This window comes from Lutra lutra, chromosome 15 (genome assembly GCF_902655055.1).
Source record: "Lutra lutra chromosome 15, mLutLut1.2, whole genome shotgun sequence".
NCBI classification, from domain to species: Eukaryota; Metazoa; Chordata; class Mammalia; order Carnivora; family Mustelidae; genus Lutra; species Lutra lutra.
In genome coordinates this window covers 60883375-60992238 of record NC_062292.1, presented here as the reverse complement: position 1 = coordinate 60992238, position 108864 = coordinate 60883375, and the positions used below count along the sequence as shown (strand labels likewise).

General features: G+C 48.2%; 1 protein-coding gene across 6 annotated transcripts; it reads right to left on the bottom strand.

Moving 5' to 3' along the window:
* Positions 1-373: 373 nt before the first annotated feature.
* RXRG (retinoid X receptor gamma) lies at positions 374-99588 on the bottom strand. Of its 6 annotated transcripts, none has more exons than XM_047704812.1 (11): positions 99478-99588; positions 58247-58358; positions 32134-32381; positions 17700-17844; positions 15334-15513; positions 9561-9721; positions 9306-9435; positions 8115-8247; positions 6899-6990; positions 5581-5686; positions 374-862 (listed from the first exon to the last, which is right to left on the bottom strand). In XM_047704812.1, the coding sequence occupies exons 1-11, from the start codon at positions 99502-99504 to the stop codon at positions 715-717; spliced, it is 1482 nt and encodes a 493-aa protein (XP_047560768.1). In that variant the 5' UTR covers positions 99505-99588; the 3' UTR covers positions 374-714. The 6 variants fall into 6 exon arrangements, with proteins under 6 accessions (XP_047560768.1, XP_047560769.1, XP_047560767.1 ...); XM_047704813.1 differs by having other exon boundaries at positions 99496-99519; XM_047704811.1 differs by lacking the exon at positions 99478-99588 and adding an exon at positions 87803-87892.
* Between the last annotated feature and the right edge of the window lie 9276 nt (positions 99589-108864).

The window sequence follows — 108864 nt, the reverse complement described above, 5'->3', positions numbered from 1 at the left end:
TTTGTTACTACCTCCTACCAACTCCTGGGATCCAAGAATCTTCTTCCATCAAGAGAGCATCTTCTCTTGGCCTTAGGCTAAATTGCTCCCAAACAGAACAAGGTTGTCTGCACTCATTATCCTTAGGAGGAAGAAAACAAACACAAAAAACTAAGCTGACTCTGAAAGACTGTGTTTCTTCCCAGTCTTGCCGGGGAAGGGGGGTGGTGGAGCAGCTCTGAGCCAAGTGTGCTGTGCCCAGTTTAGACTCAGGGTGCCTGACCGTGGGATTTACTGTTTCAGGACCCCAGCCCCATTCCCCACCCAACAGCTTTCCTCCCCCCGCTAAGAACACTTCCCCAAAGCACAATAACACACCCCGTGCTCCAAGCAGTGCCAACATCATATATATTATTTTATTATTCGCTCGTTTGCTTTCCATGGCAAGTGAAAAAATAATTTCAACCAATTATATGTACAGAGGCTTGGTTTGTTTTTCCAGGAACTTCTAGAAAGATCCCCTTCCCCTCAGACTGCCAAGAAGGGCTTCCTTGAACATCTGTACAAACTCCACCTATAAAAGTCGCACACGTAGAAAGGTTTCTTTATTGTAAGCATCACATTTTGGGAACAGGAAGGGGTCAGGGTGGGAAGCAGAGGAACGTGTGCAGGGTGGGGGTCCACACACACCTGCCCAGGGGTGGTCCTGGGTGGGGAGACTGAGGCCGGGGCTGTTCAGGTGATCTGCAGCGGGGTCTCCAACATCTCCATGAGGAAGGTGTCGATGGGCGTGTCCCCGATGAGCTTGAAGAAGAACAGGTGCTCCAGGCATTTCAGGCCGATGGAGCGCAGGGCTGGGAGACGGAGCAGCAGCTTGGCAAACCTGCAGGGAAGCCGAAGGGGCGTCAGGAGCCGGGATCGGCCGCTCCGGGCAGCTGTCAACACCGCGGAGCTCGTCAGCTCTCCAACCTGGGAGAGGACAGGAGCCTGGAAGGGCCACTGAGGCAGCTGGACAAGCGCCAATCCTAGGAAGCTTCAGCTCTTCCCTCCCCGGTGGGCCGTGCTGTGCTCACACCACACGCCCCGCACCACCGAAGGCCACCTCAGTTACCAACGCTTGTTACCGAAGTGCAAGCAGCTGTTACCAACACGCACGCTCAGCTTCTCGGGCTGTGCCTCCCTTTCAGTCAGGAGCAGGGGGCGATGCCCCTGAGGGGCCGTGGTCTGGGTGGGAGATGACACACACACGTGCACACGCACTCACACATTCTCACATGTGTGCATGCGACACAACCCCACCACGTCACACACACACCCATGCACGTGCCTGACACTCATCACACATATGCACGTGTGCACAATCACATGTACACACCCACATTCTTACATGGGTGTGAATACACGCACAGGAAGCCCCCCTTGTGACATATGCACACACCTATACACACCTGCCTCGTATGTCACACCTATATAAACGTGCACACCATCACACATACATACTCGCACATTCTCATACATGCTCCTATGCCGCACACATGTGTACATGCACACACGTGCCTCCACCACTGCCACACCTGGGTGCACAGACATTCACACTCTTTTACACCCTCAGACATACACACTCATGCATACGCATACACACCTATACACACTCACACATTCGCCTTCACTCTCAATACCCTCCTACGTGTGTACACGCGCACACGGGCTTGCCTGCACTCCTCCACACTCCTGTACAGTCAAGGACCTTGGCTGTGAGCTTCCCAGGGAAGGAGGCCGGCATGTGAACAATGCCTCTCACATCTGTACCCCCTGCTGACGTTCCGCAACCTGCCATGTTTCCCTTCCTGCTTCTGTGGGCCTTCTTCGTCTTTCAAACCCATTTGCCAATGAAGCTTTTTTTTTAATGGTATTAACAGCAACCGGAAATCGGGAAGTCATAACTTCCAATAAAAGGCCAAGAACCAAAACCGTATCAGCCACTCCGGCCTTAACTCAGAGGCTCTGGCTGGGCTGGGTCTTCACCGAGCATCACAACATGATTTCAAGAGTGAGTTTCAAGCTGGAATTTTAAGACTCCTTGAAAATGTGTCTATTTCTATATTCATACGCCATGAAGGGTTAAGGAACAGAGGCAATTCAAGAAACATAAAACGGCACCACCTAAAAAGGTAGGCATTCCTTCTTTCTGTGGAAAAGCTAACGGTCTACACCAAGGCCCACACAACCCTCCAGAAACTGTTGATGGTAAAGCCTCTGAGGGCATCTGCAGGGGGTCACCAAGCAGAAGGAGAGAGTTAGCTAGCGACACTGAGCTCCTGGTCCAGACTCGGCCACAGCAGAGTTTCATGGAATTAGGGGAAGGGAAGGACTTCTCTAGAAGCAAAGTACAAAGTTAGCCTGAGCTGTGACTCCGAGAATATATTTAGATCTAAATATGTTTAGATTGTATTATACATTCTAAGAATGCCAAAGTTTTATAATACGTAAAACACTAAATACAGAAGGATACTGCTGTCTTTGCCGACTGCTCCTGATTTAGGAACTGAGAGCAGGATCGCGGAAATAAGCATGACCAGGAAGAAACAGAGCCCTGGGGAGGTCTCCAAGTTCCTCATTCACCCGAGGGCAGCCGCAGCGGCCCCAGGGTGAGAAGATGTGCGCCAGGCTCTCTGTCCTCCTAAATTTCCATCTCTGCTTTCCGGCTGGAGAAAGCAGAACTCAGCCCCTGCAAAGTGTACTTCTGAAGAGCGTCCACGGGGTGGCAGCACTCCTCCACCCGGCCAGGCTCCTCAGCCACTACTCTCCGCAAAGCGGAGGTCACCAGCTGTCCGCACTCACCCACCTGGTTGAGCCAAGCGATGTCCCTGGTGCACCTGCTCAGGCTCCGGGGTGGCGGGGGGCGACCACCCTCTGTCCAGGCCGTGCTGGACGCGCCCAAGGGACATGCAGGGGCCCAGCCTCCACACTCCCGCCCTGCGCCCCGAGCTTCTGCTCTCGTCCAGCCAACAAGCTGGCAGCCCAGGCCCCTGGCAGTCCTGTTCCTAGGAGAACCGGCAAGTTCCCAAGTTCTCAATATGATATTCAGTAGAAACAACCTGAATGTTCCCCAGGACAAGAGCTAAATACACAAGGATACGTCCACCCTGTGAAATAGTACAAAATCACAGAAAAGGATAATTTTGTACTTTTCAGTATCTGATAAAGCGCCCAAAATAGCTAAGAGAGGAAAACAATAAACCAAACTGTATGATTTCCTCTCTGTAAACACACTTTTTTTTTTAAAGAAAAAAAAATTTTCTTAAGATTTTTTACTTATTTATGTGACAGAGAGAGACACGGCAAGAGAGGGAGCACAAGGGGGACCGGGAGGAGGAGAAGCAGGCTTCCGGCAGAGCAGGGAGCCTGCGGCAGGGCTCGATCCCAGGACCCTGGGATCATGACATGAGCCAAAGGCAGACACTTAACGACTGAACCCCCCAGGCACCCCTAAACACACACATCTATGTACACAACCACTGACACACAAGGATATGGGAAAAAATACCACCCCCCAATTTATGATTCATTTCATTACCTACTTTATTCTTAAACACTTCCCTTCTTTCCCACAAAACCATGTTCTGCTTTTATAATAAGGAAAAAGACTGGTTCAGGGTTTTGGGGTTCTGGGGGGGGGTTTGTTTTTGTTTTTGTTTGTTTTTGAGATAAATAATGGGACCTAGAGCCAAGTCGGAGGAATGGGTGAGTATAAGCCTGCCTATTCCTAACATCTTACACATAATACGTGCTCAACAAACATGCTTAGTGCTGCCTTCGAGCTAGGAGATGGGGTAGAAATCACCTACCACCACGGTCAGGAGCCCCCACCGGCCAGGGCCGAGCGGCTGCTGGCCGCCAGCCCCGTCAGTTGGACAGAGCCGTGACCTCACCTGCTGCATATATGAGGGCGACCGCCAAGTGTCCACCAAACCCACTCTCCCCTTCTTCCTTGGCATACAGCGGCATCTGGAGAACGCTCCGGAATCCTCTGTGACCCGCTGGGCCATGTGACTAAGTTTCAGCCGGCGGCAGTGAGTGAAGACATGGGGGACCTTTCCGAGGCCGGTCTGCCCAGATAGCTTCACCTCTGTGTTCCTCCCACTCCCCTCCTCTCCCTCATCTGGAAACAGAACACGAAGTGGCTCTGGGACACAGTGGAGCCCCAAGGAAGGAATGAGTGGACCCCTGAGTCTTGATGCGGAAGAGAGCCAGCCCTCCAAACAGACTGCCCACCCGAGACTGGCACGTGACCAAAAAGTACGTTTCTATCGTGTTCCACTCCTGACGTCTGGGAGGTCTGTTAGCCAGCCTGGGCTCCTGACCCCTCAAGGCCTGTGTGTGTGTTGTACTGAAGGCCTGAAACCCACCCACTTGGAGTTCAAGGAAAGAAACTCCAGTAAGAGCTGGAGCCCAGCTTCTGCACGACTGACACAGACTGGCTGAGGTTCCAGAGAAAACAGCTTAAACGGAAATTAGACTTCACAGAGGAATGCGAACAACAAGTGAGAATTCAAAGCATGTAATATTAATCCTAAAAACAAAATGAATGTCTTTAAGGCAGTTTCATCAGTTTCATTTTCGGATTTTGGCGAGATTTGAGGACCCCATTCTCTCTATTTCACTAGTTCGCGGAGCAGGAAACTTCTATTTAGCCGTGCTTTGGGGAAAGCATTTAAGTTTTTTGTTCGTTTGTTTTTGTTTTGTTTTTAACGACTCAGAACACCTAAAAGGGTAGACCTTTTAGAAGACCCTTCGGGGATCTTCTGATCAATGTCATCCTCTTTAGACAAGGAGCTCAGGGCCAGAGCCAACTAGAGGACCTTGCCAGAGGCTACACAGATGGCCTTGGGGGACAGTGGCCACGTGTTCTGGCTGCCACGGTCAGTCTGGACCTTCTAGCACAGGCTTCAGTGGGAGCAGAGCAGAAAGCAAGGCGGTCAGCCCGGAAAGCACAACCTCTTTGAAATCAGACAGACCTGAGTTCACATCCCAGCCCCCCTGCACACCAGCTCCGTGTTTGTGGGCAAGAGCCTCGGAGCCTTGTTTGAAACTGGAGATGATGGGACCCACATTCATCTACCCATCTGCTTGTTCACTCGACACTGAAAGCTCTATACTGGGGCGCCTGGGTGGCTCCGTTGGTTAAGCAACTGCCTTCAGCTCAGGTCATGATCCCAGGTTCATGGGAATCAAGCCCCGTGTCGGGCTCTCTGCTCAGTGGGGAGTCTGCTTCTCCCTCTCCTCCCCGCTTGTACTCTCAGTCATTATCTCTCTCTCTCTTTCTCTCCAATAAATAAATAAATAAAATCTTTAAAATAAACAAAATAAAGCTGTATACCATGGGCCCAGCCCTGTTTTAGGCTCTGGCTCCGGAGTGGGGAACGGCAAACAAGATCAGGTCTCTGGCTTCAGGGAGCCAACGTTTGAGCAGCTTTGAGCTTGTTGTTAAGATTAAATAACATGTGCAGAACCTAGACGGTGCCTGCCAGGCGCTGCCACGTATTCGGGGCAGGAGAGAAGGACGGCTGCGGCCAGCAGATCCTTCCAGCACTCCCTCACCTGCCAGGTTGTTCCGGATACTTCTGCTTTGTGTAGGCCTCGAGGGTGGCATACACCTTCTCCCGCAGAGTCTCTACCTCCGAGGGGTTGGACAGCCCTTTGGCATCTGGAAAAGACGACTGATTTAGCCTCGGGTGACACATGGCAGGTGGAGCCCCTTCCACACAGGACTGTCCCCACCCACTCAGTTACTCGAGACACACTGGGACAGGGAACAACAGTGAAAGAAACAAAGCTGGGGCCCTTGGTGCCCCAGCTCTCCTCTTGGTGCCCAGTCTACCCAGTAGACTCTGGGAACAAAGGTGTAAAACCCTGTTAATAGCCAAAAGCACCCACCACTGAGTCCAAGGAAGGGAGTTTTATTTTATCTGATCATTCTAGAAACCTTCACACACTAACTGAGTGCCTCCTATGGGCTGTGCATGGATGGAATGCTGAGATGGGGCACAAAACCCAGATCCACCCATGTGAGCACCCAGCCCCCTTCCCTACCCAGCCTTTACTGACTCCCCGCACGAGCTGACACCTGTCTCAGAGCCCGGGTGCCAGGTAGAGGCTGACTGCTCTAGAATACACATCTCTGGTCCTGACTTCTCTGAACCCCAGATGCAAGCAAGACCTTCCTGGCCAGCTACTCTTGGAGGCCTACTAGCCACCTGAGACTTGAACACACGAAGTCCTAAGTCCTTCCCGTCCGCCCCCCCTTTAGGAACCTCCTCTCAGCAAATAAAGCTCCATCTTTCTAATTACTTAGGAAGACAAAACAAAGCCCCCTGAGAATTACCTTCAAACTGCTCTTTGACGCACTGTCTCTAGTCCATCAGCAAATCCCATGGCTTTGCTTAAAACTATATGCGGAATCTGGGTGCCTGGGTGGCTCGGTTGGTTAAGCGTCTACCTTCGTCTTGGGTCATGATCTCGAGTCCCGGGATCGAGTCCCACAGTGTGCTCCCTACTCAGCGGAGAGTCTAATTCTCCTTCTGCTTTTCAGCCTGCTTGTGCTCACTCTCTCAAATAAATAGAGTTTTTTAAAAACCGTATACAGAATCTGACTACTTTTTACCACCTCCCTCACCATGACCCTAGGCAGCTCTCCTCTGTGGTCTCCCCCATCTGCCCGCCAAACAGGCACACTCCACACCCATCCGAGACACTTTCAAGATGGCACTAGGAGTAAAAACCATGAAGATCAGCTTCCTGCCCTCACCAAGGACATGTTCCCGTGCCCTGCCTTGTCTGTCTCAGCTGAACTAGAGGAGCGGAGGACAACAGAGCACGGAGGCCGAGCACGGAGGAGGACGAACCCCTGCACAGTCACCTGGGTTAAACAGCACGATGGCTCGCAGGCACCCCAACTCTGACTTGTCCATCTGCATGTCTTTCATTTTGGAGACCAGCTCAGTCAGGACTCTGTTCACAGGAAACAATGAGAGGCGATGAGAAAACCATGAGTCCCAGGCCAAGGGCTGATCCAATGAATGCAGCCAAGGCCCCTTATGTGCCCACCCCAATTTCCAAATGACGCACCAGGTACTAGGGGCTCGGAGGTGAATAGGATGCAGGCCCTGATCTCAAGGAGCTCACAGTTTCATTGAAAAAAACAGACGTGGAAGCAATAGGTAGCAACACCAAGCCAACAACGGCCAAGAGTCAAATCCAAGGGAACACCCAGGGGACAGCAGGGAGACGGCTGGACACTCTGGCGGGTAGGGCTGGGAAGGCAGCCTAGACGATTTAGAAATGCAAGAGGCAAAGCAGGATGAGGGTGTGGCGTGTCTGGAGGAAGATGGCAGAGGGCAGACTCCAGAGACAGGGTAGGAATCTCCAGGGACCACGAAGAGGGCTGAGCCGGCCAAAAACCATACTGGTCTCAGCGTGGAACATGCAGGGGGAAAGGACAGGGAGGGAGTAGAGACCTCTTGCGTAGACGGGCACGTGACCTGGAAGATCACTCTTCAGGGAAGTGGAAAGAGGCCACGGGGCCCTGGCACTGGACAGAGAGGCTGTTCCAACCCTAGCCTCCTCTTTACCAGCTCTCCGTCCCTTTGTCCCAAGTCACTCACCCCCACTCATGTCACTCATGTCTTTAAATCACATGCCTTCATTTTCCTTCCACACCACTTAAGGCAGAGCATCCAGGCAGAGGCTGCTGCTGCCTGGCCGAGGTGGGTCTGCTCCTGCTCAGACCTTCCCCAGAGACCCTGCCACAGGGTCAGGTAAAAACCTCAGCTCATCTCTCCTGCCTCCCAATCAGATCCTGGCTGCGCTTGCCCATCCCGGCCCCCTAGGATCAGCAGTTCAGCCACCCCCCGACCGGCTCCCCCCCACCGCCCTTCAAACCTTCTTGAATACACCAGCCACGTCCCCTAGGGTCTGCTCTTGTGTGTTTCACGGTCTCTCCTCTTTGCCCCGCGCTGCTGTGTGGGTGGTCCGTCCTACACACCAGCGCTACCCCCAGGCCCACACACTCACGCACATACTCGTGCACACACACGTGCGCGCACACACGAGCACTGGAAGCAGAGGACAGCCACCTGTCAAAGATGGAGCCGACTCCGGCACTGTGGGCACTGCTCCGGTGGACGTGCAAACCAGTGGCCAGGAGGATGCCATCCTGCACCGAGACGGAGCGGTGGGAGAAGGAGGCAATCAGCAGCTCGTTCCACCCTGCGTGGAGAAGAAAGAGGCCTTGAGGGAAAACTGACCACATTCGTGCTTCACTGATGATCACTCGAGGCCTGTACTGTGACCCGCGTGGAACAGAAGCAGCATCAGAAACGCGCAGGGGCTAAAAGCCAGCTCGGGACCACTCAGCTAATTAGTGAAGAAACAGGGTGAGACTGGGGGTCCCTGACTCAGGGCCCTGCACCTCCCCCATCACCTCCCCAGCACAGCTCAGAATGGCAGCTTGAGGATAAGGACTCTTTCCACCCCCGATCAACACATATGGGCTGAACATCAAGCAGGTAATCGTCAGCATGTTAGCTGCCAGGGTGGGTAAGGGAGACCTCAAAGCCTCTGCCCCCAGGACCTGACAGCCCGGCTGGATCACCTTAGTGTCTGGCGGCACCCAGCAAGCACGGAGCTTTCAGTCAACGCTCAGAGACTGCGCATTATCTAACGGGGATGAGATGAGGGTCTGGCTCCCAAGGCTCAGCTGGTCTTCATGAAACCTCCCTGTTGGTCCCATGGCCAAGGGGGGGAGTGGGAACGGGCCACATGCCCAACGTCCCGGAAATGGAAGCCAAGACAGGATGCGGCACACAGAACCTTAGCAGAGGAAGGGATCCTGGATAAATGAACTTGAGCGGGCACTCTCCGGTGTCTTTCCTCGCCTCTGTGAAATGGGAATCCCTCTAGCTCCTACAGTATAGTAATAAGGGGGCACTGCTTTGTACCACCCTTGAAGAAATGGACTTAGCGGTCTCGGAACATTAAATGCAAATAATAAAACCATGGCAAAATTTGCACAGAAGAAGAGCCCCACCCTCCATTAACAATGTTTCATTTGGGAAAAAAGTTGTGGAGGAGGGGCCACTCAGATGTAAGCGCCTGATATTAATACAAAAAGAGTAACTGAGTAGGGTTATCCTGTTACCAGCCTGGCGCAAGGCTCAGATGGGTCGCAGCTTCCTCCGCTGACTTGACTTCGGATCCCAAGGGTAATTTCAAAATGGCAGCCCAAGTGATGGCCCCAAGAAAAAACAAACCTCGATGTCCTTTACCTGCCCGGAGCAGAATGACCTGGTCCTCCAAGGTGAGGTCGGAGAAGTGGGGGATGCGCTTGGCCCATTCAACAAGGGTGAAAAGCTGCTTATCAGCAGCATGGCATATGTTGGTGACAGGGTCATTCGTCTTAAAAAAAGAAACAAAAACACCAAAGTACTGTGAGGGGTAGGTTCCGGGACTCCAGTGCACCCCTTTCCCATCTCCAGCCCTGCCAAGCACTGGGAGGTGGACGGAGCCCTAAGACCACATACCGAGTTCTCCATGTTCATATCACCATAGGATTCTGTCTTTGGTTCAACAGCAAGTTCAGCTTCTAGAATCCTCTCCACAGGCATGTCTTCATGGCCACCACTGGCACATTCTGCCTCACTCTCAGCACGCTCCCGACTCCTCTGCCTTTCTTCTTGCACAGCTGGCACACAGAAAGACACAGAAAGACACGCAGATGTAACCACGTGCCCAGGACAGCCACGGGAAAGTGAGTTACCTACCAGAGCTCCCACTGCCCTGTCTGTAACACAGGCGTCATCCTGGCGCTGGGTCAGAGCTGTCATGATGTTGACAGATGGAACAAAACAAGCCCAGTGGCCTGCCTATGCAGGTGTACACCTGTGCGTTTAGCTTGTAGCCTTCCCCGTTCATTATGGTGACCAGTCTAAGAAGTTTGCGTTTCAAATTTTCATAACCTTGATCCTGCTCCTTTAATGAGCTACTTCCTCCTCCGTCTCTCAAGGGGCATCCCTGCATTTCACCTCTAGCTGCTCCCTCTAGGACTGTGGGCCTGCGATGGTTAAGCAGCGAGTGCATTACTTCGCAAATTCCCTCTGTCAGATTCTATGCATCAGGCTTGGCATTCACGTCCCATTAGCTCTGCCCCTAATGCACCAACCTGAACACAACATCACCTGATCCAACTTGTCAGGGGAGATCTTCGGGGAGCCATGACGGGATTTAGTAAGTGAAAAGGTGGAGGAATGTCACCTAGATGACATTTCAGAGTCAACGGCTGATTTGGGGGGGGGAGAGGACACAGGCAGAAGCGCAGACTGGAATGATCTCTGCCGCCCCACACTTAGGGTTTTCACCAAAGTTCATCCTAACCCTCAGAACCCTAATGGTCTGTACACAAGGATGGCAGGCAGACCCCCTTCCCAATTCTGTCCTCTCTGTTGACAAATATTCTGTTGGGTGAGTTCCCTTCATCTATAAAGCTGTGGTTTCCATCTTCCTAATCCTAGCATCAAGGAGCAAAATTCAGTATTGGTATACCTTTTTTTTTTAATCCCAAGAATCAAGAAAATTATCCTCTAAGTGAGTGGTTCACCAGGATCTTACGGGGATAGTGAGACACAGAGGCTGCAGAATGAACCGGAACCAGACGCTGGGTGTCCAGTTTGTCACACAAGTAATGTCAGAGACCGGCCAAGGTGGGTCAGAGAAGGGTATGACCGCAAAATCACCACTCACACTTCAAAGTCTCCAGTAGATACCCTTGAAGACGCCTCAAGATGAGAATGATATTCAGGGGCTGGGACAGAGGGATGGGGGGTAGGAAGGAAAGAGTAGAGGGAGACGTGGCATAAAGAGAATAAAGCTGGGCAGCGGCAAAAAGAAGAAACAGAAGGGAGAGAGAATAAAGAGAAATTAGAAAAGAGGAGAACAAAAGTCATGTACTTTGGAGCCCAAGAAGTTTTTTTCAAAATGGGCTCTACCACTTCCTAGCTAAAGGATATCAGACATATGACAGCCCACTCTGCCTCAGTTTCCCTAACGTAAAGGGGGGGATTACCATACTTGAGTGAGACTGTTTGGGGAAGATTAAATGAAATAATTATAAAAAGTTCCCAAGCACCTGAGTGGCTCAGTTGGTTGGGGGTCTGCCTTTGGCTTAGATCACAATCCCAGCGTCCTGGGATCGAGCCCCGCATCGGGTTCCCTGCTCAGCAGGAAGCCTGCTTCTCCCTCTCCCACTGCCCCTGCTTGTGTTCCGTCTTTCACTGTGTCTTTAATAAATAAATAATATCTTTTTTTTAAAGTTCCCAAAAAGGTAGTTTTCCCTTCCCTTTGTCTCTGTTTGTGCTCTTGGGTCCTCCTCCATCTCCTCCTCCATCTCCCCTTTCCACCTCTTCCTCCCTCTCCTCATGTCTCCTCCTCCCTCCTCCTTCCTTCTGGTCCACTCGGTTAGCCTTCGTTCACGGACAGCACACAGACGCTACCATATGTAGTTTTATCTGTCAGCTGGACTGACTGGTTAAAGTTGAGTGCTTCTTGTATTAATCGTTTTAACATAGGTGAGCAGTCTTCTATTTGTCTTGATTTTAAAAGATGGGGAAGAGCAAACTAAGTTAAGTTTCCTTTATGGTCCTCAACTGGTTTCTTTTTACAGATCTGTAACATGGAAGGGGAATAACCTTCAACCTTCAACAAAACAACCTGGACTTCCGGGAATTCGACTCTAATTCCAATCTTGCCATTAATCGCGTGATTCTTTGCTGGTCCCCTCTCCTCTTTGTGCCATAAATCTTACTGCCACAGCAGAGGAGTCATGTGTCTGTTGCTGGGGAAATCTTCTATGTGGCAGACATTCTGAGCTACCCTACTATACGCATTCGGGATATATCCGGGGGACACTCGATGATCTAAAATAGCACCAAACTCCGGGGGCCCCTGGGTGGCTCAGTCAGTGAAACATCTGCCTTCAGCTTGGGTCATGCTCTCAGGGTCCTGGGATCGAGCCCCGTGTTGGGCTCCCTGCTAAGCAGGGAGTCTGCTTCTCCCTCTCCCGTACTCGTGTGCGCTCTCTCTCTATATATAAATTAATAAAACCTTCAAATAAATAAATAAATAAATAAATAAAATTATACCAAACTTCTGCCTTCTAACAGAATTCTATCCATTAGCCCAACATACATTTATTGCACACTAACTCTAATAGCCAAAATTTATGGAGTATATGCAACACTTTGCACAGATTACACTTCGCTCAATCCCCCAATAACCCTCTCAAGTACTAGGAGCCACAGAGCAGTTACATAACCTGCCAGAGGTCCCAGAGCTAAGAAAAGATGGAGCCAACATGTGGACACGGGCGACAGCCTTCTGAGCCCACCCCTCAGCCGTCTGTACCTGTTCCCAGTTCTGGGCCGGTTGTACTAATGACGACCACACAGGGCTCGAGAGGGATGTCAAACACTACCCACAAACTGCCTCAGAAACAGCCCATTATCTAACTATCCGAACTCTAGTATGTGACCAGAAATCACGGAAGTAGACTTCCCCATGACCCCTGAGGGTTATTTGGAGCCTGGAAGCCAGAGGGTCCCAGTCCTGTATCAGCTCGGCCATTAGACTGCTCAAGAAGCTTAGTCAGGTCCCAAGGCTCTCAGGACCTTCGTTTCTGTCAGGAAACAAATGTGTTACATCGGAGAATAGAAAATGTCCACACCGGCTTCACCACTATGTACCCTGAAAAGGCAGTGGGTCATGGGCCCTGGCTCCCGGCAGACACCTTCGGAGCCCATCCCCAAGTCCCTCCCTTTCTCTCTAGTCAGCTCTCCAGAAACTCTCCATTCAACAGTTTCTCTCTGTTGACTGTTCCAGAGTCTTGTTATTCTTGTCCTCAAGGCAGTGTCCACCCTGAGCTCCCGATTCTGTAAATCGAGGTCAGAAATGAGAGCGGTGAAGGAAAGTGCCCAGCAGCCTCGGAAAGTGGCCCTTCCTCCACTCAGACCCGGGGTCCATTCGCTCCTCTGCCCCCTCTAGGTCAGGGTGAATAGCACCGATTCCTTTCGAACTTCTCCAAGAGCCCCTTTACCCTCTGAATTTTTTTAAAAGATTTTATTTATTTATTTGTCAGAGAGAGTGAGCACAGGCAGACAGAGAGGCAGGCAGAGACAGAGGGAGAACCAGGCTCCCTGCAGAACAAGGAGCCCAATGCGGAACTCGATCCCAGGACGCTGGGATCATGACCTGAGCCGAAGGCAGCTGCTTAACCAGTTGAGCCACCCAGGCGCCCCACCCTCAACTGTTCATCACTCCCATTTCTCCACATTCTTTTCAAAAAGGCAGAAGCCAAAACTAGACAGGGCTCCATCAAAGAATCAGAACAATGCCGGCTTTACAGGAAGGACTGCCCAGGCCCTTAGAATTCACATGCTCCAGTCTGACTGACTTTTTCTTTCGTGAAAGAGCCACACTTCCTGCCCTTTGCCTGCCAACCACTCTGACTGAAACGGAGCTGAGGGCAGCCGGGCTTGAGTTTTGAGAGACAGCTCGTGAGCAGCAGACACGGCTGTTTCTCTGAGGGACACCTTTCACCTGTCTTTAGTTCCATCTCATCCGCAGAAGGAAAATGCTTGTTTTTCCAAGTCATCCTGAATTTACCTCATCTGTCCTGAGAGACAAAAATGGTCCCCTACAGCCATCATGCTCTTGCTGATGGGAGACATTCTTTGGGGTCTTAAATTTTACGTGTGACCATCATGGCGGCAGAAGCCCCACGGAGCAGCAGTTCTATCTTGGTGAAGAGGAGACAGTCTCCACCAGCTGATTTTTCACCTCACATGTTCCGACCGGTAAGAGCATTTATTCCTTGACAGCCAGAATGACACGAGCATGAAGCAAGCCCTCAGTTAACACTCGCTGCAGGAGGGAATGAGTTCTCTCAGGAGCTCCTGCATGACTAAAACTTCTGATTCCGATATTCAGTTTAAACCACTCACCCATTCATTCAGCAATTACGTATTAAATGCCTACCTGTGCTAGTCATGGGTGACAAAGAGGGCGGGGGGATAAACTTGCCTTGGTGAAGACAGAGATAAACAAAATAAGTACGTTAGATACGGTGATACACGCTGTGGAAAAGAGACTAGGAAGAACCCAGGGTGGCTGATGCAATTCTAGATGGCGTAGACAAGCAAGGCTTTACCCAGAAGCTGACAAGTGAGTAACGGTCTGAAGGAAGAGAAGAAGGGAGCCTGGCAGGCACCTGGCAAGAGGGTGCTGCAGGCAGAGAGACAGTAAGCGCAAAGCTCCTGGAGGCCCAGCAGAGACCAGCAAGGCTGGACCAGAGAGACCTTGGAAAACTCCCCTCACCATCCCACACCGGTTTCCTCAGCTGCAGAACAGTGAGCGCTGGTAAACTACTCTGAAGGGCCACCTCCATCTACCTCAGACATGCTAAGAAGGTCCATTTTTGCTTCTTGGTAGCATTATCTCCTCAGAGACACTCCGAGAACCTTTTCTTCATTGATCCCTTCAGTCAGCCTCCCCTATTCTCAGAGAAAAGAAGTTGCTGGAGAATGAGGAGTCACCTGGGGCTGACTACATGCCTTGCCCCCATTTCCTGGAGAGAGGCGGGACTTCCTCACTCTGCAATCTAGTAAGAGGCACCATTCACACTGTGTCCTTGCTTGAGTTCACGAGTTAATTAACTGCCCGATTCGATTTGTGATATTTAACAGAAAAGCACTTTCAGGTTTTTTTATTCCCTGCTCTACAACAACCAACGAACCCACGTTGTAAACTGAGAGACATAACGTCCTAAAACTGTATACCGATGGTCTCTCTGAATGCGAAGGCGATGTCCGATTACTGGTAAAGCCAATAATCCCCCCACGTCCATGGAATGCACCAACCTCAGAAGAGCTGTAGCTGCCCAAGGTTACACAAGCCCACAGAGATGACTCAAACTAGTCAACCTTCCCGTGAGGATTAGAGGCGAGGAGCCTGCTCTGCCCAGAAAGGCCTCAAAGGATCCGAATGACCCATGTGTGGGGTCCAGGAACCAGACGACAGCTCTGAGACTTGCTGCCCATCTGAGAGGAGCCCGGGAGAGTGTCCAGCCTGCGGACCCCCACCTGAGCTCCCGGAGAGGAAGGCTGAGCATGGAGGAGGAAGGCGCTCCTGCTCTCTCTGCTCTGGGGGACCCGCTGCGTCGGGCGGGGGACTTGACCGCAGTCCTCGGGAGATCAGGAGGGTACTACCATGGTTTATACCGGTCTCCCCACGGGGGCAGGGTCTCACCTTCCCTCTTCATGCCCATCACCAGGCACTTCTGGTAGCGGCAGTACTGACACCGGTTCCTCTGGCGCTTGTCAATGAGACAGTCTTTATTATCGCGACACGTGTACATGAGGTCTTTCCTTATGGTTCTCTTGAAAAACCCTTTGCAGCCTTCGCAACTGTACACGCCGTAGTGCTTCCCTGCTCACAAGAAGAAAAAGTTAACCGGGCAGAGACCGTCCTCGTGTTCATTTGGACCTTTCCTTGACAAGAGCCCCCTCGGCTCTTCCCCAGGGACCCCTGCCCACCACCTGGGCCCCGGGACGGACAGCAAAGAGCAGCCAGCGAAGAAGGCAGGCTGGACCACAGGGACCAGACGAAGGCAGAGTAAAGAGGCCCCTGCTCGTGTCTCCCATCCGGAATCGCCAGTTCCAGAGAGAGCACTGTCAGAAAGGTCCTGACCCAAGATTTTGTTTACATTTATTTTATTAAGGCAACTCTTGTGTTTAGTTAAGCAAAATGTTCTGTCTCCATCCAAGACATTAGTATATGTAATAAATAAAAATATTTATGCTTGTTATGTAGTATCTAGCAGGAAAAAAAAAAAAGCCCTCAACTTCACTAGTATTTCCCCATAATTGAGGCCCAAGGACATGGGAGCCCCACTAAGGAGTACTGTCTTCCACCACAGACTAGGAACAGGAACCTGGATTATGGATTTTCTAGATGCTCTTGCTGTTGGAGAAATAAATTGGTATATGATCTTCAGAGCATAAAAGGACATGTAGTCTTATGACTTAAATATCTGATGGAAGGCAGTTTTGCTTGATCTAGAATATTCTGTTACATGTTTCATTGCCTTGATTATGTGTTCCACACAGTTTCCAATGACCCCAGCCACGGATGGGCTCCTTTGTGTCAGGAGAGCCACCACGTGCACCTGACAGGGGCACCAAGAACCAGTCACAACCCCCCTTCTAAGCAGCCCTTCTCAGATCTACATGCCAGATGGCTGTGCTCAATTGATTTGAATGTGGAAAAACAGAAGGAAGCAGATCATTCGAACTCTATATACCCCCAGTTCTTCAGTGTAACCTGTGATGTTGTTTAGCTGTGGACCCGACATTGCCTTCTACTTCCATTGTACTCAGGCTGATGGAAAAGTGAACGTGAAGACATCCTTGAGAACCAGTCGAGACACGCATTTGCATCCCAGGACCTGAGGTGTCAGAGGAAGCTGCCCTCAGATAAAATGGGGGCCTGAGATGGCCTGCCTGCTGAAGCCAGTCGGGGCTCAATCAGTGGCCCATACCAACCCACTGAACGCATAGCAATAATAAATATGGGACTTTATCTTAGGCAGAAAAATCCTAATGCTCTCAGCTCTGAAGTATTTGTCTCTGAGAAACATGGTACCTGCATGTCATTCCCATGACTCTCCCGTATTTGAGTGAAATTCCCAGACTTTCAAAGAAGCCATAGCAGAGGAAACCCTGCTGGGGTGTGACTGGCCTTCTGTTGCTATGGCAACGGCCAAACCCGCACCATTTGGCAACCACGTTTTGAGAACAAGTGAACAAGTCAGCCACACTGTGAAGTCAGTTCCAAGCCCCAGGAAACTTTCGATGGAGTGAATTTTGCAGTGGCTTTGGTGACAACAGGAAGATGACGAATCCTCAGTCCACCACCATGGACAGCCACAGGAAAGAGCCTTCCCCATCTTCTCATTCATCAAAACAGAGATTCTCATGTCCTCAAAATTGGCAGGGTTGCGGGGTGAGGGAGAGGGGGGAGAAGAAGTCACGAAAGAAATCATTTGGGCAAAAATGGAAGAGAATCAGAGAGGATGAAATCTATGAAAACACAATTATTTCTACCCATGAAATCATGTGAAAAACCTAGAATGTTGTAGAAAGAAATATGCTAAAAGAGTAAAGTCTTTAGCTTCACTAGGAACATTACAGATAATGTTTTTAGTTTTCTTTTGTACTTTTCTAGTCCTTCCTACATTGGGACATTTCCTACCCTAGGACAATATTTTTAGAATTAGAAAAAAATCATTTTTTTTAAATTAAAGAGATGACTAATTATAATAGCTTCACTATGCCACATAAACGGTATACAACACAGTAACTCCAGAGAGGTGGTTCTGAAATGCTTCCTATAAATCCAATCCTTAAAAATGAACTCATACTTTAACTTCATACAGATTTTAGGCTATGAATCCAGTGCCAGAAATTTACAGCCTGGGCCCCATGCTGGACCATCCTCAAAGGCCCTTTTTCTTCCACTGGGTACAAAGTAGCCAGGTAAGCAGTGGAACACGCGCCGTCTTGGGACCCTCACTGGATGGGACCCCCAAGAGTGGCGTCTGCTTCTACACATACCTGAGGATCTATCCCCACAGATGGCACAGATGTGTTTCACCAGAGATCCGGGGCTGGTTGATGGGTAGTTCATGTTTCCAATCCCAGGAAGCCCTGGTAAGGGTTTGATGTCCTCTGAAATGCTGACGCTGTTGACCACATTTAGCTGTAAGGGAAAAAAATACAATAAAACACGGAGACAGAACAGACCCAATGCCTGAGACAGAAAGCAACGAGGGTATCCTTGCAGAAAAAAACAAAATCTATTTCAAGAAGTAGTTCGTAAGTACAGAGAATCCGAAACTGCCTGTTGGGGGGATATGAATGTAAGGGAGAAAAAAAGTGACATGGAGGAACTAAATCATTTGTAACACCAACACCTAAGTTGAACATCACAACACATGATCAGAATTGTTATTTTTTACTCATTTTACCCATGTGTTTCTTAAGAGCTGGAAATCCACCCTGGACACGCTTAAGACCCACTTAGGACAAGTCAACTATGTGTTTTTAGATTTTGTTATAACGGCAGACTGTCTATTCAGCAGTGCTCCAAGAGGAGCTACAGCTCTTAGGCAAAAGACTTAGACTCCAAGAGAGCCAAGCAAAAAAAAAAAGGCAAATCCATTCACTAAGTCAATCAACAGACACTGGCTGAGTGCTTGCCCTGCAGGGACTATTCCAGGCTCTGGGGTACAAAAGTGAGGTCTAAAAATACACACTCATAAGGAGTTCACAGTAAAATGGAAGAGAAGGTCATCTCAACAAGCCCACAAAGGATGCTAAACCAAATGTCCAAATCATTGCAGTAGCACCAAAACTGGGTAGAAAGCCCCAGATCATGGTGTTGAACTTGACCATAAGGAACAGGCCGTCTTCCAATGAAACTGGAAAATTCGTACAGCCAGGGACTATCTGCTTTGTCTTCCCCATATCCGACATGGTCCTGGCACATGGTAGGGAGTTGGTGTGCCCAAAAGGCTGAAGCAATGAACGTGTGTGTCCCTGTCCTCAGCCCTGTCCCAAGTTCATATTGGGTCCTCACCGCCACCACCTCCATGCCTTCCAGTGCTCGGGGAGATTACCGAGAGCCACAGCTGAGTGCTCTGTATTCATCAAATCATTAATACACATGACAGAATCAACCACTTAGCAGAAACTGTGAGGGTTCATGAGCACAGCCCAACCTTCTAGGCACTGTGAAGGGAGACCGAAAACCTAGATCTTTCCTCAAAAGTGCACACTCTCGAAGGAGGAGTCAAGATGGTGGAGAAGTAGCAGCTGAGACTACTTCAGGTAGCGGGAGATCAGCTAAATAGCTTATCTAAAGATTGCAAACACCTACAAATCCAATGGGAGATTGAAGAGAAGAAGAACAGCAATTCTAGAAACAGAAAATCAACCACTATCTGAAAGAACTCTACGGAAAGCGCTCAGGGAACAGAAGCTCCCGAAAGCAAACCCAGCAAACCCGAGAGGATTACTCAGCCCGGCCCCGGGTAAGGGCGGTGCAACTCCGCCTGGGGCAAAGAGGCTTGAGAAGCACTACAACAGGCCCCTCCCCCAGAAGATCAACGAGAAACCCAGCCAGGACCAAGTTCACCTACCAAGGAGTGCAGTTTTAATACCAAGGAGAGCGGCGGAATTCCAGAGGATAAGGAAGCAAAGCACGGAACTCATGGCTTTCTCCCCATGATTCTTTTTTTTTTTTTAAAGATTTTATTTATTTATTTGACAGACAGAGATCACGGGTGGGTGGAGAGGCAGGCAGAGAGAGAGGAGGAAGCAGGCTCCCTGCTGAGCAGAGAGCCCGATGTGGGGCTCGATCCCGGGACCCTGGGATCACGACCTGAGCCAGAGGCAGAGGCTTTAACCCACTGAGCCACCCAGGCGCCCCATCTCCCAATGATTCTTTAGCCTTGCACTTAATTTAATTTTTTTTCTTTTTCAATTTTTTTTCTCTTCTTCTGCTAAATTTTTTTAACTTTTACCGTTTTTTTTAACGTTTTTTAAATAGTTTATCTAATATATATATATATTTTTTCCTCTTTTTATATTTTTTCTTTATCGGCTTTCTTTTTTTTAATAATTTCTTTTTTTTTTTTTCTTTTTGAACCCCTTTTTATCGCCTTTCTCCCCCCTCACAATGTGGGATCTCTTCTGATTTGGCTAAAGCATATTTTCCTGGGGTTGTTGCCACCCTTTTAGTATTTTACTTGCTCCTTCATAAACAAAATGGACAAAATTGGACAAAATGACAAGGCAGAAAAATTCACAACAAAAAAAAGAACAAGAGGCAGTACCAAAGGCTAGGGACCTAATCAATACAGACATTGGTAATATGTCAGATATAGAGTTCAGAATGACGATTCTCAAGGTTCTAGCCGGGCTTGAAAAAGGCATGGAAGATATTAAAGCAACCCTCTCGGGAGATATAAAAGTCCTTTCTGGAGAAATAAAAGAACTAAAATCTAACCAAGTTGAAATCACAAAAGCTATTAATGAGGTGCAATAAAAAATGGAGGCTCTCACTGCTAGGATAAATGAGGCAGAAGAAAGAATTAGCGATATAGAAGACCAAATGACAGAGAATAAAGAAGCTGAGCAAAAGAGGGACAAACAGCTACTGGACCACGAGGGGAGAATTCGAGAGATAAGTGACACCATAAGACGAAACAACATTAGAATAATTGGGATTTCAGAAGAAGAGGAAACAGAGAGGGGAGCAGAAGGTATGTTGGAGAGAATTATTGGAGAGAATTTCCCCAATATGGCAAAGGGAACAAGCATCAAAATCCAGGAGGTTCAGAGAACCCCCCTCAAAATCAATAAGAATAGGTCCACACCCCGTCACCTAATAGTAAAATTGACAAGTCTTAGTGACAAAGAAAAGATCCTAAAAGCAGCCCAGGAAAAGAAGTCTGTAACGTACAATGGTAAAAATATTAGATTGGCAGCAGACTTATCCACAGAGACCTGGCAGGCCAGAAAGAGCTGGCATGATATATTCAGAGTACTAAATGAGAAAAACATGCAGCCAAGAATACTATATCCAGCTAGGCTATCATTGAAAATAGAAGGAGAGATTAAAAGCTTCCAGGACAAACAAAAACTGAAAGAATTTGCAAACACCAAACCAGCTCTACAGGAAATATTGAAAGGGGTCCTCTAAGCAAAGAGAGACCCTCAAAGTAGTAGATCAGAAAGAAACAGAGACAATATACAATAACAGTCACCTTACAGGCAATACAATGGCACTAAATTCATATCTCTCAATACTTACCCTGAATGTTAATGGGCTAAATGCCCCAATCAAAAGACACAGGGTATCAGAATGGATAAAAAAACAAAACCCATCTATATGTTGCCTACAAGAAACTCATCTTAAACCCGAAGGCACCTCCAGGTTTAAAGTGAGGGGGTGGAAAAGAATTTACCATGCTAATGGACATCAGAAGAAAGCAGGAGTGGCAATCCTTATATCAGATCAATTAGATTTTAAGCCAAAGACTATAATAAGAGATGAGGAAGGACACTATATCATACTCAAAGGAACTGTCCAACAAGAAGATCTAACAATTTTAAATATCTATGCCCCTAACGTGGGAGCAGCCAACTATATAAACCAATTAATAACAAAATCAAAGAAACACATCGACAATAATACAATAATAGCAGGGGATTTTAACACTCCCCTCACTGAAATGGACAGATCATCCAAGCAAAAGATCAACAAGGAAATAAAGGCCTTAAATGACACACTGGACCAGATGGACATCACAGATATATTCAGAACATTTCATCCCAAAGCAACAAATACACATTCTTCTCTAGTGCACATGGAACATTCTCCAGAATAGATCACATTCTTGGTCCTAAATCAAGTCTCAACCAGTATCAAAAGATTGGGATCATTCCCTGCATATTTTCAGACCACAATGCTCTGAAGCTAGAACTCAATCACAAGAGGAAATTTGGAAAGAACCCAAATACATGGAGACTAAACAGCATCCTTCTAAAGAATGAATGGGTCAACCAGGAAATTAAAGAAGAATTGAAAAAATTTATGGAAACAAATGATAATGAAAACACAACAGTTCAGAATCTGTGGGACACAACAAAGGCAGTCCTGAGAGGAAAATATATAGCAGTACAAGCCTTTCTCAAGAAACAAGAAAGGTCTCAGGTACACAACCTAACCCTACACCTAAAGGAGCTGGAGAAAGAACAAGAAAGAAACCCTAAACCCAGCAGGAGAAGAGAAATCATAAAGATCAGAGCAGAAACCAATGAAATAGAAACCAAAAAAACAACAGAACAAATCAACGAAACTAGGAGCTGGTTCTTTGAAAGAATTAATAAGATTGATAAACCCCTGGCCAGACTTATCAAAAAGAAAAGAGAAAGGACCCAAATAAATAAAATCATGAATGAAAGAGGAGAGATCACAACGAACACCAAAGAAATACAGACAATTATAAGAACATACTATGAGCAACTCTACGCCAACAAATTTGACAATCTGGAAGAAATGGATGCATTCCTAGAGGCATATAAACTACCACAAGTGAACCAGGAAGAAATAGAAAGCCTCAACAGACCCATAACCAGTAAGGAGATTGAAACAGTCATCAAAAATCTCCAAACAAACAAAAGCCCAGGGCCAGATGGCTTCCCGGGGAAATTCTACCAAACATTTAAAGAAGAACTAATTCCTATTCTCCTGAAACTGTTCCAAAAAACAGAAATGGAAGGAAAACTTCCAAACTCATTCTATGAGGCCAGCATCACCTTGATCCCAAAACCAGACAAGGATCCCATCAAAAAAGAGAACTACAGACCAATATCCTTGATGAACACAGATGCAAAAATTCTCACCAAAATACTAGCCAATAGGATTCAACAGTACATTAAAAGGATTATTCACCACGACCAAGTGGGATTTATTCCAGGGCTGCAAGGCTGGTTCAACATCCGCAAATCAATCAATGTGATACAACACATTAATAAAAGAAAGAACAAGTACCATATGATACTCTCCATAGATGCTGAAAAAGCATTTGACAAAGTACAGCATCCCTTCCTGATCAAAACTCTTCAAAGTGTAGGGATAGAGGGCACATACCTCAATATTATCAAAGCCATCTATGAAAAACCCACCGCAAATATCATTCTCAATGGGGAAAAACTGAAAGCTTTTCCGCTAAGGTCAGGAACATGGCAGGGATGTCCGTTATCACCACTGCTATTCAACATAGTACTAGAAGTCCTAGCCTCAGCAATCAGACAACAAAAGGAAATTAAAGGCATCCAAATCGGCAAAGAAGAAGTCAAACTATCACTCTTTGCAGATGATATGATACTATATGTGGAAAACCCAAAAGACTCTACTCCAAAACTGCTAGAACTTGTACAGGAATTCAGTAAAGTGTCAGGATATAAAATCAATGCACAGAAATCAGTTGCATTTCTCTACACCAACAACAAGACAGAAGAAAGAGAAATTAAGGAGTCCATCCCATTTACAATTGCACCCAAAACTATAAGATACCTAGGAATAAACCTAACCAAAGAGACTAAGAATCTATTCACAGAAAACTATAAAGTACTCATGAAAGAAATTGAGGAAGACACAAAGAAATGGAAAAATGTTCCATGCTCCTGGATTGGAAGAATAAATATTGTGAAAATGTCTATGCTACCTAAAGCAATCTACACATTTAATGCAATTCCTATCAAAATACCATCCATTTTTTTCAAAGAAATGGAACAAATAATCCTAAAATTTATATGGAACCAGAAAAGACCTCGAATAGCCAAAGGAATATTGAAAAAGAAAGCCAAAGTTGGTGGCATCACAATTCCGGACTTCAAGCTCTATTACAAAGCTGTCATCCTCAAGACAGCATGGTACTGGCACAAAAACAGACACATAGATCAATGGAACAGAAGAGAGAGCCCAGAAGTGGACCCTCAACTCTATGGTCAATTCATCTTTGACAAAGCAGGAAAGAATGTCCAATGGAAAAAAGACAGCCTCTTCAATAAATGGTGTTGGGAAAATTGGACGGCCACATGCAGAAAAATGAAATTGGATCATTTCCTTACACCACACACGAAAATAAACTCAAAATGGATGAAGGATCTCAATGTGAGAAAGGAATCCATCAAAATCCTTGAGGAGAACACAGGCAGCAACCTCTTCGACGTCAGCCGCAGCAACATCTTCCTAGGAACATCACCAAAGGCAAGGGAAGCAAGGGCAAAAATGAACTTTTGGGATTTTATCAAGATCAAAAGCTTTTGCACAGCAAAGGAAACAGTTAACAAAACCAAAAGACAACTGACAGAATGGGAGAAGATATTTGCAAATGACATATCAGATAAAGGGCTAGTGTCCAAAATCTATAAAGAACTTAGCAAACTCAACACCCAAAGAACAAATAATCCAATCAAGAAATGGGCAGAGGACATGAACAGACATTTCTGCAAAGAAGACATCCAGATGGCCAACAGACACATGAAAAAGTGCTCCACATCACTCGGCATCAGGGAAATACAAATCAAAACCACCATGAGATATCACCTCACACCAGTCAGAATGGCTAAAATTAACAAGTCGGGAAATGACAGATGCTGGCGAGGATGCGGAGAAAGGGGAACCCTCCTACACTGTTGGTGGGAATGCAAGCTGGTGCAACCACTCTGGAAAACAGCATGGAGGTTCCTCAAAATGTTGAAAATAGAACTACCCTATGACCCAGCAATTGCACTGCTGGGTATTTACCCTAAAGATACAAACGTAGTGATCCGAAGGGGCACGTGCACCCGAATGTTTATAGCAGCAATGTCTACAATAGCCAAACTATGAAAAGAACCCAGATGTCCATCAACAGACGAATGGATAAAGAAGATGTGGTATATATACACAATGGAATACTATGCAGCCATCAAAAGAAATGAAATCTTGCCATTTGCGACGATGTGGATGGAACTAGAGGGTATCATGCTTAGCGAAATAAGTCAATCGGAGAAAGACAACTATCATATGATCTCCCTGATATGAGGGAGAGGAGATGCAACATGGGGGGTTGAGGGGGTAGGAGAAGAGTAAATGAAACAAGATGGGATTGGGAGGGAGACAAACCATAAGTGACTCTTAATCTCACAAAACAAACTGAGGGTTGATGGGGGGAGGGGGGTTGGGAGAGGGGGATGGTGTTATGGATATTGGGGAGGGTATGTGCTATGGTGAGTGCTGTGAAGTGTGTAAACCTGGCGATTCACAGACCTGTACCCCTGGGGATAAAAATATATGTTTATAAAAAATAAAATTTAAAAAAAAAAATGCACACTCTCATTGAAGAGTGGGGACAGGCACAAAAAATAGGAACACTTACAAGTAAATTCCCAGGTGGTGCCGAGTACACATGTGTTTGTGTCCAGCAGAGGCACCTGGTAACTATCGGGGAAATGAAGCAAGTTTCCACTGACTTCTGTATGGTCTACGTGAATTTTGAATCATACTATCTCCCCAAAGTGACAGCAATTCTCAAACTAAACCAAAGGTAGGATTTCTTTCTCTATTCAAGGCCTTGGGACAGCAGGAATAATCAATAAAACATAAAACACAATACAGCCTGAGTTACGTTCCTTCTAAATTTAGAGCTATTCAATTCACTAAGCAAATACTTACTGAGCACAGGAGGTGGGGGCAGAGGCTCGGGTCAAGGGCAATAAGGGATGCAGAAACACAAGACAGCCCACAGCTCCTTGCTTTGAAGTCCAAGTCATCAGGAGTTTTTAAAAATTTGTACGAAGGATGCAAACACACATGGGATGGGAGACTTCTCTCTCTCTTCCTCTCCCCCACCTTTTGCACAGGGCTAAGACAAGATATCTAGAACTTGTACCCAGTATTTTGCTTTGTTTTGGTGTCACACCGTGGTTCTCAGCCCTAGATGTATACCTGGGAGCTTTAGAGGAAAAAACAAAATAAAAAGAAAAGCAGATACCAGGGCTCCACACCCAGAAATTCTGAGTCAATGGCTCTGAGGGTCATTGGTACCGCTGTTCCTCTAGGTTTACCAGGAAATGCTAATATGAAGTCAGGGTTAAGATTCACCAGTTTGGCAGGAAAAACATCAATCACTTTGTTGTCCCATGGAGCCGGACCGACTCCAGGTCTGCCCTTAACAGCCCCGGGACTTCAAAGAAGTTACTTATCTTCATCCATCCCAGTTTCTTTATCTGGAAAATGAGCCCAGTAAGACTGAGTCCACAGAGTCGCTGGGAGGATTCCGTGACGTAACGCCGGAAAATCCCCATCACAGCGCCCGGCACCCAGGAGGGTTTCTGTGAGTTCCAGCTCCTACCATTCCAATAAGATCCAGTTCATCGAGACGAGACTTTTGAGTGTTTCTTACCAGTCGACATTCTACTCTGTGCTAGGAATTCTGCAATAAATGAGCCCACATCCACCAAAGGGGTTAAATGATTCCATTTCATGGTGCGGGGGTAGGGGTCGGAAAACTAATGTTGTCATGATACTACCTAGGTTATCATTACTTCGGATGTGGGACATAGACGTTTACTGCTTTTTAAGCACTAGGTTGAGGGGGTTTCTGTTGGTGTAGATTCTAGGTGACAACTTTTCTGGAGCATGACAGTGAAACAGCTGTCACCCCTTAGATGCACCCATGAAATGTCAACATTTTAGGTCAGATGACCCCAGAGAAAGAACCCTCTGGCTGACCAAGGCTCTATACTCAAAGCCTCAGATGGACCAGAAAGGATATGGGAATAAGGAGGAGGCCACCACCACCTGAGGCTCAAGAGGCCATCACTCTCCTTCCCCTCCCACTGCCCTGACCTGTGGGACCAGCCTCGCCCCCTGCAGCCTCCAGAGGTCAGAGACAGCAAGTACTGTTAATGCTAATGTTAGCACTACCCTCTACAGAAGGCTTGCTTGGCGCTCACAACAACCCTATGAGGTCATTCTAGTTTCCAGATGAGAAAACTGGGCCAGAGAGCAGTTGGTTTATTCGAGTGTTCATTCAGAAATACTACAGCGATGCAGAAAGGAGGACAGTGTCAGCCCCTGCCTCAAGGGGACGGGCCACTGATGAGACTGAGAGTTAGCTGGGATTGCTTAGGAAGGAAAGGCCCCCAACTGACATCAGGGAAGACTTCCTAAAGAAGGCGGCATCTGAGCTAGGACGCCAGCAGCCTTCAAAAGCAGGTAAGACTCCCGGGGGCCAGTGATGGGCTGGTGATTGGCCAAAGGCCCTGAGAGCAAAGGCCCCTGAGGGAAGCCCGGGGGCTCCCGTGGCATGTGGATGGGTGAGAGGCGAGGACTGGGGGATGGGCTGTGACAGAGCCCGAGGCTTGCCTGGCTAAAGAGAGTGGATTTAATCTTGAGAAGCAATTAAAAGCAGCCACTGGAGGGTTTGTACCGAGGACCACTGCTCCTGAAACTCTGCCTCAGGGAAGGAAATGAGACAGCAGCTCCAGGAAAGCCTGGAGGAGGGAGACACTGGGGCTGTCGCTCTGCCCAGTCGCAGGTTAGGGGCCTGCCCAAGCCGGAGCCCAGGCTAGGAGCTCATTCCTCCTTTACCGCAAGACCTGTCAGAGCCCCTGCCCTAGCGGTGGTGAGGTGAGGAGCTCCCTCTCTCCCAGGTGGGAGCCGGCAGCCCCCTCCACCCCTTCTCCTTATGGGTCAGGGGCATACTCCCTTCTCCACAGGCCTCTTTGCCCGCTCGGGGCTCGTGTGGGCTCCGCGCGAAGGCAGATGGGATGGGAGGCAGCCGGCGGAGTGCAAAGCCATTAGCCGCCTGGCCTACTTTCCCCCCGGCTGTCTCGTTCCATTAGAAGCGGCTCTGCCGAAGCGAGCACTTTCAGAGCAGGGGTTCACCAGGCGGCTGGCCGCTCCCTGAGAACAGGGCGAAAACACACTTGACTGGTCTGGCTTCCATTTGCAGCCTCTCAGCCAGGGGCCAAATGCTTCCCGGATGCCCTAGAGCCATCATGGAACATCAGGTCCCGCATTTCTGAGCTGCTCTCAGCCAAAATTATTCCACTGAATGCAGATATGCGGCGGGCCTGCCAGGCCCCAAGCAGGCCCTTCTTTTCCAGGGACCGGACTCTGCAGAGTGGGGCTCCTTTAACCCAGTGAGTGTCTTTGTCATGAGGAGTAGGGAGCTTGGACTTCCTGGCCGGGGAGAGAGGGGCCCTGGGTTCCGGTGGACACCTGCGCTTCCTCACCGTGTGATCTTGACCAGGTCACTTAACCAGGTCCCTGCTTCAGAGACTCAGTTTCCTCGTCTACAGACTCGATCCGTGGTTTTTCCAGCTCAGAGTGTGCGTGTGGCTGGGCAATGGGCAGGGCGAACAAGAAGGCTTCTCATCTCCTGCCCCAAGTTCACCCAACCTGCTTGTATGTGTCACACACAACAGCCTTCCAAGCGTGCTTTCTCTTGGAGAAAAGACTTTACAGCTTAACTTCTTTAATTCACTATAGAAGATGATTCTTAAGGTCTGTTCCAGCTCTAACAGTTGCAAAGTATTCTCTATAAAAATCTGCAAATAGTAATTCAGTTATCGATCACTACCAGGGCAGGAATTATCAGGGACAGAACCCAGGTCAGGCAGCTGGGTTCAGGCGGGGGCATTCCAAGGACATGTAGGGCTTGCTTCCAAGTCCAGACAACAGGCAGAACACTCACACACACACACACACACACACACTCACACGCACACACACATACACGCATACACACACAGAGTCAGGAAAATGGGGCCTAGATCCTTTTGTCTGAAAGCCCCATAAATATCTTCCCAACGATATATTCAGTGTTTCTGGAAATTGCTCCCTCCACTTAGATACTCTCCAGAGCAGAGACAGAGTCTTATAATTTATTTTTTTAAATCTCCAGTGCCTGGTTCAATGAATGCTTATGGTAATGAACTTCTGTGGAACCTCTCAGCAAGAGTGCGCCAGAATCAACAATCACACTGGGGTACAGTATAAATCACTGAAGTGCGTAATAGCACCTAGGTGTAATAATAATATCACCACCTTACTGCCGTACAGTGCTTAAGAAGTGATTTTTCAAATCCAGAGCTCCCTTAATATTCATAACTATCCCTGTAGAGTAACCAGGGAAAAGCATGTTACCCCAAAATAGAGAAAAGGGAACTGAGATCCATGTAAGCCTCAGTGGTTTGCAAAAGGTTACACAGTCCCTGCCCCCACAGTACCGGATTCAGTTCTCTTTACTCCTCGAGAATGAAAATCCAACAAGAGCAAAAAAGAGTGAAGCTCCAACAGCAGAAGGACAGAGCGGGAAACGGGAGATGCAGCTGCTGCTCCCACACCACAGCTCCCCCGCTCCCCTCACCCCCAACCTGTACTTACCCTAGACCCGGCTCACTACAGGAGCATGCTTCCTGCACGAGTCCCCCTCAGACCCGTCCAGGGCGAGGAAGACAATATGCACAGAGACCTTCCATCTGGGCGGTTCAGAGTCCAGCTCACTGCAGCTAACAGATACGAGGTGCCCTGTGCCGGCCGCTTAACTGGGCAGAATGTTTCCGCTCGGGGGTTCCAGAGCCCGAGCCCACAACACCGCTCAGTGTCCGGGGCTGCTGAGCTTCCCCAGAGCTTGGCAAGCTTAATATAGCTCCCGGAGTGAAACTTGGCCTCGGCCTCTGCACACAGCCCAGTTGGCCAGGACCACAGCTCTCAGCTGACCTTTCAACCCCAATCCCTCTGTACAGACATATGGTCTAGGAATAGCGGCCCTGCCACTCGCTCGGCTAGGAAGCTGAATTTATTGGTTAGGTTTGGCTCAATCAGACCGGAGCATGGTTGCTAAAAGCAGCCTTGAAGGATGGTATCTTGCCCACTCCCCACCCACAAGCCCTGTCACTGTCTGTCACCTCACCCCGTCTTATTGCTTCATAGATACAACGAGTGCTGTTTGAAACCATCTTGCTCTTTCCTTTGCTGTTCGTCTGGCTTGCCTGCTACCGGGTCACCGCTGTGAAGCAAAGACCTTGGCCACCTTATTCAGCGTTCATCCCCAGAACGCAGGACAGCGGCAAGGACCGCCAGATACACAGTAGGTCTTCCTAAATAGTTGAATGAGTGGACGGGCGCGCCTTGCCAAGAGTTTACTTCCAGCCCAGAACGTCAACGTTTCCTTCTGTCCCCAGCCCACCGGCTAGGACCTGCCTTCCCGCAGTCCATTCGCACGAAAGAAACAAACAATATCTCACATCCTCAAGGGTACCCATCACCAGCTCTGCTCATGACAGCAGGTGAGAGTGGCTTAAATACCGAGTGGCCATCCCCGCTACCGACTGAGTGGTCACACACTCTCATGAACAAACATGGGGGACATTCAGAGCTGCCTTTTTTCTGCTCCCTTCCCTTGCGCCCTCGCGCCTACCGTCGCCCACACACGCTGCCTTGCAACTCACCTGCGTGATGTGCCACGCCCCCTTGAGGCTCCTCAGGAGCACTAATTCGTCATCTTTTGATCCTTGGCAGCCAGCGGAAGATCTGGGGGTCACCGACTGAGTCAGCACACACCACGGCAGCAGGGTGAGTGCAGCGACATGCACACAGAGTGGGGGTCAGGAGGCCAGGGCCAGAACCCTGGCTCTGCTGCTGACTGGCTGTTTGCGGGGGGCGGGGGTGTCACTTGAGCTCACTGGGCTCTGCTACTTCACTCGTGGGATGAGAACAATGTAGACAGAATTAGTGGTTCTCCGGTGGGCTTTCACAAGCTCCACAAGGGCCAAAATATGGGATGGGGGAGAAATGTATACTCTGAAGAAGATCCTACAGGTGAAACCATCAGATTACAAACTGGGGCTAAAAGGCCTAGCCACATGTGACCCATTTGCTTGTCAAATCTTGACATCTGAATGGCTTCAAGGGAAGGGGGTAGCTCCCTGGAGACCCCACCAGCCCAGCTGACAGATGTCCGTCCCACTCACGCACCTCTGTTGCCTGCCTGGCCCCAGTTCCCGCAATCCCACACTCAGTGACCACCCCAAGGTCTTCTCAGATGCTCAGATCTCCCAGTCGATAGATTCTGAGTCCATTAACACCCTCTAAAGTTCTGTGACTGCACATGGCTTTGCTTCCAGACCTTGCACCCAGGAAGCCTCTTAAAAGGGATGGTCTAAGGGTGGTCTCAGAAGTTCTCCCTGTATTAGGAAGAAATACTGGCATGACGGGATTCCTGGCTCTTCTCCAAAACCATAAATTCCAAGGAAACCTCAGAACCTACCGATTCCATGGTTGGGGCAGGACGGTGCAACCCAAAAGTGAGATGCCTGTAAGTAAGAGAGGGGACGTGGTAGATGGGATTATTGTTGCTAATTCTTCACATCCTCTGTACTGTGTCTCCGTAGTACTTCCCGCTGAAACAGGCACCACCTAGTTCCCTACTCTGGCAGTGTTGGGGTGAGCCACACAGTTCGCTTAGGCCCATGGGACACTGGTGGGCACAAGCGAGCAGAGGCTTCACTGGACCCTGCTGCTCTGGCTTTCATTTTGCACTCGCGAGACCCCACGAGAAAAGCATGGCCCCACAGCTGTCGCTCCTTTACTCTGGGACCGAGGAGCAGACCTGCACCGAGTCTGCAGACTCGCCCAGCACCCCCCACCATCTGAAGCAGAGCCATCCCAGCCAACATACATTTGCAAGTGAGCGGGAAAAAAAATGTGTGTTTTTGTAAACCATGATAATTTGAAGATTGTTACACAGCATCATCACGGCAAGAGCTGACCACCACAAGAAAGGAAGGTGGATGACCTCGCTGCGACATTGCTGTCAGGAAGTGGCAATCAGCCACCCTCGGGGTCCTCAGTGCAGCAAGGACATGCAGCCCACGCATACACACCTCCTCCCCTCTGTTGCAGCAGAAACACAAGGAATTCGGGGAGGTTTCCTTCCTGAGTTTCCAGTCTTTTCCTCCATCTCAGGGACAACGGGCCATCTTCTAGATCTGTCCATGTGCCATACCTGCCCAGTCCCCCTCTCAGGGACCAGCTCCTGGAGAGCAGAGATGGCATTCTGATCATTTCCGCTTCCCTATCGCCCTCAGCATGTACTGGAGCCACAGTCACTTCACAGACTTGATAAACACTCATTATTGAATTGAGAAGAACAGAGAGGGGTCTGTCCCCAGAATGACAAACGGCCCTCAGAAACGAGGAAATCACTGCCAGGGCTAAACCATTAAACCACAGGGGTGGCCTCTGGGCCACAGCCTCCTGGCCCATGAGGCATGGTAGACACACTCCGTGAAGGCCCTGCAGGAGACACAACCCGCCAGCAAGCAACCTCGGAGCCCTGCTGAGCCAGGGCTCAGCTCCAGCAGCAGCCAGGGACAACCTGTGCGAGTCACCGGGAAGTCCCGTGAGAGGACAGGCACCTACCTGGGAGCTGGGCGGGGCGACCAGATTGATTCCTGGAGGCGCAGGCAATGCACCTGAGGGTGGGCCCATGGCAGACGTGATGACTCGATATGGAGAACCCAGGGCATTGAGAGGGGGCCCCACTGCACTCAGAGTCCGTGGGGCACTCACTGGGGTGTCCGTGTAGCTGGGGTGGCTGTCCATCGGCTTCCCTGTGGACAAGGCTGCCGATGGGCTCATGGACGTGGAGCCGGAGTGGCTGGGGGAGCCTGTAAGGAGAAGAGCATAGATGAGAGGAGACTGGGGGGCACGGAGATGACCCCTCGTGGACAGAGGCCCCCTGCTTGTGTCCTGTAGCTCTCCTCTCCTCCCAACCACACTTTAAATACTGTGCAACTACTCTTTTTTTTTTTTTAATTTTTTTATTTTTTTCAGCATAACAGTATTCATTATTTTTGCACCACACCCAGTGCTCCATGCAATCCGTGCCCTCTACAATACCCACCACCTGGTGCCCCCAACCTCCCACCCCCCACCCCTTCAAAATTCTCAGATCGTTTTTCAGAGTCCATAGTCTCTCATGGTTCACCTCCCCTTCCAATTTCCCTCAACTCCCTTCTCCTCTCCATCTCCCCTTGTCCTCCATGCTATTTGTTATGCTCCACAAATAAGTGAAACCATATGATAATTGACTCTCTCTGCTTGACTTATTTCACTCAGCATAATCTCTTCCAGTCCCGTCCATGTTGCTACAAAACTTGGGGATTCATCCTTTTGTGCAACTACTCTTAAACATAAATATTCCACTGGAAAAATGTCAGCCTGGAGTTTCTCTTGAGCTTCTGCTAGTGTGGTTAAGGTCTCCCAGTGGAGAGAGCAGTCACTGCCGCCATCAAGGAAACTCTGATCGTCCATCATTCTACCCAGGGAGTTTCCATCTATCAGGGACAATGGTCTTACAAACAGTTAAATCCCGATCACCCGATCTAAGTAGCACAACTGAAGAGGAACCACACTCTGTGGGTCCACAGAGGAAGTGCCCAAGGGGTTCAAATGAACGGCTCAGACCCTTATCACATGTCCTGAATAGCATCAGGCAAATTCCATATGTTAACTCATTTCATCCTGACAATAAGCCTGTGAGGACCATTTTAGCTTTTTACAGATGAGAAAACTTATGCTCAGCCTTACCCCCACACGGTTCCGGGAAGACTCGCTCTCCCCTCCATTCCTACCAAGTTCGGATTCATCCTTCAAGGTCTAAGTCAAGTGTTACCTCCTCCAGGAAGCCTTCCCTGGTGTTCCTGGTCTGGTTTGATGCCCTTTTCCGTTTTTTAACACCAGCCTGCCCTTACTCATATCCTAGCATTTATTAAACTGTGTCGCCATATTTATTTATTTCCGTCTTTTCCATTAAACTGGGAGAGGGAGACGAGTGTCCGTTTTGCTTCCCCACTCCCAACAGGGTCCCTGGAGCCACCCGGGTATTCAGTGACAGAGCTCAGATTCCAGCTGTCAACGTGAAGCCCACGCTCTCCCCTGTGTGTGCTGTCAAGGACAGCAAGGATGATTTGGAGAGCCATCACCTCACAAAGTACAAGATGACTCAATTATGAAGGGATCTCAAGCTGAAAGTTTATCTGAAGGAGAGAGAAAAGGGCAGCTTCTAAGAACTCGAGCCAGAGAAACCAAAAATCTTCCCAGATGGCCACTGATTGGAAAGAACAATTTTAGACTCTTCTGAGGCCCTGGAAGCCTGTGACATTTAAAGAGGCCAATGTATATCTTGAGCCTGTTCCTAAGATAACATGTGACAGGTGAGCCGGGAGCCCGCCTGCCCTGATGGGGCGCGCTCTCCCGGCTGGGACGGCGACCCCGTCGCCCCCGCAGCCCCGCCACCTGAAGGCAATTGCTGTTCCCTCCTGGCTTCAGCTTTCCAGAGACAAACCAAACGACCCTCCTACTCTCCTTTTTATTCTGTTTTATGTGGCTCTCAGAGAGCCCGTGCCTTTCACTTCTGTACCCTGAACGCAGGCCCAGAGCTTTGAGACAGACTGGGACGAGGCTTCGCTTCACACTTTCGTCAACCCCAGGGTTCGCAAGGTCTGAGACCTGTAACGCAGTCGTAAGGGACATTTTAGGTAGTATTTTATGTGGCAAACTCTTTAAAAAAATATTAATAGTTCTATAATTATTTTTATAGTTTCCTTCTATTAATAGCAAGTGACTAGGCTTCTATTTTTGCATAAGATTACCTTTCTAAAAATAGCTATTTAAGTTTTCAAAAAGAGAGTAGGGGCGCCTGGGTGGCTCAGTCGCTTAAGCGTCTGACTCTTGGTTTAGTCTCAGGTCACGATCTCCAGGTCGTGAGATGGAGCCCTACGTTGGGCCCCAGGCTCAGGGGAAGTCCGCCTGAGAGTCTCCCTCTCTCTCCCCTTCTCCTTCTGCCCCTCCCTCTGCTCACACTCTCACTCTCTAAAATAAATAAATCTTTAAAAATAAAGGAGTACAGTGACCTAGGACCAAGTCCAAGTCCAAGGGTACTCCATATGCAGAACACATGGGAATAGCGAGGAAGGGGATGTTGTGTAGGAGAAACACTGACCTGCACAAGGAACATAGGAGCGTGGGCTTTGGGGAACTCACAAGTTGTTCCAGGAATAAAATAAGATGATGAGAGGGTGACTGAAATGAAAAGTACACTGTTTTTATTAATAATAATAATAATAATAGTAATGCCAGCCAGGATATGCCTTGGCTGCTCAGTGAGGAGCCCGGAGTGCCTGAGACAGACTGAAACAGGGTTAAAGCTTGGTTTGCAACAACCTTAAAACGTGGTTTGCAAAAAAAAAAAAAACAACAAAAAAAAAACGTGGTTTGCTTCTGCTGAGTCAGTGGTCCAGAAGCGGTGGGCTACTTTAGAACCACATTCACAAAAATAATAATAAAATCCGACAAAGCAGATGTGTCTTACAGGATTGCGGGTTGGTTCTGTGCTTCTCCATGACCCAGTGGTTCTCAGACAGGAGCGCTTTGCTTTTAGAAAAGGTGGATGCGGTGCCTCTAAGCACAGGCGTGTTTCTCAACGGGAAACGGACCAGGCCTCACAGACACACGCCAGAGCGTGGTAGTCCACGGCACTTTCACGGCCTCCAGCCCTCTCTCCCCTTTCTCTCAAGCCACATGGGAGCCACAGCCAGGACCAAAAGCCACCACACGTTTTCCAGAAACCCGGTTTCTAGTCCAGATCTGAAGTCAAGGTTTCCCCTATGCTTCCCTGTTGTCCCTTCAGGCCCATCCGCCCTGGTCGGGGCCCCAGCAGTCTTGCTCTCTCCCTGACCCTACCCCCTCTAACCCTCTTTGGCCACCGCCAGACTGTGCCCACTGCCACTTGCCTGGGAAACGCACAAACCCTCCACTCCGCGGAGCTGACGCCCTTCGCTCAGGCAAGGATTTGTTTAAACAAAAACGAACGCATCTGATGGGGAAGGGCTAGGGGGCTTTCTCAGGAGCATCTTCTCTCAGGGCAACATACCTAAAAAAAAGTCTTTCTTATTTCTGGGCCTCATTCTGCCCCGGGGTGTCCTAGACCCCTCCGGCTGCGGGTCCGTGAACCCAGAGCAGGCTACGGTCCGGCGGTACCTCAGAGCAGCCCCGAAGGTCCCAGCCACCTGGCATGGTCTGAGTCCGGACCGCTTTCCGAGGGGTCCCTGTCGTCGGCAGCCGGACCTTCGGGTTCTTTGGGATTCCAGACTGCAGCCCGAGAGGCTGCATGTCCCCAGCAATCAGAACTGTCTGGGGACCTGCGGGGCACCTAAACTCTCCAGATTCCTGAAGTCTGCATGGGCAGCGCCGCAGAACACGGGCCTCTGAAGCCACAAAACCTTAGGCTGGGTCTGAGGCTCTGCCTCCTTCCAGTCACATAAACTTGAGCAAGGAACTTGACCCGCCTGAACGCAGTTCCCCACACAAAGTGGAGACACACACATGCTCACCTCGGTGGATCTCTGAGGGCACCTGAGACTGTGGACCCGCAGCAGCAGGTGCACTAACGCACTATCCTGTAAATGTTGTGAGGGGCGGACTGTGTGTGGCTCGAACGCCGGTGTAGAAGATCACGGAGCCAGGCCCGTGCTAAATGCTCTATTAAGGACAGTCTTGGCCACACACAGTAAATTGCAGTAAATCACCGCTGCTCTGAGCCCGGAGCACCCCTCCGTCACCCCAGCCACTCCACCCTTCCCCTAGGATCATCCAGATCACCCCATAATCCGGCCCGGGACAAAGAGGTCCTCCATGTGACCTCCAGTCTGACCGTCTGCTGTCCTCCTGGTTGTCACATACTTTTAATTTCTATCCCTTGCTGTTCACGATTCCCATTACGGGACCAGCCCCGAGCATGGAACATAGCAGATGCTCAAAAGACACTTGACAACGGGATGGGAGCAGTGATGGGATCATTTTTTTGTTAATTAATGTATATTACTACAGAGAGTTCATCAATAGAAATCATTTGCATCAGAAATCTCTGTCCCCACTGTTAACCAATGCAAAAATCTCTGAGTAACGAATTGCTTGTGTGTGCACACGTGCGTGTGTGTGTGTGTGTGTGTGTGTGTGTGTGGAGGGGGGGCCTTGTTGAGAAAGAGAATCTCGGGTACTCAGAACTACAGAATTCTTACCAAAGTGAGGAAGTTGCCTAGCAACCTCCTCCTCAGCCAATGAAAGGAAAATGTCAAGCGTGAGTCTTCCTGACTGGCCAGACAAGGGAGCAAGTGGCCTGGTGTGTCCAGCCCTTTGCTGCCACGCAGGGACTTTGCTGGCCTGCTAACACAGCTCTCCTGCACAGCGGAAACTTGTACGGAAGCTTGACACTGGTTAATACCCACCCGCGGGGAAGGGGACGGAGGTAAAGAGGCGCTATCTCTGAGTCAGGACTCTCCATCTGAAGTCGAGGGAGCATCGCACCGCCCAGTCCCACTCAACTCTCTCCCACAGGGCACCAGCGCACACCCAAGCCTGCCTCCTTGTCTCCGTGGGGGGACGTGGTGCGTGAGCCCCAGAATCAGAATCAGTCTGACACCTGGCTTGTTCTTACCTTAAAAAGAAAAAAAAATACTTTTTTTTAAATTATTATTTGAGAGACACACAGAGAGCATGGAGCAGGGAGTAAGGGGGTGGGGACAGAGGCAGAGGGAGCGAATCGTCCACAGACTCCCCACTGAATAAGGAGCCTTCTCTCAGGACCCTGCGACTGTGACCTGAGCCAAAATCCAGAGCCAATCGCTTCACCGACTCAGCCACCGAGGTGCCCCGTGGCTTGCTCTTCCTAGTGTAAGGGAAACTTGTCATCGTTCCCCCCGTGGCTGCTTGGCTCCTAACACAGGCTGGCTGCAGAGCGAGGTAGGCAGAGGCCTGCCACAGGACGGCACTTTAACTGACACTAATAGGCACCTCCTTCCATGACTAACAACAACAAAAGAATACAACATTCATTGAGCAATTGCCAGGAGCCAGACCTGGTTCTCGACGCTTTATATACATTGACATACTTCATACCTTCAAGCCCCGTTAAGGTTGGTTTGCTTATCTCTACTGTACAAATGCAAAAGCTGGGGTACGGAGGAATTAAAGACATCACCCAAGGGAACAGGACTCGTAAATAATACACGTGGCGTCTAAATGGAGGAAGGCGGCAGATCTGGGCTTCAGTCCCATCTCCACCATGAACTGCCCTCCTCCGGGACTCCTCCCAGCAGCCCTCCCTGCCTTCCCCAATCTAACTTGCCTCCCTATTCTGGACTTTGACCCTGGCACATTGTTAAAAGAATTTTTTTCTTATTTGATTTTATTTTCAGTGTTCCAAGATTGTTACACGTATTGCATGGAGCACTGGGTGTGGTGCATAAACAAAGACTTTATTTTTTTTAAGTCATCTCTACACCCAACATAGGGCTCAAACTCACTCCTGATCGGGAGATCAGGAGTCCCCTGCTCTAGGGACCGAGCCAGTCAGATGCCCCTGACCCTGGCACTTTCTGACTAAGACACTCCCCTCCCAGACTCTGGCCCCACCCACTTCCATGTGGCGTTGGTGGGGGGACTCCATTCACTGGAGTCCTAGCTCAGCCTGACCTTTGCTTCTCCCTTCTCCAGTGGAAGGGGCACTTGGATGCCAGGGGATTGCTAGTCCACGTTTCTTACATTTGAGTCACTGTCGGCATGTTCAAAAGCACCTGCATGTAAGCCTCGGAGCTTCATGGCCACCTGGACATGGACAGGAGGGTGTCTCCGAGGCACAGAGCTCTACAGCTTAACGGGGGCCAACTCCAAGGTGGGAGGTCCCCAACTCCCAGGCAGTAAGGAGCAGAAGCAGAAGCCACATTTCTTGATAAGAAGCCTTCTCTGCTCTCGAAGCGTTTTCTGGCTTTCTCAATGGGGAAAATAAAGCAAAGTGACAGAAGTGGAGAGTGTGTGGGAGAAGGGGCTCAGCACCCAGGGCCCCTCAGCAGCAAGGGAGGACGCAAAGATCAGCAGCTCATGGGTTCCGTGCCCCTAACCAGCCTCTCGGAGTCTCCCAGGGCAGTTCCGGCTTCCAGCAGGTCCCTTTAAAGGAGGGCTTGGGGCTGCTAGGGTGGGAGTTGGGGTTGCTTCTCCCGGTGCTTGGGGGAGGGGGAGAGCACAGTGGCATCCCCCCCTCTTCCTTCCCCCCCCTGCCCCTCCCTGCTCTCATCCTGCCAGCCCCTCCCACCCCATCTCTCCTAAAATCTGCCATGATGGGGATAGTGAAAAGCAGGCAAAGATTGATAATCAGCCTCATTATCACCAGCATTATATATAATTATAGCAAAACCTTACTCATTTCGATCAATTGAGGGAAAAAATCAGTCTAAATTCTTGACAAGTTGGCAGATTACTTTTAAATTACAATTTTATTACTTCTAAGTAACACACGTGAGGAGTTTGTATTTCCAGTACCGCAAGCTAATGGTTATTAAGCGGAGATTTTATAAAATCTGCTTTAAAAGTCTTCTTTGTAATTAACACCCGGTTAATATGCTAATGATGCTCTCTACCAGGCTTTTTAAATTGCTTCAAAACAGATGTAACTTAAATGGGGCAACACTTCTACAGTCTTACTTGTTCCATGAACTTTTTTTGTGTGTCTTTTTTTTTTTTTCGGCGAAGGAGCAAATACAAACTAGTTCATACCATGACCAAATTTAATCACCTTTCCAAATCAGTTAGGTCATAAATTCGTAAGGCCATATCGCTTAGGGTTAGAAACCTGACTTTCAGGGCGTGTAGAATTACCGTGTTTTAGAGAAAAGAAAATAATCCCAGAGAGTTTGCAGGACTTGCTGAAGGCTACACGAGCAGGACAAAAACACTGTGTCTTCTGGCTCCCAGGTTCAAGGTCATTCCACGCTCTACATACCCTCTCTCACTTACAAAGCTCTTCATAACCATACACTGTTTATTTCCGTGTCTGTTACTGGTTCAATCAGTCAAAAAAATATTTGTTGAGTGCCTACCATGTACCAGACCCCAAGCTAGGCACTACGGAGAGAGCAGTCCCTCCTGGGAGCCGGTGCCTAGTTCATGGAAGCTTGAACCTGACTCAGAGCTGTTGGTAGGGCAGAAATAAACCCCATTAGCTCGACTTAGAAAAACAGGTTCAGAATGATAAAGTGACCTTTGTAAGCGCTTGCTGTGAGCTATTACAGACCTAGAATCTGAGTTGAGTCTAGCACAGTTTCTGGTAACCTTTCTGCATGTAATTAATGACATCTTGCTTGCATACCACTTTTCCTACCCAGGACCAAATTATCAACCTTGATGGTACAGGTGGATACTCCGCTGTGTCTAACTCACAAGGGAGAGGGAGGCCAAAATCCTGGAGCAGGGGCTCCTCTAACAAGTCTTCTAAAGACTGCAATCATCTTAAAATACAGTAAACAACACCCCTAGTGCACGTTAACATTAGGCAAGGCACACAGGATCATTTATTCCCAGGGTCTAAATGCGTAAATTCCTGGGACCCATTCGCTTAACCTCAGTCCCAAGAAACATTTCTGGAAATAAGTCATCTCCAAATGTTATACGGAGGCAGACTACAGAGCGTGTAACTAGTTTATCATTCCTTCAGGGCAGGGAATGGGTCTGCCTTCTTGGAGCTCTGCACAACCCTTGCACAAGCCAGATACTTAGCCAACATGTGCCTAACCACCAATCGGCATTCCCAGCACAGTCTAGAATATTCTCTCCCTGCTGATGAACTCTAACCTTTGCTCTGCTCCCCTCATCGCTGAGGCTGAGAAGTCACAGGTACCATGACCCCCCAAATGTCTAAGAGACTGCTTCCCAATGACGCCAGTGACCAGCAAAGGAGATGAAGGAGATGGTGAGTTCGCAGACATGAAAGCCAAGCCAACAGCTTAGAAGAAACATCCCAACATATATGCTAAGCTCCTTCTGGGCCGCTCCTCTGACTCCTAGTAAATGCTTTCTGAACTAAAGATCACAAGCTTCTCCATTTTTCAAGTTCAGATGTTGGATTCTGAAATCCCATCAGGAACTTGAGCTTGATCTCGCACCTCGAATCTTTCCATCTCCCTCCCTGTCTCTCAATCAAGGTATTTAATAAGGACAGCAAGGGGTTCCAGGTTGTTCATGACTCATCAAAGTCATTGGCCCTGGGCCAAGGTCTTCTGAAGACTGGAGGGGTTGAAGGTCCCAGGTCCCAGCTCTCTTTCTGCCAGATCTCAGGAGGCTTGCCCCAGAATGATTTGTGAAAACAGAACTTTCTGTAACATGCGCTGAATCCATGTCTGCCTTTGCTTTGTCAGGATCGCCTGGAGTGCCGTCTGATGCTCTAAGAACAGGCACACCTCCCCTAAGAAAAATCTACGCACAAAATTCTAGTGACTTTAGAACTATAGTCTCCAAATTTTCTGAAATGGCAAGGGGGATCTTTTACCATGTGTTTACGATCGTCTAGGCTTTATTTATTAAACCCCTACACTGTGGAAAGTTAACACTGACCCTGTGGGGTGGGTAGAACTGAGTTATTTCCCCAAAGGGTGGGGGGAGGGCTCTCAGAGGCTTCCCCACTCCTCCCTCCATCTCCCCCCAGTCTGAAGACCACAAGCAGCTGCAGGTCCGGGGTTAGCCACCCTGCTTCCCCACATGTCCTCGCCTGTAACTAAGGGGTCACCCCCCACCCCGACCCGCAGGCCCCTCAGTCTAGCTTTAAAGACTCAGCCCTGTGGTGGTGGGGAAGCCAGGAAGAGGCCGTTTAGAGGCAGGGATGGGAACCACTGCAGACTGGAGAGCACTCAGCCTTCTCCAGAACGACCCCCTCGGGCTTCGCAAATAGACAGGAGCATGAACCTCCCTGTACCTTAGCTTTCGCTACTTCAGCTACCGCTCCTCTCACCCAAGGACAGGATTCGGATACAAGCAGTTGCAACAGGAGACCCTAGAGCCAGCAAAGACTCAAAGGTTTACTCTCCCGCTCTTCATAAAGTTTGCTGAGCCCCACCTTAGAATATAAGGTCGCGCTCCGTGTATTAGAACAAAGCGGGGTCCATCTGGACACTTTTTGGATTTTTGTTTTCTTAGCACCTCCCAGTGCCCAGTGCCCTGCCCCCACGCCCAGTCATTTCAGTCATTTGCTGTAATTACACATGTCCAAAAAACACATTATGATCAGAGCACCGAGATTGTTAGTTGCTGTTATTACACATAATTCACCCATTTGTGGCAGATCTGGGACTCCATGCCCCCGCGCCCCACCCCCTCTCCACCCTAACCCCCCAACAAACAGCAGGTGCGGCATATGGCTCCAGCACCGCAGGCAGCTCGCACCTGCCTGGATTTGGATCCTGGGTCTGCCCCTTACCAGATGGGCAATCTTGAGCAGTTTGCTAAACCTCCCCGTGACTCTGGTCATCTAGTCCAACAGTGATACTGTCATCACTCCCCGTGATAACAGTAGTGCCTTCCCTCCAGGAGCCCTAGAGAATATTAAATGAGACGGTGTTTCCAATGCCGAGGAGAGATTTGCAATGTGGAGGAGGGCTTGGCACACAGTAGGTGCATAATACACATTAGCTACCATTTCACTCTTGTGACGATCGCTGAGCCAGGACCTGGACCAATCCCATGAGAGCCCCCCACACCCAGGCATTCTGGAAAATAAATTTTTACATTCCCTGGGCCTCTGAGTCTTCCACTTTCCAATAAGAGAAAATCACAGCTTCCCCTGGGAGCCCCTGGCATCCCAGCCACCCAGCTCTGGTGGCAAAGTTCTCTGCAGATACAGAAGCGACATAATGAGGGGAAGGAAGAGGTGGAGAATTTAGATTAGTCTTTGCACAATTTCTTCCCCCAGTTCCTATTCAGCTCTCTGTCTCCTGGTAAGATTGTAAATGTTTCAGAAAATAGTTTACACTAAATATGTTCCTTCCTAAATCTCATAAACAGTTACGCCTTCCGACATAAACCCTAACCACTTACGTCCACGGTAGGACCCAATTAGCCACCCACACATTTGTGGAGGGGAGAAGTATGTTCTGACGCACGCCTCCGTGTACACACACACACACACACACACACACACGGCTCCCACACCCACACACATCCTCACAGCTCGCCCCAGACATACACACAAACACGTGGGGACACGTAACTCCGACCCACCCCTCCTCTAAGGAGACTCTTAGGGGAAAAGCAGAGTGTTCCACACAAATGTCAGGGCCAGCTGGGCAGGACTCTCGCAAATCAGCGGGCCTCCAGGGGCAGCCCCAGGCAGGGCCGCAGAGTCCCTTGCTGCTGAGTGACTGCGAACTCCCCTGTGTTTTATTCCTCAGTGGCCAGGCCACAGGCCTGTGGCCACAGGGTAGGGCCGGGGCGGGATCAGGGCTCCTCAGCCCAGCAAGGCCTGCGCTGCTTCCCGTGGCTTTCCGGCCTGTCCCGGAGCAAGTGTGTGGTCCACAGACGCCCTGACCGGCAGCTCAGAGGACCAGGGATACCGGAGCCCGACGGCCTGGGTTCAAATCCCGACGAGCGCCACTTTCCGGCCCCGAGACCTTCAACACGTTACCACACCGTGCGGTGCCTCCGCTTCCTCGCCTCTAAAAGCAGCGGGATCCTCATGGTGACTCCTTGGAGGGTTGTCAGGAGCCTTCAGGGTCAAGGGCTCGCGAGGGAAGCAGGCCCCGCGCAAGGGCGGCTGCAGCGACCCTTGTTCCCTGAAACGCGAGCCCCCTGCTCCCTCCTGATCCTGCTCTCCCCGGGGGGATTACCGCACAATTGGATGGGGGAATTACAGGCTTTGTTTTGCCATCTTCTTAGAGGCAGCAACTGTCTCCTCCAGGCAAACAAATCTCTTACTGAGCAGCTGGCAAAGCCAGGACTTGGCGGAGAAGGAGGGAAGGGTTCTCTGCTCGTCACAAGGCAGGGCGGGGCGCTGGGCACCGGGGCACCTCGGCGAGACCACCGTGACCACCGCAACCCAGGTAGTCACCGCAGCTCGGCCCAAGGAACCAGCCCCTCCTCACCGATGGGACGATGAGCTCACATCTGGGAAGCACAGCTCCAGACACGATCCCCGGGGCGATCTCCCACGGGTGACTTTGTGTCCCTAGAGCTCCTCACAGGGGATCCCAGGAGCCCCCTGAGGCTCCATTTGCTGCTGTATAAAAAGGCAAGGGGGGCAGGCACGAAATTACTGCATATATGTGTTTCCTCTCTCTGTGCCGGCGCTGCAGGTGGCAGCCACCCCAGTCCTCAGGTTTTCCCTGTGCCTCGGGGGTGTGCCAAGTTCTCAGACAGACCTCCCTGCAGCTTGGGGGCGGGGGGGGGGGTGCGGGGGATGTGCTCTGGCTCAGTGTTTTAGCACTCTGAGCCGGTGCACGCAAACAAAACGGAAAACATCAACAGAACTAAACAAAATAATTATTCTCCTCCCTTGGGAACAAGGAAAAGTCGCATCAGAGGGAGACATTTAAACAACCTAGTGGCCCTTTTCCCTCTGGCTCCCCATGTTACATCAACGTATTTTCTTCTGTGGCTGCACTGCTGTGTCTCCTTGTCTCTGAAACCTCATTACACCAACCACCAGAGCCCCCACAATCGTGAGACTCCAAACCAGCAAAAGTGTATGCACCTTCGTGGACCTCATTTTATTTCCCAAGATTCCTAATTCATTATTCTCCAGTAACGTTTGATTTTTCGGTTAATCTGCATGTTCAGTGCTTGAGCAAAATGGAAGAGATGAAAACATTAACTTTTACTACGGACCAAACACACAAACAGTACCAAAGTGGCTGCTTCTCTGAATGTTCGCACATTTCAGTCTCAAAACAATACCTGAGGATGGGATTATCAGCTCCATTTCAGAGACCAAGGCACTGAGGCTCAGAGACAGGCAATTCCTTGCCTAAGGCCACACAGCTGGTATGTGAACCCAACTCCAGTTCTCTTGCTCTCTCTCCCTTTCATGCTCCTTGCACTAGATCCGATTAAAGGAGTACTATTCTAAGTTTGAGTCAGGGGTTTTCTGGAAGGTTCTCTCCCATTCAAGCCCATGTAGCCTTAGACTGGCCCCTGCCTTGTTGAGGCCTCCATTTCCACTCCAAAAATGAGAGGTCTAAGACACTCTTCGAGGTCCCTGAGCAGACTAACATTTCGAGATTCCAGCAGGCAGCCCCGGTTGAATTTGGCGCTAGACCTTCTTCATCCAGCCTTGCTCTTAGCTCTCCCTAGATCTTTCCACCCTCAACCCTGTTTCACTCCCACTGGCTCAGAGGGTCTCCATGACATTCATGAAGCCACAGCCTCCCAGACCTTGGGGAACCTAAGAACCTCGAGGACAAGCACATCCCTCTGACCTCAGACAACTGAATTCAGAGGGAAAAGAAAAAAGTGTCTCAACTGTGAATGGGACCGAGACAGGAGCTGAGAAGGCTTTTCACACCCAGGACCCAACTATAAACGAGATCAGATGTCTCGGTCACATCCTTGGCCACCACTCTCACTGGGTCATAGCATGAGACTAGCCCCAACGACTTCAACTTCCCCTCTTCCAGGAACACATCTGTGGCCCCCCACCTCTTGAGTCCCAGCAACAGCCTCCTCCTGCACCCCAAAGCACACAGAGCCGGAAATATGACAGTGTGCCTGTGTGATAAGCCTGCTCTGCACAAGTGGCAGAGCCAGTGTCTCATTCACATCTGTCTTCCCAGAACCTAATACCACGCTTGGCTCACAAACTCCCCAAGGCACCCTGAATGAAAGAGCAAGTCCCCTAGCCCAACACCACCCCGGGAGGGACCATGGCCACCTTGCAACGTCCTTCCATGCCTCGCAGAGGGCTCTGCATGGCCAAGGAAGCAAGCTGTACCCCCCCACCCCAGCCCTCGGATGAATTGCCTATCTGTCCACACAGGAGGTCGGGAGAGCGGGGACTTTTCAGTTCTCAAGACCTAACAAGAATTTCTGCTTTGTCCTGTCTGCCAGCATCCGCAGGGCAAAAGCTCCTCTTTGGCTCCCAAGAGCACAAGCTTCGTGCCACCAGCTGACAAGTGACAGGCCAGTCGGTCAGCTGTTGGTTCCATTTATTCAAAGCTGTACGGCTGAACAGCTTCTGCCACTGAATCAAGGGAGCCTCGAGTCCCACGGAAGGCGGCCCCTGAAAAGTGAGCAGGGGCTGCCCTCCCGGGCTTGGGGACTTGGACCTTCAGCCTGCCAGTCCCGGGAGCGCAGACTCCCGCACCCAGAACCAACCCTCTGCCCTCAGAACAGAACTGCCAGCAGGGACCCTGGCAGTGGAAAGCAGCAGGGAGGGGGCGCGAGGCTATTAGCAAATCAAAAGGGAAGACAACAGAGGAAGAAAAACAGGGTGGCAAATTCAAGTGCTCCGTTTTCTTTTAAAAAAAAAAAATCCGATTGTAGGGGAGATCTGCGTTTCAATAAAACAAGCATGAACCTTGTTACCAAGTATGGCAGGGGCTCTTAATAGAGAGGCAAAGCCTTTTTCAGCACATGTTTCTCATTACAAGTTGGATAATAGGTACGTCCCAGTGATACCCTCTGACTCTTCCACATTGCCCACCCGCACAAACACACTGGGTTCTAACAACGCTCTCGCTCCGTCTGGGTCTCGGATCCATTCCGGGCAGGTGGGCTGGAACGCTCGGTGGGGTATCTGCACGCCCTCTCTTCTGCTCGCTCATGCTGCTGTGCACGGATCCTCGCCTCCGACCATCCCCTCTCCCTCCCTCTCTCCTGCACGCACAGACACACTCCGCGGAAACACACGACCAGTGCAGACGAACATCCCTGCCCTCCTCCTAATTCACTGGCAGCCGCGTGCCCGCAGGTCGCGGTTCCCCTCCGGCCCCTCCACACAGGTCCCCCACCCCGCACCCCGACCCCGGGGCAGCCCCGGCGCCGGACTCACCGCCGAAGCCTGTGGGAAACTTCATGAAGTGAGAATAATTCCCGTACATGTTTACTCTTCAGTTCATGTTCCTCTCCCGACCGTCTGCGGAAGAGCGCGGCCTCCCGGGCTCCCGAGCGCCGCCGGGGCTGCCTCAACTCGGGCTAACAGGAGCGCTCATCGCTTCCTCGCAGCCCGGGCAGCTCGGGCTGGGCCGGCCCTCCGGGATTAGTCTGGAATCTGCCCCTCGCTCGGAGCGGCCACATAGCGCGTCCGGACGGCGCGGCAGCTGGTGCCTGTCAGTTACCACGCACGGCGCCGCCGCCGCGCCCCGCCGCGCACGGGCTCCTGTTGCTTTGATTCACTCGGGGCTGGGCCGCCGCGTGCGCTCCGCCGGCTCCGCGCCTCCCCGGGGGCGCTGCCGGCGGCGGGCCCCGCGTCCCGGAAGCCCGAGGCGCTGCGTGACCGCCCCCCGGAGGTCGGGAGCCGGGGAGGGGCGGCGGGGGCAGGGGCCGCGGGGACGCTGGCGGGGCGGGGCGGGGGGCGCTCCTCCTTGATTGGCACCCACGGACATCGATTGGGTGTTGGGCAAATGCGTTTTCGCACTCGGGCTCCTGTCCGTCCTCTGCACTGGGTTTTTTGTTTTCCTGCAGGGGGGCAGAGGTGAGGGCCTAGAGAGAATAGAGCCCCTTCCTGGGCACAAGATCGCAGAAGGGTGAGACTCGGGCCCCAGCTGTGGAACACTAAGCTGCAGCCTCCCTCGCGTGTGCGGTGGGCCTCTCCTGCTCTGGGGCCGGAGGCGTTTGCGCTCCAACAGAAGCAGCCGGACAGGTGCAGCCCCGGGGCATTCACAGGGAAGACGCGCGAGCAGGGAGGACGCGTGGGCTCCAGGTGGCGGTGGCCATTCACTGGAGGGATGCATTCGCCCCACACACCGCGGTCATCCCTCCCTTGTCATCCCATCCTGCCTTCCCTCAGAAGGCACCACTGAGTCCTCACTGAGCCAGAGACTCTCTTGGCTGGAACCCAGCTACAAATCAGAGTCCAGGTATCCCTTTGATGTGCGGATCTGTTAGACAGTTTTCCTGACAACACACTGTGGGCCTATCCTTGGACACCTCCAGCCATGGGAGGCTCACTACTATCCCATTCCGTTTCCGGAGAGCTCTTGCTGTAAGAAAGTTTTTAATTGAACTGACGTCTACCTCCTTTCTGTAGCTTCTGCCAACAGGTTCTAGGGTCACGTAAGAGGAGCCCGCAGGGTTCTGCGAATTCATAGAAAAATCTCCAGTGCCCGCAATCTACTTCTCGAGGCGCCCTGGCCTCGTTCAACTTGCCCATGTACCACCAAGTATTCGAGTCCATTGACAATCTATTCTTTTTCTAGGAATATGCTTCAGTTTCTGGAGACCCTCAGGGAGGGGAAGGGAGTTGGCCAGACCTGAATACAGTATTTCAGGTATAACCCCGATCTCCTCCACCTGGTGTCTGGGTCTGTAGGGCAACGCAGGTGCCGTCAGCAGACCCACCACGGTCATGGGCTGAGAGTTCTGAGAGGCTGGGACAGGATGAGAGTTTTGTCCTTGATGTGGCGTGGCATGTGGAGGGAGGCAAGGCAACTCAAGGCCCACAGGAAAAAAAAATATCAAGATTCAAGTGCTAAGAGAACCCAGCAAAAAACTAAGAATAAAGACCCAGAGACGGGAACAGAGCCCAGATGATGCGGGAGGACGGGGCCCAGATGGGGATCAGAGCCAGTCGGTCAGGAAGGAGGAAGAAAGATACAGGCTATCATTGCGAAGGCCTGGTGTGCCCGGGGCTTCCTTGGTTGGGGGGTGGCCTCAGACGCTCCGTTGAGAACTGGCATTAGATGTGGACCGTGCAGAATAGGCGGGGACTGTTTGCCTCCCTGCATTTGGGTTCACTCATCACCCCGAATCTTCTGGGGTTCCTGTCTCTTCCATCCAATGCATGTTATTCCTCCCCTCCCCCCATTTCGAGACTTTCGAAGACCTGACACCCTGCTCCCATATTTTCTCTAACTTAGGGACAAAAATACTGAAAAGGACATAGCAAAGATGTCTTAGGGCATACCAACGTACCATCCAATTATAGGACCATGGACACTTGACTCATAAAACACTCGTTGTGTGGCCGGAAGAGGCTGTGTCTGCAGAGGAAACCAGTCAGAAGCCAGCCTTGCTGGGTACAAATCCCAGTTCCATTGCTACGAGCCTCACCATATTAGCAAGGCACTGAGTGTCCCTGGGCATCAGCGACCCCATAGTCTTGTGATTCAGTCCACACATGTTAATCACTTAGAAGGTGGCAGATACATAATTAATTCTCAATGGGTACAAGCCATTTTGATGATGATGATGATGTGACTTTTAGCAAGTCATTTCCCCCTTGTTTCTTTTTACTCGTTGGTAGAATGATGGAACAGGGCTAGGTGAGTTCCAAAATCCCCTTCAACTTGAAAATTAAAAGCAAATGAATCCAGCCCCCAATTCCATAACTGTCCATTTTTTTCCCCCAGAAGCATCTGAAGCAAGTCTTACTAAAGCATAAACTACCATTTTGTAGGTCTGTCTGAGAAAGAAATGAGTTATTCCAGCACAACTGACTTCCTGGTGGACCGGTGCTGGCAAGGGCTCTTCCAAGTACTCAAAAACCATCCTGTAAAAAGCTCTCCTTAGAGCCTTATTCAAGGTCAAGGTCAAGATGATTTGTCAGCAGTGAGTGGTAGGCTCTACTTTCTTCCCTTTTTGCTAAGTTAGGTGACCCTGACCACTTCTGCTCACGGAATAAAGACCAAAAGCCTTAGCCTGGTAAGGAAAGGCCCCATTGTCTTGTCTCAACCTACCTTTTAAGCTCCATCAGGAGGAAAGTGCTCTGGGATAGAAGTTGTAAGTAAGGCCCAGCACCTCCTGCTGTGTGACCTTGGGCAAGCTCATTTAGTCCCGGGGGAGGGGGGCACCCACAGCACTCAGCTGGCTAAGGTTTCTGGGCTTTGTTTTTGCTTCATGATCCAATGGGATGAGGGGACTGCGTGTGTTTTGGCTTGGTTTGGGGGTTCTGTTTGTTGTACACACCAAAGTTCTATACAGATACAAGGAAATAATATCTTCATGTTTGTCTGTTTGGGTTTTTTTTCTTCCCTTTCTCCAATGGTCCCTTCAAGTCTGGCTATTTTGCTCACTGTGGGAGCACAGCCTGGTTCATCCCAATTTGTGCTTCATTGTTAGGTCCATTTACCTTCCCCAACCCGACCTGCGTCCCCACATAAATTGTTTTCCTGCCTAAAGGCTGGAACACAGTAGGTGCTCAATAAATATTTTTGCATTTAAAAAAATCCTTGATATGCTTATGGCAAGATATCCCAGCATGCTTTCCTTGTGACACCTTCCATATGATTTAACATCCCATAACAAGCCATACACTTTGTCTAAAGTAAAAGAAATACAAGCGTGGCTTTTCTTTCCAATCCACATTTTTGGCTGGCACTGCAGTGTCCTGTCTAAGACCATTATTGATATAACAACATTAGCCTGACCTAAGCCCTTCCCAGACAACCCCACGGACTTCAGTCACTCCTCTGCCCCCAGCTGTTACGGGCTTCTCATTAGGATGTCAGATGAAAAACCAAATGCTCAATGTCCATGGTGGGAATTAGCTAATTCATTCATAAGAATTCTGAGCTCATTTCTTGTCAAGGCTAATTAACTATTCCTCTTAAGTGATACGTTCTGCTTTTATTAAAGCTATTAGTGCCTTTGAGTAAATGAAAAGGGCATCTGTTTTCACTAGTATGTTTGACACAGACTCTGCATATCTTAGGTTCACCCTGGTAATAAAAGAATATAGCTTTACCACTGGTCTGTGTGTGTGTTTTGTGTGTGTGTGTGAACAATGGCAACAGAAAAGAATATTTTGCAGTAAACATGAATAAAACACCAAAGCCATTTATTCAATATAAAATGTAGAGGCAAATAGCTCTAAGCTGATGGCACCAATTAATACTGTTACATTTGTGTAGTCCTTCACCTGCCCAATAGTATATAAAGTCTCAGTGTGTTTTCCCAACTATTAAACAGGGCATACTCTATGACCCTATCTAATAAATGAGCAATTTGAGTCCAGGGCTGTGAAGTCAGAGAAGGAAAGAGCCACACTAACCTGTCGGATTGCAGATGTGATCTCATGACTAGGAAGTGACAGAAATGCGTATAAAACCAGACCCCCAACTCTGACTCCCAGCCAGAGTGTCTTTCACGAGACCTTGACCCTTCCCTTATTAATGATGTATTTCTATTACACGTGTTATGGGACAGAAGGGTCTTACATATTCTTTTTTTCTCTTCACTGTCATTCATTCACATATCATTCAGCTAACACTTACTGAGAGCCTTTCGCCTGTCAGTCCCAGGGGTGCACTAAGTGACAAGATCAAGTCCCTGACCTCACGGAGCTTATGCAGTCTGATGGAGGCGCTGGAGAGCGAACACATAGTCACAGATATAAATGTACCGTTAGAAGCCATGATAAGTGCTATGGAGGAAAATAATTGGATGAGATGAGAGACCATAGCAGGGAAATCTAATTTAAATTGAAAGGTCAGGGAGAATTCTTTGAGGAAATGACAGTTATACTCAGATCTAAAGAAAGAATAAGACACAGTTGGGGGAAAAGGAAGCGGTGGGGGGGGAGCATGGACCAGGCACAGGGAACAGGGGGTCTAAGAGCACCGAGGAGGGAACGAGCTCAGTGCATTCCAGAAGCTGGAGAGTACGATGTTCAGGTCTCCCCCATAGATGACCTGGCTTCCAAGAGTTCCACAGTGCCATTGTCTCACCCCTGATTCTGTGTCCGAGGGGCCAGGTCAGCTGTGTACTGCTGGAAACCTCCCTTCCTGGCTTTGTCTCCCCTTCACATGCTGGGCAGATTCAGATAACTCACTGTTTCCCAGGGCTGCCACCCCACTAATCCATCTTTGTGTTCCTTCTGCTCCTTTGCTCAGAAAAGCCTTCCCCTCGTCCCGTTCTCTGTCCAAATACCCCCATTCCCCCAGACGGTTCTCATGGGCACTTCTCAATGGCCCTCCGTTGGAAGCACTCTCTCCTGGATTCCCACAGCCTGTAGCTGGGACCATTCTTGTGTTGCTCATCACGTTCCTTCTTGTATGATTCTCCGGAACGCATCTGAAAAGCCCTCTCCCTAGGCAGGAAAACCTAAAAAACTGGCAACTGGGTCTGAGTCATTTTGCAGCCCCAGCAGCGTTTACGACAGTGTCTAACACATCATAGAAACCCAGTAACTGCCCGATGTGTGAATGAACGGACATTTGTGGATTAAGCTAGCCTCTCCTGATGTCAGCCCCAGGGTACCAGACTCGAGGAGGTAAGTGTTCCTAGGTGCCAACAGGTTTTACAATCCCATTTTCATTTTCATGGGCTCCTTCTCATGGAGTCATACACTCCTGCGTGGACAGGCTTGATATGGGCATTGGGACGGTACATGCGTCTTGGGGACTGAGAGCCTCCGAGGACAGAAATGAGGTGTCTGATTCAGAAATAGTGATTAGCTTTAAATGAAGACTGTCTCAGCCATCCCCCAAAACTGGGCCATTTCCATAAGGCCTAAAGGGTGTTCAAAGACACATGCTTTATCTACAAGGTGTCCTCCGTGGCTTAGCAACCAGTTGTGTTGATATCATGGCCAGTGGCTCCAGTCACTAGTGAAACAAGTCGACTTAAACTTGCCCTAAGGGAGTTGTTCCCAAACTTACAGTTACCTGGAAGCTTAAAAAAAATTACAGAAGACTTTTCCACCTCTAGAGATTATGTCACTGGCTTGGGGTCGTGGTCTGGGTTTGGGAAGGGCTAAAAACCCCCGGTGCTCCTAATGCCCAGCTAGGTGACTTTGGGAACTACTGACTTAAAGAAAGAAAACCTTCCTTTAGTAGGAGGCTAAGAAGGAGCCATCAGCAAAAAATGAGAAACTGCTTCCTGGGATAATTCCAAGGAAATGGCAAGATCCACTTCACCCATTTGCTGGGACACACAGTTGGGACTCATGGACCCAAGAAGCTCTTGCTTAGCAGGAGATGTGGTGGCTGAGCCCATCCGCTGTGTGGACTTAGCATATACTGACTTGAGGTTTGCTGGGACTGTGTGTGACATACTCATTCCCCATCCCCTCTGCCATCAAAATCTTATTCATTAAAGGCTCTACCTCAAGGCCGTCTCCTCTGTCAATCTTCCCTTAATGACGGTTAGTGCTTCCACTGTCCTCCAAAAAACTTGCTTAAATATTTATTATGGCACCGGTTTAATTTCCCTTTGTATCATAATTACTTATTAAACTAGGACCTTCTTCTTGAATATAGGGGCAACTTCTTATTCATCTTTAGAGTTTCAAAGAATCTAACATTTTGCTTTGTACACAGTGAGTGCTTAATAAATGCTTATTGAATGGATGCTAAGAGGACAACTATGAACCAGACAGGCTCTATCCCTGCTCTCACAGACCTATAAGCTACAAGTTTAAGGGTAACTTTCAACTGTCCTTAACTCCAACTACAAAATGTTGTCATAACATGTTCAAGGTGAAACAACAGTTACACAGATGCCTCCATCGCTTGGTTCCCAAATGACGGTCATAAAATGCTCCCTGTCGTAAACAACTCGACCACAGCGGCAAAGTACATGGGGGCTCTCGGGATACAGAGCAACTGTGATCACACAGAGCTGAGACCAGAGGGAAACATCTGGTCTCTTCTAGAGAGAGGCCAGCACTTCAAATATGGGACACTCTAATCCAGACTGGGTCCAGATCCAAGGGTTCACAGCCACAGAGGGGGGTGTCAGCACCAGACCTCGGGAAGGCCTGCTCAAGTCCCATTGAGGGAAGACGACATCCTGGAGTAGAGCCCAGCCCCCAAGACCAGGTCCCTAGTACTTATATTCTGCTGAACAGACATGCATTGGGCTGGCCAGGGGCCGCATATATTGAAGGTGTAGATTTAGAGGCTGCTACCCAAACACACACACACAGGCCAAGCAATCTATTTTCAGACCCAGCTCACTCTTGGGGAAGAGGCTCTAAATATACCTTCCAGTGACCTCGGGCGGCAGGTTATCATTGCTGGTGGCTGGGTGGGGTGGGACAGGCAGGGATGCCAGGAAACTCACCAGGACCCCCAGTGCAGCACAAAGGCCCCACCACTTGTAGGGCTAGATTTACATAAGGGCAAGTGTCTGTTATATTGGACAGGGTTTGCGTGTACGAGCACCTGGCCATGGGCTCCATATGGCAACAAAACCTCTATCTTGCCCCTCAGAAGAGCCACTGAGTGTGTAGATGCCACAAAGGAGGACAGAGGCAAAACTGACCTTGTTCTGTTCTCAAGGATTCACATCAGAGGAAGGTCCCGCAATTATATAAGCAACAGTAATGAAATTTCCCCTGTGCCTAACACCTGACCGTCTACAGCATGCTTTTATAGCTTATTTATAAGCAGGTATGAAATATTACTAAAGGCAAACCCAAGGGGGCTGCAGTGGGAAAGGATGTTGGATATTAGGACATGAGAATTTATCTCACGGTCATGATTTTCTCTGTAACGGGGAAGGCCTTTTGAGTTAGTGTTTAGCCAGGACATAGTTCTCTTACTGCCAAAAGCCAAACCCTGTATAACTAACTCTAGTTCCAGGCAGCTAATCCCAAAAGGCCAGAAAGCATTTAGTTCCAGAAGGCATTGAGCGAGAGCTGCATAAACCACCAGCATTTAGGTAACTGCCGAAGAGCAAAAATGATTAGAAATGGCTAAAGGCAGACGGAGAGTTGATCAGGGGCAGAGGTGGGGCATAAGGAAGGTCTTAAAGTCCATGTTTAGCAACGTCAGAGAGCGTTTGAGAGATCTCGGTACTTAGTGCATTAGAGTAGCCTCGGAAGCAATACTAGGCCCACTTTAGCTGGTACCAGCCATGGGACACCAAAGAGAACGAGTGGAGGAAGTCGGGATCGGAGACATTTACCCCCGCAGCAGGGTTGCTCAGAGGTCCATACCATTTGCACGAGACTCAACCGGGAGGCTTGTTAAACCCAGAGACTTCTGGGGCCTGCCTCTGATTCAGAGTCTTTGGGGCTAGAGAGGGCCTCGGCATGAGGGTCTTTAACAAGCTCCCCAGGTAATTCCCATAGGCAGTGACATTTAAGAATCAGAGCTTTGTGGAATGGTATCTAGAGAACACCAGATCTTACCCGAGTATGCACATCAGGTTGCCGGGTTCGAGATTACTCATTGGCGCCTCCTGGTTACTCCGTAAAGCCAACATTAATGTTGTGACATTGTCACAGCCAGAGCTCCTGAAGTCACGGTTAGTACAAGCAGTGGAGTCAAGCATAGGAAATTCTCTTGACTCTAAATACTGTGTTCCCTCTACCACCCTTCACCTTGAAGATGCAATCCTTGAACTGTCCAAACCTCTGTCCCCAGCAAGCAGGAGGCCGAGGCTCTGGTCAGAGGAAGGTTCTGGAAAATGGGTTGAGGTCAGGGGTGAGGGAGGAGTGAGGTAGGAGAGAGGTGGTGTTTGCCTGTGGTTACGGTTTTGGAAGGGCTTAGTGAGAGAAAGGAGGCCCAAGAGATGAGAAATAGTTCAAAGCATTCAGGGTACAGAGGGCTGGCTGAAGAGGAACAGGCTGGTAAAGGAGCCCCAGAGGATAGCCGGTTAGCGCTGGGGCTGCAGGGACTGAAGGATGGAGGGGGAGGGGCAGATCTAGAAGCAGCGCCTCGGTGCAATGGCCCAGAGAGGAGAGGAAGGCTTTTCTGGCTGCCTGTGACGTCACCCTGGACAGCTGTTAGCATGAAGCGTTATTTCTGGAATTGCCCAAACATCAGTGACTCTTAAGGGGGAATTTCAGACACATCAGCAGGCTGGGCACAGATATTTAAGGACTGGAGCCTTTGTGCCGCCTAATCAAAGCTGCCATCTGAGGCCGATGCCGCCCCCTCCCCCCTCCGCCCCACGCGGATGCGGCTGGTCTAGATCCTTCAGCGGCTTGAGCCAGCCAAGACTGGAAGGGCTCTGAAATCAAAGGTGGAAAAGGCAGGGGTGGCGGAGAGGACATCCCGACAGATGAAAACAGTTCCCAAGGACTTCAGACCACCAAAAGCTAAAGCAGGAAGGGAGGAAATTCAGTTAATCTTCTCAGTAGTTCTGGAACATCCATTACTTCCCAGCTGTTTGAGGGGCAGGGATATACCCTTTCTGTACTTCAGGGAAGGATCGGTCATGCCAGGTAATTTAAAAAAGCAATCACGATTAGGGCTAAAAATTCATCACCCCTTTTCCATTGGAAAGGAGGCAGAGGACGGAGTTAAAAGTGCCATTTACAGATCAGTTTGCCCCTGGCAGCCCAGGAGGACAGCAGGAGGGAGGTGAAGGGGCAGCTCCCGCCCTCCTTCCCCATCCATCCTGCGTACTCCTGACAGATTAATCTAATAACACATGGCTCTGATGGGACTCCCCAGAATGGATACTCCTCCTGGCGGCTCTCTGCCCACGGAGCTATCTACCCTGGCCCCCCTCTTCCACTTTTCCAAACCTTCAGCCCTCCCCTTGACTGAGCACACGCTAGTCTCCAGAAAGGTGCACAGCGGGCTCTTCCCCAAACACATGGGCACACTCCTCCTCCTTTATTCTCTGCTTTTGCTCAAGCTGCTTTGTCCTTCTGCAACACCATCCGCCCCACTATTCGTCCCCATTAGCTGAGTCCTAGCTGGTCCTTCTCTGGACCTATATGCCACCTCTTCCTGATCCTTCCAGCTAAGTCTTTCTCTCTCTTTCTCTTTCTCTCTCTCTCCTCCCCCTCCCCCACTTCTCTGCGTGGCTATCTGTATCTCCTTCTCTCTCCCTGCTCTTAAAACTCCCACCCCCCACCTCCCAGTGTTGAGTACCTCCCTGTTGTGATCCACAACTACCTTAGCCTTGGGACCTCTGGGTTTTCTCAACATGAAACACATCCACAGACGAATATCACTGAACTTCCTGCTACTAAAAACCCATCCTTCATGCCCTTTGAAACTCATGCTCTTTTCTCAATGTCCATTGAGGGCTTGGCCTAATTGTGATGAGGCAGGGACTCAGTTTCCTTGAGGGGTGGGGGGCAGTGAGACATATCATCCCACCTCTGTGGATCCAAGACTTTTCCTTAGGAAGCTTTCCATGCCACACACTGCCATCCCTGCCCGCTCCATGCTGTGGTTCTACCTCCACTCTCCCTTGCCAGCGCACATCCCAACTACAATTAAACAGTTGTGTAACTCTTAACACCTGTCTCCTTCCGCAGACAGAAAGCTCCATGAGAGCAAGGCCCATATCTCTTTTATTCATCATTGAATCCTGGGTCATGGCTGGTAGGCAACCAATCGTTGGTGAAGGGATAACTCGCTCTTATCACACTGTGCTAGATGATAGCTTTGCGGGTAGCGTGTGTTTCACCCGTCCCACACTGCCCCAGAATACAGGTGATACAGGATACTCTTTGTACTCCCCAACACTCCCATCATGCCATCCATCATTCCTAGCACCTGCTAGGAACTCAAAAGAAAAAAAAAAGGGCGGGGGGAACAAAAAGAAACTGTTGAAGCTAATCCTTACTGGGAAAATAGTCTCCAAAGCCAGTGATGGTGAGTCAGTAACATCACATTTGATTCAGAAGAGCACACATTTAGTCCAATAAATCAACAAATGATTCTTGAGCCCCCAAAAGGCATAGAGTGTTTCGTCTGTCTCTCTGTGTGCCTGTCTATCCATCTGTCGATGATAAGAGGGGTGGCTGTAGCTTTGCCATTGGTGCTGAGTGTCTGTATGACCTTGAACAGTCAGATTGCCTGAACGTCAGCGCCCAGTTCCTTCAGCCTTTAAAATGAGCACAAAATTCTTAGTTCACAGGGACACTGTGAGGATTGAAGGCAGGGATGTATTTGAAAGCCTTTTGTAAAATGTGAAGAGTGATAACATGTATAATTATTACAAGTGCGTGATGAAGAGAAAAGGAGACAGGACTGTGAGTCCCAGTCCCCCAGGAAGCAGTGAGGCGCAATCCACGAGTGGGGTGTGAGGTCCAAGCTCTCTGAGCCTGTCTGTCCTGACCCCCTGACAGTGCCTACGCCTCCCAAGACGCAGGTTCATCATCTTGTCAAATGGGCTCTGAAGCGCCTGGCATCCTGGGAGGAGCGGGCTTACTAATAAAGAGATTGTCTTAATAACGTGAAGTACCGGGTGCCATGGTAACGGGCATTACATGATCTGGAGAAGAGGAGCAGCTTTTGATAAGAATAGGGAGCCTGCAGATGGGAAAAGGGGGGTGGGGATGCACACGGGATGAGGGTGGAGGAAATGCGAACACGGATAGGCGCAGAGTAAGCACCAAAGGGAACGAGCAAGCAGTAGGGGGATGCCTGCCTCTCCAGCCAGCCTCTCCTGCCTGCGCCCTGCTGGCTGGTGTGTATCCTGCGCATCTCCAGAGTTTCTGTGACTCTTGCACTTGACGATGGCCCCTGGCTTCTTAACCTGCTAGCCCCCCGTGTTTTTTAAAGCTAAAAGCATGTGCAAAAATTTGGGCAAAAGCAGGTGGTGAATTTACCAAAAAACTAGAGATATGGATTTTATTCGTACTCACCGATGAACGACTTCAAGGAGAACTCTTGTAACTCTGGTTGGCATGGCCTCTTGTTCGACGACGTTCTCCACGAGTCCTGCCGATGTGAAGAACCAGGGTCTGCACACTGCGACTGGAAGGTCAATGCCAACATTGATTTCCATACCATCAAACTTTGTTACTCTATTAAAATATCGTCTGTCCCTCTGAGGAGACGCCGCACAGCCCAGGAGGCTGCCAGGGCAAGGAAAGCTCATTAGATGCAGCAGGAAAGGGGATTCATGCGTCACGAATTCTTGTGTGCCCCAGATGCTAGATTGGGTGGCTTATCCACATTGCCATCTGCCACAGAGTCTTACTATCTTTGGTTTTGGGTGCAGCTGACCCCCGGCCAGCTGTGAGATCTTTGGCTTTTTTTTTTTTTTTTTAAAGACAAGAACATCGTTCATAGACATTTTTACGATTCTGTTATGAAAAGAGTTTCCGCTTCCAATGGTCCCTGTCTCCTCCTTAACCTTCATTTCCTTTTTCTTCCCTCCTGCTAGTTCATCAGTTGTAAGGGAGGTCCTGAGATGATCATCTCTGTGAAGAGAGCCTGTTTCCTTCTGGGCTTTGGCTCAACTTTTGGCTCAGAATCCTTCTGTAAAATAGTAGTTGCCTCAAGGGCAAATTGAGTGGCTCTTTTGGGGTTTATTGACTACGTAGATGTTTCTACCATTGCCAGGACGAGACGAGGTGGGTCTGAGGAAGAGGAGGGTTTATATTTGGAACTGAGAGGGTTCCCTTCTACCAGGATGTGGGGTCCCCTGGAATGTCATAGCATGAGTGGCTAAGAATATTCTCTTTCTGGGGATTTTTAAGGAAAACTAGGCTCTTCTCTTCCCCTGTTCGTGTAAGATCAATGTTATTGTCTGCAGGAAAAAGGAGGGACCGTCTAAGGTTCCTTTAAATATTTTATGTGAACTCAAAGGAGCCTTGGACTTCTTCAAAAATATTCTTTAGACCGGAATACGGCAAAATTCAAAGAACGATTGACTCTAGGTCATGGAATTTTGAGGTGATTTTTATTTTCTTCTGTAAAACTCTCAATATTTTATGAGTTCCCTATTACGTTTTCCTATTACCAATTACATTTACAATGAGAAAGATAATTAAAGTATTTTTAAAATTTTAACAAAATATTCTTTATTCCTCTGGACTTATTGTTTTCTGCCACTGGTGCGTCAGTGGTCACAGCCTCTTCCCTTCATACATTTTATAAGGCACATAGTTGAGGAACAGCAAATCAAACAAACAAAAAATCCTGGAATCCTCACCTCCCTGGAAAAGCTGTAAGGTTGGAGCCAAAAATGAAGGTTTTATGAGCATCCCCTTGGTGCTGCCCCTCGGGGGCCCAACCACCTGAATCTCATCCCATGAATGAATCAATCTCTTCCGCTATCCTTCCCCTCCTTTCTCCTCCACTTCCTCCCACCCGTGAGCATTTAATTACCATCTGCTTTTCGTGTCCCTCAAAAGTCACGGAAAAGATGAGCTCTCAAGATCCTTGGACCATGAAAACCCATCTTGCTCCTCTTCTATCCTGCTGATTTTCCATATGCCTTCCTAGAGCACTGTGTGCATCCTGTGAAATCAGAAGACCTGGGTTCAAATCCTGACTTGGCCACTGAGAGCTCATTAGGAAATACATTTACCTTCTCTGTGTTTTCATGCTCTCATCTGTGAAATGTGAACGACGGTTGGGAATATGAGAGATTTGTGAAAAGATGAGAAAAACGCGTGAAAACACAGGGCATAGTAGGTACTCGTTAAACGTAAGAAAACATCTGTTCTTATCTTAAGAGGACTGTTCAAGCCTGGGGTTTATCAGCAGACCCACAGGAGCCTTCTGCTCCTTCTCAGGTAGAACCTTCAGCAGTTTAACCCCAAGAGGTCAGGCTGACGGTGGCAACTTACACAAGTCACAACTGTTGGCAGACGGTCTGCGATTAGCTGGACCCTCGATAGGACTCAGCAACAGCACTGCAGGCCAGGTGCTGAGCCAGCTCTCCCTGCCATGGAGCATTAGAGCCGTTCCCCCTCTAAGGCTTCGTATATTCCAGGAGATTCAATAAGCATGGTTTGATTACCTCCAATATTCCAGCCACTGTGCTGGTCTAGAGGACAGAAAGAAGTATAGGAAATGGAACCTGCCTTTCTCAAGTCATAATCTAGGGAATAATTTTGATGTGGAAATCTGTATTATGCTACACTTCCCTTTAGCTGTTGCTCCTCTCTTCCCCTTCCCGAAGGTGCTGTCTGAGCAGCCTCCCCCCAACCCCCACCGCCATCAGTCTGCTCACCTTCCACTTACTTCTCAGTCCACATAGTCTGCCTCCACAGCCACCACTCTGATAAGGAGAGAAGACCACTCCTTCCAAGGTCACCAAAAACCTCTTTGTTTCAGATTTGAATTAATATTCTTTAGCTACCGTTTCTTCGACAATGGGACAGCAGTCAACACCACCGACTGTTCTCTTCTCTCCTTAAGATTGATACTTCGGCCTCCTGGGCACGATCCTCTCCAGACGCAAGGATTCTCAGGCCTTCTAGAACTCTATGCTTGGATGTCTCACAACCATCTCACACCTACCATAATCCGACTAAACGCGGGATCTTGCCTGCAAATCTGCTTTTCTTCCAGGGTCTTCAGCCCCCAGATGGCCTCTCTAGTCACCATGTTGCTCAAGCCAGAAATGTAAGTCATCCATGACACTACTTCCCCCCCTGCTCCTTTTACTTCATCCCCCACCCAACTCTGTCAGTTCTTCTCTTCATCTTTACTTTTTAATTTTTTTAGATTATTTATTTAACAGAGAAACAGTAAGAGAGGAACACAGCAGGGGAAGTGGGAGAGGGAGAAGCAGGCTCTCTGCTGAGCAGGGAGCCCAATGTGGAACTCGAACCCAGGACCCTGGGATCATGACCTGAGCCGAAGGCAGACGCTTAACAACTGAGCCGCCCAGGCGCCCCCTTCTCTTCACCTTTAATGTACCAAGCTCGGTCTCCATCTTTTTCAGCCTGGACTACTACAAAAACCTCCTTTTCCCCCACTTCCACTGTTAGCCCTCCATTCCATTCCATTAGCCACACAATAGCCAGATTTTTTTAAAATGTGGATTTGATTGTATTACTCCTATGATTAAAATCCTTTAATGATATATAATTGAACTGAAAAGTAACTTCCTTTACCATAACTTGATCTTTAAGGTCCCATGACCTGGCCCCTGGCTACTTCTTTACACTAAACTCATATATTCTTTGACCTCTGTCACTGTGTCATAGATGCCCAGCTGTCCATCCAGTGCCTACAACATGCCACACCCTTTCTGCCCCAGGGTCTTTAAACATGCTATCCTTGCTGCTTGAAAGGCTCTTATGCTAATTCTATCAGGCAATTCCAACCCATTTTCCTGGACCCAGTATAAATGTCACCTCATCAGCAAATCATTTCCTAAAACTCCAATCTAAATTAAATCCTCCCACTATACTACTTCATAAACCCCACTATTTCTCACCAAATCTTATCAAAATTTTACATTTATTTATCCCATTATATATATGATTTTTGTATCTCTAAGACTTTAACTAGCATGAGAGCAGACATTTTGTCTATGACCTTAATTGTCTTCCACTGAGGAAAGAGACCTGGTAAACAAACAGGCCTCCACATCCACAAAGGAAATTCATGCTGGCTTCAGAGATTAATAAACTTTCTCTTTCATTCAAAAAAAATAGGAGTGGAATTCCAAAGACTACTAGGTATTTGAGAAAAATCAGTATCACAGAAGAATCTAGATGAAGAAATAAAATATCCTAGAGAAAACAAAACAGAAGAGACCTTTTAAATAATTCTAATTCCCGTGTTCAGAATGATTCAGGGAGATAGTACATGCATAAAACAAAAAAAGTTACTGTAAAAATAAGACATCCGGGCAGCAAGAGACTGGAAATGACAAACACAGTGGCTAAAGAGAAAAGGTCAATAGAACAACTGGAGGACAAATTCAGAAAGACCTCCAGCCCATGTAGATCATAAGGACAAAGAGATGGAAATTTTTTTTTAAGATTTTATTTATTTATTTGACAGACAGAGATTACAAGCAGGCAGAGAAGCAGGCAGAGAGAGAGGAGGAAGCAGGTTCCTTGCTGAGCAGAGAGCCCGATGCGGGGGCTCAATCCCAGAACCCTGGGATCATGACCTGAGCCAAAGGCAGAGGCTTTAACCCACTGAGCCACCCAGGTGCCCCAAGAGATGGAAAATTTTTGACAAAAAGTTGAGACTTAAAGGATCAACTCAATAAGTGGACCATCCTTTTAATGAGCATTCCCAAAAGTGAGAACAGAGAAAATGATAAAACAAAGAAAGAAGGACAGTGCCTGGAGCTTACAAAAACCACAGATCAGACCCTCTACTCAAATATATCCCAGTAAGAGCTTAGAAACGTCAAAGATACATAAAAACCTAAACATTTAGAAAAAAGAAAGCTGGTTATCTGTAAAGCAACATGTATCAGACTGTATGCAAAAGATCAGACATTTGACATCCACAGCAACCTTTTAATGGTGATTATTTGAAAGCATATTCTGGGTGTCTCAGTCCGTTGAGTGTCTGCCTTTGGCTCAGGTCATGATCCTGGGGTCCTGGGATCATGCCCCCACCCCCATCAGGCTCCCTGCTTGGCGGGGGAGCCTGCTTCTCCCTCTCCCTCTGCCTGTAGCTCCCCCTGCTTGTGTGCCTCTCTCTCTCTCTGTCCCTCTTTGTCAAATAAATAAATAAAAATCTTGTTTAAATTTAAAAAAAAAAAAAAAAGAAGAAGAAAGAAAGAAAGAAAGAAAGCATACTCTAGTCAAACAAAGAGAAATCTGAGAGTTGAGCATGGGGCTCAGAGAGAGTAAACGTAACCTGGAAGTGAAATGTTGAAATCCTGTTGTGACCGTTCTCTAGGGGACCCAGAAAACAAGCAAGCACATTCGGAAAGGAGGACAGACCCCTTTGAGAAGAGTGTCTTCAAGAGTCAAGGGCCCTCCCTCAAAATTCATGGCTCTGAAAGTAGTTACTATCAATACTTAATGGAAGAAATGCTCACAGGATCACTGGCAAGTAGTAATGGTGCGGCTGGGAAGTTCTTTCACAGAAACAGAACACAGCTAAGGAGACTGTGGATTTTGGAGTCGGGCCACCTGGGTTCAAGCCTTGCCTCTTCGACTCACCACATTGAGAAATTGCTTAGTCTTGCTAAATCTCAGCCCCTTGTGTCTGAAATTGCAATGATGGTGAGCCCTGGCTCAGGGGTTGTTTTGGAGATGGACCAAGGTAACGTATACACAGTGCTTACAATGTTGTTCTTAGCACCTCACACATGCTCCATAAAATGATACCCATCATTGTTTTATTGAGGCTGATTTCCCCCCCCCCCCCCCCGTTTTACGAGGTGCAGAGGAACTAAGTGGTGTGTGCAAACAAGAACATGAAGCCCAGATCCAGTTCCTTCTCCAGGAGGCCACGTGGAATTTCATGCTTCTTCTATGATTTGGGAAACCTGGAACAGCTTTGACTGCTTCCTGGATGCCCCCACCCATGCTAGGAGTGTTCATAACTTTTGTGTTTCAGCTGTGTTTCAGCTCAGGTCCAGGGCTGAAAAAAACTGATTTTTTAAAAATCAAGGAAATTTCCTGTAACAAGAAATTGGAATGAGAGGCAGGATGATCTAAAAAGAATAGCACTGGGGCACCTGGGGGACTCAGTTGGCTAAGCATCTGCCTTCAGCTCAGGTCATGATCCCAAGGTTCTGGGATCGAGCCCCGCATCGGGCTCTCTGCCTCAGTAGGGAGCCTGGTTCCTCCTCTCCCTCTGCCTGCTGCTCTGCCTGCTTGTGCTCTCGCTCTATGTCAAATAAATAAATAAAATATTTTTTTAAAAAAGAATAGCATTGTTTGTGAATGAGAAGGTAGTTAGGAATATCAGGGAAAATGAAATTACCAAAGAGTTTTATAAAAAAAAAAAATCACAGTCTAAATATACAAAAATAAAAATGTATCACTATTCTCAGCACGGACAGAAGGTATGAAAACAGAATCCACCTGACATTGATTCTGGGAACATTCTCCTTTGAATGGGAAAGTCTTAACAAGATAGTGTTAAAAAGATAAACTGAGGCACATGAATTTTTTTTTTTTTTTGAGAGAGAGAGAGCGCGCGTGCGCGCACGCACCCACGAGTTGGGGTGGGGGAACACGGAAGGAAAGGGAAAGAGAGAATCTCAACCAGGTTCCACGCCCAGCATGGAGCCCAACACAGGGCTCAATCTCACAACCCTAAGATCAGAACCTGAGCCAAAATGAAGAGTTGGATGCCCAACCAACTGACCCACCTAGGGGCCCCATTAAATTTTTGAAGAGTTTATTTGAGCAGACATCAGTTGGAATCCACCAGTGCCAAGCCTAAAGTGGTTAGGGGCACCTAGTAGACAGGAACTAGAGGAGAGAGTTTTATAGAGCAGACATATAAGCAAAACAAGGAAATTATTTCTTCTAAAGCTGAAGCAGTTGTCTTATTTAGGAAAGCCTAGTTGGCTGCTGTGATTGGTTGCACTCAAGTTTTGCTTTCTTGTATACAAGTACATTGATAGGAATTGACTCTGGTTTAGGTTTTGATGTGCTTAGGTAGGCTACCAAGACATTACGGCTACCTCAGTCAAATGGCCTCCATGTTTAATTCCTTCAATAAGAGAATTACATCTTTAGGGGCACCTGGGTGGCTCAGTCGATTAGGCATCTGCCTTCAGCTCAGGTCATGATCCCAGAGTCCTGGGATCAAGGCCCGCATCGGGCTCCCTGTTCAATGGGGAGTCTGCTTCTCCCTCTGCCCCTCACCTTGTTCATGCTCGCTCTCTCTCAAATAAATAAATAAAAATAAAATCTTTAAAAAGAGAGAGAACTACATCTTTTTATGGGTCTAATCACACTGCTTGGTTCTGAGGAGAATAATGATTAAATATTCATAACATAAATACTCGTTGATTTTTAATCTGTAAAATCAGCATCTACAGCAAACATATGAAACCTAATTATAGTTATGGAACAGAGTGTAAATATTTCAAATGAGCAATGGAAAAGCAAGAGAACAGCTGATAGACATCCAAACGTGCAGGGAGGTGAATTCCTCATTTTGCAGTGCAAAATCAGAAAGTACTATCTTAAGTTGAGATGTCAAGAAAGATCATCTTTTGGAAATACAAATTTAAATATATTATTTAAAATTTTAAAAAATAAATAAAATTACGCTGGGGAAGAACAACAAAAAAGTAAAATTAGGAGGGTTACAGTTACTGCAAAGTAGTTACAGCCTTCCTCTCTTACAGTGAGAAATCAATAAACCCTGTTTAAAATTGAAAAACCAAGAGCAAGGCATTAAACCATTTCGATGGTTCAAGTCTGGAAATCACCTCCAGAAGAACTAGAGACTAGACAGAGGTGAGGGAAGGGAAGGGACATCTTTACTTTTCATTTGCTATTGTTCTTTATTGCTCGAGGATTTCTTATTCTGTGCCTATATTACTTCAGTTAATTGGTGAGGAAGAACATGCAAAGCTACTAAACAGAACTTCTGGGAGAAGGGGGTGCCCCACAGAGCTCTGAGGGGAGACATGTCGGAACCGAGTGGTCTCACGCATAACCAGTGACCTCTAGAGCCCTTCCAGAGTCCTCCCGACGGGAGCATCACCCAGGCGTGTGCTTCCTACATCTGAAATACACACGTCCTTCAAATCTGAGCTGCTGGCTGGCATTACAGGAGAAGAAGACCTAAGGAGTCTCACCGGCCACAGCTGCCGAAAGGGACCATAAGCTAGAGATTCTAAAGCAATGGTGGACGGGGGGAGGCCATGACTTGGGGGTGAACATAGGCTCTGGAACAAACGGCTTTATGTGGAGTGACACTTACTAGCTATGCGACTTCAGACAAGTGATGAAAATAATTAGACCCATTCCCTGGAGTTTTGCGGGGCTCAAGTGAGCTCATTTGCATTAAGATGAGCATTCGCTGTTCTTATTATAAAGACATGCAGATTCGAGCCGCAGGGAGAACCTAATGACAGTGAGGAATGTGTTTGGAGATTCTGCTAGGTGATGCTGCGCTATAGCGTTTCCCTTTCCTAGAGAAACAACTTGATTTTAGCCCTGGGATAGAGAATCACAATTTGGGGAACAAGAAACTATCAAGACTAACGGTACTAATAAATGTTAACATTTATCTAGGGGTGCCTGGGTGGCTCAGTGGGTTAAATGTCAAACTCCTAGTTTCAGCTCAGGTCTAGATCCCAGGGTTGTGAGTTCAAGCATTGCACTGGGCTCCATGCAAAGAGACTACTTGAAAGAAAGAAAGAAAAGGAAAGAAAGAAAGGAAGGAAGGAAGGAAGAGAAAGAAAGAAAGAAAGAAATTCATTAACATGTATCAAGCTGCATGTCTGCGGTGCGCCAGGAGCTGTGTAGTTACACACTTGTTCTTAGCCCACCTGCAATGTGAGGGGAGGCCGACTTTATTATTTCTGTTTTTTTTTTTTTTTAAGATTTATTTATTTGTCAGAGAGAGAGTGCACACACAAGCAGGGGGAGCAGTAGGAAGAGGGAGAGGCAGGTTCCCCGCTGAGCAGGGAGCCCGATTTGGGACTCTATCCCAGGACCCTGGGATCATGACTTGAGCTGAAGGCAGATGCTTAATGACTGAGCCACCCAGGCGCTCCTATTATCTCTGCTATTTTTTAATAGTGGTAAAACATAGCAAAACTTAGCACATCAACCATTTTTTTTCTTTTTTAAAGATTTTATCTATTCATTTGAGAGAGCGAGAGAGAGCGAGCACAATAAGAGGGAAGGGCAGAGGGAGAGGAGATGCTGACTCCCTGCTGAGCAGGGAGCCCAGGACCCTAAGATCATGACCTGAGCCGAAGGCAGATACTCAGCTGGCTGAGCAACCCAGGGGCCCCAACTAGTTCACCATTTTTAAGTGCAGAGTCCAGTCGTGTTGATGACAGGTTCAAAATGGAGTTGCTTATGCTAATCCCCATATCACCAAACCCAGTCAACTCAATTACAGTTTCTGCTCAACCAGAGACGGAATTGTAAACCAGCCAATCAGGAACCCCCTGGCCAGCCTTGGGTAGGTGATCTGCCTTATAAAACCCCGGACACCCCCTAAAGAAAAAGTAACCTTCTCATCACCTAGTATAACCTCCTTGTCCCTGCTCCCTTCCAACTATAAAAGTCTTTCATAACCCTTCCTAGTTGTTGGATTGGATGCCGCCTGATTCCTCAATCACTAAAAAACCAAGATCTTTAAAGTCTACTTGGTTAAATTTTCACATTGTACGTTCACATTGCCGTGCCACCAATCTCCAGAACTCTTTTCATCTTGCAAAACTGAAACTCTCTACCCATTAAACTGCAACTCCTTCATGATCTCCATTTTGTGGAAAAGGAAACTCAGGACTTCTGATGTCAAACCACGTGAAAATGTTGTTATCCAGTCATTTTTAACCTATGAACAAATGGCAATTTGGAATAATTCCATTTAAGAGCCCACGCCGGTTATTAGAAAAGCCAGGTTTCAAGCCTGACTGCAAAGTCCTGATGTAAGCCGTGGCAATAAGGCCACTCCTACAGGGACACCTGGGGACGGCACCGAGGCCACGGAACTAAACCATGTGGGAGAAGAGAACCTACAGGAGACACATGGAAAGTAACTTGGACTTTTTCATTCTAAATCATTCTAAATTATTCTAGGGCAAAGCTACAGGGTGAATCCAGGTTTGTAACACCTGACACTGATTCACTTTGGGGGAGTCATTTTTTAAAAATATATAAACTGTGCAAATAGGGTATTTTGTGCATCTTCTCTCCTTCAGTCTCATCTCTTCATATGACTTTATAGGTCCTTAGCCGCCGTGGATGCCGTCCTCGGAAAGTGCAAGGCTGTAGTGGGCTTTGCAGGTCAACTTCATGGGCATGAAATGCATCAGGAGGCAGGAGAGGGGGGGAGTGAGCTGCACACCTATCACAGCCATGGGAGCATTCATGCATCCCCCTGAGGCGGGTGGGGGGTAGCAGGGCGCACCTGGAGGCCCGCTGTCCTCCCATGGCTCAGGCAATGGCCTCAGTGGGAACTCTACGTTCAGGGGCTCATCCCTGGGAGGCAACACACCCTCCAGAAAGTCCCTTTACCCATCCGTGGTGTTTGATCAGTGGGTTTCCCCCTAACCCCTTCTCACCTGCCTGGCCTCACATTCTCTTTGCCCTCCCTCCCTCTCTCATCACCTCTCAATACATCTCTGCTCCCTGAACGCTTCGGCACAGACTCAGGCTTCCTCTACTTGTTACTTTCAGAAAATTCTGTAGGTGGAAAGAGATTAAATCAGTAATAATAAGGCTTTCTATTTTTAGAGCTCCTGCCTTCTGAGCAACCCGAAGGATGTCACAGTTATAACAGAATCAGTTAAAGGGTTGAAAGGGTCTTCCAAAGGTCTTCTCAGGAAGCCCCTGGCCTAGAGGCAAAACTTTCTCGAAACCCACCTTGGACAGGTGTTAGCCTCCTTTAGTCTGACCCTGGCGTCGGGGGTGGGGGGGTCCACCTCAGAAACTGTCCCCACCCGCAGCCAAGAACCCTTCTTCCCATCCCCCGCCCTGGCCCCCTTTCCCCAGAATGGTTGCCAACAGACTACAAATGTTCTCTCTCCCAGCCCTTAGCGGCTCATCCGCCAATGTCTATACCACCGATACGGTGATCCTTCTAAAATACAGCTGTGATCATACTTGGAGAGCAAGGTTAGGTGTGCAGTGTTTGGGGAAGACCATGGGGGTAAGGATTAGGGACAGTGTCACAAGTTGGGACTCAGAAGATCAGAGGAGGTCCCCGAAAAGAGTGAGGGGAAGGAGACGTGTCAGGCAAAGTGTACAGCCAATGCCGAGGCTGGCAGTCAGAAGTACACGGAGGTTTGAGGCACAGCAAGTGAGGCAGAGGGAGGCCTGGGTGGGGAGGGAAGCAGAGAAGAGCTGTCAGGATGGGAGCCGGGAAGCTGTCCTACCAGCAGTGGGCTGCTGGGCAGTGGGAGTCACAGCGGAGGTTAGGGCAGATTTAAGTTGAAAGGTCCTAATCCCAAGAAGAGAGGAGGAGACAAGTACCAGGGAGGGCGACATTAAGGAAAGTACATCATGGGGCTCCCAGTTCCTTAAACCCCAGCCCGTCACATACACACCTAACATCCCATGTCGTCCCTTCCAGAGTGCAGACAATCCTCACTGGTCACCTGTTGTCATGTCTAAGCCTCAGGATAATCCCGAGGGTCTCAGATTTGGAGTCAAAGCCTGGTTTCAAGTCGACCACCCAAGCGTTTGCCCCCGCCGTGGAGACCTGCCTTTCTTTACCGCTAAAATGTAACAGAGACAGTTCCTTTCTGATGTATGTGGAATGCTTTGGACACATGGACAGCTGCCAGTCAGTGGGATTTTCCTATAAATGTTGCTGTTTCCTATGGCATTCTCTATTGCCCCAGAGCATCCAGGAGCTCCCTGTCCCCAGACTTAGGCAGGTGTGGGCAGGCTCCAGCTAACAGCACTACTCCCCTCTGGTGGGTTCTCTGGCCTGAGTCGGGTGAGGCTGACCCTCTCAGAGTGGCTTAACGGGGACAGTGGTGTGTGTGTGTGTGTGTGTGTGTGTGTGTGTGTGTGTACACGTACACCTGTGTCTGTCAGTTCTGCAGAGGGTAAAGAGGGGAGAGAGAGGGATCAAAAAGGCAAATGAATGTAAGACATGGAACCGAGTCTGGCAAGAACAGGGTTAAAGCCGATGAGCAGCAGGAGGTCTAAGGGGGAGGTCAGGGTTCCCCTAGCTCAGTCCTCTCTGACTCCCATGGGTGCCATGGAGAGTGGAGCTGGCAGACTGCCACACCTTCTGGGCTCACAGTCCCACTCAGGCCACTCAGGCCAGAGGGGTGTCCCTCCCCTGCTGCGCTACCTCAAGGCTGGGGGCATCTAAGAGATTCTCCAGGGCTCGGGGCTGGGGCTGCGATGGCAGGGAGCGGGTAACTCCCCCAGCTTCTAGGGATCCGCGGTTTCCAGCACTTCTGAGGACGGGCTCTGCAACCACATGCTTTTCCGTGACATCACTGTCAGTGACCTTTGGGGGCCGGCAGGGTGGGGTCCCAGGGGACGGGTACAGGCCATGATTCTTTGGTGGTCACAAAGCTCGGGATTGTGAGCCGCCCAGAGCTAGGCAGCAGCCTCAATGGGCACAATGTTCCTTGCTGGACTGGGAATGGCTTCCCTGCCCTGGGATATTGTGAGACTATAGTAGACCTGTTGTCTTTGCTCCTTCGCTATATTAAAAAGCACATTGTTGAACATAGAGGCTGTGTGTGTGTGTGTGTGTGTGTGTGTGTGCGTGTGCGTGCGTGCACACATACACGCACACACAGAAGTGTAAAGAGTCGCAGAAAATTGCATTTTGCTTTTAGAACAAATGATGATGATGTGAAGTGGAAAACTTGCCACGCAGCCAGCAGAGAGAATTGTGTTTTTGCTTTTCAGAAGCCTCGGGAAGAAGAGGAGGAAGGAGGAGGAGGGGTAGGGGTAAGACATCGCTGATGTTTCCAGAACACCAGAGAGCGCTGGAAGAGATCAATATGCCCAATGAGTCCAAAGCTGATTACAGCAAACACAGCCAACTGCCCGGTGTTCACTGAAAGTAATAGCCTTAAACCCTCGACGGAGATAACTCGATGACCTTATTGATTTGGGATTTCAGCCCCCTGCTCCCAACAGACAACACACATGAACACTATTACAGACCCAAACAGAGTATTTCGCTTGTTTGCTTTGCTTCTTTTAAAAAAACTAATGTCATTGGCATGACCTGCTCCACCAGCTTGGAAAATAAAGCCATACCTGTTTTATTACACGCGCATTCATCACCCAGCAACCCCACCCCCACCCCCAGTCCAAATTGAAAGATGGCCTGTAGCATCTCTCCTGAGACCTCCTCCCCGCAAAACTAAAGAGCCCCAGGTGCTGTTTCAGCCGAACTGGTCGGCGTAGAGAAATAATTGAGAAATCCGATCACCTCACCAGCAGCCCCCGCCCCACCCGGCCAATTTCCTGCCGTTGTCACTTCTGCGTGTGCCACCCAGCGCCGGTGCTGAAAGCACATCTCCCCTCGCAGACCGATGTCACTGCGCGGTGCCTGGCTCAACCTAGCTCAGGCAGCAGAACTTCCTGAGGGCGGACAAACACCCACTCGTATGCCTCCCCACCATCCCAAAGCCGTGTCCTCCAAAGCAGGCTTGGCGAGAGGCTTCCTGGCGAGTCAGAAGCATCACTGCATAAAGTTGTTCCCCCCGGAGACCGCCGCGAACAGCAGAGCCATTAAGCCCGTCACAAGCAACTTCAACGGTTGTTGAACCGGAAAGGACCTCAGACGGCATCCAGCCCTCTCTCCGAATTTTCTGTATGAGGAATAAGAGGCCTGGTAAGACTGGGTGGCTTTCCAGCGTCACATGCGGCCCAGGGAACGTGCTTTTGTGCGGGTGGAGGTGAGGTGAGGTTTGATCCCCGGAAGGCTTCCGGAGCCACATAACCATGTCCCTTCATCACCTGACCTCCCTCTCCACCAGAGTGCCACCTGTGCCCACACCTGGCCCCCTCAGCCAGCCCAGGGCACCCCGCTGGATGTCCATGGAGAAGTCCCCTATGTCCCACCCCTCGGAAGCCCCTTAGTCCTGCGCCCGCCGGGAGAGCAGCACCCTAGACTCTGCCTGTGATTAGCCCTTCCAGACCCTGTGATCCTGAGTTTCCAAACTCTCCCTGTTAACTGGCTCCTTCCCACCAATTCAAACCTTTTGAGATTTTTTTAAAAAGTCCTTTGTTCCAACATTTCTCTCCACCCTCCCCACCTTCCCCTTCCTTCTCGCCTCTGCTTTTCCCTCTCCCTTGTGTTCTGTCCTTCATTTCTGTGCTCTCAACAGAAGTTGAAGCGAACCCTCCCTCCCCCACTGCACACACTCATGGCCATCTTCCCGGCACACGTGCGAGGTGAGGAAGGTCACAGCTTCCGTGGTGTCCTCAGCGGCCCAGGGCAGTGTGCAGGCCACCTGTGGGAACGTCCGGTGCTCACCAAGCACTGGGAGGGAGGGGTGGGCACAGGAAGGACAGCAAAACCCGGCTGCTCTCCCCAGAGATGCTCATGACCCTGCAGCTCTTCAGGGGGTTCAGGCGGGAGTGGCCTAGACCTGTCCCACAGCCTTGAGGATTCTAGGTGTCTGGCTGCGGAGGCAGAGGACACCCCAAACCAGTTCATTAGAGAGACCTAGAGCATCTGTTCTGCTGCTTCAGATTAGGAGATCTCCAGCACCTGTCTCTCCCTGCCCCCCACTGGTCGGTCTCCTCCTGGAGTCTCTTTGCTGTGCGCATGCTCGGACCTTTGGCTGAGAAGCTGCTGGAAAACCCGATCTTCCAGACAGAGACAGACCACATGCTATTTACTGCCGAAGGGAAAGAAAGGGAACCAAAATATACTGAACGTCAACTAAGTGCCAGGCATTGTTCTAGAAATGAGAGATATGGCAGTGAGTAAGACTAAAGTGTTCCCTTGTTCCCTGACTGGGGGGGGTGGGGGGGTTACATTCCAGGAGGGAAACAACACACACGGACACAAATATAATACCACAGATCTCAAGAAGTGTTGGGAAGGATTAACAGGGCTCTACATTCGTGACAACGCCAGGGACTTCCTTAGGGTGGGGGGCTGTCTCTCTTAGAAGGCGACATCTAAGCTGAGCCCTTGAACACGGGCCTTGCAGACAGAATTTGAGATGGAGTTTAAAGCCATGCTCACAACAACATTGTGATGGTTGTGTCACTGTCATGCGCAACTTCCACACCAGGACACTGAGGCCCTGAGAGATGGAGTCACATGCTCAGTGGCAGGGCACAAACCAATGTGACAGGCAGCAAAGCCATGCTCTCTCTGTTCCGTTCCCCGCCTCCGGGGTACTTGTACCTTCCTTCCAATCATACAAAGCACCTGGCGGGCCTTGAAATCTGGGTCTGCAGATTCTTCCTGAGCCTTCTTTGGGATCGAGGGCCAGTCCTGGTAAAGTGTAAATATTGAGCACCTACTGTGGGCTCTCTTTTCTCGAGGTTCTTGGAAGACGAGCCAGGGCAGGGCCCCCAGCCCGGGCGCAGCGTGTGAAAGGAGCGCAGAGTAGGGGAGATGGCTGAGGTCAGAGTTCTCACCCAGGGAGCTCTGCTGGGAGCTGGCCCTCTCCCAGGATAGTCTGGCCAAGCAGACAGGATGGGGCAGGTTCAAGCCAGGCGCTGCCGTGTGAGCTCAGGCAGGAAGATGCCTCTTCCAGAAGAGACCTAGGGGCTGCAGGAGGCTGCCTGGAAAAGCTGTCAGAACTCTCCATGACCCGCCACCGCATGAGAAAGTGGAAACATGGGTCCAAGACTCTGAATCAGTCCATCAGTTGACATTTTCTGAGCGACGAGGTACCGTGAGGACATCGCAAGAACACAAGACCACGATCTCAACCCTGCAAGACTAATAAACCTCCTTGCAGAGAAGTACTCAAGCTTATGAAACAATGAGAGAGCACTTGCACGGGGCATCAGGCAGCACAATGAAAGTCATGTAGCCCGGACCGATAAGGCTTCTGGGAGGCAGGCAGACCATATGTGTGTCAGGTCTGAAAGGTGGGGAGACTGCCATGTTGGCAGAGAGATGGTAATGGACATTTACCATTTACCGGAACACAGAGGAAGGCTAGTGGAGGACAGACAGTGAGGGCCCAGCATGGAACTGGGGAGGCCAGAATCCGTCAGGTCAGGGAAGAGTGACTCACGGAAGGTTCTTGAGCAAGACAGTCACAGGATAAAAGCAACACTTTCAAAATTATAGTAGTCATTCCTCACTTGCTTGCAACATTTTGGAACACTCAGATCCCTCCACACACATCATCTCATTTGATGCTTACTTACAAACATCTAGTGAGGGACAGTGACAAAGTGACCATTGCCTTTTGGAGCTGAGGAAATGGATGAGAGACGTTTAAATGACTTGCTTGTGGTCACACACGTAAAGGAAGGAGCCCAGGGGCACCTGGGTGGCTCAGTGGGTTAAGCCTCTGCCTTCGGCTCAGGTCATGATCTCAGGGTCCTGGGATCGAGCCCCACATCGGGCTCTCTGCTCAGCAGGGAGCCTGCTTCTGCCTCTCTCTCTGCCTGCCTCTCTGCCTACTTGTGATCTCTGTCTGTCAAATAAATAGACAAAATCCTTTAAAAAAAAAAAAAAGATAAAGGAAGGAGCCCAAACTGGAGTCCCACCCCTTGACCCAAGCATGGTGGGGAGTAGAGGACCTTGGCAAGGGCATGGCTTTTGAAACAAGACAGACCTGAGTTCAATGCCAGTTCTGCCAGCTACCAGTAAGCTGTGTGGCCCTGGGACAGATTATTAACCTCTCTGAGCCTCAGTTTTCTTATTTTTAAAATAAGAATAATCACACCTTAGGGAGAGATAGGTGTGTTGTAAGGTACATGGTAACAATAGCCCCTGGCACGGCACAGATGTCCTACAGATACAAGCTTCCCTCCTCTTTCTCTACTGCTCCCCACTCAGGTCCTGGAACAACTGGAGTTATTAACCCAACTACCCTCCATCCCTGACTGATGCCAGTGAAGCTCGAGGCAAGCGGTTCCACCCTCATGACCAAGCAGCACGGGTCCTGCTTTCCACAAGGCCACAGCCCCATCCCAAGCCAAGCAGGGAGTCCCCTCCGACAAGCTGTGTATGTACATCTGAGAACGACCACTGTGGGGGCTATGGCCGGACCCCAGACTTGAGAAACCATCTAGCACACTGCCACTCTTCCTTGAACAAGCCAGGCTTGGATCTGTTTTCTTTCTTTCTTTCTTTCTTTCTTTTTTTTTTTAAACAGACAGGATTTGAAGTAACAGCCCACACAAATGACTTCCTAGAAATCTCACCCTTGACTTACCATTTGGAATAAAAGCAATTTTTTATCCTGGCAAAGCACTTTATTCTTTTTGGAACATTTTCATATACATTATTTCACTTGATCCAAAGAACGCCGAAAGGCAGACAGCAGGCTTTACTGTTCCCTTTGAATGGATGAGAAATCCGTAGCTTAGAGGTGGGGGCTGGGGGGGCCAGAGCTCCCAATTCCCTGCGTGCAGTGCCCTCCCCTTGCTCTGTGCTCAAGAGTCCACATCCACCCATTGACAAGCTCCTCTCTGACGCCTGAATTCCTCCCCCCTCCCATTCAGCTTCTGAATCATCCGAGATGCTCACGTGAGGCTCTTACAACTGGAGGACATGATGGAGCAGTTTTGAAAACAGAACAGCTGCCTTGGACACATCCTGTAAGTGTGCTGAACTCTCCACCACACAATCGGAGGTCCCTAAAACCCACCACCCTGCCCAGGAGCCCCTCCTTATAGCTCCAACCACCCCCTCCAACCCTCTCTCAACCCAGGGCCCTCAGAAAAGCAGAAGAATCCTCAGGAGTCAGTTCACCTGAGGGCTGAACCTCCAACTTCAGCTGGAGAATTTCTGTAAGTCAGTCCATTCCTGGAGCCCAACTTGGCAATCCTAAGGAGAAGCTAGGGCTGCAACCGAGGCTGCTGATTGGCTCCTATGTACAGGAGACCGTCCCCCCAGTGGCAGACAGCCGCCAAGGATGAGAGCAAGAGACGAATTCTTCCCACCGACCACTGCGTGTTCTAGGCTCATAGGATCTCTCAGTGATCATACGGATGAAGTCCTCTGTCTTCATTAGGCCTATGTTCTAGTGAGGGGAGACGGAAAAGCAAAACTGAGCCACCTCAATCCATAAATGAAGAGGCAGGCTAGGTGCTACATGTTATTTGAGAAAAGAGTATTGTAGCTTAATGCGGATGGAGCACGCTGGGCAAAGACGGGAGCATGCGGGTTATATAATACTATAATTATAAATACGATTGTTTAAGCTTTGTTGAGAAGTGGACATGTAAGCAAAGATCCAAAGGAAGAGGGGAGTTGGCATACGGCTCTCTGGAGAAAAGACTTTCCGTGCAGAGGGGGCTGCCAGAGCAAAGGCCCTCGGGAACAGGGAGGAGGCCATCGTAGCTAGCGTAAAGGACACATGGTGAGAATAGTAGGAGTAGAAGTCATAGAGGGAACGGGGGCCAGGTCCTACAGTCACCAAGGGTTTTATAGGAGATTGTAAGGATCCTAACTTTTACTCTGAGTAAAATGGGGGCATCTGGAGATTTTTAAGTGAAGGACTGAAATGAGCTAACTTTTAACAGCAGCATCACTCTGGCTGCTCTACTGGGGGACAGAAGGTATGGGAGGGGGCCAATGGGGACGGTTGCAAGACCAGTTAGGAGGCTGCTACAGAAATCCAGGTGACAGATAATAGAGTTTCAAACCAGAGCAACAATGGAGATGCTAAGTGGTCAGCCCCAGCCATATTGGAAAGGTAGAGCCAACAGGACTCATGGAGAGGTTGGGTGGAAGGATAGGGCAGTGAGACGAGGAGGTAGGGCAACTCGCAGGGTCTGGGCCTGAGCAGCTGGAAGAATGGAAGTGCCATCACCTGAGAGAGGCAGGACTGCAGGGGAGCAGATGGGCGTGGGAGACGAGGGGTTCAGGTTTGGATGACCACTGGGTGTCCAATGGAGATGTCAAGGTAGTATGCCTTTCAGGCCAGCTGCTGTATCCTCGCTGATGACCTCCTGGGTACAGAAGCACAGCCCAGCCCCCAGAGTCTATGGCCCATGAAGAGGGCTTGCGCACGAGCCTCATGCTGTAATCCCTGGGTCCCCAGCTTTCCAGGCCTTGCCCCAAGGACCACTCTCTATCCACAGGCAGATCTGAAGGCTCCAAGGCTTGTAGCATAGAAAGCAGGCTCAGAGAAGCATTTCCAGACCAAAGCTAATGGTGTCTGGGAAATCAGCACAACGTCCTCTCTGTCTAGAACAGCTCTATCCAATAGAACTTTCTACAGTGATGGAAATGTTCTGTATCTTCCCAGTCCAATATGATAGCCACTAGCCAAGTGTGGATTCTGAGCACTTGAAATGTGGCCAGAACAACTGAAAAACTAAGTTTTTTATTCTGTTTAATTTTAAGTAATTTAAATCCAAACAGCCACATGTGGCTAGTGGCTACCATATTGGATACCATAGTACTAGGTGGTCCTAACCACACCACACCATCCAGCAAAACTGTGTTCATCCTTCAAGGTCTCGTTCAGAGGTCTCTAACCTTCCTTCTATTCATACAAAGATAGAGACCCCTCTTCGGTACTCCCATAACGTTTCATACCTATTTCTAGTAGCTCGGTATACAGGAATGATTTGGTGGCACGTCTACTCCACAGTAGACTGTGAACTTCTTGCAGATGCGGATTGTGACTTTCTCTTCTTTATAGCATATGGACCCGGCAAAAAGAACGGTAAATAATTGTTGAATGGATAGATGAATGAACAAGTAGAGGTTTCACACTTACGGCCAATCCTTGTTTCTTATTTCTAAGTGGAGAGGAGTATAGGTGAGGTCAGAGATGGGAGACCAAAAGCCATTCATTCAATGTCCTCAGTACCCCCCACCTTCCTCTCCCCTGGCAAAGCAAGGGACAGAAATGAGATGAGGACCAGGTTCAGAGCCCACTGCCCCCATCTTATTAGAATAAACACCAATGAGGGAATTTCTAATTCGGAAGCCAAAAGAGGGGAAGATAATTTTTTTAAACATAATCATGACAAAATCATTATTAGTTAATAAGGGGGTGCATTTTACCCAGGCATTTATGTCTACAAAAACGAAACGATTCTCTGCTTTCTCTTTTACTGTCAAAAGTCCTATTTGTTGCTTGTTCTCTAAATAAGCAAGCTGGCCGGCCGTATTTGTGGCTAACCTCAGTGGTTCAAGCTGCAGCCCCAGGATGAGGAAACCCCATGCTGATCACTCCCTGCAACTCTAGGTCAGGGTCACTGAGGGGCTTACAAAGTTTCCTTAATGCTAACTGCAGGCCTGAGCTTCTCGGAGTGTATGATTTTCCTTGAAAGTCTCATTGCTTTCTTCAAATAGTGTGTGAGTATTTCTACGCAGAAGGCATTGAGCTGAGGGTCGTGGAGGGTACAACATGGTCCCTGTCCATAAGAAGCTAGTACTCTAGGTAAGAATGATAAGAAAAATGATCGTGTTTAAGGAAAAAACAGGGTTAAGGGCTTTGATATAACTGTTAGTTTGGGAAATACTAATTTTTTCATAGATCAGACATTGACCAGTTTCCAGATAACCAAATTAAGCCTTGAAAGAGGTAAGAATGGGAAGGGGTAGGGGGGGGGGGAGGGACTTGGAAAAGGAGCAATAAAATGGAGACAGACAGAGGGACAGGAAGAGGGAGGAGGGAGGAGGAGAGAGAATGTGAGTTTGGGCCCGAGATGCCTCTGGCTGTGGTGATTTCTTATGTTCCAAACAGCTGGCTGGGTGTATGGGGTTTTGGATGAGTCACCACATAGGAGGGGTGCTGAGGGAAGAAAAGAGGAAGGCACAGGAGATGGGAACCCCCTTCAGTCCCCTCAGGGTGGAGCTCTGGCGTTCTGTCTCATGGCCTCACTCAGGCCATCTGGCAGCAGAGCCTTCAATGCTCAGAAGCCATTTTATGAGGTGGTTATGAGACGTCCCCTCCCACCCAAGAGGCCCAGGGGTTTACCCCAGAACCCAGGGACTTCAGTGTCCTTGTTCATAATCCTGAACAGCCACATGTCAAGGATCTCTTAAAAAGGAGTGGTATTCAGCTGTCAAAAGGGAGGTGTGAGCTTCAGTCTTCCTCCCAGAAGAGGAAGGAAGGGGGAGGGACAGGCAGGCTTGACCTTGAACACTGACTCCCAGATGGGAGCTGGATTGCGAAGCCCCCCATGGCCCCTGCGATCTCTCACCCCTTGCAGGCTCCGTGAGGGCCTGGGCCTTGTGGCCTGAGCTCAAACTGCCTCCCAGCAAATCCCTATATTGAAGTCCTAAGCCCAGCACCTCAGGATGTGACCGTGGAGAGGCAGCCTTTAAAGAGATGATGTTAAATTGAGAGTGGCAGCGGGGGGGCCATAGTCCAATCTGACCTATGCCCTGAGGAGGAGAGGAGGGGGGACCCGCGGATGCATATGTCCAGAGGGACGGCCCCACAAAGAGGGAGACAGGGGACAGCCACCGGAAAGCCCAGCAGAATCCTCAGGGGAACCAACCCTGTCAGCACCTCGAGCCTGGGCTCCAGAACTGAGAGAAAATGGATTCCTGCTATTTGAGCCCCCAGTCTGTGGTATTCTGCCATGGTGGCCCTGGCAAACTCATACAGTGGGACAGGAGCTCATCACGGGGCCTGAGGGGTCCAGGGAGCTTCTCGGCTGTGGCTCATGGCGTCTGCCATCGCGCTGTGGTCCCTCTACCAGCCCTGACGCCAGATGGCCACTTCGAGGAACTAATGTTCAAGTTCTTCCCACGTACAAGACACGATGCTGGGTTGCCTTCTTATCCATTGCCTCACATAGCATTACTGTATAGCTGAGGCTTAAAGGAGTGAACTTCCCTAAGGTCACCTAACTAGGACCTGCTGGACCCAGGGCAGAAGCCCAGGCCCTCTGATTCCGGGGGCACCGTCCCCTCAGCCACACCTGCGAGGGGCTCCCTGGAGCTTTTAGAGAGTGAGTGCCCACCCCTCTCTCTTTCCAAAGTCCCAAAACATGGTCGCTCCTAACCCCTCAGTGGGGTTTCTGAGTCAGTCCTGTGATATAGAGAAGAGAAACACTTATTAAGTCCTAATTCTACTCTTACTGAACTTTCTTTAAAAAAAAAAAAAAAAAAAGATGTTATTGGGGCTCCTGGGTGGCTCAGTGGGTTAAAGCCTCTGCCTTTGGCTCAGGTTGTGATCTCAGGGTCCTGGGATCAAGCCCCGCATCAGGCTCTCTGCTCAGCAGGGAGCCTGCTTCCTCCTCTCTCTCTGCCTGCCTCTCTGCCTACTTGTGATCTCTGTCTGTCCAAATAAATTAAAAAAAAAAAGATTTTATTTATTTCCGAGAGAGGGGAAGAGAGAGAGCATGAGAGGGGAGAGGGTCAGAGGGAGAAGCAGACTCCCCGCTGAGCTGGGAAGGACCCCAATGCATGACTCCATCCTAGGACTTTGAGATCATGACCTGAAGGCAGTCACTTAACCAGCTGAGCCACCCAGGTCCCCCTTTACTGAACTTTCCAGACCAAACCCTTCTCTGACCACCCTACAGGATTTAGTAGCTAGTTAAGAACTATCTACTAGCACAAAGATATCAGCAAGGAGTCATTCAAGAAAATATTACAGTGGACCCTTGTGTGGTATAGGGGTTAGGGGAGCTGACCACCCCCCCCACAGTTTAAAAATCCACATAGAAGTTTTGATCCCCCAGAAACTTAACCATTAACAGCCTACTATTGACTGGAAGCCTTACCAATCACAGTCCTGTGCTGTTTTTATCAAAACAAATCCACAAATGTAGTGGACACACACAGTTCAAAGCCATGCTGTTCAACAGTCAACTGCATTGCTTTCTGGACACTCGGCTACTTTTTTCTCCTCGGCCAAGTCTGCCAAGCCCAACACGGCCTGGAGCCGCTTGTCAATATCTATTTTTAATGGGATATGTTTATAATTGGATGTATTTATAACCCCTTCTTCACGGGCACTTGTTTTCCTTCTGGAATCACAGAGGCATTTTAATAGATTGGCTTTGACAGCAAAGAAGGGACTAGAAGCTGGTCCCACCTGTTCCTGGGCCAGGTGTTTGCTGCACTCAGTGAAGAAAGGGACCTCACCACCAAGCACCCGTACTGACTTCTACAAGGGACAGATCACTCCTGGGAGGGACAGAGTGCATTGGCTGAAAGGTTTAGTCAGTGCAGAAAGAACCCTCGGACAGCCATCCTCAGGATGGAGTCCAGCTTGACGAATCCTCTCTGTGTCTGTTACCAGCCAAGCACAGATTTGCTGTTTGGATATAGCGTTCTTAGCAAAATCACACAATCGCGAAAACTGGAAGAAATCTTAGCGACGGTGCGATGGATTCCCTCCCCTTAGAGGGGACGGATGGGATGCCTGGACAGGGAAAGCAACTCATCCCAGGTCAAGCAGAGGACTAGGCTCTTCCCGATTCCTGGGCCAGTGGTCCCGATGTCCTATGCAGCCATCAAGCCTCCAAGAATATCATGTCCAGGTTGGCTCACCGCACTGTGAAAGCCACGTGCACATCTGGAAAGGATCCACAGAAGAATAACCCACGCTGACAAGGGATGGATAATCAATGTTTAAATTAAGTAGCAAAGATTCCAGCTGGACGTAAGGAAGTACTTTTTAGCTGTCAGGGTGATAAAATACCAAAATGAGCCAATCGAAGGAAAGCATGCTGAGGAATGCTCCCACGGATAAGAGATGAGCATCTGTCTTTGATCCCTGAAGGGTCACCTGCCCGCAAACGGGGAGCTGCGGCAAAGACTCTCTCTATCCCCACCAGCTCTATTAGAATCCACTTGGGGTTCCAAGCACCTTCTGGAAGACTTTGGCCAAGCAAACTGCTGTTGCTAAGATCTGCATCACTGACTCTGTAATTTCTTGAAATTACCTAAGACCACTTCTTCGCCCTCTTGTTTTTTTAATTTCAGAAAGCCTCTATATTAAATGCCTTTGTGAGGGACCACAGCAGAATCTGGAATGTCTGAATCTCTGGCTTTGGGATTTATTTATTTTTTTTTATTATTATTATTATTTTTGCCAGAAGTGACATGCTGAGGGATTAGAGTCTTGGCAGTAACTACAGGTCCAGGCAAGCAAAAGGTCAAGTGCAGGGCGAAGTTGGTTGACAGATACCATAGATCTTGACAGGCAGGGTCCTGGAGATCAAAGCGGCATTATCAAGTACAGGTGAACTCTGACCTTAGCGCAGAAAGGCCATTTGGTTTCTATCCTTTTTACATAATCTAAATATAGGTCGCCTGAAGTTCAGGATACACATCAGAAGCAAATGAGGTCAGAGGCTTGACAACAGCAGGGTGGGAGATGCCAGGATGACCTTGCAAGGGGCGGCTGCTCTTCCTCTTCCCTGGCCTGTGGGACCACATTAACACCCCAAAGGCACCCTGGGTACATCTAGAAGGAAAGTTTGTGGCCTTCAAGCAGCATCCACCCACAATAATGAGATACCCTGGTGTCTTCAGGAATGGAGAAAACGCCACACCCCCCGGTTATAAAGGGATTCATCCTTCTTCCTATCTCTTCAAAAGTCACCTCTGTGATGTCCCTAAATAAATCTCGTCAGTCCTCTCCCATGCTCCTCCTGGAACCCAGTCCAGTCTTGGGTTCTCATTGAGGTTGGACGACGGTGAGAGAGCCCTACTGGTGTACCTGCCTCCCTTGGCAAACACTAGCATTGGCCAACCAGCCTGCTCCATTCGAACAAATCTCCGTAGCTTCCAACGTAAGAGGAAAAGCCTCCGTCTCCTAAATTTCTCCAGTGGCATTTCCCACCCCCCACACCGCCACCAGCGCCCAAGTCCCATCCCTATGGCTAGGAAAAAATGAAAACGGCAATTTCCAAAACAACAGTGGAATGCTATGCAGCTAGTTAGCGTCAACGCCAACTTATCTGGCGCTGCTATTCCGCACCAAGTTGCTTTTCTTTATTGTGGTTTTACCCTGAATTAAAAGCACAATGCAAAATATAAGCTTACAAGGCACCTTTAAGGAATGGATTTTATTTTAAGGCAAGCCGTGATCCCACCCGCACCTCGCCCATGTGTTTTCTCCGCGATCCTCTGACAGGTGTGAACGCCCCGGTTTGGGGCCGGCTGAACCCAACTCGGGCTCCTTTGAAGCTCCAGCCCCTGTTGCCAGAAGCCAAGTGCAGTATCCTAGAAGGGTGCCTCGCACTAGGTAGCCATTCGGTTAAGTGTTTCTCAGTTTTAACAGAACGAGTAAACGTATAAATGAACGAATGACGGGCTGGCATTCTGTGTGCTGCCGCCAGAAGCTCCAGCTGGGGTGAGCCTCGGAGGCAGAGCACCACAAGACGAGGCAGTGGTTATAAACTACCAGAATAGCCAGAATCAGGGGTTACCCACCCCTTCCCTTTTGTTTACCCCATTTCAAAATGTAGACTCTGTCACTTATACCTCCTCACCCCCGTGGATCCGCTGTGAATGACTTAGTACTCTAGGCTGCGTGCGACCGGAACTCAGCTGGAGTTTGCTTAGACAGAAAGGGTCCCTGTGCGTCGCTGTATCCTTCTCAAGAAGTTCACAGTTTCTGTCAGGCGCCCTCCCCACACAGCTTGTCTGACTGGCCCCCAGCCCAGGGATGCTCCCGGCTCCCCGTGTTACTAGCCAGTCCTGTAAGCTGCATCTTTCCTGGTCAGTTTTGCTAAATGCTGCCTGTATCATATGAGCAGACTCTTTACATCCTACGCAGTCATCTGCCATCAAGTTCCTGCTGGGACCTGGACCCATATACCCACCCTGGTCTCCTTTCTGACCCAAAGTAAACAAGCAAAAAGTCCCCGGGAGGTGTTTCTAACCATGGTTTCCTTGCATATAGTACTTGTCCAGTAAATATATATTAGATTAAATCATAAAATCGTATCAATAACTAATCTCCATCTTTTCCAATGACAAGGGCCTAGATAATTTCCCCTAAGCTCAAAAGTTGGGATGACAATATGCAAGATTTTAATAAATAAGAATCTCATTGTAAATTGGTAAGCTATCCATTCCTTGCTAGAACCGTCGTTCTCCACCTTGGCTTCATAACAAAAAAGTATTATGCCCAGAGTATTTTTATAGTAATCCCTGCGCCCAACCCCCCAATTCTGATTTAATTAGTCTGGAGTGGCTCCCAGACACCAGCAATTTTTTAAAGCTTCCCAAGTGGTTCTAAAGGGCATCTAGGGTTGCAAATCACCTTTCTTAGCAACACTCACCTTCTCCTTCCCAGGGTTGATAAATCTCTGCTCTAGCTGTCGTGAGGCTGCAAAGGGGAAGGAGAAAAACTGTACGGTCAACTGGAGGAGAAAATACTGAGGGAGTATTTAAAAAATATTTTCCCTCTTAAACGTAAATTTGTTGAATAAATAAAATGAATGGAATTGCTCTAGCACTAAGGTCTCAGTGAAAAACGCAGGGCTCAGAGCCCTGTTTTAGGGACAACCCAGGCTGCCCGTGAGAGTCAGTGAGGAGACGCGGAAGTGTTCGCGCTCTAGCCCCACCCCAGACCAACCGCATCAGAACCTCTGAGGTGGCCCAGGTGACAGTAATTTTTTTTAATCCCCCAGGTGCGTCTAATGTGGCCTGAGTTAAAGACCATTAGTCTAAATAAGGCAATTTCTTTAAATGCCTTAAAAATTACATCATAGATTTGTCCATTCTTTTTTTTTTTTAAGATTTTATTTATTTATTTAGAGAAAAAGAAAGAGCACACAAGCAGGGGGTGGGGAGAGGGAGAATCTCAAGCCGACCCCATGATGAGCACGGACCCCAGCACGGGACTCGTCTCTTGACTCTGAGATCATGACCTGAGCTGAAAGCAGGAGTCAGACGCTCAACTGACTGAGCCACCCAGGCGCCCCGACTTGCCCAGTCTTTTAACCCAAAAAGAAATTCAGATTTTTTTCAGAGACCAGAACACCTTGACATCTTGTTTAAATGTGCTTAGTTGGTGGGGCACCTGAATGGCTTGGTCGTTAAGCGTCCGCCTTTGGCTCAGGTCATGATGGGATGGAGCTCCACATCTGGCTCTGCTGGGCGGGAAGCCTGCGTCTCCCTCTCCCTCTGCTGCTCCCCTGCTCGTGTTCCTCCCTCGCTGTGTCTGTCTCTGTCAGATAAACTAAAAAATCTTTTAAAAAAATGTTTAAAAAAATAAATGTGCTTGGGTGGTATTGCTGGTAAGTCCAGCTAAGAATATTAGTAGCCAGGTGGCTGCACAGAAACCGGTGAGCTTCCACGGCTGGCTGTCATTCGGTTGGTAACCAGACGTCCGTAGGGCAGTGCTGGCCCGGTGTCTGGATGTGTCCTTTGTCAAAGAGCCACAGCTCTCCCAGACACATGTTCCCCAGATGCAGGGAGATCTGTGGAAACTGTGTCTCTGGTAGATCTATGTACCACCAGCTAGAGGCTCACGGAGAGTATTTGCCATCGACGAGGTAATCAAAGGAGCATGCGAGGTTTCGGGAGGAGAAACAGGGCCGGGCAACGGGAAAGAGGCAAAGGAGCCCACGCTCAGCACACTGGCCCCGGACACAACGAACTCACACCCACCCGAGCCTCACGTGGAAAAGCCTCAGTGTCGTGGGGACTCATCACTGCCAGCCTTAAAGGAAATCCTTTTCTTAAAGGTACTTGGTAAACCTATATTCTGAAGTATGCTTTTCATTTATGGCAAAACTACAAAAAAAGGGAGAGAGAGAAGCTATTTAATGTGACAAGAAGAGGGGCTAAATGAGAGTCTGGTCTGGACACTTAATTTCTTCATATGTCCGATTCGACTAGTGTGGGGCTTCTCAACCCTGGCCGCCCAGCGGAATGCCTGGCGAGGGCGTTAAAACATACGGATGGGGAGGGCGGAGCAGACATTCTGATATGATTTGCCTGGAAGGCGGCCCGGGCATCAGGATTTCTAGAATATCCCCCAAGGGAGTCCATTATGGGACCATCGAGAAGCAGGGCAGTGGCTGTTCCTGGCCCTCCCTCTTCAGCCCGAGTCTTCTCCCCCCACCCCTCCTGGAAGCTAGGCGCCTAGCTTCCAGAAGTCTGTGAGCGATTAGAAGATGGATGTAATCAGTGATTGATACATCCCAGAAGCTTACTCAAAGCTACCTACTTTGCCTCATAAGAAGACTACCATTTCTTTCTTTTTTTTTTTTTCTTTTTTTTTCTTTTTTTAAGAAATGCATCCTTCAGGGCACCTGGGTGGCTCAGTGGGTTAAAGCCTCTGCCTTCGGCTCAGGTCGTGATCCCAGGGTCCTGGGATCGAGTCCTGCGTCGGGCTCTCTGCTTGGCGGGGAGCCTGCTTCCTCCTCTCTCTCTCTGCCTGCCTCTCTGCCTACTTGCGATCTCTGTCAGATAAATAAATAAAATCTTAAAAAAAAAAAAAAAGAAATGCATCCTTCATCAAGCCCAAAAATGACATCATCTTTGAAGTAGGTTCCTCCACATGCTGTGTCTCTACCGTCTCTCCCTGGTCTGAGCGGATGTCCAGGGGCCCTTCCCATAGCCTGACCTCAGCGCACATAAAGAAATAAAGAACTGCCAGGGTGAATAAGGAGTGTTTTCCGTGTGTCACAGAGAATGTTCTAGATCCTGCTTCCACCCTTCCCAGTGTCCTTTAGGCATCTGGGCTGTGGGCCCACGTACGTTTTCACAGTTGGCCTTCAAGGACTGATTCCCAATTCAGTTTGGATCTCTTGCCAGGAGGCCCCACCCAAGTCCCATTTTCCCATGTGCTGGCTGAACCACCAGCGTGGAAAAATATGAAATTCCAGAGCTGGAGCTTCTCCAGCCAATGTCATGGCAAGAGAAGGGAGTCCGTGTCAGCCTCCCAGGGTCCGGGTGCTCCCACAGCCAGGGCGCCATTCTGGAAGCCACGGTGGGTGGCTCCAGCCCTTCATTTCACACTATCAACTCCCTGATTCCAGCTGTGGAGAACAAACCAAAAAAAAAAAAAAAAAAAAAAAAAAAGAAGAAATCCAAGGAAGCACTCATTCAAGGCGAGATTCAAAAAACAGAGGTGGTTAAGTAGAAGTTCTAAACCAAACCAAACTTCTGGACACCCCGGTAAACTACAAAACTAAAACCACGATCCACGTAGTTATGTCCAGACACTGGTCAGTAAATCTCCAGGTTTGTAGACTGAATCGTCCAGCTCATTGCTTCGACCTACACCTCCTTTTAGCTATGGAGACCAAGTTCCTGTATATTAAAACGTATATTAAAACTTATAAACGCTTGCTTTCCCACCTGAAAGCGGAAAAGACACTGGGAAACCACATCTGGCAGGAAGTTTGATCTTTGGCTTAAGAGAGAAGATTGGTTTCAGCGGGGTGAATTTTGTAGGCTGGAGAATGATTTTTCAAGTTGCTTGAGACTTCTAAAATTCCCAGTTTCCATCAGAATTGTCTCAGTGTGGGAAAGAGTGAGTAGGGCCACCCAGGTCTTTATTTGGGAGTTGCCTGGAGTTTCTACTTGCCCATAGAACTCCCCGTTTCAAGATAAAAATCCTTAATGAGAACATTGTCTTGGGTTTTGTCATTATTCATTATTAAACTTGTCCGGATCCTTCACTCCAGAAGTAGAGACAAGATGGAGGCAGAATGCCTGGGGAAAGGTCAGGGACAGATTTAAACATGTCTCACTAAGCAAGTCAACCCGTGTCCCTGCTATCAAGCTACGAGGCCAGCTGTCACCCACTATATCCTTACCCTGGCCTCACCCGTCCTCTGTCCAGGGAAGATGTCCAGAGGAACCTCCAGCCCTGCGGAACAGTGAGCAAGCATTACTTCCCGCGTAGGTCTTCCAGGGAGCCCAGGATCCAGAATGGCCCCTGGAGGCCAGGAATGGGCACAGGGACTCATTTGGGGAACACAGGCTGGTGAGGTCACAGTCCAGACTGGAATGTTGGTGCCTGCAGACACCCCGCCCTTGGCACCGTCTGACAGTAGAGCTCACTGGTGAAGAGGGTGGGGTTGATGTCAGACTAGCCTTGGTCTGCTTCCCAAGGCCTCTGTTCTCTCAAGGGAGACCTTGAGCAACTCTCTGACCCTCGGTTTCTTCCTCTGTAAAATGAAGAAAGGCCACTTACTTGATAAGACGATGGTGAGGATTAAGGCAGTGCAAACGTTGAAACACAAACTCAAGCAATTAGAGTTACTTTGATCATCCTTTATAGGTGCCTAGAATAATGCATCTGTAGTCGAACCTGTCCCCCTAACAGAGATGTCCCCAGAGCCTTAGTTTGTGGATTGACTTAATTTTTTTTCCACTGAGCGATTTCTGCACTTTGAATTATAAGCCAAAGCGGGTGTGTGGCACAAAACCAGGGCATCAGCTCAAGCCAACATGGAAATTGCCTGAAAAACAAGTGAGAGACACAGCCTCAAATGGCACAGAAGCCTGATTCCTACTACTAGCAAGGCAAGGTCAGCGTGGCTCTAGCAAACATCCTCACTAAGGATATTCTAAAAGAAAACCAGCCTTATAACTTTCAGATACAAACTAAAAGTGACATCAGGTTAAGGAAATATCATGGAATCATCTTTTCAGAGGTCGAGTTAGGAGTCAGATTGAACTTGCGATTAGCACATCAACTCTTAATACATGAGGGCTGGGGCGCCTGGGTGGCTCCATGGGTTAAGTGACTGCCTTCAGTCCAAATCATGATCCCAGGGTCCTGGGTCCGGGCTCCATGTCGGGATCCCTGCTCAGAGGGGAGTCTACTTCTCCCCACTCCCCCCTTCCTTTGCCCAACCTCCCCCAACCTGTTCTTGTGCTCTCTTGCTCTCTCTCAAATAAATCCTTTAAAAAAAAAAACAAAAAACATAAGGGCTTACAACATGTTAGCATGGCTTGAGAAAGGCATACAATATTTTAAAGCTTTTAAAAAACACTCTGTTGATGATATGTTTGCACCTCTGAAGTTCTTCCTACCTAAAAGAATAAAGATGAACTCCAGCGACCAACGCGATGACCAATCACCTTCACGGGAAGTGGGAGAGTGCCCCTGCCTTCCTTCAAGGACTGAGATGGGGCCTGGAACACATTTAGCCCAGCACCTTGGGTCATGGTAAGTGTTCCCAGTCAAGGAACCAAAGAGCAAGCCACAGATTTGCCACGCTGTGGGCCTCCAGCACCAATAGACCTGGGCTGGGAAATGATGTGAGTTGATTCCTTCTCTATGAAGATAAGTCTCGTGCCAAAAGGGGAAGATAGAGACTGCAATTTAGAAAGCCGGCAGGAGACACCTCAGGAGTAAAGCAGGGAAATGCTGCTCATTATTTGGTGGGGAGCAGAACCCCCACCCACTTCACTGCAAACATCCTTCCATGCAATGGCTATGCTCAGAGCTGGTCAGGTGCCACCAGGACCCTGCGGGCCACAGGGTCCATCTGGAGAGAAGCCCCGGGGGGGTTGAGGAAGGGACTTCAGTTAACTCTTCAGCGCAGACTCGGCTGGGGAGAGCTGTCAGGTTTTTTTTTCCTTTTAAAGATGTTATTTATTTATTTGATAGAGAAAGAGAGATAACGAGAGAAGAAGCACAAGGAGGGGGAGTGGGAGAGGGAGAAGTAAACTCCCAGCTGAGCAGGGAACCCGACATGGGGCTTGATCCCAGGACCCTGGGATCATGACCTGGCTTGAAGGGAGATGCTTAACCGACTGAGGCATGCAGGAGCCCTGAGAACTGTGGTGTTTAAAGACAGAGACAGAAATCAGAAGCCGTTCTTCTCCCCAGTAAGAAACAGGCCTTCATATGTCCCAGAAATTCCCAGGACATGGGCATTCTGATGGATAAGAACAGGAGATGGCCCGTGAGAGTTCGCAGGTTATGTGCCCACTGTGCTATGAAAGCCCATCACCTTAACTTATGTCTTCTGGGGGATTTTTTGCCTCTGAAATATACCTGGCGGATTATGTGTAGAAGCTGAGTTTCAGAAGAAGGGGCTCGAGATACTCAGGATAAAGGACAGGATGACCAATGGTCCTGGTTTGCTCAGGACTATCTGAGTTTTAGCATGAAAAGTCCCTCCTCTTGGAAAGCCCCTCAGCCCCATGCAAATCAGGACAGCTGGTCGTCCTAAAGAACTATTACAAAATACTGCAAAAAGACTGTGATTCAGGATGGATCAAGTTCATGGCAGACAGATAATACATAGTGAAAATGAGGTGACAATTTTTCCTCAATATAAGTTTAGGGTGCCAGACACAAGGACTTAGATAATGCACATTTCTTCTAATAAAGACCACCATGTTGACCATGAAAGCCAGGAAGCAGGAAACTTGGAAAAATAGTAACAGTGAGAATGCACATATCAGGCACTCACCATATGCTGGGCACAGTTCGAAAGCTTCACATAAATTAAATCACTTAACATAAATTAAATCTTCAACAGCTGTATGATAATCTTCTGCATTTTACAGATTTAAAAAATGGAGACACAGACATCACATACACAAGAAATGTACATGACAGAATTGGAGTTTGAAACCAGGCAGCCTGGGGCCAAAAGTCCATGCTTTCAAACAGTTCCCGTATGTATCTGTAACAACTCATGTTTCCTGAGCTGCAGCTACGGGCCCATCATGGTGCCAAGTAAGGATGCTCTCCATAGAGCAGCTCCTACAACCCTCGCAACAGTCTGTCCGGGTTAGGGACTTTATTCGCTCTTTCAACTACTATTTCCTGAGCTGTTCAGGAACTGTAATATTCAGGAACTGTTCAGGAACTGTAATATTATTTCACAGGGGAAGGAGGACGAGGGTTTGGGCCAAAGGAATGGCAGTGAACATGGAAGATGGAAGTCAGAGGCCGGACTTGAGAAAAATGTCTGAAGTGAAAACTTCAGAACTCAGGATTGCTTGAACATGGGGAATGCGGGAGCAAAGTAAAGGATGACTACGAGATTTTTTTTACTCAAGGGACTGGGAGGATGGTAATCCATCCACCAAAAACAAGACCAGAACAAGTTCTGCTTGAGGGGGAAGATAATGAGTTCAGACTGGGCCATGTTAAGTTTCGGCTACTATGGGGCATTGCATGTAGATGTGACTAGAAAGTTCCAGAAACATGTCTGGAGCTTAGTCTCTGATGGCTGGGAGCCAGTATCCTAGACTTAGTGATTAAAGTCACAGGTGTAAATAAGATTACCCAGAGAAGAGAAGATGACAAATGATAGAGGCCTAAGAAATGTCAACATTTCAGGGGGGAGCAGAGGAGAGCCTGCCAAGGAGGTCATGAAAATTCGAGACAGGTGGGGAGAAAACCAGCAGACAGTGTTTGTCTGGAAACCAAGGGAGGGACAGGTGATGGCAGAAGGACCAGTGCTATAGCAGACAAACAGGAGGACGTTAGAACAGCTCATCGGGACCAGGGTCTATCTTGGGACTGAAGACGGGGGCCAGAACGTGATCAGAAAGCAGCAAGGGAAACTGGGTTCCAACTCAGCCCGATCCCGAACTTGGTCTCCCTAACGTCCTTCAGCCAGGAAGGAAATCAACCTCAAAGCTTGGGGTTAAGGATAGGCCTGTCCCTGGGAAGCTGGGGACTCCTGCTGCTGAGTCTGAAACCTAAAGGAGTGGCCACTGTGGTCGACACATTTATTCTCAGCTGCTTTTGCGGCCAGATTAGCCCTAAAGAGCCACCAAAACAGAACCCAACTCAGAAGCAAACAGATTTTTTTTTTCTTTTCCAAAAATCCTTTCCTTCCATAGCAGAAGAGGAACAGAGAAAGTAGTTCTACCGAACAAAATTCCCTGGGCCAGGTTTCTGGCTGCCTGACCCTTGACCCCTGACCCCTGACCCCAGGCTGAGAATGCTAGAGTCTTATTAACATCAGCAAAGTATGCATGAAGAGACAAGCTTTCCAAGGTCTCAATCCATTGCCAAACCCGAAGAGCTCCCTACTGACCTTGAAGCTTCAGAAGATATTTCTCCCTTCAGGATGACAGAGAAAAGACAAAACCGTCGCTGGCTCGTGAAGCAGCTGTTTTTAATACACCCTGGGGAGAAAAATCTGGAAGTTAAGAGCTGAGCTAAGGAGAGATGTGGATGCAACTCTGACCCGCATTCAACTCCAGGTGACTCAGCTCAGGAAGAAAAAACATGTTATTTGAAGTCAGATGTTTGACCTTTTTTAGGGGAGTTGTCCATTATTTATGTCCACACCCTTTAACTGGTGTTGCCTGGGCATTCTTTAGGCTCTGAAACCAGCCTCTGCATCTAAGTCTGTGTGATCATCCAAGCTTCAAGAGCTCTCCCCACTAGCCCACCACACTTCATTTTTCATGTAGCCAAAGGATCAAGCAGAACATTCCTGCGGGAAGAGACACTGCCCAGGCCTGCCCACACCGCCTCTCTCCCGGGCTGATAAACCCCCATCATAAATTCTGCCACAACTGGAGGCTTCGACCTGCAATCAGTATGCTTTTCTCTTGGCAACACACCAGCTCTGTCCCATGAGATAAATCCATTATTTTCAGAGTCCTAGAGGCTTCCTGGGGGGCCAGGAGAAGGAGTAAGAGGAGTCTCCCCGGCCCAGGGTAAACCATCTTCCATTGCCGTCTGCAATCCTTGGGCTAACGTCTCATTCTGGCTCCTTCCCGGGTCTCATCAGTGGTTCTGCTACAGAGAGACATGGTACCTTCCAGACTTCTACATCGCCATCCCCAACCCCCTTCCCAGCTGTTGTCAAAGCAACAGCATCATTCACGGGGAAGTTCGAGGAGGAGAATGGTGAGGTGGGAGGGACGGGCTGAGAGAAAGATGTACTTAGATAACAAAAGCGCTCCGTCCTTGTAGACTATAGTACCAGAACACCGGGCTATGCCTGCCTTCGGCTCTCGGACCTGAGACTGAACTCTAGAATTCATTGCCTTTGGCTTCAACAGGTTCTCGGGTCTGGAACAGGAGAAAGAGAGAGGTGCGGGACTCTCCAGGACACTCACTCGCACATTGTGGGCTACCTGCGCTCCTTCATCCAAAGACCTTGACCCAGCTTGGTCTGCATCCTCTCCTCCTGTTGAGTGACCCCACTGGGAAGAGAGAAAGAGGCTGCCTGAGCCCTTCGGCTGCTTTGGCAGAGCGTGGAACCTCTGAGCTCCTGCATTTAATCCCAGCTCTTTCCAATTCCAACCATTTTTCCCAAACAACTCACTTTTTCTAGTCATGTCAGCAACTACTTTTGCATGATTAAGTGAGTCCGCCATACAGATGAGCCAGCTTGGCTGTGGGGGCTGCCAAAAGAAAAACCCCAACTGATCTGGTGTTTTTCATCTTATTGACAAGAACTTAATTCAGTCAAGCTGCACTTCATGTTGGCAAAGCTTCAAACCTCGGGAGAAGGGGAATCGCAATGCCACCTATATAACTGCAAAATGGGTCTGGAGGCCATGCTGATGAGCAGGTCTGTAGCAACTCTTGGAAATAACCCATTTAAATGTTGCAACAGGGATCCACAGTCTTTGCAGAGAGGTTATAACATCAAATAGCCATTTGGTTCCTTCTGGATTCCTCACCCTCCAGCCTCCCACCCCCTGCCACCCAATGCACAATTTTAGAAAATCTGGAAAAGCTAAAATTTCTTTTAAAATATCCAAAATTAATTTTAGGGGAGACTGGGTGGCTCAGTCGGTTAAGTGTCTTTCCTTCAGCCCAGGTCATGACCTCAGGGTCCTGGGATGGAGCCCCTGCATCAGGCTCCCTGCTCAGTGGGGAGTCTGCTTCTCCCTCTCTCTCTGCCCCTCCCCCCACTTGTCCTCTTTCTCTCTCTCCTGCTCAAATAAATAAAAATCCTTAAAAAATAAAAATAAAGTTAATTTTAGGTGATTTTGCTTTCAGATTTTTTGTAATACCTTTCTGTTCCCTCAGATACTTAGGATTTCTCCCCCCAAAAAACAATCAAGGAATCAATTCTCTGTCCTACAGGTCAAAAACTGACCTTACCAATGCTGAGAAGGAAATGGAGTTTTTCATCATTCAGAGTTATCGCTAGTGATATGTGTAGACAGGGCTTTGAATGTATCCTATGTTCTGGTCTATCCCTGCAGCTCCAGCTTCTAGCCCTTCCTCAGAGAAAGCCACATGAGAACTTCACGGGTTCTTATGGTAAGAGGGGCTAAAGAGAGAAATTCTTCCATTATTCCATGACAAAACGTCTTCTGAGAATCCTGGCTAACATTTTATTATGTGCCAGGTCCTACTCTAAGTATATTCACAAATTTAATCCTTATAACTACTTTCTGAAAGTGGTACCATAATTCTCTCCAGATACTTACAGATGGAAAACCTAAAGCACAGAGAGATCAAGCAATTTTTCCAGAGTCACACAGTGAATAAGTGATTGTGCCAGGATGCTAGCAAAGGAAGTCAGAGCGCAGAGTTCATGTTCTTAACTTCCATCTCCCAGCAGCTCTCAGAACTGAGCATGAACAAGCAACTGGAGGGGTTATGAAAATACAGATTTCTGGGCGCCTGGGTGGCTCAGTGGGTTAAGCCGCTGCCTTCGGCTCAGGTCATGATCTCAGGGTCCTGTGATCGAGTCCCACATCAGGTTCTCTGCTCGGCAGAGATCCTGCTTCCCTCTCTCTCTCTCTCTCTGCCTGCCTCTCCATCTACTTGTGATCTCTCTCTGTCAAATAAATAAATAAAATCTTTAAAAAAAAAAAAAAAAAGAAAAGAAAATACAGATTTCTAGGCCACACACCCAGAGTTTCTGATTCAGTAGCTCTGGGTGAGGCCTGAAGACTTAGACCTCCAGCACATTCCCCAATAACAGTGATGATGCTGGACCACACATTGAGAATTACTGGTTATGTTTTGGTCCCTAGAGAAAACTCTCACTGGAATCCTTTCTTCATCTCCACATAGTACTCCAAGACAGAAAAGAAAAAAAAAAAAAAAAAACAGCTTAATGGAAGCATTAGCTATACTACATATTCTCATGAGATCAATCAACCAGCCAGTGTTTTGGGTGGCCGTGACAATGTCTCTGACTGCAACTGTGCTACGTCAAACTTGGGGGACTTCCAGAGCAAAATCACAGCCTTCTCAATGGCGCATTTCTGGACCACTGATGGGACAGGCGGCCTGCAGAAAATGACCAGACAACCTGTACCCTCTTCTCTCTTCTCTCTCTACTCACTCCTTTGTTGGTAACACATTGTTTCCAGGCCATGACTATTACTCAACCAAGCGCATCTCACCCATTAGTTAAAACTTCCTCCCTAGAGGTTTGGAAAGTTACCTCTCTCCAAGCGAATGCAGAAGTGCCTTCACATTCGGAATCACTTCAGGGCATACAGGACCACAAGATACACGTACATGGGGGAGGCAAGCAGAGCAAAGACAAAATAAACCCTACACAATTCTCTAAGATAAAGCTAGAGCAAAGCTTGTACACAGAAACATAACCTGTAAGACAAACTCAAAGAAGGAAACCCAGTAGGTTCCGAGACTTACAGTTTGGGGGAAACTCACACACTGAGATCCAAAAGATCTCTCCATTACTAGGAAGGAAGATAGCATCAGGTGGCCCACGATGTTCTCCACAACATCCCCACACAAAATACAGACAATCTCTTAGAATAGTCCTCAAAGGATACTTGGGGTTATAATATTCCACAAAATATGGACCCCAGTTCTCCCATGTCAAGGTCAATGCCTTACCACAGTAGGCTGGAAGTCAATACTTGAAAACTAAAAACACTTTGAGTAGTTTGGTTCTTCGTTATCTACCCTGAAATATATATATAAAGAACTACAGCTGCACTTCTTTACAAATACCCCATAATTCTGATACTTTTGCCACTGCCTTTCTAATTTGTGTGTGTGTGTGTGTGTTTAAGTAGGCTCCACATCCAACATGGGGTCTGAACTCATGACCCTCAGATCAAGAGTCTCATGCTCTACCTACTGAGCCAGGCAGGTGCTCCTTGCTACTGCCCTTCTATTCAACTTAACTAAGTCTAATTTAATTTTTTGATACTTGAAGATAATTATTACATTGTAATGGTGAAAGTTATTGCACATTTTCTTTAAAAATTATTTTTAAATCATTTTAATTTAAAAACATTAAAATTTTAAATTAATTTTTAATCTTTAAAATTTTAAATATTTTAAATTTTAAATTTAATTTTAATTTAAAATTAAATTTAAATCTTAAAAATTAAAATTTAAAATTTATACAAATTAAAATAATTGATTTTTAATTAATTTAAAATTCTTAAATAAAAGAATGATCTTTTAAGAAAACTTTTTAGTCCAGTTTTCTTAAAAGATTCATCATTAAGTACTCCCATCAAATAATCCATTAAGTAATCTAAGTCATTGACACTTCATTCTGACATTTTTCAGTACTGTTTATAGCATTATGAAAATCATTTAGACCAAATGTCAGAAGTCTGAGACTCTAATCCTGTCCCCGTAGCTTAGTGGATATATGGCTTACCTTCTCTTGACCTTGGTTTTCTCATGTGTTAAATGGAAGAAAAGAAAACTCACCCCACAAATACTCTCATGAACTAAGACAGGAATAAAAAAAAAGCCTTAAGGAACACATATCTGAATTTGAATTGAATTATAGTAAGTGAAAATTCATTTGATGGATTATAATTACGATAATGATCCTAACGAATGGTCACTGACTTATTTTCCTCCAGAGGTAATGATGCATTTCTGTGGAAGAACAGGTGTGTGCTCCCCACCCGAGGCCCCTGGGGCTAAAGGCGAACAGGGACAGACTCAGGCCAAGGGCTAGTGAGAAGGGAGGAGCACTTCAGCACAGCTCAGTTAAGGTTGTTCAGATCCAGAGAGTGAATTCAACAAACACATCTGCACCAGTCATTGGAGCCCAGGGACCTGGTGGGTACCAGAGCCAGTGCACAAAGAAAACAGGGTGGGAGAATAAGGGACACAGAGGCAAAAACAAAAACAGTGAGTTGATGTGGGAAGACAGGAGACAGTCTGAAAAAACTCCAGTGGTGACAAGCCAAGGTCTACAGCTCTGCTTTCCATACCGCTCAGTCCATTTGCTGGAAGCAGCCAAGGCTGTTTAAATGGTCAGGACGCTGTCACACAGAACCTCTCACTGAGCTCACCTTACAATCAGCGTCAGATGCTTGCAAGCCTACCAGGAAACATGGAAGTACTAACAGGCCAGCCCATGTTTCAGATTTGAACTCACCAAGCCAGGGTCCTTACTGAGGCCCTCAATCTCAGGGTGAAAACACTAAAGTCTGCAAGAGACGTGTTACTACTAATAGTTAATGCACCAACATTTGCAAATGCCTTGCTTATGTATACACATGCTTCTCTTATATACATTAGAACAGGGTGGAGTTTATCCCTAGGATAACCCCTCTCCCATTCACTGGTATTCTGATGTGCTTCCTCAATTAAGGAAAAAATGGGGGCGCCTGGGTGGCTCAGTTGGTTGAGCAACTGCCTTCAGCTTAGGTCATGATCCCGGACTTCCAGGATCGAGTCCTGCATCGGGTTCCCAGCTCCTTGGGGAGTCTGCTTCTCCCTCTGACCTTCTCCTCTCTCATGCTCTCTCTCACTCATTCTCCCTCAAATAAATAAATAAATAAAATCTTAAAAAAAAAAAAAAAAGAAGGAAAAAATGGGGTAATACCTAGTGGTCTGGGACATGCACGTAATCTGAGGGTTGCCCCTGAGAGTGTGCCACATGCTCAGTACAGGGCAGTACTGAGTACTCAGTACTCAGTACAGTACAGAGATGGCTGGAAACCACCACTAGATCCAAGCAAGCTGGGTAGCCTCATGGAGAGGACACAGGAGCTGGCATGGAATCACTGTGGATGGGCCTGCTAATGTATTTCAGAGAATCTGGGTAGGGTACCAATACCCAAGGGCTCTATGCTCACGATGGCGAAGAGCAGAATCCAGCTAATTATACATGGTCCTCCATAACCTTGAGCTAACGACCCATCCTGATGCTGTTCATAAATCTCTCATCCTAAAAGAACTCAAATTCATAATTTGGCTCACTCATTTGGAGTTTTTTTTTTTTTTTAATAACAGTGGTCAGGTGGTAATTGTCAGAGTAGAAAAGTATTTAATCCAATTCTCTTTTTGAATGACTCATTTCCAATTTATGTACTGATAACCTATAGTGGTCAGCCTCCAAGATGGCACTGAGTGATCCCCATTTCTTGGTATCACACCCTGTGCAATCTTCCCCACACTGTATCAGGGTTTCTTCGTGAGATCAATGAAATATGGCACAAGTGATGACGTGTAACCTATGCTAGGTCATGAAAGACATTGCTGTTTCTGCTTTGCCCCCTCAGGTCTTGTTCTGGAACATGACCATGACGCTGGCTGTCATGCTGTGAGGACACTCAGTCTTATGGCAAGTTTCACTAGAAAGGGGACTGAGCTACCAGTTTTCTAGCCATGTGGGTGCGCCATCTTAAAAGCAGGTCTTCCAGCCCCAGGCTGGACTTCAGATGACTGTAGACTCAGCTGACGGCTTGACTGCAGTCTAGTGATAGTCCCTGAGCCAGAACCACTCAACTAATCCATTTCCAGAAACTATAGAAGGTAATAAATGTTTATTGTTATGTTAAGCCAGTAAGTTTTGCAATAATTTGCTATGTAGCAATAGATAACAAATATATAACTGATGTGCTAATTACAAATTACTTTTTTTTGAGATTTTATTTATTTGACAGACAGAGATCACAATCAGGCAGAGAGAGAGGAGAAAGCAGGCTCCCCGCGGAACGGAGAGCCCAATGTGAGGCTCGATCCCAGGACCCTGGGATCATGACCTGAGCTAAAGGCAGAGGCTTTAACCCACTGAGCCACCCAGGCTCCCCCACAAATTACTTTTTATCATTCATTCAAACCAGATACTCCAGGATTTTTTATTTTCCAAAACTTTTTAAGAAATTTAATAAAGACTTGTTACTAATTCTCTACACATAGCCCAAATGAGCTTCAGGATTTATTGCACATATGTGAATCTGTTTCTTACTTTGACCAATTGGAAATATTATTTATTTGGGATTAGAGTCTGTTCTCTATTGGTGACCCCTCAGAAGTCATCTAAAATGTGGCCCATTTTATGTTTGTGTATGGTCTATGACAATGTCTAGTGTGCTACATGGGACATGAATGAATAAGTTATTCGCACTTACTTAAAAAGCCACAGGGTCTCATCAAAAGAATTTTATCATATTGAAAGAATTTCTTTTCCTCTCTTGTATTTTGCAGAAAGGTTTTAGGGTACCAAGAAAGATTGGGCAACATGGGTGATCTCTGAGGATTTTTGTCACTCTAAAATAGAGCAAAAGATTTTAGAATTATTCTTCTTTAGCAAAAATCAGGAGAGAAAGTCTAAGACCCCAACAATTAACTCACCACAGGAAAGGTACAAACCACAGGCATTGGTCAGAGAATCTCTTTCTGCGTAGGCCAACGTATCGTCCTGAAGGACTACAGACTCCATTTCCTAGGTTGTCATGTTATAGTCGGATCTGTGTGTTCTGAGAACATCTGACACAGCAACATCTGGGAATCAACAGAAAAAACATCTTCCAAAGTCAATATAAGCCCTGTTTACATTGTTGCCATCCTGAATTATACATTCCCCTTTAATTAGTGCAAATAATCAAAAGCTAACAATATTTACAAAAGTCTTAAGTTATGATTTATTTTCCTCAAGAAAGAATTATACCACCCATTGCAGATTGGGAAATGAAAGAAATCAGACTCTAATCAAGATTGTGGCCTAAAGGCGAAAAAAAAAAAAATGGGGCCATCCAGAGGGCATTTCCCAAACATTCTAGCATGGGTTTCTCCCCTCAAATACTTCTGGCACCCCTTATTTTCTGATGAGAATTTCCTTTTCATCCCTCCACCTCCAGGAAGCCCTCCTGGTACCTAGACTGTGTGAAGGGCCCTTCCTGTAAGCACCCCCTCCACACAATAAATATTTTAAAGGCTCTGTTCCTGTTTAACTAGTTTTAAGACCCTAGTGCCTAGCCCAGAACCTGACACATAGTAGAAACAAATAATATGTATTGACTAAAGTATACATTGGACCCATGATTTTTTTTTAAAGATTTATTTTAGAGAGAATGAGAGAGCACAGGCATGGGTGCACGTGAGCGGGTGGAAGGACAGAGGGAGAGAAGTTTCTGTGCTGAGCACAGATGCCACTGCAGCGGCTCCATCCCACAACCCATGAGATCATGACCTGAACCGAACCAAGAGTCAGAGATTCAACCAACTGAGCCACCCAGGCGCCCCATGGACCCATGATTTTCATATAACATTTTGCTCTTCCTCATATTGTACTTATTAGATAATTCCTTTTTATTCATTTTTTCTCTGCCAACCCCCCTTTATAGCTCTCATTCTAAAAGTCTATGTTTTGCTAAGTTTCAATCAGCACAAGGTAAAAAATAGGACAAAAGTCTCCACCCAGGGTGTGAGAATATTACAATCCAAAAAACTACCATGTAACTTTACACCCACTATGATGGCTATAAACAAAAATGGAAAATAACAAATGTTAGTAAAGATGCAGAGAAATTAGAACCATCCCCATATCGCCAGTCTGAACATCAAATGACTCAGCCAGGGCAGGAAATCAGTTTGGTGATTCCTCAAGAAGTCAAACAGGAAAGTACCACATGACCCAACAATTCCACTCCTCCTCACATGCTCCAAAGCACGGAACACAGGTTGTTCAAACAAAAACTTGAACACAAGCATTCATAGCAGCACTGTTCACAGCAGCTAAAAGGTGGGAACAATCCAAATGTGCAAGAACTAATGAATGAATTGATAAAGAACACATGGTTTCTCTGTGCAATGGAATGTTGTTTGGCCATAAGAAGGAATGAAGTTGTGATCCTTGCCGCAGCATGGAGAAGCCTTGAAAATGGTAATGCTGAGAGACAGAGGCCAGCAACAAAAGACCACAAAATTCGATTTATATGAAATGTCCAGAACAGATCTATAGAGATAGAAAGTAGATTAGTGGAGGGGCGCCTGGTTGGCTCAGTCAGTTGAGCATCTGACTCTTGATTTTGGTTTAGGTAATGATATCAGGGTCCTGAAATTAAGCCTCATGTAGCACTCCATGTTCAGCACAGAGTCTGCTTGTCCCTCTCTGTCTGCTCCTCACAGCCCCTCCACTGCTAAAATAAATAAATAAAATATTTGGGGGGGGGGGAGTAGATTAGTGGTTCCTTCAGATGCTTCAGAGTGGGTGAGAGTGGAAGGATCAGTGGGTGGCTAAAGGGTAAGAGGCTTCTTTCCCACCCTGGCTGAGTCTTCAGAGAGATCATCACCCATGTAGTCTTGTCTACACTTCATGTCTCAAGCAGAGTTGTTGACTCGGTGGTCCAAGGTTTCCTTCCAGGTCCCAGAAACTTCTGGTAATTGTTTGAATTCTCATTTCACATGTGCCAGAAAATGAACTTGGGCCCAAAATGGAGAAGGGCAGGTGGTGAAGTAGGAACTAAACCAGGTCACCATTAACATCCAGAGACCCTCTCGTGCGTGCTAGGGAAGCCTGATACCCTAACCATCCAGACACCTGCTGAGCCCTCGCAGTCAGTCCCCTTGCAGGTAGCTCCAGTCCTCGGAGACCCTGATGGAAGAGCGACACACTCTATGGTAGGGACCACATATATGCCCTCGACGTGCCAGGCTACGCAGCCCCCACAGGCATGAAGCTCCTTGAGAACAGAGACCACCTGGATTGGCCAGGATTAGATGCAACCACATATAATGGAAAACCCAAAATAATGGAGGCTTAAACACAAAAGGTTACTCTGCCACATAAAAGATGTCTTTGGGGAGGTGATCTATGATTGACAGGAAATCAAACAGGAACTAAATTCCTGCTCCTTCTCTGCTCCACCAACTTCAGTGCGTGGCTTCCACATTTATGGCCCAAGATGGCTGCTGAACTTCCAGATATCACATGTCAATCCCAGGCAGCAGGAAGGAGAAGAGAAAGAAACAACATGGCACGCTTCCTGGTTGAATCAATGTTTAAGAGTCTTCCTGGAGATCCACAGGAAGATTAAATTTGGATTTCAAGGACCAGAAGAACATGGTCACAAGGCTACGGGAAGGAGAAAGGGAAGCTAAAAAAAAAAAAAAAAAAAAAAGAATTGGAGCTTTGAACTGGGTACATTGCTACCCTCAATGATGCAGGAGTTCTTGGGTCAGGAATAAGGGGGAATGGATGCTGGGTAGACACCTGCAGTGTCAGCCAAGCCAGCCCTGTGTCTTCTGGGATACCCTGCACTGGCCCTACAAGGAGCCTATTAAATGCTGTTGATTTGATCAGATCAGCAGCAGCCGGGCAGGTTGATCTAGAAGTGACTTTGCTTTTTCCTTGCATAAACAGGCAGTTCTCTAGTTTGGCCCATGGCACCAGGGCTAAGCAAATCCAGTCTTGCTGAATTAGGAATTGGTCAAAAACATTGATATTTTCTCTTGGAAACCACAGCTCTATGTGAAAATGAAAGGAAATTATTTCAATTCTCTAAACCACCCAGGTTTCTCCATTAGGTTAAAGATGAAAAGTGTGTTAGTCTGTCCTCAAACTCACCCTGTGATTTTCCCACCCACAGACCCACACAGACCGATGAAAAGTAGTCATATCTGAAGGGGTATGGGGTCAAGAGTAGGTACCTGGTGTGCACTAATGGCACTACTGAGAACATGCCCCTTCTCTCTATGGGGAGACCCTGCATACAGATCCTCTCAGGAGAAGACAGACTCATGGACTAGCTCTTGTCCACCCCTTGTGTTTGTAAAAACCCTTTGCCAATAGGGAAGGGAAAGGAGACGCCAAATGAGAAAGTGACTTACCTAATTCTGAAGGCAGAACTTTCAATCTGGGTCCCAGCCCTCAGTCCATTGCTCAAATCAATACAACCCAAACTAATATTGAAAAAGAAAAAAAGCCCACCACGGAGAACCAAATGTTTGAGATTCAGAAACATTTTACATTACTATCCACACTGATTTAGTTATCCAGATCCAAGTCTGATTCTTGATTTTATCTTGCCTTGCCTTGGTCTCTATGAGGTCATCAGTTTAAGTCAATCATTACTTATCGAAAGCTTACTCAGTGATCAGCACCATGTTATGAGGGGGATACAGAAGGACAACAATGCGGCCTCATGTTACGGTATTGTTAAGATATATGACCATGAATTAATGAGGTTAATTTTTAATCAAATACACCACACACTGTATATAGCCATGTGAACAGCACCTCATCTTAGGAAGATCATAGCCCCACATAGTGTCATGGCTCAAAATACTTTTAGAATTCATTCTCGGGACTTCTTTTTAATAGATGAACTGAATTACATTGGGTGCCTATGATAGCCACTAGGTCTGTTTGCTTTGAGAACGGAATTATCTCCTTCGTGACAAGCCAAAGTCATTCAGAACCAGGGCTGGTAAAAACAGGGGGATGGATGGTCAGTTTAGGTCCCTGGTGACATTCTGTCAGCCAAGGGCAGTCTTCCCCCAGACCTCTTTTTCTGTAAAGAATCATCTTTTTTGGGTTTAGACCAGTGGTTCTCAAACTTTAACATACAACAGAATCACATGGAGGGCTTGTTGGAACAGAGATGGCTGGGTCCAATTTCTGATTCTTCAGGTCTGAGTGAGGGCTGAGAATTTGCATTTCTGATAAGCTCTCGAGGGATGCTGATGTTACTGGTCCAGGAACCGCACTTTGAGAACCACTGTTTTAAGACAGTTATTTTAGACGTAGTTGCCCTTGATCTTACCTGATATAAATCATCCTTGCTCTCAGAGAACTTCATTACTGCCTCTCCTACTGAGTTCTTCACACTTTATGGCCTCGCACGTTCCAGGTATGCAACTGGTCATGTGGCCGTGGTCCCTATCAAGAATCTGTCACTTTTCTGGGGCACCTGGGTGGCTCAGTGGGTTAAAGCCTCTGCCTTCGGCTCAGGTCATGATCCCAGGGTCCCAGGATCGAGACCCACGTTGGGCTCTCTGCTCAGCAGGGAGCCTGTTTCCCTTCCTCTCTCTCTGCCTGCCTCTCTGCCTACTTGTGAACTTTGTCTGTCAAATAAATAAAATCTTTAAAAAAAAAAAAATGAATCTGTCACTTTTCATCCAGAGCGACAGAGGACAGAGCTAACCTCTATGATGGAAAGGGCTCACAGGCATCTCTGTAATACAATGAGCCTTGCCTAGCACCCAGGCAAGTCACAGGTTAGGGACAGAACATCCAGGGAAGGGATGTTAATTATCATTTGGTCCGACTCTCCCCACTCCTCTCATTTGAGATTGAGGAAACCAGATGACCCAATAAGTTCATCCAATTGAACCCAAGTTCAAGGTCACCCAGTAAGTTATAGGAAATTTATATAGGATCCATGAAAAGGCATCCAAGTCATCTTCTGTCTACAGAGAACGGGATTGTAAGCTCACACAAACAGTGCCAAATGCAACAAAAGGTAGGTCTAATACGGTGTATGTATCCCCTGAAAATAAACAGTGCAACTCGGACTGCATATTTCTACCTCTTCCATCCTAGAATAACTTTGATGGGAAACATCAATATTTACCCCCTCCCTGTGATGAAATAGTCCTCATACTTAAGACATACCCATTGGCTCCATCTCCAATGATAAACCCTCATTTCTAGGAGATGACAGGGGGAGGTAAAGCGAAGGTCAGCTAGAATGCACATCCTGCCACTTCTTTGGTGTAAACATTCACTACCCGTAGTGAACGTCCAGATGTCAGCAGAGAAATGGTCAAGAAACCACGAAGAACTGACTTGGCTGACCCCCACTGATGTTCTAAGCTTCAGTGCAGTGTCAACATCTGGTCTCAAGCTCTGTTCAATCTGGTTCCAATTGACGGGATGGCACTGATGCTTTCAAAGCCACATGCAAGGACGAGGCTGCGGGGGAGGAGGAGAGGGGGTTGCAGAGTCTTCGCAGTAGGAAGAAAGGCTGGAAAGTTCAGGGAGGACAGAACTTGGGAAGCCTGGGTTCTGTTTTATTGTCTGCCCGCTCTGGAGCTGGCTGTTTAGGACAATAGCAGGCCCGGAAACCACAAGCATTTGTCCCCCAATACCTTGTTCCATTTGCTCAGCCTCACAGTACCCACCCCCATCTCTTCCCCTAAAACAGTCCACAGACCCTATGGAAAAACTACTAATAACCCCACCCTTTTTCACCACTATGAGTTTTGTCCCTTATCTGCACTGCCCCCCCAAGCCTGCTGGAACCTCAGCTTCTCCAGAAAACCACCTTTGACTCACATACCTACCTGCCACCCTCCAGGAAACTTTTTGGCGTAATTTCTTACAGTGGGTTGAGTGCCTTCTCTATTGTGAGCATTTTATCTTCTGCTTTTACTGATCAAAAGCAGGTGCTTTATTTCCTTGGTGAGCTTTGGCTCATGTTGTTCTCATCACGTGCCCAGTTCTTCCAGTTCCTCCCATTCCCTGTGGGGCACTAACTGTTTAAGTTACCAGGAAAACACAGGTCAGTACTCCTGTAACTGCTCCTCAGCCCCCGCCCCCAACCCCCGCATGTTAGGTCTGAGCCGCTCTCAGAATGCTGCTAACAGTTTGGGAAAGCTTGAAAAGATAGGTTAGGGGAAGGTCTGGAGAGGCATCCTCAAGAAACCACAAGGGCAGGTGTGCATGGTTGCTATGGTTACCAGACCTTGGTGCTCTAGCCACCTCCTCCTAATGAGACAATCCTCCGTGAAGCACCGAGATGCTCAGGTGCTCAAATCCAATTCAGCCCAAGAGCAGGGAGACCAGTGACGGTCATAACAGCCAGCTTGTCACAGTGTCACAGCCTAGTTAGAGGTCACCAGGGCTGTGAGCGTAACACATGGAAAAAGCCACCTTATAATACTTGTTAAGATTAGAAGGAAATTAAACAGTGAAGTCAAACCCAAACGTTCCCTGCACTCTCTGAGTTTCATTCTGTTTTGCTTTGTTTCTGTTTCCTCTTGAACAAGGACTGACATCACATCTGCCCATGTGGTGCCCGTGTGGTGCCCGTGTGCCTTGCGGCCAAGCCTTCGGATGCAAAGAGGGAGGGGGCAGTGGGAGCTAGGACTGCAATCAGGACAGTCTCCTCTTTCTACCTGAGCCTCAAACTCTGGTTTTCCAGGCTCCAGATGGTGATCATGATTGTTAAAAAGCAAGCATTATCCCTGTTAATGAGGATAATGAAACTGAACAATTCATGAGCACCAGCAACATATGGGGCCCCCCACAAAACACAGATTTACCCTGCATTATCAGGAAATGAAGTTTTCCACATCAGTGAATTTTCTGGGAAATTAGGGCTTACCTCTTTGGCTTCCATATTTCTTCTGAAGATATTAACCATTTGGGGTGGAAATAGGTGTCAAAGATGTGGGACCCTTTCCTATCTTCCTAAACCGTTTGTCCAAACATCATTCTTTTTCTGGATGTGTCATTATGAACATGCAATGATGCCCAGGGGGAGAGGGGTGTCTCCGTTTGTAACAGATTTGGGTTGTTACTAGGACAGCCCACTTCACCTTGGCGTAAAGTCAGCTGTATGATGGCTCGCTGCCCCTCATGGTAAGCACTTTAGGTGAGAACCACGGCTTTCTATCCTTAACGGGGAATCCCCTAGAGCCTTGCCACTCAAAAGGGGGTCCACAGAAATGCAAATCAGCACCTGGGAGGTGATGAGAAATGCAGACTCTTTGCCCCTATCGCTGACCTGCTGAATGAATTAAACTCTGAATTTGAACAAGATCTTCAGATGATTCACACGCACATTAAAAGTAGGAAACGATTACCCTCCAGCTGTGCTTGCCAGCTTGTCCCCGCCCAGTTCCATTACCGTCACCTGAGGATGCCTGTTGGCATCACAAGGACATGCAGACCTCAGAACCAGAACTTTCTGGAAGAGAAACCCAGGAATCAATTTTTATCATACTCTGGGGGGGTCATTCTGACAGGCACCAATATGGAATAGCCCACCATAGATTTCGCTCTCTGGGGGGTACTCAAATTGTTTTCTACGTTAATGCCAATTCTTCATTTCAACTTCTACTAACAAACCAGAGCCACGAACTTTTGCAAAGCACGGGGACTTTTGACCAAACCTCCTGACGAAGACATTTCTGCAGCTCCATCACCATTTCTTGAGGCTCCAAGAACTTGACTTTACATTCAGGGTGGGGAGTACTTCTCCATCCCAGCCCAGAGCTGAGGAGCTGTTGCTGGGCTTGCCAGGGTCGTGGACTTGGGGCTTCTGCAGATGCATCCACGTGGACAAAACTCAAATGCCCATTGCCTCCTTGGTGTCCGTGGGTTTCTCCTGCTGTTCCTGGCATCTGGGGCCCACGGGGTAACGCGGCCACCAGTGGCTGGAACCGGCAGTGGACACCCGACCCTGAACTCCCAGACCACAACCTAGATATCCCCTGCTCTCACACGTGAAACCGCTCCCCAGGGCACACACGTGGTCTTTATTAGTCTTCATTAAACTGAATGACATTCTTGTCTTTGTGTTTCCTGGGTATCTCATCTCCTCCTGCACTAGCAAGCTGACAGGTATAAGTCCTTTTTGTCTAAGCAGATACGATCCCGTTTCTAATTTTCTGACACAGCGGTTAAGATCTCTGGCTGTACTAAATGAAAAAAGCCAGACACAAAAGGCCACATATTGCATGACTGCATTGATATGAAATGTCCCGAAAAGACAAATCCATAGAGATAGAAAGTAAATTCATGGTTGCCAGGAGCTGGAGGGGGTGGGGAATGGGGAGTGACTGCCAGCAGGTACCAAATTTCTTTTTGGGGGTGGCAAAAATAAAATGCAGAATGAGTGGTGACGATTATATAATCTTGTGATTATAATAAAAACCACTGATTGTACACTTAAAAAAGATAGAGATCTGAACTATATCTCAATTTTTAAAAAGAACTTGGGCTTTAGAATCAGACCATCTGGGTTCAAATCTGGCCTCTGCCACATCCCAGCTGTGTTACCTTGGACATGCCAATTAACTTCTTCAAGACCTAGCTGCATAGTCTACAAAGAGGATGATAACAGTACTTATATCATAGGTTTGTCATGAGATTTAAATAAGATAATCTTTGTACTATGCCTGGTACATTATAAGTGCCAATAAATGTTCATGGCTAACTTTGAATTCAACAATTCTCAAATTTCAAAATGCATGAGGATTACCTGGGGACCTTGGTAAAATGAATGCCCCTTAGACTAAGGTTTATAGAGTTTATGGAGTTGGCTTCAGAATCAGCATTTTAAATAAGCTTACCATTCTGATACAGATGGTCTGAATTGATACTACAATAAATACTGTCCTATACTCTTATAAAATGAAAAAATTGATGGCAAATGTTTTAAGAATTATGTGTTATCTTCCCACTTAGGATGTAGAAAACTGGAAAGAACATGACTCCTACCCTTACAGCCAAAAAAATGTTGGACAATCTGCAAATTCACAACTTTTGTTGAACCCATCGGAGAGCTAGGACTGAAGGATAACCAGCTAACCCCAAATCCAAGGAAACTACAGGCACCTCCAGAGAGAGACAAATATAAGCACTTGATTATCTGGGGCCAATGCCACTGGACCCAGATAAAAATAATTCAGCTAAAAATGTCAACAAATTGCTAAAGCCTGAGCTTAGGCCAGCAAGAGACTATAGAACCCCTGGGGACATAGACAAAGGCAAATTCCTACCCTCTTGTG

What these genes read in the sequence shown, in the direction of transcription:
- RXRG (XM_047704811.1), bottom strand. Translation starts at nt 87,877, where the DNA reads ATGCTTGCTCACTGTTCCGCAGGGCTGGAGGTTCCTCTGGACATCTTC. An exon ending in CTGTGGGGATAGATCCTCAG is followed by an intron (nt 15,514 to 17,699) that starts GTATGTGTAGAA and finishes TCTTGTGAGCAG; the next exon opens with GGAAGCACTACGGCGTGTAC. An exon ending in GATGGGCATGAAGAGGGAAG is followed by an intron (nt 9,722 to 15,333) that starts GTGAGACCCTGC and finishes TCTGTGTGCCAG; the next exon opens with CTGTGCAAGAAGAAAGGCAG.